At 41.0% G+C, this 121,896-nt stretch overlaps 9 protein-coding genes and 1 non-coding gene across 13 annotated transcripts in view; 5 read left to right on the top strand and 5 right to left on the bottom strand.

Moving 5' to 3' along the window:
- scara3 (scavenger receptor class A, member 3) overlaps positions 1–20,991 on the bottom strand; it is a 22,422-nt gene extending 1,431 nt beyond the window's left edge. The window contains exons 1-12 of the mRNA XM_041958664.1: positions 20,559–20,991; positions 10,321–10,356; positions 9,368–9,409; positions 8,378–8,497; positions 5,238–5,318; positions 4,453–4,571; positions 4,088–4,332; positions 3,078–3,297; positions 2,123–2,211; positions 1,584–1,776; positions 946–1,123; positions 1–858 (exon numbers count right to left, since the gene is read on the bottom strand). The exon at positions 1–858 is cut by the window's left edge and continues 1,431 nt beyond it. Of these exons, the coding sequence (XP_041814598.1) occupies positions 368–858; positions 946–1,123; positions 1,584–1,776; positions 2,123–2,211; positions 3,078–3,297; positions 4,088–4,332; positions 4,453–4,571; positions 5,238–5,318; positions 8,378–8,497; positions 9,368–9,409; positions 10,321–10,356; positions 20,559–20,565 (1,821 nt within the window). The 5' untranslated portion in view covers positions 20,566–20,991 and the 3' untranslated portion in view covers positions 1–367. The remainder of the gene's footprint in view (positions 859–945; positions 1,124–1,583; positions 1,777–2,122; positions 2,212–3,077; positions 3,298–4,087; positions 4,333–4,452; positions 4,572–5,237; positions 5,319–8,377; positions 8,498–9,367; positions 9,410–10,320; positions 10,357–20,558) is intronic.
- Positions 20,992–31,632: 10,641 nt separating this feature from the next.
- clu (clusterin) lies at positions 31,633–43,108 on the top strand. Its single transcript, XM_041958940.1, has 10 exons — positions 31,633–31,754; positions 36,082–36,250; positions 36,505–36,653; positions 36,997–37,167; positions 37,995–38,165; positions 38,414–38,627; positions 39,348–39,488; positions 40,760–40,980; positions 41,136–41,326; positions 42,344–43,108. The coding sequence occupies exons 2-10, from the start codon at positions 36,133–36,135 to the stop codon at positions 42,354–42,356; spliced, it is 1,389 nt and encodes a 462-aa protein (XP_041814874.1). The 5' UTR covers positions 31,633–31,754; positions 36,082–36,132; the 3' UTR covers positions 42,357–43,108.
- A 1,529-nt stretch (positions 43,109–44,637) lies between these two features.
- Positions 44,638–64,580, bottom strand: reps1 (RALBP1 associated Eps domain containing 1). Of its 2 annotated transcripts, XM_041959056.1 has the most exons (19): positions 63,843–64,580; positions 62,016–62,139; positions 59,259–59,488; positions 58,277–58,439; positions 57,233–57,363; positions 56,077–56,239; positions 55,906–55,969; positions 54,957–55,111; positions 53,614–53,735; positions 53,085–53,165; positions 51,039–51,126; positions 50,474–50,575; positions 49,559–49,619; positions 49,078–49,276; positions 48,751–48,951; positions 47,962–48,051; positions 47,348–47,502; positions 47,152–47,257; positions 44,638–47,068 (listed from the first exon to the last, which is right to left on the bottom strand). In XM_041959056.1, the coding sequence occupies exons 1-19, from the start codon at positions 63,993–63,995 to the stop codon at positions 47,000–47,002; spliced, it is 2,457 nt and encodes an 818-aa protein (XP_041814990.1). In that variant the 5' UTR covers positions 63,996–64,580; the 3' UTR covers positions 44,638–46,999. The 2 variants fall into 2 exon arrangements, with proteins under 2 accessions (XP_041814990.1, XP_041814991.1); XM_041959057.1 differs by lacking the exon at positions 53,085–53,165.
- Positions 64,581–66,926: 2,346 nt separating this feature from the next.
- abracl (ABRA C-terminal like) lies at positions 66,927–72,168 on the top strand. 2 transcript variants are annotated; one of them, XM_041958540.1, is made up of 3 exons: positions 66,927–67,007; positions 68,041–68,106; positions 69,002–72,168. In XM_041958540.1, exons 2-3 carry the CDS (start codon positions 68,046–68,048, stop codon positions 69,184–69,186), a joined length of 246 nt encoding a protein of 81 aa, XP_041814474.1. In that variant the 5' UTR covers positions 66,927–67,007; positions 68,041–68,045; the 3' UTR covers positions 69,187–72,168. The 2 variants fall into 2 exon arrangements, with proteins under 2 accessions (XP_041814474.1, XP_041814475.1); XM_041958541.1 differs by having other exon boundaries at positions 66,994–67,050.
- A 1,656-nt stretch (positions 72,169–73,824) lies between these two features.
- On the top strand, positions 73,825–83,212 carry heca (hdc homolog, cell cycle regulator). The gene is made up of 5 exons (XM_041958599.1): positions 73,825–74,180; positions 76,667–77,714; positions 79,295–79,461; positions 81,494–81,648; positions 82,715–83,212. The coding sequence occupies exons 1-5, from the start codon at positions 74,042–74,044 to the stop codon at positions 82,877–82,879; spliced, it is 1,674 nt and encodes a 557-aa protein (XP_041814533.1). The 5' UTR covers positions 73,825–74,041; the 3' UTR covers positions 82,880–83,212.
- trnap-agg lies at positions 78,495–78,566 on the bottom strand. Its single transcript has one exon. It is a non-coding gene; the product is annotated as a tRNA-Pro (tRNA).
- Positions 83,149–88,373, bottom strand: mtif3 (mitochondrial translational initiation factor 3). The gene is made up of 4 exons (XM_041958600.1): positions 88,302–88,373; positions 86,812–87,265; positions 85,615–85,766; positions 83,149–84,536 (listed from the first exon to the last, which is right to left on the bottom strand). Exons 2-4 carry the CDS (start codon positions 87,260–87,262, stop codon positions 84,309–84,311), a joined length of 831 nt encoding a protein of 276 aa, XP_041814534.1. The 5' UTR covers positions 87,263–87,265; positions 88,302–88,373; the 3' UTR covers positions 83,149–84,308.
- A 1,380-nt stretch (positions 88,374–89,753) lies between these two features.
- Positions 89,754–101,496, top strand: LOC121622441 (adhesion G-protein coupled receptor G5-like). The gene is made up of 17 exons (XM_041959397.1): positions 89,754–89,872; positions 90,094–90,231; positions 90,409–90,456; positions 90,566–90,709; positions 91,235–91,264; positions 91,572–91,667; positions 91,849–92,008; positions 92,193–92,355; positions 92,959–93,093; positions 93,186–93,296; positions 93,404–93,440; positions 93,709–93,809; positions 97,817–97,938; positions 99,711–99,979; positions 100,059–100,152; positions 100,260–100,543; positions 101,191–101,496. The coding sequence occupies exons 1-17, from the start codon at positions 89,761–89,763 to the stop codon at positions 101,349–101,351; spliced, it is 2,205 nt and encodes a 734-aa protein (XP_041815331.1). The 5' UTR covers positions 89,754–89,760; the 3' UTR covers positions 101,352–101,496.
- A 748-nt stretch (positions 101,497–102,244) lies between these two features.
- On the bottom strand, positions 102,245–104,559 carry knstrn (kinetochore localized astrin (SPAG5) binding protein). Of its 2 annotated transcripts, none has more exons than XM_041959133.1 (9): positions 104,437–104,559; positions 104,061–104,123; positions 103,862–103,955; positions 103,625–103,651; positions 103,415–103,514; positions 103,105–103,219; positions 102,959–103,020; positions 102,583–102,657; positions 102,245–102,466 (listed from the first exon to the last, which is right to left on the bottom strand). In XM_041959133.1, the coding sequence occupies exons 2-9, from the start codon at positions 104,080–104,082 to the stop codon at positions 102,338–102,340; spliced, it is 624 nt and encodes a 207-aa protein (XP_041815067.1). In that variant the 5' UTR covers positions 104,083–104,123; positions 104,437–104,559; the 3' UTR covers positions 102,245–102,337. The 2 variants fall into 2 exon arrangements, with proteins under 2 accessions (XP_041815067.1, XP_041815068.1); XM_041959134.1 differs by having other exon boundaries at positions 104,061–104,090; positions 104,437–104,519.
- A 220-nt stretch (positions 104,560–104,779) lies between these two features.
- Positions 104,780–118,660, top strand: knl1 (kinetochore scaffold 1). The gene is made up of 32 exons (XM_041958469.1): positions 104,780–104,918; positions 105,460–105,494; positions 105,679–105,715; positions 105,823–105,882; positions 106,071–106,156; positions 106,253–106,308; positions 106,391–106,412; positions 106,546–106,589; positions 106,693–106,745; positions 106,855–107,629; positions 107,807–107,859; positions 108,170–108,653; positions 109,196–109,248; positions 109,451–109,658; positions 109,745–109,797; positions 110,406–112,505; positions 113,456–113,585; positions 113,681–113,739; positions 113,829–113,927; positions 114,015–114,130; positions 114,416–114,506; positions 114,773–114,889; positions 114,978–115,065; positions 115,224–115,286; positions 115,367–115,406; positions 115,502–115,606; positions 115,948–116,048; positions 116,371–116,436; positions 116,748–116,857; positions 117,075–117,196; positions 117,386–117,511; positions 117,696–118,660. The coding sequence occupies exons 2-32, from the start codon at positions 105,466–105,468 to the stop codon at positions 117,790–117,792; spliced, it is 5,643 nt and encodes a 1,880-aa protein (XP_041814403.1). The 5' UTR covers positions 104,780–104,918; positions 105,460–105,465; the 3' UTR covers positions 117,793–118,660.
- Positions 118,661–121,896: the final 3,236 nt, after the last annotated feature.

The raw sequence follows: 121,896 nt of genomic DNA on the forward strand, positions 1-121,896 counted from the left end.
TCCAACATACCATCATACAAAACTCAAGTCTGTCTAAACACAGTTCATTTTTAGCCTTGGGTACTCATCTACTCTCCACAACAGTTCAGTTTGTGGCAGCAGTCCTGTCTTCTGTTTTTTAGATCTTCCTTTTGGTTCATTTCACGTTGCCATGTCATAACATCAGGGGGATGCCTCCTTTAAAAGCGCCCTCTATAATTTGATTGTTTGCATCTCTATTGTCTTTCATAATCCTATAGAAATGGATTATCCTCCGTCCACCTCCAGTCACAATGGATGATGTTTTTTCAGTTTGTATCCTTCAATGATTCTTAAGCTTCTTTGTACAGGACAAATCACCTCTGAGTCCAGGTCTTCGTCCATTTTTCTACTGTCTCTTGGACCCAGTAGCAGGTGTCACGGTCTGCTGCTGGGTGTTGATTCGGTCATGGAGGTATGGCAAGCCTGGAGGTCCAGGGGTTCCTGGTGGTCCAGGCGGCCCTCCTGGCCCTGGTTTTCCCCTTGGTCCTTGTGGCCCAATAATGCCCGGTAGTCCTGCCTGACCCTGGATCCCTGGAGGCCCTGCGGGACCTTGGATGCCGTCTTTACCAGAGAGGCCCATGTCACCTTTCTGGCCCCTCTCACCACGTGGTCCTGGAAAACCAGGAGCCCCTTTAGCTCCTTTTATTCCTATTGACCCTCTATTGCCAGTGGGGCCTGCTTCGCCTGGTGCTCCTTTAGAACCAATAGAACCCTTCTCTCCAACGAATCCACGGCTTCCTACAGGGCCCCGGTCACCTTTGCTCCCAGTCAGTCCCATGGGTCCTTTTGAGCCAGTCTCGCCTCGGTTCCCTTTGGGCCCTGGTGGTCCAGGAATACCTGTTGAGAGAGAATAGTGAGGTGATGTTAAACAATAAAATGTACATGGTCTGCACTACTTTTTATATATGCCAACATCTACCAGACCTTTTACTATAGTGAAGTTCTTTATGAGCTGGGTATGGTGAACATCCACAAGCTTCATCTCCTCCATCACCATGGACAGGTTCCGGACATCCATGTCCAGTCGCACATTCAGCAACATGTTTTGTTGTCTGAATGTGTCGGCCAAGTGGAGGAGTAACAAGACCGTGTCGTTCAGGTTCTGCGCAAAAGACACAAGAAGGATACAAGGATGAAGATGAGATGCAAAAGAAGAAAATTTGTAAGAGCGTAAATACAAAGGACAGAGATGCTTTTCCTGAAGTATCAAAGCTCCAGCAGCACATGGGCCATCAGTTCAAACTTCACAAAGATCATTTCAGGGGCATAAAAAAGACAAAAAATTACCAATCACATATCAAATACATGATCTGGCAGTCAGGTAAAGGGTGTGTCTAATGTTGTATGTAGATGACACCATATTGGATCCACAGACAGAAGGAGTGCATCTCTGGTAAACTGTCATAGAGCAGGCTTTTTCCAAAAGGGTGCTTTCTAATTGTGGTGTACCTTACAACATTTTTAAAAAATATGATCTCTTATTATAAAGGACTTTTTCGTGTGTGTCCGTATTTGCTGATAGATACGTGAGCTATAAAAAAGAATTCCTCTGCGATTACTACCTGTAGGTCTTCGGTGTGTCTACCCATGCGACTCTGACAGGACGAGCTCTCGATGTTGATGTACTTGTACATGCTCTGGACGTGGCTGACGGTGGCGTTGATGCTGGAAGAGATCGTGTCAATCTCCATCGAGATAGAGTTCAGTCGGCCATCCAGCGCAGAGAAACGCTCACCTGTCCGGTTCTCGTAGTACCTAAAGACAATAAGGATGGATGCAGTGTGAGTTTTTTACATTTCCGGAATCATGATGCTCTTTCCTTCTGTGCCGTTGTGTTAAATGTATGTGTATCATATGTTCATCATGTTGTAGGAACATTTGGGTACAATGTCACTTGTGGGGGTTCACCGCCCATCTGAGATGAAACATCTGGTCCCCATAAGGTCAACCATTCTTAAGAGTTGTTTTTTGGGTTAAGGTTAGAATTTGACTTGTTAAGGTAGATATTAGGCAGGTACAGCTTCAGTTCACCTCCAGGGAGGTGATGTAAATTAATCCAATGTCCTCTCATGTGTAGTAGTACGTGTGTACCATATGCTACCTGGAATGATAGTGAAGATCATGCATGTTCTCCTCGTGTTCATCCATGAAAGACGTCACATTGTCAAGCTGCATCTGCAGGTTCATCACCTGAAGAAAACACAGACATATATGTGGTACTTCTTTACTTGCAGGGACCCTCATATCCTCAAACCCTGACATAAGGCCAGCTAAAAGCATTTCCACAGCACCAATTATATCAGTACACAAGTTCTGTCACACTCACCACCCTGCTGCTCTGACTTTCTATTTAGGGAAATACCCGTTTCATCAACTTATGAATTTCAGTTTTTCCACTTTTTTCTTGATAGATGGTTAGTTGTATTGTTGTAAAAGCCGACCAATCACAGGTAGGCTGGAAGACTATTAAGGTGAAAAACCTGCTGGAAGCATCGAGTTGCATTGACAGTAGCTTCATATTAATCTTGGAAAAACAGGGGAAAAGGCCTCTCTCTAATCTATGCCTTTTCAAAATAAAGGCCTGGTTCTCTCTACCATTGAGGAATTTATACAGCACAGGCCTCGATTTGAGAATTTACAATAATGTATTGAATAGACACAAACCCTAATTTTAACCCCTTGACGCCTGAATTTATTTAGAACTATATTAAAAAATTAATTCTTTGTGTTTTTGCTTTCAAATTGATCCTAAATTAGGAGGAGTTTGTTAATTTTTCTGTAGCACATACAATAGATATAAATTTAGGTATGATGCAAATTAGTGACAACAGCCGTTAATGCTTGCATTTAACCATGTTGTTGTGCAAGTAAAAGAACACACAAACAAAGAAACAGGGTTCAGCCGAAGTCTTTTTGAAAGATGAATGTTTAAGCTGCTGATAGACTCTTTCATTGTAAACCTGTGATTTTCCTGATTGATACAACAGTTCTGTTGACAGTAAATAACCTGATTTGAAATGAATGCTCTTCATAGATGCTGTATCGATCACACACACCTGCTGGGTGAGGTCGTAGTACACCTCAGTGGACATGGCGATTCTCTGGTGATCTGCTATGATGTTGTTCTGGAGGAAACGCATGTTTTGCGTGGTGCTGCTCATGTTGGATTTGATGGCGTTCAGAACTCGGCTGTAGTTCTGCCAGTCGCTGGTCAACTTCTGGAGGACCAGAGTCTCCTCATCTGCCTTTCTCTGCAGGGCATCTATCCACATGGTGCTGAACAGTAGAGGAAAGAACAGAAGTGGAAACATCAGGCTGCGATCACATTACTTTACCACGACTTTAATTTACACGTACATACTGCAAAAGATGCAGTATCATCACCCCACTGAAATTTATGGTAGTGTTGCACAACAACTCAAAGAAAGATGGATGGTCACATTCTGCGGTAGTTTAAAATCAGCGTTGTGTGCTGGGTCTGAGTTACAGCTGTGCTTTTTTCAAATGTGAAATCCCAGATGTTATTCTTACTGTACTTTGCCTGCATGAGTAATGATTTGCTTATGAGGATTGTCAAAAAAATGCAGTTGTGGCCACGACTCTGGCTTCTTGCCTGCTGTCAATCACTGATGAAGCTCCCACTTGGCCAGTTCACTAAAAGGTCATCGACACATTATACTGCATGGTTATAATCAGGCAGAAATTGATAAAATTACACAAATACTGTAGTAATCTTAATTAAGTCAACGAAGGCTGTGAAATATATTCATCGACAACCTTTTCTTCCACAATAAAGACGAGACGCTGAATCTTTGACTAAAGCGTGAACTAAAAACTGACAAAGAAGAAAAAGGACGAGTGTGACTAAATCAGGACAAACACTAAATCTAAAAATAGCTGACAAAGTGAACACTGCACTGTCATGATAAATGTTTTGGACATTGGAAACAGCACATTGTATTGCACTGCAAACGTTGCTGTACCTTTACCTGCAGCTTCCACTCACAATAACGCAGAAGAATTCATGTGTCACAGAGTTCACACTTCCCTGCATCTTTTCAATCACCTGAGCGCCACCGTCGTGTTGACTTGTTGTGCCGCAGCTTTGATGTCGTACTGATCCTCCGTCAGAGTCTTCATTTTCTCTTCGGTTTCCTCGATCACCTCCTTCCAGCCCTCCACCCTATCCAGGTACCGTTCCAGCGACTGGTTGAGGAGTTTGATGGACATGAGGTGGTTTTGCATGTCGCGTGTCAGACGGTTGCTGGTGGCCTTAAGGGTGGTCTGGGTCTGGGAGACCTGATCTAGGACCTGGAGGGGTCAGAGATCAGAAATGAAAGGAATCTTTGCTGCTTCTCTTTGCTTCCTATCTTTACAAGTTAAATATCTTTGGGTTACGTTCGAACAAAACGAGCGAAGACGTCACAGCACCTGCTCCTGTCCCAGTATCATTCTCTGGATGTCTTCAAACTCCCCCTTCAGCCTGCTGATCTCCTCGCTGTACAGAGTCACATCCAGACAGCCCGAACAGTTAGAGGTGGAGCTCAACTCTGAGAGATGAAGCCAGAGGAAGAGAAGGAGGCGAAACAGTGAGGCAGGATGGACAGAAGATGTCTGTATGTGATATATATCAAAGCTTCCGGTCGCCATATGTGTGTTGTATGAAGAGAAAACAATCTTTTGACCTCCCTGGATAACACACTCAATCATCCGTACTGCTTCAGACTTCATGAATGACCTTAAAACACCTTGTACATATGCAGGGTCTATATATAACTGACAAAACAATCACACCACAAGCTCCATTTAGTAGCTTTTGCAGGGCTTTGGATTGCATCATCTTCCTCCTCTGGGGGGAATAACAGTAAATGTAGTTGTAACGGCTCCTAACAGCGACTAAACGGACCCTGTGGTGAGATTGTTTTTGCTAACTGCTGCTCCTGAGGTCAAGAATTTTAAGACAACATGAACGAGAAGTCCTGATGGTGCTCAGAAAACTAGAAAAAGATCCATAGCCTGAAGCTAATAAGTGCTTTAAATGAATACATTTTTTACAAATCCTCAAAATAAGTAGAAAAGCAAATGAAGTTTACAGTTTGTATATTTAAAAAAAGGTGTTTTTCCATTGCTATTGTTCTCCCATTATTTACGCCTATGAGGCCACCCTGAATTGACATAAAAAAACAAGCATTTGTTAGTCATTCCAGCTGCTTTACCCTCTATTCCCTGCTGGACCCTGGAGATCTTCTTGTGGTAGACGGACTCCTTCTCAGACAGGCCGTCAACCTTCCTGAACACTGGAGAAACAGCCAAGTTGGTTATGAAAAGGGGAAATGGTCAAGGGTTTTGTTTTTGTGAAAATGACTGTAAGTCAATGGCGGATTAAACCATTAGCCTTAAACATGCACAACAGATGCTAACAGAAAAATATAATTCCAACACCACAGGTGAACATTCAGTATAACAGTCAGTGGCAGAGGAAATGGCCATGATGGATGGGTCTAAAAGCTGGAGTAGATCCAGAGATGATTAACATCAGCAGTAGTTTTGGTGTTAACAGGACACAGGAAGAATTTAAAGGCGTAAAAACAGGAAGTTGTAATTTAAACCCTGACAATGAAACAGGTAAAGTTTTCATTAGCTAACAAATCGAACCAAAACACTGTCGAATCATGGTTTAGCCAGCTGGTCCTGCTCTCCCAACATATTTCCCAAGAGAGCAACAATAATATAGTGAGTGTGACTTTTTGTGTGTACATTTGTGAGAGTGTAAGTTTGTATAATGCGTGTTTGCAGACGTTTTCGGCATCCTGAGCCCTGACTCTGGAGATTAACGCAGGTCTGTTCCATAGTGTGTTTGCACATATAAACGCTTCCACACACATCTCACCTGCTCTACTGTACGAGCTGCTGTGACAGTGATGCAGAACATGGCTCTTGTTTATATCAACCACGGCAGATTCTACACATGCATCACCAGCTATATGTGTTACTTCATTTCACATTTGTTACTTGACTAATTTTTGCTCAAGAATTTATTTTTCATAAAGCAGATGTTCAGCAGGGAACGGAAAATCAAAGGTTACTGGTGCCTGTTTTTCCTTGTGCACATGCACAGTTGGGAGTTGGAGCCAAGTGCAACATCTCTTCTGTTTATGCTTAAGTTTTTAGGGCTTCGGTGCAGTACAGCTGTGCTGGAAGTTGAAACAAACATAAACTAAGTCCTTTTTTTTTTTCTTGTGTCTGTGTGTGCAGCATTAAAAAAAGAGCCGTGATTCTGTGTTTGTGGCGTGCTTGCTTATTTAGGCACAATGAATGTTTGTACATGTTGATTTATCTTTGGATGCTCAATTTTCTTCATGCTATTTAAAGACTTTGACATTTACAAAGTGATAATTATGTTTCCCTCTGAAGATGCTGAAATCCTCCCACTCAAATTCAGGATAATATCCCAACTTTGTGCAGATTAGACGAGACATGTCATGTTGCAGCAATGGGAAACCTTTGCTTGATAGCATCTAACAGCTGGAATCACTGCTGGTTTATCTTACTGTTGTGGGCTCAGGGTAATAACTGAAGTTAACTGAGCATATCATCAGTTTTAACAATTCAGACTCTCTCCTCTGGATTTGGTGGCTGGACAGTTAAGAGAGAAATGCTGAGAGACTTCTGAAAGAAAATCAACCTGAAACAACAAAAGGGGGTACAAAAATAGGATTTTTAGAAGTGGAAATTATAGCTTTAACTGCAGTAACAACAAACTGGATTCACAAAAATATAGAGTGGTTAACTGTCCAGTTACCAACTGTAGATTCACTGTCCCAGACAGATAAAAGAAGAATTAAGACATCAACACACTAATTAATCTAGTAAACATTCATTGTAAGCAGAGTCCATAACAAGTTAAGTAAAAAGAGTAAAGTAGGCCTAAAAGTTAGAGCCCAACAGTTATTTCAGAGTTACAAGCTGTTTTATTAGCATCACGTTAGCCTCCGGCAGCTAGTTTAGTGCAACGGCTTGCTTGGTTAGCAGGAAACTGATCGCAGGTGAAATAATTCAAAATCTCAAATTACAAGCAGCATTATACAACAACGGTGGTTACTCACTGATCTGACAAAATGTTGAATATATTAATCATTAAGTAACTTTAATCTTTTTTTCAAAATATGACAATATGTCAAACTGGATACAGGTCGCGTGAACAGCAGGTTCTATTTAGATATTCTGAATTAGGTCTTATTCTGAATGGAGCATTTCTGATTAAGCTTTGGGATAAGCCGATAATACTTATATTTTAGCAGCATTCTTACATATTGGAAAAACGCGCCTCAATTTGGGGTTTTTACTGCAGTTTCAGGGCCTCGTGACTGTTGCCAGTCAACTCTGTGCGATAAACTAACCAACTAGGAAGGGACGAATGCAAAAAAGAAAAGCCCACATTCTGGTCGGGAGGATAGAGACACCTATTTTTTAAACAGATTTTTGGATATGTGCAAATATCACAACACTGATCTTTTCAAGAAGGTGGTTGAATGAACATCACTATGTTACTCAAAGTGTGCACGGCTGCATGTAAACGATAATATTAGTGGAATTTAAATTTTCATTAGCCATGTTAATGTCTTGGTGGGAATATTGTGTTTTTTGGATGAAGGATAAAAAAACTGGAATATTTTGTGCATGTTAATGTGAGTTAAACTGCTGGTGGTTGATATAGCAGAATATTCAACTGACATCCACTGCGGGTGGCAGAACACACACATGAACAGTATGCCTACATGTCTCCTGCAGACGTGTCGGTAAGCTAAACGCAGCTCACAGCAGACCCAGAACAAAACTGAACTTTATTATATTTCTGTACATGTGTACCTGAATACCTGAGCAGTGTCTGGGATTTTACTCCAGGCCTACCAATCCTCCCTCTCTCTGATCCCCGGAGGGAGGTAAAAGATGAAGATTTATGGCTTTCAAACCCAATAAAATGTGATGTTGATGTAAAAAGCATCTGTTGGCGCTGAGCAGCTGTCAGGTAAAACAGGGCACACAGGGCTACATTCATTTGATCTATGGGAGTTTAATGGACTGTGTTTTATTAGGACACACACAGAGATAGAAAAGGAGATTCTGATCTTTTCCCTCGAGAGGCCAACTCCTCACTCTTGGCGTGTTGCGTCAGCATAAATCGGCCGAATAACCTCATAAGTTACAGAGCCTTTGAGAAGAAGAGCTGTTTCTGACCGCTGTGATCTCTGATGTGGGTGATTTGTGGGGCAAACTTGGGACTTTTACTTGACGGGATTCATTGATTTGCAACTTGATTGTAAAACATAGATAAATAAATTCAAACTGAGCTCACCAAGTGATGCCAGCACGGCCACAGTAATGACGAGGAATGCAACAAATCCATAGAGGACTTTGACAGCCAGCTGGAGAGAGTGGCTCTGCTGGCACCTCATACAGCCTCCTCTGCTGCGACCTGAACAGCATTTAACACTGGGTCAGCCAATGACTCAAGCAAAACACAAATGTCCACAATCTGACATTCAAGAACAGGTGATGAGTGAAACTGGCAGGAAAGTGAACAATGACAGGAAGTAAAAATACTGGAAGTATCATAAAGATTTTACAAAATAAAACAGTAAAACTTCCACCGTTCATATCAGTCTTTGCTGCTGTAGCCACTGCTGGGAGATGTATTCAAAACCTTTACTGAAGTAAAAGTAGCAATACAATATAATATACTAGAATATACTTACGCATCATAAGTAAAAGTACTCAAGTATTGTAAAGAATTGCCTCTTCTCTCTTAACACTCTCTTATAACATTAACCAAAGAGCTGCAGGTAATGACTGTTTTCATTATTAATTAATCTGCCAATTATTTCCTTAACTGATCAAATGAATGGTTTAGTTGGTCTAATGTCAGAATATAGTGCATCACTATTTCCCAAAGAACAAGCTGGCATAAACAAATGAATTGGTGAGTTAGTGGCATTTTCACCTATAAAACAAAAAACAAACTTAAACTACTAATCTTTTACCAAAGTTGTTGCCTATTATTTTTTAATCTAGCTCATTTAATTGTTTCAGCTCTGTATATGACATAATGATGACTGACAGGAGCCATATCACATGATCATATGCGCTAAATCTGCAAAATGGTAACTTACCATGGCAGATGCACAAACACCTAAAATGAGTCAATCTCTGGAGGGCAAACTCAGGCATTTATACACAAACCGTGCACCTACAGTACACGCATGGACTATGTGCACACAGTGTGTCACTTTTGCGGATGACATTATTTGTTGTTGTTAGACGTCTGTGTGTGTGTGTGTGGCCCTACCCCTAAATGAAGGCATTTCCTCCTCTCCAGTGAAATCCTCCTCTGAAAAACAAGAAAAATGCAAACAAGAACGTTTGAAAACACGATGTCCTGCTACTGACCAAACACAAACCGACAGACAAACCAAACAGACAAACCGTGTGATATACAAGCTTTAATATCAGTAGCGTTTGTTGTCCTTTGTATCAATTAAACTTGTGAAGATACAAGTTAAGTCTAAAATTTGTAAAACAGGAATTATTATTTATGGCCTAAACCAACTCTGAATCACAGCCCAGCAAACAGTAGGTCGTAATTGTATTAAAGGAATAATGCAACATTTTGGGAAACGCACTTTCTTGCAGAGAGTTAGATTAGAGTAGTGATACTCATTTATATCTGTCCCTAAAATATGGAGCAAGAGGAAGGAGGTGATTATCTTAGCTTAGCATAAAGACTGGAAACAAGAGTTCAGTTGATAAATTGTCTCCATCTAAAAATGCAAAAAAGATACAACATGTTAAGCTTTAGATGTGCTGGTGGGTGGATTGTTTAATGAGCCAGGTTCTAGTCTTAATGCTAAGCTAAGATAATCTTCTCATGGCTCTAGCTTCCTCCTTAATGCACAGACATGAGGGTGGTGTTGATTTTGTCACCTAACTGCAGAAAACAGCAAAAAAATATCCCAAAATGTCAATGTATTCTTTGAAGACATAATGGAACACCCTTCAAAGCATGCTTAAAGCTCATTTACTTTTCTCTGACGCCCATCAGATGAAGCAAGAGTAGCAAAACGACGGGACTGTTGAAATCCAAAAGTATAACTTCTCATCATGCATCACTCCCAGATTCACCCGCAGACTTTGAATTCGACTGGCAGGACCGCAATTATCATGTGGCTGCAGATCACTTATAATGAACTGGTTGACATTCATGTTCCGCAGCTCAGGACAATAGAAAACCTCCGTCATTACCTTTGAAAAGCTGGTTCTCGTATCCACCATAGTTGTCTGCCAAAAAAGAAAGAAAGAGAGACATGAAACACACATTTAAAAAAAAAAAAACAAAACAAACAAAGCTGACTGGAACCAATTCTGCTGGAGCCACCAAGAAGTTTTATTACTCCGGTCATAAATCATACTGACCAGCTGCCTGTCAATCCCCCACAGCCTCCTCAAGGCCCTGTGTTGTACTGAGTGTGTTCAGTGTGACGCTGCTATCTCAGGGCAATAAAGAGGAAGGTTGTTGTTATGCTCAAATGTTTTCTCTAAGCTGTTCCTCGCACAGGAGAAAACAGCCCCATGGTGGTGCAAAGCATGAGAACAATTGCTGATTTTGTGCGCCGATTCTGGTGGGAGTATTGTGTGTGTGTGTGTGTTTGTGTAGAGGTTGTCAACACACACTCTGTTATAAGTACAGGATATAACCAGAGGGCCTAATAAACCGCATAAGGGAACTTTAAAGTCCCAGAACGCATTCAACGTCATGTTTTCTTAACTGTGTGTAATAGCGATGGACTTTATACGACACATCATAAACTGTACACCGCCCAAACTGGTACCCACACCCCCACACTTTAGGCACTGTGGGTGTGGCACAAGCTAAAACACTGAGTGGAGCTGCAGGAGGCTGTTTCTGAAGGGAAAGAGCTGAGCCACACATACATATACACTCACACACAGGGAAAAAGTGGGTTTGGCAGGTTACTGAGCAGCTGAAGAGAGAAACTCTGTCACGCTGCCATGTTAATACTGCCAAGCAGTTGATTGCTGTATAATATAATGTATGCAGTCACACGTGTTACTGTATGACTTCAGCAGTGCACCTGAAAATGTGCGCAGCTAAGTGCCTGGAGGCGACATGATGTTTCTGATTGTGAAAACATGGAAAAATGTGATGTAATTTAATCTTGAAAGGAATATTCCACCAAAAATGTTATGCTGAGCACCAAGTACTGTGGTGGCTCTGAGAGGTTTCAAGATTTCTCCTTGTTGTATCTAAATGGGGCATGGCGTTAGTTCATGCACAGAACTGAAGTCATGCTTGCAGCAGTTTATTGGCATCAGCTGCTCATTCATCACCTGCCCGGCTACCAGCTGACTACCATTCCCTCCTGTCCATACAGGTACACACAGCTGCTTTTATCATTTCCAACTTCCTCCAAGGACGTCGTCCTCCTGAAAATTTGTTGTTAAATTTGGGTGATTTGTTGGCAAGTATTTTGCCGTTGTTGACTTTGCAGAAACGTTCATGCATTGAGGAGGGATTGGTTTTCCCTGAATGGTAAATTCCTTGATGCTTCTCTGACTGTAAACTAAATGTTTACATTTGTCACATGCAAACCTCACACAGGGAACAGCTTACCATGCTTGCAATGAATGAAAGCTGTTAATTAGACCATATTTTGAAAAAATGGGGGTAAATACTGGCGCATAGCAAGCAAGTTTGGGATCCATTGCAGTTCATCTGAATGCAAGTTGAATAAATGTGCTGTCTTCTGCCTAACGACTGAGCTACAGTCTTTTTAGAGCGTCAGCCACCTTTGCATGCCAACAGCAGTGAGTGTTTGGCGTCTAAAAATGCTGTTTTTTGATAAAGCAAAATGCTAAAGATCACATGCATAGTGTGATTTATTTTCTGTCACTCCCACTGTGCAGCCTTTACTGTGTTTTTACAAAAGTGAAAAATGGATTTAACTGTAAATGTGGATTTGCTGGTTTACAGTTTATCCGGGCTTGTAAAAAGATCATTTTGCTTTATCCCAATTCTCAAGCCAATAGAAAATGATGCAACATTTGAGAACCAAAGTGTCTGCTGTGGATCAATCTCTGTGGTTAACCATATAATCAGATCAACATGAGGAGAAATCTTGCCTCTCATTGGGAGAGAACAAGAGGGAAATGGCTGTGAAGAGAATAAAACCAGGCGCAGCGCTCAACATCTGATGAGATCTAAGGGTCAAAAACACTATTTGTCATAAATTAAGTATGTGTTTTTAACAGATAACAGTTAACAAACTTAATCATCCCCTGTGTGTTCAGCATTTCTACACCAGACTGTTTCAGGGCAAACATTTGACATAAAACTGCACATTTGTAATGAATTCAAAGGGAGAAGAGTCCTTCATTCACTGTCTATGAGCAGCAAATAACAGTGTGCACATAGTATTATGGGATAGGTGGTGACACAAACAGGGAGCATTTTAATGTTAGGTTCTCCATGAATTAAATTTGGCGTGAACCAAATTGCACTTCTGCAAACGCCAAGATGAGGTGAATGTTTATGTCAGGCAGTGGTGGAACACGTCAGGTCTGGGTGAACGACAGAAGGATGGCGGGAAGCAGAAGGAGAGGTGAGGGCGGAACGAAAAGAGTTAGGAAGTGAGAGAGGTAAAGAACTGCATGTCCACACAGAGTATGTGGAGTTCACGATAGTTCACGAGGACAAAGGGAACAAACTGCACAAACGCTTCCAGATGTTGGACTGACTGATGTCTTGTTCTGCTGATATATGAGGCCTATGAGACAAAATAGGTCATTTGACCTTGATGCAAGATACACATCAATATGTGTCATTGTTATTACCGGTACCTTAAGATGAGGCCATGCTCGACTTGATACAAACAAGATCACATGAAAAACGTGTGAGCAATTACAAGCAGATCTTTTAAAACTTCTCAACGTGTGCTGACGTTTTTACAAAAAAGGCAACAATGCCTCCAAACTAAGCAAAAGGTTGTTTGAGATTCCTAAACTACCCGCTGTTGCCTTTCAAAAGCATTTCACTGATCCCAAATGCTTCATGTGGTCTGCAGCCTCTATGGCAAAGGGTTAGTTAGGTTTAGGCACACAAGTTAAACTGCTTTAAAATGTGGAATACAAGAAATACTTCTCCATTATTTCAAAGACATCAATGAAAATGTGACCTCACAGCTTCAGTTTGAAGGTCGTAGTCGAAGTAGTGGGAGTATGATAAGGGCACATACCATTATTATTCTGGTTGCAGCTGAATTTTCATATCCCACACTGGTCTAAATCTTGTTCAGACTTTCCCACCCTGATTAAAATACATTTCTGGGTTGAAAACTGAATTTTTTTGGACTCCTATGGCATGAAAATGGTCAGATTCTTTATTTGCTATTGGAAGCTGAGATTCCAAAAACGTCACAATCAGTATCCACCCTGAAATATCTGCCGGCTCCTCGGGTTCATTTCTCCTCCTTGACCTCCCTCCCTTTCCTCCTCTCTCTCCTCATGTTTTCCCAGCTCTCCGTGGAAAAAAACTTTCATGTCTGTCTCGTTAGCGAGGAAGTCGACCTGTCCAACACACACGGAGCAGAACTGAGCTGATCTGACAGCAGCACAGCACAGCCCTCCCAGGTCACACCTATACAGTCAGTCAATGGCAAAACACTGCGAAACTGCTAGAACTAGATCACTGGACACACTGTTTCTTTGTCAAATTCACACTTTCATTTGATTAAAGTCTCAAACGAGTCTTACTTCGTCAACAGCCTCATTGGTCATTTACTCCCACATTGTGGAAACAAACAAGGAGCATCTGCACAAATCCTTCATGACACGTTCGTTGCTTTCCTGTATTGGGATCAGATCATTCACAAGCACCTTCACAACAAGATCTCAGTCACCTGACTCAGCTTCCGTCATAATTACTGCAGCCACATGTTCACATGAACATAAACAGATGTGGTTCTGGGGCTGAAACGATTGATGCTGTTATTCTTACTTGGAGGACTGTTTCATGTTAGGGGTCACTAGCCAGGCTGGTGGAGAGCTACTGGGATGCACGACACTATTCTCTTTTGCTAATTCTCAACATGTTGCTATCATAGCAGTGACAGCTACAGTATATTTAAAGATGCAACCTTATCATCAAACAAGGACGCCGACTGTAAATGATTCTGCAAAACTGTGGTTTATGTATATTTGGTGGCAACGTTTTCAAGTTCTTGCTTTCTACCACGTCTGCACACGCAGCTGCTTATCTCCGTAAACAGATATCTGCATATGAACGTAGAATCTGTAGGCAAGGGACAAAACTTTGATATTCAAAGCAGTCCTGTTTCCATTTGTAGATGGGGTATTACTGATCAATCAGAGCGTGCTTTGGTTGCATTTAGGTAAAGAGTTGGACATCTGTTTATAGAGATTAACCATTCTCTTCTATTCCCACATCTCAAGTTGCCAATTGAACCGCTGCACGAGGAAAAGGAGGTCTTGGTCTGGATATCTGTTAACTGTTATCCAGATATCTGCCGGCTACACTGGGCGCCTCAAAACATTGGTCGCTGCCCACAGAGGCTGAATTGCAGTCTGACGATGGCTGATGGGCTCTCACCGAATGTTGGCGCCAGATGAACATCTCGAGGTGTGGATTCATCCAATACAGTTGTAATTCTTAGGAACACTGGGGTGGTAACACTATGACCGGGTGTCAAAGCCATAAAGTAAATATTTAGAGTTGGACCAATGATAAACTGGACTGATCCTACTAGTTTTTCCATGTCAGTGCATAAGGAACGTCCTAAAGTGTGCAACAGATTTTCATGATTTGGTAAGTAGACAACCCTGAAGGAACAAGTAAAAGTAAAAGTTTGTTTTGGAAAGAATTCTGCAGCATAAAGACGATTAAAACAACAGAACAGACAGTAAAACCAACCGTTACAAAAGGGTCAATAAGCCGCGCTTCATCTGTAACATTACAAATAAATACATCAACATCATCTTCATGAATGACAAACTGTAAGGCAACTGCTCTTTGAGATCAAATATGGATTATTTGCAGTATATTGTTCTATAAGAGGTAATGACAAAGACAGTTTCTCTTGTTTGTCCAGACTGATGGAAATGTTTGGTAGCAGTCAACTGTGCACTTGTTTTGTGTGAAGTAAATATACTGTGAGGATGTGTATTTGTAGGCGAAGCTTGAAAAATGTGCTGAAGGAAAGCCAATGAAACTAAACATTTCCAAACGTTTTTCCAAAGGATGTAGCACTGAACAGTGGATAATTCAATAGAAGCACAACAAGGTCAGGAAAATCACCGTGCTGCCAGATTCTGCCAAAAATAGGGTTTGTGACACATAATATTAAGTGCTAGTTTGACACCTGACAACAGAAAATAATACTAGCTAGCCACAGAAACACTACAATACTATTCAATGTTGTTTTGATGACATGTTGCGCTGTGGAACGGTTAATGCTTTTGGCCACTTCAAACTGAAACCATGAAATACGAATAACAGCTTGAGTGAAATAAAAACTAGCCTGACCATATGTGTGTGGACAACGTTACGTAACACCCATATGTGATTTCTGAACACCTCATTCCAAAACCATGAGCACTAGTCTGCTGCCATAACAGCCTCCACGCTCCTGGCTTTGAGATTTTGGTCCCATTTAGCCACAAGGGAATTAGCGAGACCCAGCGCTGATGTTGGCCAATAAGTGCTGTCATGCTGTCGCCGTCCCTGTTCACCTCAAAGGTGTTGGTTGGTTGGTTGGTTCGTTGAGGTCAGAGCTCTGTGGAGGCCAGTCCAAGTCCTCTCTAAAAAACATTTCTTGGACCTGACTTGTGCATGGGGGCATGTCACATTCAAACAGGAAAGCGCCACCCCCAAACTGTTGGCATAAAGTTGGAAGCATGCTATTATCTAAAATATAGTTGAGTGCCTTAGCAATAAGATTTTCCCTAGTTGGGACTAAGGGGTCTAGCCCAAAGCACCAAAAACCTAAAAGTGCTTCAAAAATGTGAAGCAAAATATATTCATACAGCAATTTCAGCTTTCAGGTTAATGATGGAGTGACGAACAGGTGGCAGCTCAACTCATAATCATGACAAGTTTGTGCAGTTTGGTGAATTTGAACAAACCTCACAGAGAAAGTAGGAGAGACTATGAAACCACACAGATATCAAGGCAAGCAGCAAGTTAGACCAGCACACAGAAAACAAGAGAGACATGTTACAGAGCTTTTCAAAAACTTCAACAGTATAAACATAAGGACACATGTACGAGTGGGTACCAATTACAGAATCACCCACAGGCTTACGGGCAAGTGAACGCAGGGCGAGAAGATAAACTTTACAAAGTCCAAAAAAAAATCAGGATGTTGTTCTCAGCCCACATGGAGTCACTCAGGCCTCCTCCCTCAATCCTCTTTCACCATCAGAACTTTAGTGTTTGTGAACGCAGCACCAGGCCTGTACTTGAGTCAGCTAACCATCGGCACCACTTTATGCTTGCGGTTCCGCTGTGGTGGTTCCTCTCAGGGGGTACTGGACTTTCCAAACCCCCTTCCCCCTCGACTCCCACCTCTCATTCCTCCTGGACTTTACTTTCGCCAGGGGATTATGCAAAACGTTATGAGGAGCATGCCCTGAATGTCCTGTAACCTCAACCCATCACTCCACCAAGCAAACAGAGATTTCCTCTCCACACGAAGATGCATAGGTTCAACATGTCGTGCTTTTCGATGCTCCTTCCTTTAATTAATTCATGTAAGTTATTTTGAGGAGAGAATCCTCAGAAAATCCCACCCTTAAATGAAACCAGGAGTCATGAGATGGGCCCTCCTCCAGAACAGAGTGGTGGTCTTGACCACAGCTCATAAAGCCAAATGACTCCTTTTCCAAACCTCTGTTGACATCCAAGCCATTTAGGTGCCCTTTGACAGGAATGTGTGGTCTCCTTGCAAAACTATAAACGCCCGGAATGTGTTGCTGCAGACTGCAAAGCCGAAGTTAAAGTCAAGCCATTACAAGAGAATGTTCTTTTATTGTGGTTCGGCAGTGAAACGGGAGATTTTCAGAGTCACGATCTTATAAATGCATCGTGTTTTCTCAGGACTAAACCGTTTTGGACAGCCGGCCTGAGACGCAGAGACAAGCCTGGTTAGGTTTACAGGGGCTTTCAGGCCAAAGGGCGTGTGCAATATTCTCTAATGCTGTATTTGCAGGCCTCTCACAATTTTTTTCAACTCGCCCTCAAATTTCACATAATCACCTTATACAAACTTTCCAGAGAGACAGAATGAAGGTCGGAATAAGAAAATCTCTCCAAAAGTTGAAATATATGGTTAAAATTATGTGGACACCTCAATTCAGAATGTGGACACCTGTGAAACTAACCAGTCCTGCAGTGTGTTCGACTAAGCTAACAGTGCTAATAGAGCTAACAGAGCTAACGGAGTGGAGTCTGACGTGCATTTAAGACCAGATTCCTCTGATATACCCTTGTCCCTTGATCACTTTGGGTTCCAGTTTACAAGTTTACAGTAAGGAAATGTATCAAAGTACTTCAGCTGAGTACAAATTGGAGGTAAAAGTACTTTACATTATTGACATTTTATATCAGTGTTTACATTTCTGCAAACTTCTGTCATAAATGAAAGTGACTTACTCCATATCTGTACTTAAGTACACCATGGAGGTACTTTCATAACAAAAACTGTATGTAGCTGCTATTAATTAAACACACATCATAATAATCACATAAACTATGTTCCTAACAGTTATAGATGATAATAACAAAGTAAAAAAACTGCATTTTGTTTTTGGGACGGTTAATATTGTTTCTTGGGATGGTGAAGAAAAAAGTTGGCCCGATGCCCTGAATAGTTTCAAAGCACTGCCTTGGAATTCATGCTACAGCTTGTGATGCTATAACCTGATGTGCCAGATATAACTGATGCTAATGCAACATCTATGCTAACCTCTTTAGGAGCTGCCATTGTTGCAGCACTGTAATCACACCTCAACCGGTAGCCACCAGTAGTTCCTCACAGGACACCAACTGATCCGGATGATTGTGGTTTGGCCACAAATGCATAACTTGAAGTCTGGCAAGATGGATTCTCCTGTCACGTGATCTTGTGCGATCGGTTGATCTTGCAAAGTTTTTATGGCACAATCAGATCTAGAAGCTCTCTACTATGACGCTGACTAGTTACGTAGAACGGAGAACTTACACACACGTTTAAAGTGATGGATTTACGAATAACTGCCAACCCAACCATGCGTGTTCTGCATGGGGGCATTGATATGTTGACACAGGAAAACTGTTCCCACGAAGTTAGAAGCAGATAATTGTCTGAAAATCATTGTATGCTGTAGAATCAAGACTAATTCAGGCAAACCAAACGAAAAGTACACAGAAGAACTGTGTGTGTTTGCTCTGAGTCTCCATCCCTTTGGCCTTATAAAAGTTGCATGAAGGGTATTGCCAATATTTGAAGAAAAAACTGCCTTCTTAATTAAGGATCCAGTTCCAGCACATTCAATATTTTTATGTTAGGCTGCTGGAGTTGGTGTAAAAACATGATAAAAGTCCAGCAGAAACGACTGCATGATTACAGTCGCTCATTATGTTTGCTTTGTTCCCCTTTGCAGAATGCTTTGACTGTAAATTTATAGCTGCCACAGCAAAAAAAGGCACTGAAAACAAGAAAATCTCTCTGTCTGTACCTCCCCTTCGCTCACTCTTTCCTTCTCCTGTGCCAGCCATACACCTGTCTCCAGTCCTCCCCCTCTCCTCTCTCTCCTCACCTCCTCTGACTCCCCCCTCCTCTCCAGCCCTGTTAGGAATGTATGAGGCAGCATGTTTTGTTCTGGTCGGGCAGGGCTGGACCCACTCTCAACGAGACTGGAAACCACATGAACAGACCTCCTGCGCTGTTTGGCTGGGACGAGTACTGTAAATGTTCTTGGAGTTAATTTGGTGCATCGTCTCATGGTTCAGGGCTTCTTCTCTCCGCCGACAGAAGGAAAGACACAACTTCCTCGAGTTGGAGGTTGATTTGATGTCATTCCTTGCCTTGATTTTCCTAAATTGATCATGCATGGCAATCCTAACACACAATCTTCGATGTCAAACTCTTTATAAATCAAAATTTTACACAGCAGATGAAATGTTTGGAAAAAAGCAGCAAAGTTAGCATGACCAATAGCCTCAATGAGCATTTGCTAAGCCTTGCCCACCAGTGCTGTTGTAGATGTCTTTTTGGACAACACAAATGCCATTTACGGTGACACGAGATGTGAAACAGAAGCATATTTACTATTCAAAATCAATACTAAAAAAAAAAAAAGGATTTCCAGCAGCAGAAGCCAAAAAGCTGCTTCTCATCGCTAGCTTGCGGCCGTCGATTTTGATGGCTGAAATGACAACTGTTCCTCGCAGATTTTATCAACTGTAGCTCGCAGGCTAATTAACTAAATGCTAGCAAACTTGTTCACCACACAATATCGTGCGAAAAGACTGAGGTCAAAGCTGCACGTCCCAGCAACAAGAGAAATGGCTGTTGAGGATGATGGCTAATTGATTAGTTTGGCTATCTCAGGTAACATTGGCTGCGGTTGGCTGGAATGTAAGCTAACCGCTAATTACAGTTGATACACTGTGATTGGACATTTGCTGTTTATTTTAGCTAATGGTCAATGAAAATAGCACCACCACAGAAACTGAATCAAAATCAAAACAAACCAGTCAACTACAACATTAAATATAGGAATAAATCCATCATATGCCAGTTACTGTTGGTAATGAATATGTCAGCACTTCTTAACATCTACTCAAGCTGCTGAACCACATGTGGGATTTCTTCCTGCTCCCTCTCTGTTATCCTCTATTCCCCACTGCTTCCTCCCATCCCTGTCAGCCTTTCGCTCCTCACACTGCACGTCTGGGAACCATGTACGAGCCTCTGCCCTCTTCAAAGCCGGTGGCAGCTCTGCTTTCATGCCATGTTGTGAAAAAGCTCAAATTCGAGTGTTGTGTTTTCGCTCGCCCTCTTTTAAAGGGGATATTAAGTCGATCTGTGGCAGATCGGCAGGGCCGGAGAACATTTCATGTTTTATGAAACGGTCCTGTGGTGTGCACGCACACACATATAGAGATTTAAAGCTGACTGATCAAAGTCTCACGTCCAAGAGCAACAAACCGGCACTTTCTCAGGATCCACGCTGCCAAGTTTCACAGCAGATGAGAAGCATATGTGGTTGTTGGTGCCCTGTGCAGGTGCCTGCCTGAAAGGGCAGATACTGTTGCTGTCTACATTTATAAGTATTTTTCACACTGGCAAATGCAGCCAGGGTTTTTTTTTTTGCATGGCAAGAGAACAGAAAGATGATGCAGGTGCTCAGAATTAGCATTTGCAGAAAAAAAAACACAGACGAAACCAAAGAAATGACTTTACCTTTCATGATTCCTCACTCAAGAGTCCTTTATGAACAACTTGTTGTCTGTTTGGCTGATGCTCAACGGGATGGCGGTCCTCTTCAGCCTTTTTCCCCCACAAAAAGTGTCCAGGAACAGCAAAAGTAGTCAGCAAATTACCTTTGAGGTGCCAGAAAACTCATTTGTGAAACCTTTTCCAGTTTTCCAAAGGCAGACAAAAGTCCCGAGATGTCTTATTTCCACCGATTTGAAAATTGGTGAACAAACAAACACTTCAAGATTCGGCCATTCATTGAATGTTATTCCATTTGAGTGAAAAATGCACCTCTGCACCCAACAACAAAATTTCTAGACTGTTTTAGATTTTCTTGCACATCTGTCAGCGCCGAAGGACACTGGTCAATGCTCCCATTAGGTTTTGAACATGTGTGTTTGCCTGCAGCTCCCTGGCATCATCCCTCTCCCATCCAGAGCATGAGGAAACTAAACCTCCTCAGACAGAGACCATGTGCAACTTCAGAGAGGGAGGGAGGAAATGGAGCGAGAGGCGATGGAGAGAAAGGGGACAGAGAGAGGCAGAAACAGAGAGAGAGAGAGAGATGGGAGGGGAACAAAGAAACTGGAAAATGAGGGAGGGACTGGAAAAGGGACAAGGTGAAAAAAAAGAAGAGGGAGGGAGGGTCCGTGTGTTTTGTTGAAAGTCAGTTTTGTGGCCGAGGCTAATTGCTAACAAATGTTTGAACATTGTGGAGCGAGCACCTTGAATATCTGTGGCCTTGGCCTGCGAGGCAGGAAAATAGCTTCTGTGAACACACACCTACACACACACTCTCTCTCTCACACACACACACACACAGACACACACACACACATGTGTCAAAGCTATAATCTCTATCTGGCACCAGGCTGCCGTCTCCTCAGCTCGCTCCAGCTAACCTCGACTACCAGCAGGTGTAATTCTCTCACCATCGCACACATCCGGCCTTCCCGCTGACGAGGCAGCTCCAGTGGCGGTCTGGCATCGTGGATTTTCAGCACCTTTATTTCCTCCCCTGCACTCACTATGACATTTTAATATACTGTGAAATAAGAAAATGGGTATATGCTATGGCTTCTGGTGGATTATATTCATACTTATCCACAAACACAACTCAGCTGCGGCGTATTTTCAGACACTTAACTGATGCCCTCTTTCCCCAAGTTTATAAAATGCTTATCCGGCAGGTCAGACATTACAAACTCATGGTGTGTGGCCAAAAAACATTATTTTATTTTCTCATGGAGATCCCAGTGTTTCCAAAGTTTCCGAATATGTCAGGCTGAACTCAGGGGAAAAGTGTAGAAAATGGTGCGTTAAAGTATTTCCATCTGATTGGACGGTGTAGCCATGAATATGTCACGGTTTGAATATTGAGTGTAAACATCATACAGAGTCAGTGAAGAGTTGAGACAGGACATATGTGGCGCTGCCAGACAGTGTGAAGGGCCATTATTTTCACAACTTCGTGGGTACTTAGGGGAAATATTATGATAATTCAGAACACAAAGATCTGTTAACAACTAACACATCAATCAAACAAATCAGCAATAAGACATCAATAAGAACAACTTTTGTTAAATAAACACAGATTTGATTTCAAGATTTCTACTTAATCACTAACAATTAGAAGTGAAGATTTGATGTCTTATTAGAAAGTAAATAAGTCATTAACAAATGGTTGTGACTTTTGAAGCCCAACCCTTAAACAGGAGGAGAATATAGACCAATCAAAAGGAGTTTTTACAGCCTGGCAACGCAAAAGTCACACAACATCTCAGTTGTTGACAGGTGCTGGATACAAACAGAGATCAATAAAAGAGCAATACAAGGAACACCTGCACACTTTAATAGCAGCTCTTTTTATTTTTATCAACTACATTTCAGCTAACTTCAGATCTTCCTCAGGTAAATACCTGTATTATATAGTATATAGCAAAATGACCAGCGACACCATAATTATCTATTCAAATTTATATGTGAAGACAAAAGTAATTCACACAAATGGCTAATTACAGATGAATAGAATGTTAATATGTGATTTATCAGCAGTTGATGAGTCCAATTATGCAGTGAACCCCTTAACACGCTGGATTATAGCTTCTGAATGTTATTTTATTCCCCAATGCTACAGCCTTACCAGGTTTGTATCAGACAAACGGCCAACAAGACAAAGGGAAAGGTACATACAGCCAGCAAATTAGTGATGTCATGTTGACATCACGGTCAAACCAATCAAGAGAAACGATTCAGATGAACACTGTCCAGCCCCAAATACCATGAAGGGGTGCAGTGATTGCAACTCAAGACACACTTATCACGACATTTCGCTGATTCCCAGTTGTTTTGCATTACATCAGTGAATGATGCCTGTTTGAAGAATGCTTCTCTGAACGGCGCTGAAGCCACGTCCTTCTCTCAACTCGGCCTTTACGATTTATTATGGCCTTGGATGCTACAGTTTGTAAAAAACGAAGATTTAATGACCAGCGTCTTTGATCAGAAAGGTCTTTGATTCGAATGTAAAGTTTCTGAATCAGCTCTGCTCCAACACACTCACACTCACGCATCCACACACACACACACATGCACAGAGACCGTAGTTCCCTTTAAATTGATGCCAGAATCATACAAATGTTTGAAGTTCATCTGCGGCCTGTCAGCCACGGGTCGTTCAGTACCACCAATGGGACCAATTAAGCCCGATTATAATTGTGTTTTGTGTTAGAAGGCAGCAGAGCAGCTCAGTCAGAGCGCACCCTTTGCATGTGTGTGTTGAAATGCCGAAGTTCATGCCACAAATTGAGGATTGGCTGCAGGGCTACATGGTTCCAATTCACTAGTTGGCCAATTTAGCACTGGAGCAGTTTGGCACATGATGCACACGCACTACAGAAGAGCGTGCAACCATCTGCATACCCACACATACACACACACACACACACACACATTGACAAAGTGGACCAAAACACAAGTTTGCAAAGTGTCACGCAATAGCTTTGTCACGCTGGATCTGCTGCCGGGAAACTGTCAACACTGAGCAACACAATCTGAACATACTTCGAGTCCAGCAAGTTCAGCCTGCTTGATGTTAAAATCTGACTCACGTAAGTTACTGCCATGCAGCAGTTTTAAACAGACAAATAGTATGTTATTGTCAGACTTACTAACTAACTACCGAAACAAGGGAAGTAACGGTCAGTGGTGATTAATCTCCTGCTCGAGCCAGAGTAGTAGACCTGAGATTGAAGACTTGGACCCAAGTCAGATTTAAACCTGCAATAACTTTTTTTGGCCACTTCATGGCAGCAGAAACACACTGTGAAAAGTATATGGCTAACATGTTAGTAAACAGCTGCCTGTGTTCACATCAAGCAGCGACCTCCAGGGCTGAAAGATGAAGCGTCGAAATCTGCACTTCCTCGATTGGCCACTTGAGGCTGGCTCCAAAAGCGAGTAAATCCCCAAAGACCCTCCATATAAAAAAACTTTACAGCCAAAATAAATGTTTGGTTGCTTGGTACAAAAAACTGTTTTGGTCTAAATGCTGATCACTGCATAGCATTATAGTAGATACCCTGCATGTAGCACAGGCTGTAAAATCCTGTGTGGTAGAGGTCAACGCTCGTGAACTGTGGAGAACCATCACATTAGACCTGGAGCGCCAGACCAACAACATGAGGCAATGCAAGTAAAGGGTTCAAAAGGGGAAAACTTCATCTGTATGAAGTTTAATTTGCTCTAACATCTTGCGTACAAGAGTTTGATTTAAAAAGACATCTTTCCTGGAATCTAAACAGAAACACATGTCAGTGTCGTGCAAGCACAAAGACAACTTGTCACATTCCCGGAGCTTCTAATGTCATTTAAAAATGCAGTGAAATTAACTAGACAACATCACCACTAACACCAAAAGAAACTGACAATCACAACACATTAATAATGATTAATATGTAAGAAACAGAGAGCAATGTGTTCCACATTCATGTTGAAAACAAATGGCAAACAACAAACTGTTTTTAGTCTGTTTATGCAGACGAGGGTCTTGCACAATTATTGTCTAAATCTGTAAATAAACGGTGCATGTGTTGCGCAGACATGTTTATCAGAAACTGTGGTGTTCTTGGAGCTACATTATATCAGTAACTATACAGTACTAATGTGTCAGAATGCTACATATAGCATCTTTCTGTCATTCTTGTATTGCATTAATGTGGTGAAAAGAATGGCTCATGGCTTTTTCAGGCTGTGAGTGTGCGAGCGAGCCGTAGAGTTCAGCGAGGCTGCAAATCAGCGAGAAAGGATAAACGCTGCAAGATGCTCCAAGAATCCCGTCGGCCGTCCCGCCATCTCACAGCAACTCGATCTTTCGCAGCAACATCCATCTTGGTCTGATGATGATCCATCCGGAGCGCGTCGCGAAGTAAATAAATCTCCAGAAAAAGAGGGAAAGGAGGGAAGGGAAAAAGAGGAACAAATGACAGGAACACTTTCAAAATGAACATCTGGCCCTGAATGCAGCATAATATCTGGCCAGTGTCACTCAGCACCACATGACGGCTGTGATTTAAGTCACATTTTCATGCCCTGTTTTGATTGGATAGAAACTTTGTTTAGTTGAGTAAATCAACTAAAGCTGCTGTAACACCAACAGCTGCTGTTAAATGAGGGACGCTGTATCACCACTGGCTGGAATTTCACACGTGGGGGCCATATTGGACAGAGCATAGAGGCCTTTTTTTTTGTGGAATTCAGAATCAGCTTTATCGGCCAAGCATGTGCACATTTACAAGGAATTTGACACATTCCTCGCTCTCAGTGTTACAGAATTTTCGGGAATATTGAACTGGATCAGTAGCTTGGACTTCCTGAGTTGGCGCAGGAAGTACATCCTCTGCTGGGCCCTTTTGATGATTGTGTCGACTTGGGGAGGGGAGTCTCATCTCATCTCCACACCAACCAAACAGCTGAAACATTGAGCCTGTGAATAACATCTGCATGTTTCAACACCTGAAGGGCCAAACTGTGCTTGAATCTATCTTTACGACATTGTTTTGTGATAATCTATTGATTAGATGACATCAGATGTCCCAGAAGAACATGCTGTTCTATAAAATATTGCAAAAATATGCTTGATATCAGCTAAAAAGACAGTAAACCATTATTTCTTGATGGAACAATGATGTTTTTGTGGGTTTATTTGGTGTGCTAAGCAATGAACATCATAGCTTTATGCCAGTATGGATTTCAAAATAAAAGCAACTAAAACTTTTACCTCACAACTGAATTTGAGCTGGTTTTCACACGTTTTGACCTTCAAATTAGCAAATCGATGCTTACTGGCGTTTATGTAATATGCATTTGTTGTAATGTTATTGTTAAGCATTTATTTTCTGCTTGTATAGCACTTATAGCACTTTTCTGAAGTATATTAATAGACCTTTAAGTCAACCTCTTCCACTCTCTTCATGTTTAATGAGAGCAGAATACCACAGGAAGAAACCCTCTTCCAAAGTAACTGTTTGTCTCAAAGCAGTCTGGCTTGTTTATCTTTGGACTTCATCCTTATAAGGACATTTTTTCATAAGTGCTGGGTAGAAATAGAAATATCTAGTATGTGAGTGTTGGGATCTCTTGGAGATGAGGAGAGTTTACTACATAAGAATGGAGTTCCTGCCACCTAGTGTCACATTTGGCCTTTGCACTGAGGGACCAGAGAGCCACAGTCCTATAAAAAAACAAGCCCTAATGAGCTTAGAAAAGTGCAGTAAAAAACTCAGTTTATGTGAGACTTTTTCTGTCATGGAGGAAACTTTGTGAAAGTTTGTGTGGAGGTCCTTCAGCTGCAGGCAACAAAGAGCAAGACAGATTCACAGACAGGGCTCCTTGATCAAATAAACCTGAATGGAGACCATTTAGAAAAGATCAAAAATTTAGATGATTAGTTCTGCTTTCATTGCCACAGTTGTTCATTGAGTAAATCACTGCATATTGTGTACGATGAGCATTGCAAGGCTGGCATAATGTGTGACTGGAGCGACTCCCCTCCCTTGAGACAACTGACAAGCGATGGAAAACACATGATATCAGTCCCATCCCACAAGTGTTGCAGTACTAAGCACAAACAAGCAAATACTACACATTACAATTCATGTAATTCATGTTAATGATTTGTCAGATTTCCTACATTTATATGATTTGTAGCCTGGATCCTTCTGATTACAGCATTTGAGCTACCTGACAACAGAGGAAAATAGCCACAGTGTTAATATGGTCTGTATGTGGTGCAGCATCAGAGGTTTGGGCTTTACATCTCGCCAGGCACAGGAATGAAAGAAGACACTGCATTTTTCATAACTCAAGTTCTCAAACGTAACATTCGGAAAAAACCTGCACTGCAAAGCAGAGCCCCCATGTGTCATGATGAGCCCCCATTCGAGATGATGGTGAAAAAAGCAGGGCGGGTATGAGTATGTTTTAGTGGTCATTGACTTCACTCTGAAGCACTTTGTGACATGAGTTCAGTCAACTGTTTAAAGTAGCTTTAACTAGACTGAATAACTGTTTTGATTCTCGCAGTTGAAGTGAAACAAACACATTTTCCACAACATGAAAAAACTTCATTGTAGACAGTTGGGAAGCATATTGTTTGATATAAGACAGCTAAACCTTTCATCCATTTCATTTGTAATGCATAATTTAGTCAGCACACTTTTGAAAATGTTTTTGTTTGTTCATTACAGTCTGCAGGTACTATAACGTTTCATTTTGATGCAGCTACGCTCACACTAATGCTGAGACTAAATAGAGTACGAAACATCGAAACAATCCTCCAGTTTTTTTTTCCCTTTAATTGAAAATCTTGTCCAGAGAGCAAGCAAAAGTGTCTGTGACTTGTGGCAACTGTGCAATTTGTGTAAAATCTTTTTATTTATATAGTATATTTTTATGGCAATTTTTCCATAGTTCTTGCAGCAATATATATATTTTTTGCATATTTTTTCAACATATTTTTATTTTATATAGCCTGTTGTATAATATGTAGGTATATATATATATAGTCAGCTTTTATTTTGTAATTTGTTTTTGTTTTTTTTTTAATTTCTCTATTTCTGTTGCTATTTTCTTTTCCATCTGCCATTACCTGCTGCTGTAATACCCATATTTTCCCGGCTGGGGATTAATAAAGTCTACCTTATCTTATCTTATTGTCATACAGTGACTGACAGCAACAGCAGCCAATAGCAGAAATGGTAAACAAAGAAATAAAAAAGATTTCTATTTATATTCATTGTGAGTATAAGTAAAATAATCTGTTATCTTACCACTTCCTGCCCCGAAGCTGGATGACTGATGACACTGACCAGACTGTAGCAGCCACCACCCAGAGGAACCAAGTTTGACGCCACTGGGTTGACCAGTATCATCACTGTGCTCAGTAATTTGCTCATTTGTGATGGATGCGGTGTTACTCACTTAGGCAGGTTCACAAATGCTGAGTGCCGGCCTGATGTGGTGGCACCACACTCACATATATACTCCAGCTCCTCCTCCTGCAGAACAGCACAGAACCCACACTTCAGCAAAGCACCTGTATATCCCTCCACATAGCAACACATACAGTCCTGCTGGGATTGAAATGTGCTTTCTACATCATGTCACCACATTATATCAGGAGAAGTGTTTCACGCCTTCTGGTAGTCCTCTAGCATGTCAATCACTGTCACACCTTCTCGACCACAGTTCAGAGGGCAATATTGTACTTTCTACTTCAGTACATTTACTTGACAGCTTTAGTCACTAGCTCCTTTTTTTTTTACATGTAAAACAAATAGTATATAAACCATGATGTTTTGTTTTTTTTCAAGTTGCATTAATAGAATTTACAAAGGCAGAAAAACACTGATGACGCAATATGTCAGTAGCGCTCAAGCACTATTGAAGCGCCCATCTGTTCAATCCACAGTGACTCCAACTTGGCAAGGCAAAGATAGATATGAAGACACTGATATGACAGATATGAAGTTTACTTTAGGTATGCTAAGGTTTCAGGTGATGTTTGAGTAGAATTGCCCTTTAGAGCCAGCTGTCATCATGGACACACATGTTGAATTATTGTTAAAACTACTGAAGAGTTTCATACTTTCACTATTCTTCAAGAATATGAATATGTTTATGAATATGTTTGTTGGAGAAATCCCAGTTTTGTGGGGGGACGGCGTGAGATTGTGTCATGTTTTTTCCAAGGTAGGACCCAAAATGCTGTACACAAACACTGAGACAGGGAGGTTAGAAGTGATGAAATGACAATCTTTAATCTAGCAATTATCCAGTGTAGAGACAAGCGAATGAGCAAGACAGGCAAGTTCACACCAACGAATACTGGGTGCAGAGCCGGGGTTTAAATACAGGCGAGCAGGTGATTGGCAGATGAGTCTCAGGTGTGCTCAGGTGATGAGAGGGGGGTGTGGACAGGTGCAGCCAATCTGCATGACACACCCACACATAGCCAGGGGGGTTGCATCCACTTTTCCCTCACTTGCAAACCAAACAAGGAATTATATTTTAAGGGCACATCTCAATTATCTTACTTATCGTTTCCTTGCTCCTGGATCCTAAATTTTAATTTAGCTATTTAATAAATAACACTTGTTTTTATTGTCCATGTATTAAAGCTGGAAACAAAACTGATGATAATTTGTTGTGGTGATTTATATCAATATTTGTGTTCATGGCTTGGAAAATTTTGCTGCTTTTGTGTTTATTAATTGGACCAAATGGTCTCGTGGGCCACATGCAGCCCGGAGGCCAGAGGTTTCCCACCTCTGACCTGTACGGTTGTTGTTCTGGTGAGGGCGGGCTCTTTGAACAGGTGGTGGTGTCATGAGAAACTGTGATATATTCCAACAAATATCACAAGTTTTAACACGATACAGTGCAAACATCTGCGGGTGAACCGTCGGCCTGCAAATCAACTCTGCAGAGACGACTGCTGCTGACATACACCTAAGGAATCTGTGTGTGTGTGTGTGTGTGTGTGTGTGTGTGTGTGTGTGTGTGTGTGTGTGTGTGTGGTTTACTGGAACATCCATCCCCTAAGATGACACAGTCCTCACTTATTTGTTGGGATTAAAAGACTATTGTTGTCTTTAAATATACTTCAGTATTTAAAAATACTTGATTTGACAGCCGCCTGATTCAGTTCTCCTCAGCTGCATCAGCCACTGGTGTGTATTTATGTCCACGTTTTTCCTGTTTGTGTTCCTCCTTTAGTGGTTTTAAATTCTCCAAAGCCTCCTCATACATGTTGTCACAGGCTGATTTTCAATCAAAGCAGTCGGAAGGCTTGACATCTGTAACTTTCACATCTGCAGTACTTTTTGTTTTTTAGCTAAGAAAACAGTATTTTAGCCTTGTGACGATGCTTTTTTCAGGTGATCCCAGGTGATTTAAAATGGTTCATTTTGCGTCATGCTTGATTTTAGCTGAAGAATTCACAGCTACCAAATCTGGAAACATGTGATTTTCAGTGACATTTCATGAAAAAGACACTGACTCTCATTTCTTATTTTTGTTTTTGTTGTGTTTTTTGAGGAGGAAAGTTGAAAAAAGGTACATTATGACTCCTTCAACATTTTTTCAGTAACTCCTACGAACATCTGTTCACACTCTTCTGCAGGTTTATTACAGAACTGCAGGAAAAACAGTTGTAATCAATAACATTAAAGCTTTGTATTTTGGTGTCCAGCTTCCAGGTTCCATGGACAGATGTCTTACTGTGACACCAAACATAACTGAGCGTTAATTAATGTTGTTAGTCACAACTGTGCTTTTATTGCTATGACATGTCAGGCGGTCTGGAGCCTCTTAAAACCTTAAAAAATTCTTTACTTAAAAAAACAAATAGTACAAGTATGACTATATAGATGATTAAAAAACACCTGAAACGATGATTAAGTTGCTAGACAGAAGATAAATGAATTAAAGTACTTATCCACTTTGAATTAATTTAATTGTTGACAAAAACATTTCAGGAAATTCTGTATATTACAAAATGATGCTGCAGATGCATTCAGCTGAAGCCACAGTGTTGTTGTAGTTTGGGAACATTCAGCTGAAGACAAGTGGAAGTGAATACATTAAATGTTGAGTCACGCTCCTGATGAATCAAATGTTTGTCTTTCTGCCCAGCAGCTCTGAAAGCTGCTGCCAATAAATTACAAAACTTCTGGAAAAGTCTTCCCAGGAGCGTCAAGTTGCGTGAAATAGCACAGGGACCGGAAAAAGCGTTCGCGTTTCAATATAAAAGCACGAAGTTTCTGTTACACATTCTGGAGGATGGAGAGGACCTGTTCAGGAGTGGCACATATAGAAATCAATCAAGCAAAGTGGAATTACGTGTTTTATATGGAGTAAAGCAACTACCATACCATATCATACCATCTTCTTCCACTTATCCGGGGCCGGGGGCAGCAGTGTGAGTGGGTAAACCAACTAAAAAATGCTAATGTTTAAGGCCAGAACATTATATTGTAGCCTGGAACCAATGATATATTGCAGAATAAGATCATATAAATTAAGATGATGTTCAATACATAATATTACACATACATGTGTGAAACTAGCAATGACAGTACAGGATATTTAAGGTTTCTCTTTGAGTACAACATTGAAGTATTTTTATGAAAATATGTGATGAATCAATTAAGAAATCATTATTTACATATATATGTATATATATCAGTGACCTTTACAAGTGCTGGCAGGCTCATTTTTTATTACCTTTGTACAGAGGTTGGCTGTTTTTTTTTCTATTTTCTGCAAAGCTAAGCTAAACAGCACCTTAAGTATACAACAGATAGACGCAAAAAACTTATTCTCCAAAATGTGAAGCTATTCCTTTGATAACTTTACAAGCTTTAAGGGCTTTAAGCTTTAAGGGCTTTAAGGGACACACAAGGGGGGGAAGATTGTTTTGTCATATAATGATTTATTTTGAAGTGCAATACAGGAAATGGGCTTTTGCATTGCTGCAGCTTGACAGTAGCGGCGGCGGGCGGCATGCCTGGTCAGTGAATCACATGTCTGCACCGTCCCGGTTATCCGCTGGTATAAATACAAGCAGCAGAGACACCGGAGCAGCTTCAGACGGTCTGGAGTCAGAGGAACCTGACGGAGGTGAGTCAGACGGGCTTTTATTTTGTTAAATCCTGCAGCTCGATGATGCTCAAACGGTCTCTTTGTATCCCAGCTGTGATAACTGTTATTATGATGAATTAGATTGGAAAAGAGAATAACATACAGCTGCATTTTCTAGGTTTAGTTTATGAAATGTCAGATTGGAAACATTTCTCACTGTATTTCAGATGCATAACGGATCTTGATTTTATATGCATTTTTTTGTTATTGTGGTGCGTTCAGTTGTTTTTCCTTGTACAGACTTCACGGCTGACTGGCTGACTGCTGTTTGCATTGCTTACTCATGGGTGTGACCTCCATCTTTGGATCAAAACAACTGGATTAGGGTAGATGACATCATAGTGTGGTTGGTTCACTTTAATACACTTCAGGCTATGAACTTAGGCACACCCATCAAACAATACTAACGGCAAAACAGAGGCAGAAACATGCAATTTGATGATGAACCTTGGAGTGAAGGTATAGAGGATGCACGCAGGTAGATTTTATACATGTGTAACAGCTATGTGCCAGTATGGACACAGAATGTATATGTTTCTTCTTTTTTGTACATTTTCTAGTTTAGAGCTGACCCTGATTTCTTCATAATCATATGACAAGTGAATCCTTTGGGTGCAGACATTCCCAAACACTTCAAATGAGGCCAAAATGAGGCCACGTGTGCCAGTGTCCCATTTGTTGTAAATGGGGCCCAGATGATCCACATTAGTTAATGAGTTAATTCTTATTATACCATCGGGGAAGTCGTCTGTGCAGAGAGAGTGAGACTGAGGCAGAGGGAGAATTGATCAGTGGTGAAATCAAGCATCAGCAGGTGTTTTCAGATGACGTAGCTATAAATGTTGCTGCAATAAGACCCTGGAGGAAAATTCATATGTTACAGATACAGACGAAGAGGTAACAGATAAAGAGCTGCTTAAATTAAATGAAATAAATTACAGAAATTAGAGCTCTTATAATTAAAAAGATGTATACAATGCAATATAATCAGACTGTATCAGTGAATTGTGCAAATATATGCGTAAAGAAACCCATTAGTGCCATGACATATGAGCTATACATATATAACATATAATAATATATTGGAGTTTGGTTCTGACTAATGACCATTTTCATTACTGATTAATCCACTGATTATTTCACAATTAATTGATTCATTGTTTTGGTGTATAAAAGGTCAGGTATTATTATAAAACGTCCATCACTGCTACCGAGGTGACGACACTAAGAAAACAGGGAACTGGAACCAAGTTTTTACATTTTTAGCTAAAAATGGCTGGCATGATAAATCGGTTATTTAAAGTCCTGGCTGATGAATCCAACAATTCAACAAAATGTTTCAGCTGCAAATTAAAGTATACAGTGTTATGTGTCATAGTGGTCGGCAGATATGGGTTTTTTGGCTGATGCTGATATTTAGAGAGCAGCTGATATAATGTTGTTGTTTTCTAGCATCTGATAAAACACAAAAACCAACAAAATAAATGTCCACGGGTAATCATAGACTATGAGTTTTAGTGCATTCAGCAACAGCAGATCAAAAAAATAAATAGTGCACACAGTAGCAACGACCGATGGCAATTATCTCCAAATAAAAGATATCGGTCCAATTAATTAGTCCATCTCCAATACATAATATATGTGTGCTATGTGTAATATACTCACACTATACAGTAACATTACAGTGATATGAAAAATAGAAGAAAATCATCATGTAGGATATGATATCTAAAAATACAATCATAGCAATATGATGTAAATATTACTTTCTAGTGATATATGTAATATTATGCATTGTAAAATAAAATAGTTTCAGAGATGGACTTGAACGCAGCATCTGATGCGAATGTGTCCGCCTGTTTAAACTCACAGTGGACAAATGCTCGTATTTCACTCGATGAAGCTGAGGCTGAACTTTCTGGAAGGCCTCGGAGACAACATCTGGACCCGAGGATGGTTGGTGGCTTTGCATTCTTTCGGTTGTATAACCAGGATCCCTGCAGCTGCTACTCAGCAAACAGTGTAGCGTGACCTCTGCGTTGTAAATGAGTTCTCCTCTTCATCTGTTTGACTTTCTCGGGCTTTGTCTGTTTTTTTCTCTCCTCTCATGCGTTGCTCATTCTTTCCCCTCTGCGCACGTCAAGACTTACTCATTCGGCTTTCTCCTCACTATAAAGGTCTCACTGGAAGGAGGCCGTCCCTGTTTACAGACCTTCCAGTAACTGGCATGCTGTAATTAAGCGATGGCTTCATTGCCACATGAATAATGACCTCATTGTTTAATCGGCTGCGTTTTTTTTTTTTTGCTGCACTGTACGTGTTAAACTCGTGAACACGTGAGCTCATACAGGGAGGAGAAAGTGGGACATTTTTTAGCCCCCAGGTGGGTGTCTGGTCCTGCTGGGTTTGGAGCAGTTTTTGACTTTTTCCACTGTAAAAAGCACAGAGATTCAGAGAGGTACACTGGAAACTCTGTAGCATTCAATGCGCAGAACAGAAGTTGCAACTAGCTTTATCTCAAAGGTGAGAAAACATATTGTTCAAACCCAAAATTCAAAACATACTTGACTTAAAGGTGCAGCCCTGACCATATGGAGAGAAAGTGGAGTTTGTTTTTTGAGAGGTCAAATAACGAATATTAATTAGGTAATTAATCTTTTACTGTCTCCTGGGCAGCTTTATGCCAAATGTGGTGCAAAAACAACACACTGTGCATACTGTACTGTGCTTGTTTCCATAGGAACAGTGGATTGTGGGCGAGCAGGTGACTGTGCAAACATCACTGAGCAGGATGAACAAGTGCTTTCACATCCAAAAGAACAACTTGCATAAGACACATTTTGTTTTCAGGACATTTCACGGTCAGACAGTAAATACAGCAAATAGCAATTTATGGGTCAGTATCTCTCTTAGCTGGAATGATATAATAAAATGACTTAACTATAACATTATATGACTAAAGTATGTGGACACTCACGGCTAATTGTGCTTAAAGCTAAAACCAAATCGGACCAAAAACCTCCTTGGTGGAGGAAAATCTCACCTGACAGCAGTTCCCCTCAGCTTGCAGAGTGTTTTAGCATCTTTCAGGTCGTGACTTTTGTTTTCCAGCCTGAAAGTTTTGGTTCACTATAGTGTAGTATTTAGCAGCTAAACGGCCAGATATATCCCTCTGGAGTTGGAGGAGACCAAAAACAGAGCTAAAAGGAGAGTGAAAAATTATAGTGTTTGCTAACAAGTTCATCATATCAGCTTAATCTTGATACTATGTCTGTGTTGTGTTTGTAGCTCCTTTCTGCTGCCCCCAAGTGGCCAAAAAAAATCAGTTATTGCACTTCACGCTCTGTTTGGGCCACCATGGGCAAAGTGAGGTCCATGGAGAAATGTTTTCTTGAGAAGACCTTCACTGTCCTACACGGCACCTTGACTTCATCCAACCCCTCAAAGGTGAACTGGAAAGCAGACCGGGAGCCAGGGTTTTTAAACCAGAATCTCCTTTGGCTGAATGGGAACAAATCCCTGCAGCCCGGCTCCAAAACCTGGTGGAAAGCCTGAAACCAGAACAGTGGAGACTGTTGTTGCGGCAGATTAATGCTCATGATTTTGAAATGAGAATTTTCAGGCGTCCATATGCTCGGTTGGGGGTACGGCGTTTGGCCGTAGAGTATGAGCTGTTCGTTATTCACCCATTCTCCTCATCATCACGGCTGCAGAAACGATCAGCAGAGACTCACAGAGAGAGAGGGAGATTAAGACTGCCTGGGAAAAGCTGCACAGAGTAGCGAGACAGCCAGTCCATCTCTCTGATGAATTTCTCCCTCTGTCTTTATCTTGTGTGTGTGTGTGTGCGTGTGTGTGTGTGTGCGTGTGTGTGTGTGTGTGTGTCAGCGGTGTATCACTCTCTGTCGAAGCTGTGACCACACAGGCAGCAGAAAGAAATGGGCGAACAGAGAAAGGGCCTGCTGTTCTCTTTACGTAATACTTTTGAAAGGCAAAGTTGGTCAAAGTCACAGGAAACACTGATCTGAGGCCAGTTTGGTCTTAATGTCCTTGCTGGTGGTTTAGTGAATGAAACTGGAGACGGGGAAAATGCAGTCAGCAGGCATCACTTTGAATTATTTATCAGTATTGATCTGTGCGGATATTTTTATGTAATGCTGTGTCAGGGTGGAAAACTGCTGAACAAGCACGGTCATTTTCTACTGCGTAGCTCTCTGGTTTCTCTGCAGCTTGTGTCGCCATCTAGTGGACATAACGGGGCATTACAACAACATTACACATTCATGTCTGATGTTTTTCCTCACAGGTTTTTTTATTTTCTCATCATTGCCTGCTGGCCCCGTGAGAGTCAGAGAGGATGTTAATGATGATGATGATGATGAAGAAGAAGAAGGGGTTGAAGACTCTGGCTGTGATGGCCCTGCTTCTGGCCTCAGTCGACTGCATCCTTCTTCCATCACAGGAAGAACTTACTCGTAAGTTTCACAGCGTTTCACCCACATTGCAAAAAAAATACTGTTGTGTTTGTGCTTTTTTCATTTTTTTTTTAATTATCTTATTGTATTTCACAGTAAAACAAGATTTGCTTCTTCAAAAACAAGCTGCTTTTGGGACTTTTCTGTGTATTTTTTAAATGCTGTGATCACCATTTATTAGTCATTCCATTCGTGTCGCTGTGAAAACAGCTAAAATCAGAAGCAGTGAATGCGCAATGCGTCTCTTGTTGCAGAGATCTCCCTCCAGGGGGAGAAATATCTGGACAAACAGATTGAGAACGCCGTTAACGGGGTGAAGGAGATGAAGAGTGTGATGCAGAAATCTTCAGAGGACCACAAGAGGTTTTTGGATGCCCTGGAGAAGACCAAGGAGCAAAAGGAGGTGCCTGATGATACTGCCAGAATCAGACAGCGTTTCTTTATACTACAGAACGATTGACTAACAATTCCTTTTTCATACATGTAATCTTATATTATCTTAAACATATTGCAGATTTTTTAAAGGTTATTGTTTTTTGAGCTCTGACAACAGCAACTATATTAAAACTATATTAAAGGCAATCTTAAAACAAACAAAAGCAAAATATGTAGAATTATCTTCTTAACCTGCAGAATCTCAAACTTTTTGTCACATTTGATCCTGAAGGAAACTCGATTCAACGCTAACAACCAGCAGCGGTCACTAATGCCACTCCCCTCTGGAAATCTCTGTTGTTGAACTACAGGATGCGCTGCGTACGGCTCAGGAGGTGGAGGCCAAGCTGGAGCAGGAGGAGGAGGTCTGCAATGAGACCATGAAGACTCTGTGGGAGGAGTGTAAGCCTTGTCTGAAGAGCACCTGCGTTAAATACTACTCCCGAACCTGCAGCAGTGGATCCGGACTGGTGGGACGCCAGGTCAGACCATCACATGTGGATGCTCTGTATCCACAAATATGTTAACTGTAATCAGTGGTGGAATCTATCTAAGTACTTTTACTCAAGTACTACTTGGTTACTTTCCTTTCATGCCACTTTCTACCCCTACTTCACTCCAATTCAAAGGGAAAAACTTTACAAATTAGGATTTATGCCCACAGAATGAATGAAAATGCACAAGAACTGAAACACTTAGTCGATTAATTGAACTGAATTAATTAATTAATTAATTAATTAATTAATTAATTGAATTATTTTGGTTTTTAAAAACATTTGAGGATTTTCTGCTTTTGTTTTGAATTACTGCCATCACTTTTAATTAGTTTTAATAATTTTGAGGTTTGGACGAAGGCTCTGTGTACTTGTGAAGGTGTTTCTCACTATTATCAGAGTTTTTACAAATCAGTTAATGGAGAAAATAATAATGAAAATAATAATCAGTTGAAGCCCAGTTAGTTCCACCTCAACCAACTGCAGCAGCAAAATCCTGCTTTTACATGAGTGCATGAGTAACAATAATGATATTGGTATTTTTTTACAGTGGTGGTATTTGTACTTTTACCTAAGTAAAGGATCTGAGTACTTCCTTCACCACTGATTATGAGTTATATCTTTGGATTCAAATAAAAGACAAGCATAAAATACTTTAAAACAGCAAACTGGATTTTCAGTGACATGTAACTTTGTGGCACAAATACTCCAGAAAAGATCAGTATCAGCAACAAAAAGACATTTCTACCTCTGATGAGGTACAGAGCCAAAAAGTATAGATGTTTAGGTTTGATTTGAAATTCTTTGACCTGCAGCTGGAGGAGGTGCTGAACAGAACGTCCCCCTTCTCCATCTGGATCAACGGGGAGAAGATAGACGTCCTGGAGCAGGAGGGACAAAGACAGAGCAAAGAGTTCAGGAACCTGGAGGACAAATACACGGAGATGGCCGACGGTGTGGACAGCATCTTCTCAGACAGCATGAAGGTACCGTGTAAAACCACAGCAAAGCTTTAAAAATCTATTAATTCCATTGCAAGCTTTGAATTAGAGGAGAGATGGGAGTTACTGAGATTTACCAGCAGAGCTTCACACACAAGTCTCAGAGCAAAGCTTCAGAGCGAGTCCTTGATTTAGGATCTTGAATCACAGCCATTGTTTGCATGAGTTAAAGAAAGTGACACTTCCAGATGAAACGTCAGCAGCTCCGTCTCCGTGTCGTCCCTGTTTCTCAGGTGGCCGATCACGTGCACTACAACCCTCCAGTGTTCTTCCTCCCCAGTTTCCTCGGCCCGTACACTCGCCGCAGCAGAAGCATTCGCTCTCTCTTCCACGATCCTTTCCACAGCTTCCAGAGCTTGTTCTCCCCCATGACGGGCATGGGCAGGAACTTCTTCAGTTCCATGGGCTCCATGATGGACATCGACGCGGACACACCTCCCAATGAGGGTACGCTTCCTCGCATAGTCCACTCAAATGCCCTCTTTACTCTCTGCTGATGTGCAGGGAGCTGTTGGAGGGTTTGCAGGAAGCTGGACTCACACGAGACTGAAACATGAGAAAAATCTACTCTAGCATACTGTGGCTTTTTTACAGGTGCATTCAAACTCAGAGTCTATTTTAATTCCCTTCTGACTGAAATTCAGGACTGATTATCAGTCCACCATGTTGCACCAGCATGTTTTGCAGTAGCCCAGAAGGGACAAATGACAGAAACACTGGCTTTATAGAGCGTCTTTTGCATTTTTAGCAGCCACTGCAGGGGAGGTTGAGGTGACTGGTGTTCAGTTGGCTGCAATCTGCAGATTCACCACCAGATGTCACTAAATCCCCCACACTGGTCCAAATAGGAGAAAGTTTGGGAACTTCTCTAGACTCACATGTCGGATAACTGGTTTGATTCTAATGTTCAGAGAGTGTTAACAACAGTTTTATATTGTTGCTTTGTCATCTGCATCTGCACCAGGCTCGGCGTGTATCCACATGTGTAGTCACGTGACCAGAAATCACAATTAGGATTAGAACATTTGAGTTGAAGATTTGAAACAAGTGGATCTGTGAGTGATCCCTGCAGTTTTCTGTCAGTTTCAAACCAGACATGTAAACTAAGAATACACGTCAAGGTTGCGAATGGACATTTCCACGCTGTGTGTTTGTGTCTGGTTGCAGACGGAAGCGTTAATGAGGACGTGGTCATCACCAAACCGTTTGGCAATGGCAGGATGACCTGCAGAGAGATTCGCCGCAACTCAGCCGGTTGCCTCAAGTTCCGCGAAGAGTGTCAGAAATGCAAAGACATCCAGCATATTGGTAAGTGGAGTTAGAGTTAGAAAGCTAATAAGTTAGAAAATGTGGAACGTATAGGCAGCAGAAACAAACTAATAAAGCGCAATACTGAGGGAGAATACATGAGATTAAAGATGTCATGAAACAATAATAATAACCATTGAAAATGTTAAGTGGGTTCGCTGAGGCCCGGCTGTGTCCGTTCACGCAGCTTCCTCCTGCAGGAAACCAGCAGGAGCTGAGTGATGATCCAGAGATGTTTTTATTAGAGCAACACAATTAGGATTTATGTTAATGCAGGAAACAGGAAGGGCTTCAACTGAATGGCAGCGGAGGCAGAGAGCGTCATTTAATTATGTAATCTATTCCCTTCGTGTTGACGATGCTTTTGTTCCTCTGCGGTGAGCAGGAAATGTTTCATCTACATGTGAATCACTGAGACATTTGGAAAACACAAAGAGGTTCATATTGATTTCACACTCAGAGGGATGAACACTATAGCCTAAAATCTATCTTTAGATTTTAGGTAATATCATGCAGCTGGCGCACTTTGTGTCTATTCTTCTTGTCCCCTGATTGAAAACTAACAGTATGTTTATCAGGAAGAAGGTTTTTTCTTCTATGACATTATAAAACATTGTCAGAAACACTGTAAACTGAGGCCAATCAGGTGGATGTTGCAGCTCATGGGTAAATGTTAAACCTGTAATAAATGATTTTTTGGCCACTTTGGGGCACAATTTTGACATATCATCACTTTTTAAGTCTATCTAATGAACTTGTTAGCAAGCAGTTGATTATTTACACATCCAGCAGTTACAGAGCAACATTATTTTGGCTCATTTCTGGTCAGATGATAAGTGTAATTTAAGTATTACGCTTTTTTAGCTCCATTTTTGCTCTCCACCACCTCCTGAGGGAAACATCTGGCTCTTTAGCTGCTAAATGCTTCACTGTGTTCCCCAACTTTGTCTGTCTGTTTGCTGAGCAGGTAGTGTACAGTTGGTTTTTAGAGCTTTTTCTCTGAAATCGGCAGCATGCTGCATCCGAAAATGACACTATGAGAGCAGAGAGAGTGAAGTTAAACAGTAAAGTTGCTCTGTAAAGCCGACAGGAGCTACAGATTCAGGTTCATCGGCGTCAGCGACCCCTTTGAATTGTCATTCAATACCTGGTTTGTCATAAAAATCAGGCAGCAAAACAAATGTAGTGTCCTCTAATTGATTGAAGTCCAGTGTGGTCAGTACATGTTTCTCACCTCGCTCGAGCGCCTTGATGATGGTGTTCCTCCACAGACTGCTCCGGGAAGAAGCCTCTGGAGGGCCCGCTGAAGGAGGAGCTGGAGAAGGCGCTGGCCATGGCCGAGCGTTTCACTCAGCAGTACAACAGCCTCCTGAAGAGGTTCGAGGAGCAGATGTTCAACACCTCCGCCATCCTGGACCTGCTCAACTCACAGTTCGGCTGGGTGTCGACTCTGGCCAACAACACCAAAGACGACTTCTTCCGGGTTCAGACGGTACGTAGACCTGCTCGCTGAACTCATCCGCTCTCCATCTGCTTGTGTTGGTTCGAAGTGCTTAGCTTGACCGCCGCCTTGTAAGCTGAAAAGACTGGTATGGAAAGGCAGATGTGTTTACTCTGTTCGCTGATGAACGCCTCCCTGTGCTGCAGGTGATCGGCAAGGACACCGAGGAGAAGACAGCCGGGGAGGAGGAGCAGCCTGAAGACACCAAGGTGTCCGTGCAGCTCTTTGACTCGCCATCCATGAACTTCAGCGTGCCGGGCAACATCCCCTGGACCGACCCCAAGTTCTCCGAGGTGGTGGCCCAGGAGGCTCTGGACCGCTACAAGGAAACCAGCGTGTGAGTGCAACAGCGCTACAAGCAGGAGAAATAATAACCAAAATTTTTAGAGTTTTATTTGCTTTCTTGCTGAGAGTTCGATGAGACGATTGATGCCACACTCATGTCTGAACCATAAATATGAAGCAACAGCCAGCAGCTGGTTAGCTTAGCTTAGCATAGAGACTGGAAACAGGAAAAACAGCTAGCTAGTCTGGCCAAAGCTAATAAAATCAGCCCTAAAGTCACTACTGCTTGATTTTTTAATCCGTACAAAAGCTTTTAAACTCATCTGGTGGTTGCCTAGCAACTGCTCCAGTGACTGTTAGCATCTGAGAGATGCAGGCTATGCGTTTCCAGTTTCTAGTCCATGTGCTAGGCTAAGCTAACCAGCCGCTAGCTGTAGGTTCATATTTACCACACACATATCGTGAGAAAGCTAATTTAAAGGATTTGTTAAGCTTGAACCATCAAGTTTGGTTTGTTTTCTTGTAGCTTGTTTACGTGTCCTGATTGAACTGCCACGTCCTTGAGGTTACCTACGATTTATTTTTATCCTGACAGAATCTTTCATTTGCTAGATACTGCTAGGACAAAAGCAGATTTACTGTTCTTAATATTTTTAGATTTGTACAAATTCGAGGCACATTTTGAGGGACTTTCAGCTTTTAATCCACATTTCAGAGAGAAGTATTGTACAATTGACAAGTTTCTAATGATTTTGTAAATAAATATTTCTTAGACATTCACTTGACTAAATTATTTGAGACCTTTGTGTGATTTGTATTTTAGATCTGAAGCCTCAAAATGTCAAAAATGTCCTAGACCCCAGTAAAAACAGTAAATAGCAACAGAAATTTACATTTTGGACATTTTAATTGTCTCATCTTTGAGCGAAGAGGCTTTGAATTTAATCTTTTTTTTGTCATTGTTTCCAAAGTCAAGAGAGGACATTTTAAAGTCAGCCGTGTCCATTTAGGTCTCTTTGGTCTCCTGCTGTCCTGACAATGTCCGCTCTCCTTGTCTTTGTTTTTCCAGTATTGTCAAATAAAGCTCCCAGTTGGATTGGCGCCCCAACAAGCACTGTCAGCTGCCAAGAGAACGTTCTGGATTCATCACACCTGAAACCCAGACGACTAACACACCTGGAAAATCCCCTGAAGCCAACCCACTGATTCTGATGTGAATCTGAATAAAGTCCTGCTTTTGCAAACGACACAGTTTAACCTCAGAGATTTATATCGTTACATTAGAACTCTTTGTCCTGCTGTAAGAGGAGATATTCAGTAGATGTAGATAACAGGCCTGCTCATGTCTGTAGCGCCTCCATCATAAGGTCTTATACTCTATGTGAGCTGGGCTTTGCAAACAGGTGCCACAGCGCCTACATGATTCACGCTTGATTGATGAAATTGATGTAACTGACTCTGAAACAGTTAATTCTCTGCATTCAGGCTTTCTAGCACATTAAGTTTTAACTGATATTTTCTCCACAACGGTTCAATAAAACAAAGATTTGCAGGAAGCTCAAGTTTAGAGGACGTTAATTCAGGCTGTTTCAGTGACTTTAATGACCTGGAGGTCCCTTCTACGGATCTCGTCTGAGTCGGTTGAAGTGGTTGATTTGCTGGAGTTAAACTGGAGAGGTTAAGAGTCGAGAAAGTGAAAATATTTTAATAGTTGACGTTCAGGATTTCTTTCAGCTCCGCTGTACAGCAGCTTAGCAATGAAGCAATACATGGAGATCTAATAAAACCTGCTTAAATCCATTCAGAGTCTTTCTCATTTCTGTTGAGTTTTTCTGAATTTATGCTGCACTTAGAAATATTTTCAAGTATTTAAGAGCTCAAGTGCTCTTCTGAGACACTTTTGGATTGATTGTACAATATAAATATTCAAATCCCTTGATTTTTTTGCAGTTTATCATGTGATAAAAAGTGGATTTCAATTACTTTTTAATAAATCTACACACAATAACAAAGAAGTGCTTGCTTTAAATGTTTGGGGTTTTCAAAACAGAAGTATTTAATCCTTTGTGATGCTGCTGCAAATTGAGCTCGAGTGTATCCTGATTGGTTTGTTTATATTTGAGATCATTAGTAACTATTATTAGCTGACACGCTGCAGCTGCTGCTTTCTTCTGTCACTGTGGTACTGAATTCGTCTCTGGTTTGGGTTTTGCTTTAGGTAGTTCAAAGGATTTCATCAATAATTACATACTTTCATATCACAAGTATATAACGTTCTTATTTTCACTACTAATTGCTACTGGAGATATTAAAGATTGCACACAAAATTTACTTAACTAAAAAATGCATGAATTATTTCTTTTTAATGAATGACTTTTTGTGTTGTGCTGTTCAAAAAGCTCCTGAAAACTTTTCGAATGAGCATTAAATAAGCAAAAATCAAAGTTCAAGTTAGTAAAAAAATTAAACATCAAAAACTCAAAAGCTCAAACGCTAATGCGTGTCATCAGGATTGTGTGGATATAAGCAAATAACCTGCGACTGTCATGAGATTCAGATGAAAATGTCTCTTTTTTCAGTTTAGCCTGATCCACTTCATCCAAAATTATCCAAAACTTGAGCAGAAAGTCGTGCGTGAGTGAGGAAGCACGTTTTCGGACCCTTTAACAAGCGGTGAAGACGTCAGTAAAGACAGCAGCGTTTAAAATATTGTGCCGTTTTTATTTTTGTGTAAAAATCACACAGCTGCTAGTTGACTCTGCAGAGATACAGTACATCCATGCAGTTAAACATCTAGGATCCCACAGCCAAGAGAGAAGGAATTAAATAGAATATTCTTTCGCCGTTAGTCAGCAATTAATGCAAATTTACATATGAGTCCAAAAGTGTTTATCATATACAATATACAACACAGATCCGGGAGCAAATAGCATTCAAAATCCCATCAAAGACTTCGTTAACGACTGATTGCTTCTGCCTGCCTGGATTGCCTTTTGGGTTTAGGGAAGAAGGGGAGCTATTGTGCTAGCAAACATAAGTCAATCCCACATGAAGGTTTTTAACAGGGTTTTAAATGGTATTAGTTCCAGGTCTGGAAACAACAACACACTCACACGCACGCACGCCAAGCACACTATCATCCTCAACAGCAGAAAAAAGAAGGCGAGCCTTGATACAACAAGGAAGAGAGGTCAGTCAGCCGCCGTGGAAACCTGAACGCCAGTCGGGGAGTAAGGCTTTAGAAGAAGACCGATTCTTCGCAAACACACAGGAAGCTCCAGGGACAAAACATTTATATTTTAAAAAATTAACCAAACAAGACAGGATATTTTAGGGTACTGGCACAAAAACCTTACAGTTTCCAGGTTGTACTGAAGAAATAAAACACGAGTGGTTCTTTTTTTTTTTTTCTTCTTAAAGCATCTTTAAATACACGTGAAAGACGAGAACAACATGCAGGTTAAAAGAAAGCAAAGAGGGACACAACAAATAAAAAAAATACAAAAGAAATAAGGAGGAGGGGGGGTTAAGTTCAAAGTGCAGTTGGGTCATTCAGGTCTCCCATTCTGTTGACTGGTCTCCGTCTGTAGTCCTGTTAAGCTTCATCTACAACCAGCAAGGGTCGTATCTTGCAGATTTAGGGTGAAAGTGCCCTGATAAAACACTGATCTGGAGTTTACTTCCCTCTGGAGCCGGGGGCGGGGGAAGCGGACTGCTCGTCAGTACCAAAAAGAAAAGGCAAAAATGAATCACAAACATACAGTAGATGGTGTTTTGGAAGATCTAAGATACAAAAACCAGAGTATACTGCTCACACAGTTGCTACTATCATAGTACAAACAGCTAAGTATAGTTGGTCTGTTTCGATGCATCGCCCATACTTGCATAGTGCCGACTGCCCGGTTGGAAAACAGCTGAATCTTTAAATCGACTCTTATCTGCACCATCGGTTGGGATCTGTGCACGTGTGTTTGCTGACCGGAAAAATCACAGGAAAACTTGTCCCCGATCGGCAACACAATTCTTCATGAATGGCGCCTCCTGCAGTCAAGCCGCCATCTTCAAACCCCTTCAAGTGTCTGTTTTTGACCAAATGGTTTCTCATCCAGGTGAAATTAAAGGCTGGAAATAACCGCGGCAACCAAGAGTAAGAGGTTTAAAAGAAAGCTGAAAAGCTGATTCACAGCTGTGTTGGGAAAATCAAGAGAAACCTGTAGGAAGGGAAAACTGTTTTTTTTCTTAAACACAGCCCAAGTAGAGGTGAGAGAGCAGAGCGACAGTTCAGTCATTTGGCATAAAGTTAAACCACTCAATCGCATCAATCCCCAAACACTGTGTAACATAACGAAAGGAGACAGAGCACTGCATCGTGCCATCGATCACGCACCCACACCCACACGGAGACTTCAAGGGGCAATAAGAGGGAGGTGGGCTGAATTCATGTCATGGGATGAGTCAAAAAAAGCCTTCACCATGATGATTTAGCCATTAAAGGCCTCACACATACACAAGCAACACACAGTCCTGTCCAGAGGCAGCCCAGTATGTTATATAGAGACACTGACTACACCAAACTCCAGTCTGAAAAATGTCCATTTTAAGTTTTTACTTAAAATTACTTGCAGGCAGATGGAGATTCTTGGCATGGACTTCATGTTTTCAAAGCCTCTAATGTGTGTTGTAGCAAGTCTCTTAGACCTACTTAAAAGACCTACTTTTAACACATTTTTGGAGAATGGTGACATTCAAGAGGCAAATGTTCAGCAGACAAGACTGTCAATGAGGATTAAGTCCTGTTTTGAATAGGTATTCACAGCGGTAGTTTGACATTTTGGGAGCTACACTTATACTTGTTCTTATGGAGAGTTAGAAGTAGTCGTTTCAGCATCTAGCTCCCCCTAAAACCACAAACTGTTTTTACTTTTCTATTTTTGTACAGATTAAACACACAATGGTGCAGGTAGTTTTTTTTTAACTTTGGACAGAGCCAGGCTAGCTGTTTCCCTCCACTTCCAGTCTTTCTGCTAAGCTAAGCTAATCACAGACTCCATCTCTATACTGAACACACAAGACTCAAACACATCTTCATCATCATCATCTAACTCTAAGAAAGGAAGTGTAGAAGTGCAATTTCCCAAAATACTGAACCGTTTCTTTACATCTGTCTGATTTTTAGTGGGAGTTTGGTGTGGCTGAGTCTGTACCCCTGGAGAGAATTAACATATTGGTGCTAGCCTCAAGTAAGTCGCTAAACAGGAGCACAAATACACAAACAGTCACACACACATATGACAAACACACTCTGCCTTTTTTCTTCAGTCATTCAGAGAGTAAAGTAATCAGACACCAGCAGTTTGTCCTCAGACCACACCGCAGTCGGGGCATCTTGTCGGCCACTCCCAACCACCTCTCGGTCCGCTGTCGTCCTCCGCTCACCTCTCTTTAAAGAAAATTGAAAAGTGCCAGTTTGTAAAATCCCCCCACTCTCCTTTCACCTCCTCCTCTTGGTAAGACGGCGCTCTCAGGTCCTTCCGGCTTATGATTAGTAAGTGTGTGATCGAGCGTAACGAGTTTGAACGGAGCGCCCCGCAGCAGGTCGGAGCCGCAGGGAAAGCCGAGATGGTGGGAGGAAGGAGGGAAGGAGGGAGCGATGGAGGCGGAGTCACACTGAGGGCCACAGCCTTGCTTCAGATGAACTACAGCTGAGTTTTCCTCCTCGCGTCGGTTAAAGATGAGAGAAAGGTCTGAGCTGCTCCAGCTGGACTTCCAGGGATATCCTCTCTTCAAGCAGGTCCTGGAAAATTACACATTATGAGTAACTTTTTTTTTTTTTTTTTTGAGGGGAAAGAGTCAGGAAGAGGTGCACATCCTGCATACCTTCAGCTGTTGCTGCAGTTCACTGTTCAGTCGTGCCAACACTGTGTTCGTCTCCTTGTTTCTTCTGATTGAAGCTTGAATCGCCTTTTTGTCCTTTCCTACTGACCTGAAAACACACGAATACACACTGTTTTTACTAAAACGTGACACATACAAAAATAACAATTAGCAACCAAATAGCAACCAAGCGCTTTACCTGGGGATGGAAGGCTGGGTGGCCAGGACGGCGGCTATGACGTTTGATTTCTGCGGACCGTGTTGCTCGTCTTCCGGTCGAAGTTCATCTTCTGATTTCAACCTTCGCCGGACAGGTTTTGGAGGAGGAGCGAGCGGACCGGACGAACCTTTGGCCTGATGGGAAAACAAGACCAGGAGGACATCAACTAAACATTAATTCAATCAGAGGCTTAATAAGAAATGAATCACAAGTTCTCTTCTGTGAGTTTTCGCTGTTTGCAAGGAAGCTTTCACTTGTTTTTATGTCGTTTCTACAAGTTCAAATGTAATAATTATCAAATGTAAAGAGCTGAAATGATCACTTGTCAAGTGTAAATGCAGATTCTGACGATGTTACATTGGGATCTGTGACAGCTATGATCAGAATTTTGCTTTTTTCTGTCTTTTATAGACAGAAAAAAACACTAATTCACCTTATCAAGTGAATGATCAGCTGCTTAACTGAGAACTAAAATAATGACTAGCTGCAGCCGCGACTCATCTTTAGCTTGTCGGATTAACACAAATGATCATATTCTGACAATGTATTTGCAGTAATTAGCTAAAACATTCATGTATTTGTATTTGACTTACAGAGTTGACAGTCGCTGACGCTCTCTCATCTGCTTGGCCGTCACTCTTCACCGTTCTTAAAGGGCCGGCTCCCTCTGACGGCTTGTCCACCTGGAGACGCAAAAAACACGATCAAAAACCTGACAGGACAAACTCTGAACGCCAGACAATGAAACCTTTGAGTATCAACCACAGAATTATGGCTCTTTATTGATATTGAAGCATAATTACAAGATTGTAACTGCCTGGACTCACCACCAGTGGTCAACACAGTTATCTTTGTATCAAACATTCACAGATTGTGTGATCATGATAAAAAGTAGATTGACGATTTGATGCTAAAAAGAAATTTTGACAAAGTGAGGAAGATGAGCATTTCAAATTTACTGTATTATGATCAGAACTTTAATTTTCATTTGTTGTCATAAAGGAGAAAACTAAGATGTCATGTTGTGACCATTATGCTTGATGTGAATGATAAATTGAACTTTGCCAGATTTCTGTTCAGCAGTTACTGAACAGTTTATCTGGATATAAAATGAATTATACGACTGTGGATGAACTCTTGTCACAAACAGACGGTAAATAAGCTATTGTTCCACAGATATAAAGTTGAGACATGCAGTCTTATGTCACAGTTAACAGCTTCATATTTGCATCTCTTTGTTGAGAGCCTTGAACACAGAATGGCATCATTAATAAAATGGCAGCCTTTGTGAAGCTCCCCTCTGGGGGAGAAAGGTGTTGAATATTTACAATGAACAGCTACCTCGAAATAGAGATACACACACACTCCAGGTAACAACGCACCTGTCCAGGTTCACTGTGTAACTCAACCTCCGGCAGGCTGGAAGGCTGTTCAGACGCAGCAAAAGCCTGAAACTGACTGAAGTCGGCGAAATTAGGCTGCTGGGGAATCTGCTGGGGGGAGGTGGTGGTGAGCACGGCTCCGCCTCCTGGTGCACCCTCTGCCTCTGCACGATGCCCGGTGTGTGGCAGCGGCACTGACGTCTGGCGAGGGAGCAGAGAGAAGAGTGGGGTGAGGGCCTTCATATTGTCCACATCACACTTTATGCATGATGTGATGGAGTCAAACGCACTGTACCGCAGAAGAGTTTTTTATTATAGCTGTCTCACCTGTGTGGGCAGCGGTCGGGGAGGCACAGCAGGCGGGTAGGCTATCGTAGAAGGCTGTGGTTGTCCTGCTGCAGATGCGGCGGCGAAGGTGCGGTTCATGTCAAGAGACGAGGAGCGAGAGTGAGAGGGGTGGGGGCGGGGCGGAGGTGGAGGGGGCGCTACCACCTTCAGAGCCTCCGGAGACGTACCCGACTGAGACCTGAACACAAACATTTATGTTTCTGGAGTTATGGATGGGATACAGACTTCTACTGAATCTCTTTATAACGTGATTTATCAGAGCAGAAGAGGAGAGACGGTCAAAGACAAGCACATGTACCCCTGGATGACTAACACCCACTAATACTAGTGATTTAATTATGTACAAGTACTAACAGTGTGCTGCATACCCAAATCAAAGATATGTGCTTACACAAGTAAGTAACATAAACCCCAAAGTTAGAGAACATAAACAAAATTATATCCGATGATAGCTACTGACCTTTGTCTTGTGATTGGCTCCTGGTCTGAGGTGAAGGAGTCTGAACTGCTGTACCCGTCACCTTCATGGCAAAAAAAGAAAAATCCCAGAAACATGAGATCAACCTACTGACCTCTATTCCCAAAAAAAAAAGCAGCCCTGAACAAACTGACTCTGCTGTGAGCTGCGATGTATGAATGTAGACATGCAGTGTTTATGTATTGTCTCAATCTGTATGTCTTTGTGCTATGCAAACAAATCTCCTTGAACAATAAAATCTAAATCTAATCTGCTCCTCATCTCCGCTAAAAAAATCAGACTGAGTAAATAGTGGACAGAGCTTCCGGGTCTGAAAAGCAGCCAATGCATAAGTGTTAAACCTGCATTCTATCTCATGGCCAGCAGGGGGCGACTCCACTTGCTGCCAAAAAAAAAAAAGAAGTCCAATTGTATGTAATCTTAAGAGAAAATGACCTAACTTTTCACTTGCTTTATTACCACAGCAAACATTTTCCTAATGAGTTAATGGTCTCAATTGCAAGATTTAAGTCTCCTTCAATACAGCATAAATTATGGTCCCCTTTAGAACAAAATAGACCGTAAGGAGGGGTATGATATAGAGTGTGGCTGCCTTGTGATTGACACGATGTTACCATGGCTTCAAAATGGTCGTCCACAAACTGGTGTGTGACGTCATGGTGGCCTTACGCTTGTCTTAAAGATTAACAGACTGAGGCTACATTAGACACCACAAGCACAACACATCTAGTCTCTGACCAAAATCACGATGGTGCATTGCATTGTGGGTAACGTAGGAGCCAGGTTTAGATGAGGAGAGAGAATGCGTGGAATAATAATTAAATCTCTGGTTCTGCTGCACTGAGTGAGTCCCACGATGTTTTAGGACTCTGGCGCAGCAGCCCATCCTTTACTCACCTACAGTGTTGGCGGCTACAAACTTCATGGAGGCAGGTAATTTGGCTTCTTCGGACAGTTCTGGAGGTTTAGCCAAGAGTGGACTGGTAGGGTGGTTGTGGTCTAAAAGTTTGAGAAATAACAATAAGTGCTGAGTCTACTGCAGACAAGTATAAAGAATAACAGCAATAACTGAAAATTAACAGTTTGTCTCCTACTAATATTTCATCCCAGTAGATCTTCAGGAGAAGCTTCAGAAACTGCTAATAAGCCTGCCCATAAAACATTTCCACTGTCTGTTTATGAATAATAAAATCCAGACTGATTATGTTTAATCACATGTTTCTGTTTACTCATAACAAATGGCAGACTCTTAGATCATTGCCTCTCCCGCATTCCAAACTGGAGTTTACCCTCCACCCTCGGATCAGATTGTTTTTACGTCTCCAAAATGCGCTGGTACGGCTTCTAACGCAAGTTTTCATATTAGCTTTAACTCACAATCATAAGTGATGATGAATGCTATCCATAAAAAAACTCAATAAGCAATGGAAAAACAAAGCCTTAAGGGCAGAGGTTGTCTCACCGCTGCCAGTCCTCTTCAGCTCCATCTCCTGCATGTGGATCTTACTTGGTGTCATCCGGATGGGGACTGGATGGACGATAGCCGTGTCCTGAAGGACAGACAAAAGGACAGGAGGTGAGACGGGTAGATTTATGAGGGCAGGGAGAGAGACAAGTTTCACAGAAGGAAACAAGTTTGCAGTCCACAACACCTCATTCTCAGTTTCCTTCATCTGGCCTTGCCTCCATCTGTCAGCTGACTCCATTTGATACATAACAGCTGTGGCTTGTGTATCAAATACAAACAAAGTGAAGCCTTGACTTTTTGGTTGCTTCAGTCACATGGTGTGCTACAAGTTGATTCAAGAGTATTTGGATTGGTGGTGACCCATTTTCACAATTTTCTACTGTCATTATTTTAAGAAGATACAAAGATTTTACATATAAACCAAACTATGAGCTCTTAAAATATGATGCACTGTTACAGACTGAACTACCCAACAGATGCAATGCAGGACCTTTTGCTGTAAGGAACAATTTTTAATAATGCATACTTTTACTTTAAGGACCAGTGTGTAGGATTTAATGGTGTCCAGCAATGTTGCAGACTGTGACCACCTGAATTCCCCTCACTTCACCCTCCAAGTGTGTGTGGGGGGGGACCTATGGTGGCCACAAAACTTGTGAAAACGGAGGCCCTCTTTAGAGCCAGTGATTGGTTTGTCCACTCCAGGTGAGTGTAGAAACATGGCGGTGCAATATGAAGAAGAGGAGCCGCTCCCTCTGTAGATATAAACAGTTCATTCTAAGGTAACAAAAACACAATTATATTCTTATTTTCAGGTGATTATACACTGAGGAAAACATACTTATGATATGTCAAAATTTTCCAACTGGCCACCGTCAGCCCAACAACCAGCGAAAGGAAATATATTCACATAGGTGTGTGTAAAACACACTTCATTCAAACTCATCAGAAACTAAATAAAACTCACCAAAACTGTCTTGTTAGTCACCTGCTCTGCTTTGGTTGAAATAAACCCTTAATTCACAGAGTCAGATGTGAAAACTTCTGACTCTAGATGTTTTTCCCCGCTGCCTCTCTGCCATTGCTAACCCCTGTTCTACTGGGTTAGCTTGCTGAACAGTCCGTCACCGCACCGCGATTAGCAAAATAAAGGGCCAAAGATGGACAACTGGCCACAAATTCAGCCAATTGCCAATATAACTGTTCAATCGAACAGCCCTAATATAATATCATATTCCACTTCTGCCATATTCTGCCAACAGAATTCCACTAAATCTTACACACTGGTCCTTTAAGTAAATGATTTAAATATTTATTTCACCACTGTGTGATCCTCTGTGCATGTGTCATCCTTTTAGTAAAAAGCTGACTTGTGATATTTCATTAAAAGCAGTTCATCCATTGGTCATTTCAAAATGAAAAATTAAAAGATGTAAGGAGTTTTGTGTCACTAATGAGGCTCTGCTCTGTGATTTTTGTTGGGATTTCAGCCCAGAATTTCAGAGCACTTCAAAGTCATCTAAAAGATGCACACTCTTGCAATAAGGCAAATTATTGTAGCCAATGCAGCACTTTTTGCAGGATTAATAGTGCAGAGCTATTCATGAGCCAATTATTGCTGTAAGGAAAACAAATCTGCCAGAGGGACAAAAAAAATCTCAAAAGACAATTCAACACACAACCACACACTTACACAGGTACTTACAGTAATGACCATATATGGAAAAACTTATCTGTCACAATATGCAAATGTGCAAGTGATTGGTGGATGTCACTGTAGGAAAAAAAAGGTGATGTCCAATAGAAGCTAAGCCAGCCAAATCACAACACACACTGCCCACTGCTGATGCAGCAGACTGCACTTTGAAAGAACATCATGCAGAGAGAGAGAGAGAGAGACAGAGAGAGAGAGATAGAGAGAGAAAAGAGAGAGAGATAGAGATAGAAAGAGGTAGAAAGAGAGAGAATGCAGAGAGATCCAGAGAGGGTTAATGTCTGTCCATTAATGGTGAAACCATGCATACTAAGTGATTGACTTACAGGGTCAGCTGGTGCAATGTTAGAGTCAAATTGGGTCAGAGTTTGTGAGCTGGAGGAGCGCTCGCTAAACGTCTCCCACTGCTGCAGGAGACAGACAGACAGTGAGAAAAAACATGTCAGTCAGCCAGTGCAGTGACATCACACATTTACAACATCAGCCTGAGCCTCTACCGTGACGCGACATCACCATCAGTCATCGGCAGATGACGTGGTGATGCGACATCATCAGCGGGCGTGGACACAAAAACGGACATCGCTGACTTTCATACAGAACAGCAGGCTACCACCACAGTCCAAGAAATGAGAGAGGAGGTGCTGAATTATCAGGAATTATGTTTGATAAATGAAGAGGATGGAGCGGCAATCAAATCATGATGGATGGACAAAGAAAAAGCAACTTCATCTAATTAACCCTGAGCAATTAATCGTGATGACACAAATGCAAACACAGCAAAAGCCAACAAACATGGAGCTTAAAGTGTGTGTGAAAATATGAATAGAGTTCATGTGAATGTGTGTATGTTGGAACCTCATTGCTCTGGTTCATCTCTGGCCAGGCCTGGTTGAGTGACGGCATGGAGGGAGATTTGTTGGGTGTGACCTCCACCGGGGAGCCCGAGTATCCAACGTCAGCAGTCTGCTCCGGGACCTCTGAATATGAACGATTGGACAGAGGTTAGCCTGAGTCTTTAGCAACAACCAAAGACAGAAATATTAGGGGTCCGGATGGTAAACTAAAGGCTGTAAATAATGTGAGAAATATAATGGTATCTTAAAGGTCTTGTGCATAGGATTTAGCAGCATCTAGCGATGGGCTTGCACATTGCAACCAACTGAACACCCGCCCCCCTAACAATGGCTGCTAAAGATGCAGTGAAACATGGCGGACTCTGTGAAAGAGGAGCTGCTCCCTCTGTCGATATGAAGAGCTCATTTTAAGCAAACAAAAAACACACTGATACTGATTTTCACTCTGAGGTTTTGCTGCAAAAGCTTAAATTGATGTGGTATGACCAGTAGCTTAAGGTGGCTAATGGTAGCTAAATAGCAAAATTAAGATGAATACTACTATGTAACAGACATTACTGTGTCTGTTCACTGACTTTATAACTCCTCCCCATCTGTGGCTGTTCAGCAGAAGCTACAGAGACTCACTTTCAAATGTCTGTCAGTCAAACAAACCCTGACAAATATCAACTGATTACATGGTTTACTGCCACTGAATACTGCTCGACTACTTTCTGCATGTGGTTTTCTGCTCAGATGGCACATCTACATTTAAGATTTGCACCGCTGTTAAACACCAGGGGCAAAGAAAGGAAAAAACTTTATTTCATTTACAGTCAAAGATCACAGGATTATCTCAATTTTTTGTCATCGTACAATGTCATGCAACCTGCTCTTCAGAGGACATAATGTCAAAATGAACACTAGTGGATTTCAAAACAACATTTTTGGCGTGCACACGCCCTAGCTATGATTCCAAACACTCCAAAGGCATTATGTTCAATGCATGGCTAAGATTACTAACTTGAAACCTCCAGCAGAGACAAATAATTCTGCTGAATGTGTTGCTATTCTCTTAAAATACAATTCTGTTTGAATACAGAAAGCTATGATTTCTTTCTTTGCTGTTCCCACAAGTTTTGCTAAATAACAAAAGCTTTATAAACAAGTTTATTGTGGCAGTCGGCTGATGTGTGGATGTGACATTAAAACAGCAGGAAAAACGCACAGTGGCTCCATCCCAACTACCGTGATTCAGGTTTTGCATACTGCAGTGCCGTTACTTACAGGTTTTAAGAGGCCTGAGGTCAGGAAATTATGTGAAGGAGCATCAGAGAGAGACAGAGAGAGAGTGAGGCTGCGTACCTGCTGAGTCATCCAGGTCAATCAGCTTTGGCATCAGGCTCTCAGGCAGCTTCTCAGGGAGGTCGTAGCCATTCTTCCTGGCCACGACCAGGTGGAAGGCGGCGCAGAACTCATCCAGGGTCAGTGCCCCGTCTTTATCAAAGTCTGACAGCTCCCTTCAAAGACACATTAGACATCTGTGAGTCTAAATGTGACTGACAAAATGCATCACAAAGATCACCACTGTGAGCTTTTTCAGTATGGATCGGCTGCTTTTCTGTCGGCGTCTATCTTTCCCACATCGTTCGAAAAGCGTAGTCTGCTCTTGCTAGTTCAGATGTCGCTTCAGATGCTCATGAGGGCATCAGTATGCCGCAGAGGCTCAATTTACACACAAGAGCCTGGTTCAAGAGCTCAAAACAAGTTACGACAACCAAAATTAAGGCCTGCGCCTACGCAGATGAGCCTGTGAGGCTCATAACAGGACCTGACGACAGGCTTTTGATATGTATTCATTAACTGAGCAATGACCCAGGAAAATGCTGTTTCACTTGAAAACAACGACATGTTGGTATATTGGACTCAGAAGATGAGATTTTTAAAATGAATCTTTTAAGTAACAAAATCAAATAAAAAGGCAAAAGTTTGCTTTTCCTTTATCAGAAAATGCTGATTTCAGGAGCTCAGTTGCACTCCATCTTGCATTCCTGTCCGATCCACCATAGCAATTAACGGCTCACCACATCAAGTTGAACAAATATAGAAATTACTGAATTTTCAGAATAACTTAACAACAATACTGATGCAACTTTTTACTGTCCCGCTGTCCTAACCTACCATGTTAAAGAAATGATTAACTTGTCATATGATGGTTGTAGTGGTGGTTCAAACATCTACAGGGTCACTGAAAACGTCTCTAAAACAGACGAACACAGCGGTGAAGGTGATCGGCAGAATAATGACGACTCACCAAATATGTGACAACTCTAAAATCGGTAGTTTTGATTTGGTGAAGAACTCTTTTGCGGCTGAACCTGGAACACAAAGAAACAGAGTACGGATGATTGAAACACAGTCATGCATGTTTGTGTGTGTGCGTGCGTGCATGCGTGCGTGCGTGCATGTGTCTATATTTTCCTACCAGGTATGAAGCCGGTGAGGTCTGGCTGGATGGTTTTGAACTGGTTGATATAATACTGTCTCTGTTCATCCGTGATCTTCCACGGATCATCATAACCGCTGGACTGTCGCTGGATCTCATTGGTCGTTGCTGCTGAGGCCACTGTTCGTATCGTTGTGCTTTCCTATACCACGTGTGACAATCACAGGAAAATGTTTAAAAAGTAGCACTGGTTAAACACACAATTAAGTAAAGCAGGACGAAATAAACGTGCTGTTTCTTCTGTGGCTGTATGTGCTGTTGTGTGTCTTTCTGGCCCCAGTTTGGATTGTCAACACATGAAACTCATGAGTGTGGCAGACAGGAAAACTCTTTTAAATCTCTTCTTAAAACTCATTTTTATCTCATGGCTGATTTTTCTTGACTTGTGAAATTTGATGTAATTGTTTAAATAATTGTATTGTTATTACAGATTATATAATAATGGACAGTATTTACGTTGGTTATTGTTTTTTAAGTTATTATTAATATAGTGGCACAGACCAAAGCCCATAGTAAACAAATTAAATAAGGGCTGCTACTCTCTGAGAAAGTGAAACTCAACCTGTTGCCTCTCTAAGACAAAGCACCGTCGCAGTTTTTTGCTTTGCCTGAGCGATCTCTCACAAGTTCCTCGAGCTTTAGTCTTGTACTGCCGGCAGATGAAGCACTGATATGAAATTCTGGCTCATTTTTGGGGCAGAGCTGTGGTTTGTATTCTCTCATGTTTAATGTTTGCAATGTCTGATGGTGCATTTTCATCTGATTTGAGGTTGGTGATGTCCACCATCATTATTAACACAGCCTCACAATATTGCACAAAAGCACTCTCATAGCATTCTAATCTATACTGATGAATTATTGTATTATCTACTGACGGTGTACATGTGTGCTTCAACAAAGTGTTTATGTTTTTGCTGTCTCTCTTTGTCACTACAGACTCAATTTATGTTGTATGATTAGCTGAGTGTGTTGTTCGATTGGTGTCCTAATTAGTTAATTACAATAGGTCTGCTTGTCAACTGAAGAATTTTAAGCAGCGCTGCTGTACCAAGAGGAGAGTCGCACAAAATATAACTAGAATTTATCTGGCCAGCTGCGGTATTGACACCTGGACAGGAGCGTAACACTGCCCTACCTGGACTGACGACGGATGCATTGCTGGGAGCGCGCTGGATGGCGGGGTGTCCGCTGTAAAACTGACCCAACTTTCCTGACCTGGAGGAGGAGGCGAGTGGGACGACCACATTCCCTCACTGGGCACTGGACCTGGAGGGAGGAGGAGAGTAAAGCATACAGCCATCCCGTGATGCACACATAAATATACTGTAAGTGTTATTCAGAAGGGATTAGGCTGCAACTAGCCATAGATTTCTTGATAAATAAACAGTTTTGTCTGTAAAATGTAAGAATATAGTTATGAATGCCAGTTAAAATTTCCCACAACCCAAAGTGACCTATTTCTATAGGTTGCTTATTCAACTACCAGTCCAAAACCTTTTATATCGATTATCCAAATAGCTCTCGATCCTCTTTCTGTCCATCGACTAATCAATTCCTTTTTGGAGCTCTGGAGAGGACTGTTTTCATACCATGCTTTTTTGTTATACTTCCACCACATTTTGTGCTGATGAAAGCACAGCACAGATCACGTGATGTCTTCTTTGTTCCCCTAATGACTAACAGAAGTAAGTGCCATTCTTTGCAAACATCATTTATGTACAAGCTGCAAACACCAGGAAGTAACACAAACACAACCAATATGCTCTGTGCCGAGCGCCGACTCTTTCTGGCCAAACTCAGGCGAGCATCAACTTTCCTCCAAAGTTGTCCCATTTTCATTACGGTTGTTGTTATCATCACCGGTGGCCCCCAAAGAGTGAAACCCTGCCTCTTCTTTGCTAGTCATTATAAATTGCAATGGTAGGTGTTCTACTATAAAAACATTACATTGACTCTTTCAGCTTTAGAAAACAGTCAGTCAATTACCAAAAGAGTGAAAAATGTCCATATGTCTTGTTTTGTCTGACCAACGGTCTAAAAACCATAAATATTCAGATTACAATAATAAGAAACTTCTTTTGGAGTGATTGATTGAAGATCAACTAATCGACCACTTGTTGCAGCAGTACTTTAACTCAAGATGCGAGCATGTCAAGTGAATCACAGCGCTGGATGCTACCTGCTTGCGGTTCTCTGAACTGCGTCCACACAGCTCCGGTTGCAGCCACCACCGGCTGTCTGTCAGCGTTTCCTCCGCTGTGCTGCCGCTTGTGTTTCCTCCACGAGTGAGGGGAGGTAGGGGGAGACTGATGAGGGGAGACCACCGGGGACGTTGGTTCAGGCTGGCAACACATATAAATACAATAAAACACATGAAATATACTATCAGAAAAAAAAAAGCCATTCGATAAACAACTGCAGATTTAATGACAAAGAACGTTTCCAGACATAAAATCTTAATCGAACAATTAAGAAACATAAGACTGCAGAATTGTGCATATGTCTTATGGTTTCATATGTTATGGGTATTAATTTTCAGATCCGACTTCAAATGCTACTAGATTTCAATCTTGAACACATCCGATTCAAGTACAGGCCAATAAATACTACTTCAAAGCTCTTTATCTGCTCGTCAAAGATATGGCATGTTCAAGCAACCAGTGAATGAACATTTCCTGACAGATCCAAATAGATATGAGTCGAGGAGGAGGTCTACATAACTGGCAGGCAACACGCTGGTGGTTTCAGCGAGGAAAAGTCAGCAGTAGAATGCTTCAGACAGTAATGTGAGCTCGAAGTATTCGAACATGCACAGGAAAAAACACAGGAAACACATCAGTATTCCAGTGATATATCTCCAGTAACTGCTGGCTCCAGCTGTAGGAGGAAATAAAAAGTGTGCACCATGTTCCCCACAAGACAGATAACACACCAAAAAGTCTATATTTAATGCAGTTATTGCAGGATTTGCAGAAAAGGAAAGTTTGCTTGTCTTCAAGGCCTAAGCCTAACACAATAACATTATTTATTGTCTATGCACGTAGAAATGTATTAATTTTTTATCAATGGCTAGGCGATTATAAGAAACACAGCAAAGGAACACAATGATTTAGGATATTAAAAAGAAACAAACAGTGTGTCAGTATGTTTCAATTACTTACCTGTGGCTCTATGCTGGGTGCCAGGGGCTGGATGACCTCATGGACAGGAAGTGAAGTGGATGATGGGGGACCTTTCTTGTTCTGGAGACCCCTGCCTGGCGGTCTGGGTATTACTGCAGTGGCAGAGGCTGGGTACATCCCCTGACTGTCTGTGTCCTGGTACAGTGCCGCGTGCCTGGCCTCCGCCTCATTCTTCCCCACCACGAACCTGGGCAGCGGCAGGTCTTTGACTGGTGAGACAGGAATCCATTCACGGGATCAGACGACAGTTTTGTTAAATATTGACTCAAGGTGCTTTAATGGCTGAAATTGCTCTCGTTCTGCTAAAACTGTCACATATCATCAGTTTGTTATAATTAATGGTTTTCCTGATATATTTTTCATTTTTCGCTGACGAGTTTGCTTTTTTTGTGTAGCCACGTTCCTTCAGCCTGCCTCACGTGCCTCTACTTCACTGATTGACTGCCTGCATATTCCAGGATGCCTAGAGAAGAAGCATGATCTTGTTGCAATCAGCTGTTTACAGGAGTTTGTGGAGAGCGACAGCTGTACAATGAGAACAACAATATGTGAGTATCCCTTTCAGAAAGATCAGGCTGCTTCCTCAAAATAAAACATGCACTGAATGTGGGTCTATTGAGGATACTGTCCCTGCAGTAAATGGTGTGTTTGTGTCCTATACAGTAGTTTTCTATAACGTTGAATGGCAGGGCAAAACGGTGACATAGAAAGAAAGTCTTCACTACTGGTTTCCCATAGAACATACAACAAACCTTGACATTTTTAACGTTTTGCATAATTATTGTTTTGTTTGTATCTCAAAACCAATGGCAAGTACTGATAAACACAAAATAGACTAAATAAGCAAGGCTGAAATTTCACAAAATAGACATGACAAATGAATATAAGATGTAGAGCATTTAAAACAGAGAGATTGAGCAAAAAACACACAGTTATTGGTCTGCGACTATTTAGGAAGACAGTAATGTATCATATCCAGTAATCATAAAAATATGAAAAACAAGAGAGGAACAACGTGGGATCAGAAATGCAATCTCTCTCTCTCTCTCTCTTATCTCTTGATTAAAAGCTCACTGAGCAGGGAGCGACACAAATGAGGTGCATGTCGTATTAGATTGTCATAATTAACCATAATTAAGCGCTAGCGTAGTTGCCAGTTACTGAGCACACTGAAGCATACACTGGATTTTTTTAGGCTGACATCGATATTGATGCAAAATATATTAATTTTGATAAAAAAAATTTACTGCCAGCCATTTCATTAATGGATCAATCATTTCGGTCAGTTTCAGATAGTTGCTAGTTCCAGCATCTCACGTATCAGGACTTTAAGAATATATCATTAGTTGCGGCACCCACTAAAAATATACATTCACAACTGAGAGTTGATTAGCCTAGTCAAAATATTCTTTGAACAGGTGGTGGAGAGGCAAGCTATCGTCAGCCCCTTCTCAGTAAACAGCAGACATGTGGGTTCAACTGAACTGAAAGATCCAATGGTGGCAGCCTGACAGACCTGAATGCATGTAGCAGGAAACATAAGAGCAACGTGTGCTATGTCTTCTAGAAAGCGCATATCAACTGCACACTATATTCATATCCTACGTGTGCAATGTTTTCTGAATGCTCACTATTCACCTCTGACAGCTTAATCTCCTGAATGGAGATTAAATAAGTTACTTTCTATTCAATATCTGAGCAGGACGGAGGTGACTTTCTGATACACAAAGCAAACAAACGTTTTAAACTCACTGCATCTACTTTTGAGACAACCTTATCTTTAAGAGAGAAAGGTCCAAATAACCCCAAATCTAACAAGCACCACTTTGAACATCATGTCCATTTTGCTATGAGGAAGTGGCCTCTGCGCTTCCTTATATATTTTTGATCAAATTATGAAATCATGTCAGAAACTTCATGTTGCAATACTTCAGGGCAAACATGTAACTTCATGCACTGGGTGACTGACATTTTCCTAGTGTTTTTTTTTTTTTGAGGAGTCACGCCAAAAACAAACAGAAAAATGCAATTTTGCAGTTAAACCCTCAAGGGCTTAGACTATAAACTCCATTTAGTTGAGATAAATAGACAGCTTTTAGAAACCGCTCTAATTATCAGCCACCTGATAACACTAACACTGAGCTACTGATACCAACAGCGCGGAATGGCTGGCATAACATGCATTAAATATTTTCTGATAACATTACATTACATAACATTTTTGTCCCAAGCTACCAATATTTTTCCATACACACACTTAATAAGCAATTTGGGGTTCAGCATCCTGCTCAAGGACGCTCTGACATGACAGAAGGAGATGCGAATCGAGCCACCAACTCGAACGATTAAGGACTGACCCTCTCTGATGTGATTAATTTATTTTAACTGAGACACAAATGCCCACCAACTGCAAGTTTTCAGCATCTAACGCAGTGAATAAGAAGCAGTTTTGAAGTATTTTACATCCTTTTTAATGTTAAGCCCATCATTTGCACACTTTAAACTAAGATTCTTCTATGCTGCCCCTTGCTTCCTGAGCCACAACATCCTCAAATTCATTAAGCTATGACATCTAAAATAAAAACAAGATACTGACCACCATGGATACACACAAAAGCTTTGAGTTAAACAGAGAAATCCAGTGTCTGAGAACCTGGTATGTTTTATATGATGCTACTGAGTGAGAATCTGTTCTTTCTTGTGAGACCAGAGGTTCAGGATGGTGGACTCACTCACCCGAGTTGAGGCTCTCCACCCTCAGGGGCAGCCCGGACTGGGCAATGGCAATGAGCTTCAGAGCGATGTAGAACTGGCTCCGCCCGAAATGACCCAGCCGAGTGGCTCCACACAGCTCTGTGATCTAAACCCACACACAAGGACAATTTGTGGGAACAAGGACAAGGGGGAACAGTTAACAACATTGTATTCATGTGAAACTCTGATAGTAACCACGTGAGAGAGTAGAGAGGACCAGTCTCCCCTCTGACAACTCATAACCTTCAAAACTCTACATGGAGGAGTTAAACAAGAAAATAAAGGACATGTAACAAGAGGCAGAATGATTTTCTTATCAGTGGTCACAAGCGACACTGCAAACACTTGATATATTGTGCTTAAGTTTTCCAAAGACTTACTGACTTAATGTGATGCAGTTTACCTGCTTTAAGTCCCAAACACAGAACATGCAACAGTCGTAATCACTCTGTTCATTGGCAGATGTTCAGTGGGTCTCGCCACTACTAAGCCTGATTATCACATATTTTGTTGGACTTGACGTCATGCTGATCAGGCTTTGTCCAAAACGGTAGCTCGTCCAGCACAACAGGAACTACAGGGTTTAAAATGTTCAGAGACATACAGTCATCGTGTAATTTTTGGTGAGAGCGCATAATGCATATGCCGGCTACATGATTAATATGTGGACACCAGAAAGCTGAGGACAATTAACACCCAGGGAGTTAAACTTCATAACATTAGGATGACTCCTCAAGTGTGAGTCCTTCAGCGCTGAGAGCCACAACACCGACAGCCCGCCACAGCTGACTGATCCCTTTCTTGCTGACAAAGGACTTATTCTGAGTGTGTGTGGATACAAAGCACCAGTGACTTTCCTCAGCCTGTTACAACACGACACTGTAGCTGTATGTGTCTCATAGGCCACCACAGTGCACATTTTGAAAGTAGAGGATTACAACACTGCCTAATTCTTCCACCACACAGCTCCTCTTGTTGACCTTGAAAAGGATTCTGACTCACAAACTGCAAATATTGGCCTGCTGAGAGACCCAGAGTCACTACAACAGGCTGCAGCAGTTTTAACTAGCTGCTCCTAACTCACAGTTAACAGACAGAGCAGGGACAGTCTGGATGGCTTCATGATTGGTGTGACCATCATGTGAACACTATAATCCGACAAGAAGCAAGTGTATCTGTGGGTTAATACATATTTACAAAAGGCTGGGTTCTAGTGTTGAATAATACACCATTCCCCAGTCGTGTGTTGTTGAGACACTTCAGGTTAGGTGACAACTTTTATAAATCACAATAACATGTGGACACTGTGACATTGGGTCTGCATTTCTACCGTGTCAGCTCAACCCAGAGGCGAACAAAATGACACATTTTAAAAGGAGTGAGAGGACAGGAAATAGTAGGCAGTAATCTGAGGCAAAGGGCTGATGAGGACATGATTTGCTACAACGTTGTGCACATCAGCCGCTGGTCAACACATGTCCACAAACAGACCTTTTGGGAGAAGACATACCAGCATCTGCCCCATGTGTGAGATGTTAATTTGAGCCAAATTTTCCAGCTAAGGTTAACTATGTGACTTGGCTGCCCACTCTCTTTGGCTAAGGCTAACATTAGCCAGAAGAAGGTGTGTCTCTTTTGCTGCGCAGCATTGCTAACCACCAGGGCTAACCGTAGCTTTACCGGATGACAGGTCAGCTCTGTCAGCCAGGGAAGTTTGCAAAATATCAATTAATAAGGCTACGTTTCGTGGTCAGCCTCAAAGCCTGACGATAAGACTTTAAAAACTGGCAGTCGCTAACGCTAGCTTACCTGCAGGACAACTTCGCTGGGTAGCTGGGCCGCCCGGAAAAGGTCAAGAACTCTCCCATTGGAAGCCACTTTTTTGGTGTTATCCGTGTCGCAGTAAACGAACAAATCCGAGTAGTATTTCTGCTCGATGTCACTCAACGTTAGACTTTCCATCGTAGTACCAATCGAACCTGGAAACCGGACTAGTTGGCTGTTGATTAGCCCTTAGCCAATGGCTGGGGCAGGATCCAAAAATGGGCGAGACTTCGGATCCCAACTTAGCTAGCGTTACTGCACTAGCTAACGTTCAGGTTAGCAGTAATAATGTTCACAACGCGCTGTCGACTTGCTGTCGTCTTATCCCACTCTCTGTAAAAACCCCTAATGCTATCTGTTGACAAAGAGAGCTGATCACCATTCAAAAATTCAAATAAGGAATGCTTTCATACAGTTAATCACTAAGTTAACTTGTTGGGCCAGCCAATCCAAGCAGCCAACAGCTGGCTAATAGTACAGCGAGCTAACAGCTACCTTGAATCAAAGTCAGTGGCAGGCAGTAACGTTAAGCTAGCAAGTCGCAAAGTGCGTCCACCTCCTCAGGCTGGACGTCTACCGCGTTAATCTCACGTAATAACACTTCTTCTTCTCTGAATCCGTTATGGGATGGTGTTTCTGCGTTTCGCTAGAGACAAATTCCTCTGCGGGGCCGTTAGAAGTAAAGTTTCATGGTCTTTGGGTTCCTTCCTCTAGTAATCTTAGCCGCCATTCCTGCCGCCAGTGTCAAGCCACTCAGAGATAAAGAAAAATTTCCGGTAGGATTCTTCAAATTAAAATACCAAGTAATGAGCACTTCAACTTTGTATAGTGGCAATTTTACCCTTATTCAATCTCAAATTATAATACCGATTGTACAGGCTGCCTTCCTTCATGGCTCAAGTGTGAGTTCACTACATTTAAAGGCTGGATTAGCAACCAGCCAACGTGGGCAACTGCCTTGGGGTCCCAGCTGTTAGGAGCCCCAATTGCCACACGCACATTACACAAAAAGTCTGTGGTAATTTGATTAATTGCAAGTTTATTGGGCAATATGTAACGTTAAAGCTGAACCCTCTGTATACTTGTGTGATATCCTATGCATTTTTACCTGTCTTGTCCCCCTGTCTTGTCATGGAGCCTCGTGTTGAAATTTGCATGGCACATATGCCTAAATAAGTTTGTGCTTCACCAAATAAACACAACAGAAGCGAGAGAGCCCCTGTCAGAGGGCTATGTAGTTCCTATTCAGGTCATAAGTGCAATGATGTTAAGGGATAGCCCATTGTTATGTTCTGAATGTCTGTCTGAATATACAAAAAACATCTTGTGCTGTGCTTTCTTGTTGCATATTCCAAAAGTTATTAACTAATTCATTAGTAGTCCAGCATAGAAAATCTGTCCACATTGCACAGACAGGGGGAGGGAAATTAGGTTAGTGGGGACCTTAAAGCTTTTATTTACTCTGGGTCCCCAAGTAGGGCAATCCAACACTCAAAAGTCATGTTATCAATAAATAAAATGTTATGTATTTTACATCTTTGAAATCACAATATCGTGATGATAAGCCAACATTCAATTTTAGAGTAGCTCTTATATCTTTTTTCAGGCGATAGTCCATCCATCCATCCAGTTTCTTCTGCTTGCTTGCTGGGATGCCCAGACTTCCCTCTCCCCAGACACTTCCTCCAGCTCTTGCTTCAAGTATTTTTTTATCAATTAAGTAAAGAGCAAAAAGGATCTAATTTAATCAAATCATTACCAACATCCCCTTAAAATGTTACTTAATTAAAAAAACATTAAATTAAAATAACCGACAAAGTCGGATTTTGTTCTGAAGACAATCCCGACAAACTTCCGGTCACATCTTTAGGTGTTTTTATGGCCAGCTTGATGTCTCGCGACGTCACTGGGCTACGGTCCGAGTCAGCGCGAGCTTGCTTGGCCTGCAGGGACCCGGATAAGTGATTTCAAAATAAAGCTCCACTGAAGCGGTGACAGTTATGATAGAGATGGAACAATTTACTGTAGTGAGAATACAGCCAATAAAGACATGTTGGACTCTGAGACTGTTCTCCGTCTCTTATAAGCGTTGCTCAGGAGTCGGTCACTCACTGTTAATCCTTAAGTGTTCATAATGCTACTATTAATATTTCTGCTACTTCTTCTGGGCGCTAAGATCAGGCACAGCAAAATCCATCTTGTCATGCCATTCGATCCTGTTTTTTTGGTGGCTTGTAAGTGTAAAGCAGGCTAGTGTGAATATTAAACAGTGCATATCATGGATAGAAATGTTCTGTGTGAAGGAAAGGTCTCCACAGCACTGGCTAATTTTATGGACTCTGTTTTGAAGGCCTGATAACAAAAGCTATTTTTATTTAACAGATGGATGTGGGCTCTTTGCCAACTAAACACCTGTTTCACCGACTGTGGGTATGACTAGAAAAGGTAACTTGTTTGTGGAGGCAGATTACAGGCGCAAGATATCCTTCTTCCATGCCATATATGGAGCAGAGACCACGAAAGTATCGCATCGTGTCACGATGGAGTCAGATGAGCTTTTATGGTGCCTTAAAGGGTTATGGGAAATTTGATAAATGCAACAACCTGACAGTAATCAGGAGAGTAAAAAAAAAAAAAAAAGAGAGAGAGAGAGAGAAACTCAACATTTTGCCACCCTAGCAGAAAGTCACTTATTGGATTTTTTCTGAAGCTCTCAGCCAAATCTCATGATCTCACTGGATGAGGGTTATTTACTTACCGAGCCATGAGGTGTTGCTGAAAGCTCTGGAAATTTTTGTACTTAGGTTTTTGTTCCTTTTTTGTGTGATGGGTTTGAGTTTCAGCGTGTGAACACTTTGTTGACATGTAAATGTCTTATGTTTCTGACATGAATGTAACTCATATGTTTACATTTTTTACAAATAACATATTTCTGTGTTTTAAGTCTCTATTTTGCCAATTTCCTTTTAGTCACGTACAGCACCTATGAGAAGATAAAGTTTCACGCGTGTGCAATTTATATCAACCCATATGTTCCCACTACATAAAAATATCGGATTATGCACACCTTAAGTTTTAAAATGAATGTAAAATGAGGTTTCCGAGCAAACATTGAACGCAGCAACATTATCCACCGGAGCTGATTCAAGAGTAAGTCGTCCATCATCTAATTACAATCTAGAAGAATTCAAAGGTAGACCTGTATATGTTAATGTCACATTTAAGTAAATCGTTTTCCCATCACATATTACATCCGTATATCAGTCTGAAACTCGTCAGTCCTCCCTCAGCAGATCATTTGTTTTAACGATCGAAGCTAACGTTACCGGCGAGCTCACCTCTGCGGCTCACTGGATTATTTCCACTTGTACCTGAAGTTATGTAAAACACATCTGAATTGTGAATATTAATCCATACTTCAGAATGACTTCACATCGATAAAACCGCGGCATAACAATAAGTATTTGTGCTTTCGGGTGGCTAGCTTGGAGTGCTAACCATCCATTTCCGCATTGATGATAGTCCGCCCTGTTCGTGTTGTAGCTCGTCAGGTTGATCTGAATGCCGCACACTCAATTCTACTCTTAAATGTGTTGTTAATGCTGCAGTGTCTGTGTATATTTGATGCATGAATGTTGCATTTGTATTGAGTTAATGGCGCTAACAGCCGCCTTCTTGTGGGAGAGAAAAATCTCAGTCCGAACTCCCTTAACTAATCTGGCAAAATTGAAATCGCCTTGCTGATAATCAAATATAATCACGAGAAAGAATAAAAGTTAAGATTTGCTATGAATTACTACCCTCTTATTTAAAATTCGGCATACAATTTATCACCAAGCAACACTTCATTTTAATATAATATCATTTTGTCATCATTACTGCTATAATCATTGTTCCAAGGATGTCAGTCAGGCGGATAAATCGTGTGCCGAATTGAGGGGCTGACTTTTATTCAACAGGTCATACCTTTAAGGAGATATTTATGTTTTCCTAGAAGCAACACATCATGAAAATGGCACAATTTTGAACGGAGTTTGGCGTGGTGGTCTCTCTCTGCAAGAGAGTGATGTGTATCAGGGTTAATTACTCCCATCCCATTCACGAAAAAAAAACAGTCTTATTCCAAGACAGCAAATGTATTTTCATTACAATGTTTGTCTCTTGATTTTGTTTTCCCTTCTAGCAACAATGGACGTCAATCATGAAATAAATTTGCTGGTGGAGGAGATTCAGCGACTCGGCAGTAAAAGTAAGTCCCTCTGTATTGGAGGATGAGGTTTTTCATCTTGAGGCAGTTTGGCAAAGCTGAACAGTTTTGAAGCCTGTTCATGACATGAATTCTAATAACCCATAAACATTCAGTCATGTGATGTTGAGCAGTAGTTCCAGCTCATCACTCCCAATGCTGGAAACGTAAATAAACTACCAGGTCAAACCGTCTCAAGAGTGTTTCAGTCCACCAGTCTTCACAGCAATACACTGAAATGTGGTCTCTGTCCAAGGGCTTGAATACACCACAGCAGAAGTGGTGCATTCAAGCCCTAAAAAAGTATATATTATAATTGACTTCTTACTGATTTGCACTCTGGCCTTTACACCCTTTGAATTTACTGTTGAAACAACACCCACAAAATTTCTTAGAGTGTTGTTAGACACTGATGAGTGGTTGCTCATCTTTGGTGCTATGCTGCATTCATGGCCATATTGGGAATTTCAGATAGCTACGATATCTCCCACTTGGCCAACAAATTGGCAAGGCCACCTAGGGCTGAAAGGATTAGTTGATTAAACAGTTAGCTGATTGACGGTAAAATAATCAGTAAAAATGTGATACTCATTTCAGCGTCATTTTTCAAGGTTTAATGCTCAAACATCTTGGTTCCAGCTGCTGAAAAGTCGGGATGTGCTGCTTTTCTCATTGTTATGTAATTATACATTTTTGGGGTCCTGGAAAGTTGGTTGGACAAAATGAGACATCAACTTGGCCTCTGAGAAACTCATATGAGCTCTTTCCATCTGTGTTTTTATTAGAATAACTAGCACAAAGAGTCAGAAAACTCGCATGTATTTCTACAAGAATTTTATCCCTCCTGTTTGGAAATAACCATCAATCAGCACCACTCATTTATATTCACTCATTTCAGATGCCGACGGTCAAACCAGCGTGACGTTTGGGGTCTTGTTTAACGACGACCGCTGTGCCAACATCTTCGAGGCGTTGGTGGGCACCCTGAAGGCGGCCAAGAAGAAGAAGGTGGTCGCCTTCCAGGCCGAGCTGCTTCTGCAAGGCGTCCATGATAACGTTGAGATCGTCCTGCTCCAAGAATGAGGCCAAAGCGAGGACCAGACGGCTTCTGGCGACTGTGGGTCACACCGAGTCCTCCCAGATACTGAGCTTCTTACCAGCTTGCCACTGAGCTTCTGTTTCCAGTTCTCCTCTGTCATGTACAAGGCTCAGTATTTGAATTCAAACGTAATGACCAAACAGATTCTATCCGATTAGACAGTACACTCACGGACCCAGCTGGCATCTCTGCATATGATTTCATTCGACTTCACTGTGTCAAGCAGAATCACAAAAAAGTAACTGAGAAAAATTGAGGCTGTTCTGGGGCTGAAAAACGGCCACATTCATAGTTCAGACAAAGAAAAGTTCTGTCTTTCTCAGGCGCTGCTGTTTTATCATCCACGGGTCTGACTTGTCTTTTGATACACTTTTAAGACTATAAACGCACAAATCAGGAATGTAGTCATTTGTGTAAAGCATCCATTGGGTATTTTTGTTAAATTTCTGAGAAAAACAGCAGCATAGGATAACTATCACAACCGAACACCTCTCTTGATGTGTCAGCATAAAGGATGCAAAGAAAAAGATTCTGGCTCGATTTAGCAACTCAGACAAACTTCTTCACATTTTTAATTGGAGCACTCTGATCTCGATAGATGGTTTATGAGAGATGGTTGTTTTTAAAGCTGCACTGGACAAATTCTCCCTTTGTTGGCCTCAGCAGTGGGAGTTAAGACCTCATTACCTACAAATCATGTAATATGTTGAGTTTTCACACTGAATCTAGTGCAGCTTTAAGACATCAGGTAGTGTGTGTCCACCAACAGTGTCACCAAATGGCAAATCCATTTATTGTTTACATGAGCCATTTATACTACCTCTTGTAGACTTTGTAAAAAGGCGTTTTAAGACCAGTGCTTGTGGAAATTTAAGAACAATTCCTTCACAGAAACTACAAAGACAAGTGCATTTCGAGGAAGACTTTTGCACCTTTTTGTACTCATCGCAATCTGTTTAAGTAGTTTTTATTCCATCCTTTTATAAGTGATCATGGTGAATTTTCTCTGCTAAACAAACTCCAAAACTTGCCTTTCGTAAGAGATAGCTGATGCGCAAATGGCGAATGTATTTCTCGTGCAATTTTTACCAGTGTATAATTACAGGGTGATTGGTGCCAAATGCAAAAGATGAATTTGTAATGTTTCTCAGGACCAAATCGACACAACCAAAATATTGTTTGATGATTGTCCTGTGGCTTAAATTAGATGTCTTAACTTGAGGCACAACATGTGCATTTATAGTTTTATTAGTTTGTAGTTTTTGTTTTACCACTCTTTGTTCTGTACTGTAGGTCAGATGATGCTTGCAGATCAGGCGTGCCCACGTGGTTTCCCACTATCAGCACTCTTGTGGGTAAGGGTCTAATTTTGCTGAAATATGGACAAGCACTCCCAATTCCTATGGAGGGCCAAAGTGTTCAAAACATTAATCATAATATAATCATGATCATGTGAATAAATGCAGACAAAACTATGTAAACAAACACTGTCAAATAATCCAATATTTTTTTCCTTTAACTCAGATCAGTATTATAAAATTTTGTCTCACCCCCCTTTTTTATATAAAAATAACATTTCAGGTCAATTTTTTTTTTATTTAATTCCAGCTGTTTTTATTTTAAAATGTCCTTCTTCTGAAGTCTCTCTTTTTTTTCAGAATGACCTTTCTATTCTGAAATGCCACCGTTCAGCACAAAGATTTTGTTATGGTAGATCCAGCTGTGTGATTGGGTGTTCACTCATTCAGACCAAAGCAACAGCCAATCACATACCTGTCTCTGCCCTCGTTGTCTTGATTTACAGAAACCTTGTGATGAGACATGCCAGTGAGGTCACTGGGAAAAGTAGCATTATGAAATAAAACACTTTGAGGTAAAAATAGCTAAAATAAAATGTAAAATAACCTGTAATAAAAACAAAAAAAAACGATAAACATTTCGTAATCATTAGCTGTGTTTTAAAAATGTATTGGATTTTTAAAAAATGTAATGTTTACATTTAATATTTTGTCTGTATTTAATCATACAATTTGTTCTAAACTGTCTTGTTTATTTCATTTTGGCCGCTTTGGGTCTCCATAGTTGGTAAGTTGCTGCAGCTATTTAGACGTGAGAAGACAGATTTGTCCTGGATACACACCAGAGGGACCAACAGTTTCAACAGTTTTTCCTGAATGTAACATCTCCTGCTCAGCAGCTGTACAATATCAAGCTTTTTCTAATTCTCATCACATTTTGGGCCTGTTGCCATCCACACATCTCGCTGTTAGCACGCCTCATCTGCAAGTTTTACAAGACCCATTTCACATTCACTGCTGTTGTATCAACCGAGCTGCATCTTTTAGGTTCAGGTGTTTGCTGATTGACTTGAATTATGTGATTTTTTTTTTTTTTTTTGCTTTTCTAAACCACACAAGAGAACGTTCACTTGCTTTGTGATAGTGCTCTAACTAGCGTTGGTGGTATAGACGGATCAAAAATCTGTTGAAATCAGGAAAACCAAATGAGCTCCATCGTATTCTAATTACGAATAAAACTGAAATGTAGCCTAGAAAAGATGACGCATGTGAAATGCAATCATCAGAGTACAAACAATAGGCGAAGTAGAGGTCAGGAAAGTAATGGAAGTGGAGTAATGGAGAGAGCAAGAGTGAGAAAGAAACATGCTGCTTGCATCACTTTCATTTTGGATTATCCTGCTGCTGTTGCACTGGAGTGAGTTCAGTTGGCCTCCTGAGCATGAATGCAAACTACGAGTCAACATTTAGCAAGAGGAGAAAATTATGATCAGAGCGGTGCCAATACCTCGAGCCATTTCTGTGAGCTAGTGCGATGCCTGTATGATGTGTTCAAGTGCGTCATTGTTGTCTTTTGCATTGGCAATAACACATTCCTAAATGAACAGAGATTTCTGTTGCTGTGGGATACACTCCAAGGAATAAAATCTTTACACTTGAAGCCTTGAACCTGCTTTGCTGCTTGTTTTGTCTGATGACTCTAACTCTTTAAACACACTTTGTAACAACACTTGGTTGCTGTTTATTTAAAAATGCATGGAGCGTATGTCGCTTTATTTTGTCATATATTTTAATTTTCAGGAATTCTGGCAACATATACTTTGTACTACAGAGAATGGAGTAGATTTTTGGTAGTGAAAATACACTACTGTGGGTTTTGGTGCAAGGAGATTGTGGTAACAGCAGACAACCGGGTTAAAACATCACTGCCAAATCAGAGTGCAGCTGTTATGTGAAACATGTTTGAATAGTGCATGATAAGCAAGAAATCTTTAAATTACAAGATTTAAGAGTGAAGTTTGGTGCCCTGAATATCTCTGCGGAAAAAAAAATGTTTTCTTTCGTCTTGTCAGACTTTTTACTCACTCTGTTGTTAAAATGTATACAGGTACTTCAATTTAAATGCCATTGATTGTTATACAGGTTCTTAGATTTATATATAACCTGCTTGTACTGTTTTGTTACATAGCTCCAGTTACCCCCAGGGATTTTTAGGAATATCACCACCTAAGCTGATGAAATATGCGCTGTCATAACTGCTTAATGATACAGTGATGCTTCCCCACAGGTATGTGACACTTATTACTTCTGAATAACTTCTGCTGAGTCTGCTGCTGCATTCAGGCACCGTGGGAATATGTGTCACAACTGATTAAGGTTAAAGTTGTTTTGATTTTTTATGAGGTACTTTTGTATGTGTCATTCAACAGCAAGTCTTGTTATAGGTAATTATCTTTTTTGTCCATTATGCAATGTACAAATATTGTTTCTGAGTTTTAGTAGAAAAGTCAGTCTTTGCATCTTTTGGATTTCTGATGATTTCAACTCACATGACATAATTTACCTTCATTTGCTACAGTAGTATTAGTTAATCAATATTATTGCAGAAACTTTTTATTGTGATCTGTGATGAAAAGAGGGACTACACTTAAAAGTACTATACCTACCTACCCACTACATGGAAAACATTGTACTTTTTTATTCCAATACATGCATCTGATAGCTGTAGTTGCTAGCAAAATCAATGTTTACATACAATGCAAGTGAATGCATTGTTAAAATGTAGGTACTGTATGTCAGTAAATGTACTAAGTACAATTTTTAAGTACTTGTGCTTTACTTGAGTAATTCTGCTACTTTATAACTTTCCTTTACTGCTTCTCAGAGGATTATACTGTATGCTTTACTCCACTACATTCTAATTTAGTTACTAGCTACTTTGCAGATATAAATGATTAAACACAAACTATAATCAACAAATAAATTATGAGGCATTTTTTATCATTCAAGCCCCACTTTCACCAGCTGCAACATAAAAATGATGTGTACATATTAATACATCAGTAATTATAACATATAAAACACATTGGACTGCTTCTGCCTTCCACCATTGCTTGTGATATATAAACAAATAAAATGATTAAGTCCTGGTGCTGTAAGTGTAAAATAATAACACAAAGGTTTGACGCAGTAAAATCCGAGCTTTCCCACAGGACTTGAACGTCGCGTAAATCGTTGACAGCCAATGCGGGGGGCGGGGTCCTGTGACGTCAGGGGGTGGAAGAAAACAGCGGAGCAGGAATCAAAACAAGAGACGGACACGCCTTCGTTCTTAAAGGTTATAGCAGCTTATTCCTTATAGCTGCTGCTGTCAGAGCTGCACAAAACCCCGCCTGCCGTCCACGAGGACGCCAAAAGCAGCAGCACAGAGGGAAAACACTGCAAAAACACTGCAGGAATGGAGTCCACAGAAATGTCAGGCAGCGTTGACAGCAGCCGCTGATAGAGGTCGAAAATAACACTGACATCCGAATCCTGTAAAATGCCCAACCAGAAGAACAACAAGGGAAAGAAAAGCAAACGCACCAACAGTAGCGGAGATGAGCAGGAAAATGGAGCCTGTGCGGCCGCAACAGGAGGCGCGGCCGCGGCAGCTGCACCCAGAAACGAGCGCTCAAGTGGTAAGAGAGAGGAAACGGACACAGATGTAGAAGTTTAGTGATGCTGCCTTCCTGCCGGGGGGAGCTCCGTCTGCTCTGTGCGACTGTGACATACATGCACTGCTACGTTGCAAATGGCACTATCCCCCCCTCTCCAGTTCTCCCCACGCTGTGGAGAACACTGTACCAAAAATGTATGAAATTAGCGCTTCCTTGCTTATCGGCAAACGTAGGGTATAATGGTCGATCACGACTTGAGGCCTTCCCTGAACAGAGTATATTTTTTTATTTGGTCGTCGTTGTATGTGAATAAGCGTACAGCTAGTACTCAGCTGCACCGAAATCTCGGTTTGTGTGTTGCTTTTACACAGATTTTGAAAGGCGACTGTGGTTTGTTTTGGTACAAGAAGATAGTGGGAGCAGCATGCAAAAAAGTTGAAATATTATCAAAACAGGTGTTGCTCGGTGTTTCGGATGTTCGCTGAATTTGAGACCGGGTGTTGAATTTTCGTAAATAGGCTTTTCTATTGTCTCAACACCTTTTGCTTGTGCCCGATAAGCAAGAAATGTTTAAATAGCCAGATTTATGAATGGAAGCTGGAGGCTCGAGCTCCTCTTGTAAAAGAGGATGATCACCAATGAAAAGAATATTCCTCGTGGTCAAATGCAGCCTCGTGGAGTCTCGATGACACAATGCAACACTTCCTTGAATGTTAGTGCATCCACCTTCCTGGTCGATGTTCTGTTGCATGTGGTGTGGAGGCTGCTATGCAGGCCTCAGATGTCTTTTCCTGACGCGCACCTTGTCCACATAGTTTCTGGTTGTGGCCTTCCTCAAGGGTAATACTGACACCTCACCGCTTGTCTGCGCACTCAGGTCCAACTTCATCCCATACAAGAGCTAGACAAAAAAAGTGTTTGTTTTCTTATATCTGTAAATATGGTACAAATCTGGTTAAAACAGACATGGATTTATAGCATTTAAGATATAAGTGGTGCTGTATATGTTGATCAATAGTATCAGATAGTAATTTTATTCATTTTATTACATTGTTATAATATTTATAAGGTAGACCTGTTATACCTGCATTGCTTGAGAAATGGAAAGATGCACTATTGTTGTATTTAGTTAAGTGAGTTTTTTAAGTCATTATAGTTTAAATGTCAGTGGAACATTTATTATGTTAATTAACTTCAAGTCAAGCAATCAGAAGAAAACTGATCAGCACCTATTTTGAATATTGATCATTTAAGTTGTTTTCAAGCAAAAATGCTAAACATTAAAGGCCCCCAGCTTCTCATTCATGTACATTTGCTGCTTTTTCTTGTCTTAATTTACAGAAAACCGAATTATTGTTGAGTTTGTGATTATCTGTTGGACAAAACAAGCAATATGAATGTGACATGACATTATATTGAGCGGAAATCAGTCAATTAGTCAATACAATAAACCTGCCATTGCAGCCTCACATGAAATTAATGTACACTTCCTTTTCAGAATGGTAAAATAAGTGTATTGTTAAGTCAGATTGATGTTTATTCCTGGGTTTGTACAACTCAGTGCAGCACTTATCCACTAAAATGATGCACAGAGCTAAAAATGCATGGGAAAGTGTATTTTTCTCCGCTGTGTGCTGACTTTACAGAGAGAGAGAGAGAGAGAGAGAGAGAGAGAGAGAGAAAAGCTCTGACAGTGTACCGGAAAAGGAAGGAGGAAACTATCCCCCTACACACACCCACAGTGTATTATCATGAGCTACTTCTTGTAGAGACTGTGTGCCCACATTTGCTTGATTCACATCCAGACTTGACAATTGGCAGGGCTTGAATAGAGCTGCTCACGGGCTTGGATGGCCTAGTTGAAATTCATAAATCGATGGCGAGGAGGCAACAAGGACACTGAAATCTCTCGTTTAACATTTTCACCTTGAGTTGTGTCGCTGATATGCGTCCACCATGATCTCTGCTGATGTAGCTTATTATATTTAATGTTACTGTTAAATGTTTGCTGTTTTTGCTTGGAAAAGGATGATCCCATTGTCAAAGTTATCATCAAGTAATTAACTGCGATTGTTTCAGCTTCAAATCGTCTGTCAAGCAAAGTCACACATCAACCAAAAATGCCAAATATTCACCAGTTCCACCTTCTCAAATATGAGGATTTATTTGCTTTTCTTTGTTTTATATCAGTGTAAATGAAGATCTTTGGGGTTTTGGATCCTTTCTCAGACAGAAACAAAAAAAAATCAACTTTTCCAGCTTCTTAAATGTGAGAATTCGCTGCACTCCTGTGTCTTATTTGCATAGTAAATTGATTATCTCCGGCTATCAGCCATTTGAAGAAGTCACCTTGGGCTCGAGGAGACAGCGAGGGGCACTTTTATCTGCTTTCTGTCATTTTATAGACGCGTTAGTGAAAATAATCACAAGTTGTGAATAAATCAGGCTTTTGTGGGAAGTTGTGATGCCATCCTCTCCTCCTCCCCCTCCTGTCTCTACTCCTGCAGAGGGCCAGTGTGCGACCCCTCTCGGCTGCAGCCTGGGCCGTCCCATCGACCTGGAGAAGGACGACTACCAGCGGGTGCTCTGCAACAACGAGCTCTGCCCTTACGGCAACTGGATGCACCTGCAGTGTTTCTACGAGTGGGAGAGCTCTATCCTCGTCCAGTTCAACTGCATCGGCCGGGCGCGGTCCTGGAACGAGAAGCAGTGCCGGCAGAACATGTGGACCAAGAAGGGCTACGACCTGGCCTTCAGGTTCTGCTCCTGCCGCTGTGGCCAGGGCCACCTGAAGAAAGACACCGACTGGTATCAGGTGAAGCGTATGCAGGATGAGCGCAAGAAGAAGCCGTCTGAGAGGAGCACGGGCAGGAACGGGGCCAGCGGAGGAGCCGCCGGGTCTGGGGACGGGCTTTTTGAGGAGCCCAAGAAAAGCAAGCTGCCAGGAGGAGCAGTGGGAGGAGGTAAGCTATCCCACAGAGCCTCCAGTCAGGAGTTACCTCGGAGACAATCAGTGGACCGTCAGAACTCTTCGGAGAGAGGAGCAGCAGCAGGAGGACACGTTGCAGGAGGACCCTTTTGTCTGGGGCCGCCTCAGAAGTCTCCAGGTGACTCTCCAGGACAGTCTCCTCCCACCGGTTTCCCGTTCTCCCCCACGGCTATCCTCGGATCAGGAGGAGGAGCAGCAGGATTACGAGGTTCCCGTCCGCTGGGAGAGTTCCTCAAATCAGCCATCCACATGGACCCGCAGAGGAAGCACCTCCTGGTCGGGGGAGCCGTCAGCCGGGGCGGCGGCTGCTCTGTGGGAGCCGCCGGCGGAGGGGCTCACCTGGACCCCGGGTCTGTTCTCCCCCTGCCGCTGTCCTTCGCCCTCCCGCTCCACCACCGGCTCACCTCCGGCAGCGTGGGTGACGGCCCCCACTCTCACCCGGTGCAGTTCCTGCGGAGGCTGGACCTCTCGGAGCTCCTCACCCACGTCCCCCGACATAAACTCAACACCTACCACGTCCGCATGGAGGACGACGCCCAGGCAGGCCAGGGAGAGGAGCTGCGCAGGTACACCGAGAACCACTTTTAGCTGCTTTAACTCAAAATGAAAGTTTCTCCTTTGCTTTAAGTTGAATAATTATTGAGAATTTCAGAAAACAAGTTTGAATTCAGTAATATCCTCAAAAGAAACAAGCGAGTCTAAACCGGACGTGTATTAAAGACACACAGCAGGTTTCCGTCATGTCTGTTTTCCCAGAACAGTGAGTTGTCTGGAAAGTTTTAACACAATGCATGCTGGGAAGTCCGCTGGTATATGCTGGTCCCTAGCTGATTTCAAGTCAGTGTAGTTTTCCAGAGCCTGACGTTTCATATTCAAATGGATTTTTTTGTCCAAAGCAACTCATGTTAATCAGTTCTGATGTTGTCTGACAATAAAAGCCAGGAATTTGAATAGGAATATATTTACATCAGGTAATTTATACGATGAGTTGATTGCAGTGTCACGGCTGAGCTGACAGCAGCGCTGTCCATCGACAGTGAGGGGCGCTGCGGTGCTAGCGTCATTAAAGTTGATGATTCAGGGAACTCAGCTCACCTGAGCGTCGCAGATGTGTTCAGACGTGCACCGAACACCTGTGCTCTCTTCACAGCTCTATAATAACATTACAGGCCTTTTTGCTCCTTGAATACATTTTTCCGTTTAATTAAACAGGGAAGTGAAAGGCAAGGAAAGTATGACTTAATACTATAATGACAATTATCCACATGACCACTGTACTCATGATGTATGAGATACAGCGTCTCATGGTCAATAGTCAATGTGTTACCTCAGCAGATTCAACTTATGGGCTCGTCCGGGATTTGAACCCGGGACCTCTCGCACCCTAAGCGAGAATCATACCCCTAGACCAACGAGCCACCCACATACCAACCGCAACCAGATGTTCTACTGCGCCTGCAAGCTTTTTTTTAAAATGAATCTGACATTTCCTGCAGTGTCCTCTCAGATGGCAAGACATGGATATTGATATTGTCAATTTCACGTACGTAGTGCTTCTACGGATGCACCGGCCATCCCACAAAACAGATTCAATCACTACGTCTGCTTCACACACAGTTCCGCACACGCTTTGCTGCCATTTCATAATTAGCAGAGTTTAAAAATCAACATAACATGAAAACATGAAGACAAAGCTTAATAAAAAGGCCTTGATGTGCTCAGAAACATTAAAAATGTTAACAATTCCATGCACAAAACTCCCTCTGCCGATGAAGACTGTGTCATATGATTGAAAGCTCCAGAACCTGAATCTGCCACTTCATTGATTTTAGTAAGTATCTGCTTATTCTGAATTTGATGCCAGCAAAAATGTTTCAAACAAGTTGGGACAGGAGCAACAAAAGACTGGGAAAGTTGTGGTATGCTCCAAAAACACCTGTTTGGATCATTCCACAGGTAAACAGGTTGATTGGTAACAGGTGATAGCATCATGAAAGAGGTGTACAGAAGTTGTAACTTGCATATCTAATGTCATTAGTATCAGCCTGAAAAGCTGGCATACTGAGGAATCTGATGAAGACAGAAGCAGGTCGGCTTCGAGGACTTGATAATGGCGTCTCACATGTCTGTCCACGCTGTCCTGCAGGTTCATCCTGTCGGCCCTCAGTGCGAGCCAGAGAAACGTGGTCAACTGTGCGCTGTGCCACCGAGCGCTGCCTGTGTTCGAGCAGTTTCCTTTGGTGGACGGGACTCTGTTCCTCAGCCCTTCACGACACGACGAGATCGAGTACGACGTCCCCTGCCACCTTCAAGGTCAGACCTGGTTTCAAGACCCGAGATTATTTTACACAAACATGCGTATGGAGTTAACAGAGCAAGTATTTTGTACATTTGCTTCACACATATGACAAATATTAAGGAGTGCTGTCGACAAGTACAACCTCTTATTTAAGTTACACATTTTAATTTTTCCCACTATAATATGGTAAAGAAGTGCTGGGAAAAAATCTAGCTCAAACCCGTCAAATACATTTTTCCATAGCTAATTAGAGAAATATCTTGAGATAAACAAAGAAATGTCTATTTGAACATATATGTATATATATCTTTTGTTTAATGGATGACAGTTCATTGACGGTTGGTCGTTCCACTGCTTTGATCCAGACTGAAATATCCCAGCAGCTATGAGGTGGATTTGCGTGAGATTTGGTTCAGACGTTCATGAATCCCACTGATGATGATCCTCTGACTTTGCCTCTAGCGCCCCCATGAGGTTGACATTTTTGTTTTTTAGTGGAAATTCTCAACTAGTGTTTAAATGGATTGCCATAAAATGTGGTTTGTTCCCTCATGATGAGTTGTAGCAACTTCAATACCATTAGCCTCAGCTGTGTTTAGTGCTAATCAGCAATTGTTATCATGCTAACATGCTAAACTAAGGCAACAAAAATGGTACACGGTATACCCAGTGACAGCTTTTTATAGCATGTAACAGCTGACTAAAACTGAACTTGAACAGACTTCAGCGTCATAAAAGCCACCTAAAATGACAGAAACCATCTTTTGTAAAACTTTGTTTGATGTGTACGGTGATTTTTTTTAGTTTGACCCAAGGGCTAACCCCTTAGCCATCTGCTAACACAAAAGGGGCGGGGTTTATGGCCTATACCACAGCTAGCCACCAGGGGGCGGTCAAGATGTTTTGGCTTCACTTTTGAGGAGCTGTCAAGTCGTCCATCTTTATGTAGTGATTGATTATACCTGCGAAACATCAACATGTTAGCATTGTCATTGTAAGCGTGTTAGCATGCTAATGTTAGCATTTAGCCTGAAGCACCACTGTGCACACACATGAGGAAGCTGCTCTGGATCCCCAGAATTTCAGCTGCCGCATCTACATATTTAGTGGTTGCGCAATTGTAATCATTAACTCACTTTCGATGTGAAATGTTTGCGTTAGCTTTCTTCTCTGTATAGACAATTTAGGATGGGTTAATCCATTGATAAACCCTTACTGTGCATATAGACATTTTCTGCTGGCTTCTGCACCGTCCAGCATGAATGTGAATTAGCACGGCGGCTGCATGAAGCTTCTTTGATGTGCTGCCAACGAGCTTTGATATGTACGATCCTTGATATGCATCAGTATGAAAGGATTATCGATTATGCTTTTCACGCCTATGTGTCAGGCAGAATACAAACGTTGGTGCGAGAGAGATGGCTGAATCATGGCATACTGTTCAAAAGCAAGGTTTGTTTAAAAAGAGGTTTCGTCATTGTGGATTTTGCTTTATTTGTCCTGTTAAAACGGAAACGTGTTTTTCTTTTTAGAGAGCAAGTTTACAGGGACTGATTTTACAACACAAGTTCACTGAAAACACACCAGAACACCATAATTATGACTCTCTTGTGACCAGTTTTGGACTCTGGCTCTGAATGTGTTCATGCTCGCAGTGGTTTGGATGATAAGCTGCACTGTATTTCCTCCACCACTTCAGTTTGATGAGGTTTTAAAGCTCTGTTTGGCAAAAAAAAACACACTAAAATATAAAATGACAGTCATTTTCCAGGTTTTGTTTTTTTCAGTCATTTACACAGAGGCTGCACAAAGCTGGGAAAGTTTCTTTACGGTACTTGCCAGGCTGGAATTGAAGCCATCGCAGTGATTTGTCTTGTATTTGTGGAGAAAGATGCTGACAGTCTGGTAGCTCGGCCGGTCGATGATAACGAGCAAAGGAAGCAATCAAGAGTTTGTTACTTTATTGATTTTTCTGGCTGATTTAAGACACACTGACTTGTTGTTTAGTGAATTAAATGCCTCAATGTGTTTCTTTATTCCAAACAGGCAGGTTGATGCACCTCTACGCCATCTGCGTGGACTGCTTAGAAGGCGTCCACAAGATCGTCTGCATCAAGTGCAAGTCACGCTGGGACGGGAGCTGGCACCAGCTGGGCACCATGTACACCTACGATATACTGGCTGCTTCGCCCTGCTGCCAGGTAGAAACCCTTAATAACAGTGCATCAGATGTGTATGTGAGAGACGATCACCCACCTCTGCAGTAGCCCTCAGCTCTGGGGGCTCGTGGTGTCTTTCAGCTCATTGCTTTCCTGCCCAAAAAAGGTCAAATAAAGCTGCTGTATGCAGACAGACACAGTTAGCAACTAGCTGGTGAGCATCGCACTGCATTTAGCAGCTAAAGAGACAGATGTTCAGGAGACACTTGAGTAAAGGTCCTGCATTCAACACCCAGATAAATGTTTCTGAATTCATGTTTTTGCTGCATTAATGTGGATGCTGCATGTTACTGCTGCAGATGTTTAAGGTTGAGCTCATTTTGAACTACTTTACGTACTGTTGGCTAGTTTAATCTGCAGCCGTGCATCAGATTCTATATGATCATTATATGCTTGTCGCGTCCTGTGAGAACCACGCATCTCCAAAAACATTTCATGAGGAAAAACAGCAGTTTTCAGCAGTGTGATGATGCATGATCCAGATAATCTAAGATGGGTTTCTAAATAGTTATTTATCTTAAGATATGCATTCTTTTAAATCTTTTTTTTTACCTATATTTTATTATGTCATACTTTTTATTTTTATTACTTTTACTATCATTATCAGGTGGGTGTTTTTTAGTTTTTATGTCCATTCTGTCTTTCCTATGTAAAGCACTCACTCAGTGCATGTGATTTCGTTCTTGAAAAACACTTTCCTGTATAAAAGGTGCTATACAAAAAAAAAGTTTATTATAAAGAAGGAGGAGAGTTTTCACCGTATCCTTTAGTTTATCACACACATTCAAATTCATATTATACCAGATTTGGAGATACGTGGTTTTCACTGGACAGGAAGGGTGTGAAAAATTGTAATCTGAGAAGTAACGAGTAACTAAAGCCGGCAGACAAATGAGTAAAAAGTACACTAGAGATGTAGTGGAGTTGAAAAAAAACGAGTCAAAGCTGTACTTAAGTGCAGTACTTGAGTAATTGTACTTAGTTACATTCCATCACTGCCATCACGGCAGCAGGCTCTGACTGACTTGCGTCCCCTGTGTGTCCTCAGGCTCGTCTCAACTGCAAACACTGCGGGAAGCCGGTGGTGGACGTTCGAGTCGGGATGCAGTATTTCTCCGAGTACAGCAACGTCCAGCAGTGCCCTCACTGCGGCAACCTGGACTATCACTTCGTTAAACCTTTCTCCTCCTACAAAGTACTCGAGGCTTATTGACAAATGCTCTTCATGCATGCTAGTTAAGCTGCGTTTGTTCCATTTTTTTTTCTAACAAGTTTTTTTTTTTTGGGCCTTAAGATGGTTTTATGTTTTAAAGTTCTCTCTGATTTCTTTTTTTATGTATAGGAAAAGTATGACTCTAGTTTAAAAAAAAAAAAGTTCCAAGACAGTATCTCTGCTGTTTAGAAAAAAGGTGTTTGATAAAAGTGTGGACGTGACACTTGGGTCAAGCAAACACATTTATCTGTGACAAGTGAATGTATCCGTACGCCAAATTTGCTTTTATTTTTTACCAAAAAACATAAAGGTGAATCTCGAATAAAGCAGAGAAAGATATGCGCTGGTGTCGGTTTCATATCTGCATCCCATCTTTCCCGCACGTTGTTGACGAGTAACCAGCTCTTCCACACAAAGTCACCATCAGGCTCAAATGCATCTAAGCACAAACATCTGGTTCACATACAGATGTGTTATATACGTGTGTATATATGAGACTATAACATTGTGTGACTTTATTCTATGTGATGAAACGTGTCTGCATTTATTTACAGAGCACATTTAGAAACGCTGACCCTGTAGAAAATGTGAATCGTGTTCTTCAGATTCGCCGGATCTCGCCTCAGTTTATGGGAGATCCATAAACATCTTTAACACCTCACTACCAAACTCTGTGTTGGTCTTCACCTTTAATCGATCACCAATTTGCATTTTAAGGTTTGCATGTTTTGTTTATTGAAGTATTTTTTCGGACAATTTTGCGGACAGAGGACAGGAGACGTCGGAGAGAGATGCAACAAAGCGGGAACATTGTGGATCTTGGTCGCTTCCGTTTCCCTCGAGCAGGTCACAGCTCCCTAAAATCTGAATTTTAATTGTAAGTGCACATCAACATTCACATCTATTGCATGTCTGCTCGCCCTGGCAGAGAGATCCCTCCTCTGTCACCCCTCCTGAGGTTTTTTCCCAGGTTTTTTCAGGGCAGTTCTTATCTGGATCAAGGGTCTAAGGACAGAGTGTCTGCACTGTATGAGTACACACTGTGATTTGCGATACTAGCCTATATTTTGTAAAGACACCTGGGATGCCCCGTAGCTTCGGGGTTAAGACACCTGGCTAGCCAGTTATTTAGCTGATGATTGGCTGTGATGTTGTCCAGTGCAGATATATTAGAACTGAAACAGTTGAAGTTAAACTCAAGCCTAACTTCAGGCCCTATTCATTCATTCGTATACATGAGCGTTTTGGAAACCAGTGCAGCTCTGCCACCTTGGCACATAAAGACGAAACGTTCAGAGGTCTAGCGGCCAATGGTCCTGTTTGCCGGATGCACCATTATTACACACTCAGCGCCTGATAAAGGAATTTACACCAAAGCTGTGACATTCAAGCACAGACTTTTGTTGTGAAAATGTTTTATTCCTCCAGCTCACGGCTGTGTGGGCCCTTCTGTTGTGTCCGCGACGCCGACACTTTTGTTCCGAGCGGCTCTTGAACTGGAATCTGCAGCCTTGTTCTTGTCTCTCTGTGACTGTTCCTTCGCTGAAGGCAGGCGGAGGATGCACATGGCTGCTTGACCGTCACGTATGGCTTTCGGCTTGGAGACGAATCCCACCGTCACCTCGATCTGCTGCACCATCTGCTCCAGAGTCGTTTCCTGCGGAAAACACAAATGTTTAGGTTGGATGTGTGTACGGTAAAAGGCAACGGTGCTGTTTGACCATGCTGGTGGCATGTAGTCACAAATTTCACCCACTGAATGTAACAAAACATGTTACACAGCATGAAACCTAGCATAATAATGCAGCTATTTAAATGGTGGTTCACTCCACAGCAGAGCCTGTGTGATACTGGAGGCCAATACTGATGCTGGTGATGCTGAAAATAATCAGATAACCACATAGAGGCTGATAGTTGGAAGTATTTTTGATAAGGATCCCTCATATTTGGTTACTTACGTTGTTTGTTGTTTGGCAGATCTAAACCTGTGATATTTGTGACAACGCTCTCCCTCCAGGAGGCTGGTGGGCGGAGTCAAGATGCAGCTCACCTGATATACAAGAGCCAGCTGCTCTCTCCTCTGGCTTCCACCAGTGTGGTTTTGTTGTGTTTTGTTTGTCTTTATCCTAATTTCCTTTTTGTTATGGAAAAAAAAATATTTATAGTTACGGCTCTTTTATATTCTCCCCAGCCATTGTGATGGCCATGCAAATATTTCCTTTGGGGATTCACATCTCTAACGCACACAGGTACGCTATTGTGAACCTGTTTCGGGTGCAGTGGAAGGCCAGAAAGCCTGGAACAGACAGTATGATGGACAGCATGGCATCATATAAATAACTCTAGGGACAGACGCACTAAAAAATATTTTTACAATACTACCAATGTTGATGATCCTGAACCTTTGATTGCTATAATCATCTTCCCGTGAGAGGCACGTCATTGTAGCCTTTATAATGTTAGTAGCACGCAGGCTAATTCTGCTTAACTGCATGTCAAACTGGGGAAACTCAAGTTTAAACTTTATTTATACTGAATGATTTTATACTGAAGCAACTTTAACTGCTTCTGTCATTTTTGCTCTTTTAATGCAAAAATGCTGTTTACACGACTTAAATTTGTGAGCGTTACGTGCACCTGTGGTCTAGGACTTCAGGTGCTGAACCAATCGTTTCCTGCCATCTCCCTGCTGTCCCCATCTTATAGAGGGAAAAAATGTGAGCGTTCTTCCTCACCAGGTCGACTTCAGGTGCGCCGCGTCCTTTCCTTAAAGTGATTCTAATGTGGTGCTTCTTCTCCAGCCAGCTCTCCACTTGTTTCAGCTTGGTGCTGAGGTCGTGAGCTGCGATGTCGGCTGAAAAGGTGAGCTCTTTCACCTGCACAGGGGCTGTGGAGGGAATACAATCAGGCCCATTAGATATGATGTGCTTCACATACTGTGGGTTTATAAGATCTGTTGGATGTTACTGAGATGGAAGTGGTTTCAAGGTAATGAACTACTTCACAGAGAAACGGGGCCTTTGTTTTAAGAAACATCTTGACTCGATTCCAGTTCCAGAAAGCATTTAATTTACGGGAAAATTTGCCAATTTTCAACCAGATTTGCATCATTACAAGGTGGGATGTACATGCAAATATTAATCTTCCCTCCATGTCTCCTGCACCCGGAGCTTCCTGCTCATTTCACATGATCTGGTGGACTTTTGCCAGCTGTAGACGAGCCAAAACCAAGCACTGCCCAACATGCAAATGCCACCCACCAGTGGGAGGGTTGTGTTCTTGTGCATTCTGGTTGTTGAAGGCTTTCTTCCTTAAGAGCAAAAGGGAATACCACAGCCCTTTTTCTGTTTTCTACAGTCATGTAGCACCAAATTCAAAAGTATCTGCACCTTTTTACTGCACAGAAAGCACAGTTTTACAAAAAGACCATCAGAAATATCCCTTTAATACCTCTAACAGCTCTGGGTCAAAGGTAGTTTTTCAAAGAAAAATCTATACAGTCAACACAACAACAGAAGTTTGCAGACCATAGTTTACAGACCAAAACTGGGGTCTCCAAATTGTAAACAGCTCACGATCTGTTTATGTTTACTGACAGCAGGAAAAATTAGTGGAACATTCATCATCAGACACAAAGATTTTAAAACTGTGGTTCCCAGTGTTTTTAGCCTGTAACCCTTTGAATTCAAAAGTAAGTCAACCTGTGACCCCAAAGCTGACATGTTTCTATGAGCATTTCAAGCAAAAAGTGATTTTATGAACTCATATTGCTGAATGCGAATAGTCTGTAGAGCCCCAGAATGGTAAAACTTCCTGGCATTGAACAAGTAAAGAGATATGAGAGATATAGTTTCAGAAATATGTGTCAGAAATATGTTCTTTCCACTGTGTTAAACTAAGATCTGAAGCAGGTCCCTTCCAGATACACATACCTGCTTTTGCTTTTTGCTTCTCCCACAGTTTCATCTGCTCTTCAAAGACTTGTTTGCCGGTCATCAGCTGGTAGACGGGGGGATCTTTGTGCTCATCAACCAGCACCAATTTGAGACCCTTCTCATCCATGATTCTGATCACATCTGCACGGTGCATGGTGCCCAGGCTCTCGCCTGCGTCACCTATCACGTGTATGTGACGCTGCGGGATCTTACGGCCGACGGAGCCGATTCTGGCTTTGGAATCCTGCTTTTTTTTCTTCGGTGCAGGAGGCTGCTCTGTGTCGTCGACAGCGGTGGAGAATGGAGACCATCTCCAGGAGGAAGCAATGATGTTAGATCTTTCACTGCATATGGTAAATCTTGACGCTGGTGTCCAGTAGCCAGGGCTGCCACCACACACAGCTCTCACTGCACGGCTCAGCACCCACCTCACGCAACCTGCAGACATGTCCTAGATAAGAACAGAGGGAACAATTGAGCTTAATCAATGTAATCAATTGAGTAATTGCTTACAAAATGTTTTTAATATTTTACATTTAATTTTATCATGATCTGAAAACTTTTTCTTAAAATGCCTGCCGCATATGACAGATGAATGTAGACATAATGCATGCTGTATTTCCATCCAAGGCATTTGAAACAGCTCTGTTTCAGCTAAATGCTTACCATCAATGTGCAGGAGTGCTGTGCTTCTAATTTGTTAGATTTGCATCTGATAAAATGTGTTGACACATACAGTCAGTACCATGCACTGGCTTGCTTTCTCAATAATTTCTCTTGCCTCTGTAGCTAATGGGAGTAGTGTCATGTGAGCCAATGTGTGCTGGACACCTTTGGGTGTTGAACATTTTAATAAAAACATATTCATTCAGTCGTTTAGTTCCTGTCTGACAGGCTAGGCAGACCTGGTATCACAAAAAATATTTATTTGATGCTTAAGTCTGTTTCATCTCTGTATTGTTAGTAGCATCACGTTTGGCACACGCCAGCCCAGCCTCCATTGAAACATCGTCCAATTAAAGTTCGCCGTATTCATTTGCCACTGCACACACCCCACATTGATAAGCGCCTGCAGTGTTACAACATTATGGTCGTGACCACTACAAGCAAACAGCCGAACTTACCAGCAACCTTAATAACTCACAAAAAGCATTTCAGAAAATGCATCGTATCGCAGTGGGTGTGGAATAACACTAAATTGTAAGGTTTTTGAAGGGAATCTGGACTTGTCCGAAACAGCCGTGTACAGTCGTCTTGGCGGAGTTTGGCACATGCTTAACGTTATGGAAATAATGCAAATTTAATTATTAAACTCTCGGTGTAATTGGCGCTAAGTCAACCATGTCCAGTTAACGTTGCACACAAGCTGTGAGTCCCTGTGTTTAAAACATCAGTGCAGGCAAAATGGTTCAAGAAGTAATAAACACAACTCTCGCCAGTAAGTAAATCCCTTAAACATTTCTTCTATTGTTGTGCTGTTTACTCACTGTGGATCAATGTCGTTTATTCATGCTCTCTGTTGCAGGGTGACAGCTGCGTCTCCTTCCGCTATATTCTTCTTCTTTTGATTTCAGTCTCAATAGACGCAAAGAACTCACAGTGCTGCCCCCCTCAGGACAAAGCAGGACACGTCGTTACCCAATTAAAGGGTCGGAAATGACCATATTTCCCAAAATGTCAGACTTTCCCTTTAAATATGGATCAACTTGAGGTTACTTCTACCTGAGCGCAGGATGGCGTCATATTACTTTTTTAAATCGGTTACAAAGAAATATGACTTTGTTTTGTTTTTCTTAGCTAATTTAAGAAAGTGAGAATTTAAATGATCACATGTCAGCTGTTTCTGCAGTAAAATGAGCAGTCTGATGAAGAACAGCGTGCAGAAAATGAGTGTAGCCTATGAAATACACACAGTGAGTCATGCCAACAACAAATCCCACAGGGAAACTGCATTTTAAAATAGCTTAAAAGTAATGTTTCTATCTGACACTTGATGTTATAAACAGCTAGATTTTATCAGGAAAACTGTGAGTCCCTGTGTTAAAAACATCAACGCAGGCAAAAATGGTCAAGGAGTAATAAACACAAAGCATATGAGACCAAAGGTTTTCCAAGATGTAATGACAACTCGTTCACTCTAAACTCTGAACAACTGGACTTCACTTCCTCTGTGCTCGTGTACTTGGTCTGTTTCTCATTTTATCTGCCTTATCTGGCTTTATGTTTTCTTTTGGAAAGCTTTCTGTAGCATTGTTAAGACAAATGCAAAGCAATTTGGATGTTTTTGATCTGTTGGATGTCTGTAGTTGATTTAAATCTTTTGCTGACAGAATTTGATGTGTAAGAAGTCTTAATATGTTAATTACTTTTTGGGACCCAATCAGTGTTTTGACATCTGTTTAGTTTAGTTAGGTGTAATAAGAATAAATTAAATTTTATGGACTGTATATATTTTTTAAAATCCATCCAAATACAATTCAAATTGACCAGCAACTGTGTAAATAAAGGTCAAATTTAGATTTAAAATAGTCATCATTGTTTGTACTTTCCTCTTGAATATTTACTTCTTATTAAAAAAATATTAGAAAAAAGTAGTCAGGAGAGCACAAACGAGCATATATCATGAACAAAAACCATTCTGTTGCATCATCACTGGATATTCATCCAGGCATATGTTATCTAAATCATACTGCTTATAGGAGAGTGGCACAAGAATTCATGCATGATGATATTTTCAGGAACTGTGAATTTGCAAAGCAAAATTTCAGAAGCGGGCAGCTATGCAAAGTCAGCGTGACAACTTATTCATCCTTCAACAGGTTCACTCTTACTGCTTATGTTCAGCTCTTTGATGCTGCTTCTGCCAAGAGACGGGCAAGAATTAAAATATGTGGGTAATTTATGACTGAGAATAACAGAAAAAGTACTCAGGAGCAATACTTTTTAATGATCAACTGCAGCGGTGACTGGATCACACATCCTGTCGGAGACTTAAAGCCATCAGAACAGAACATGAACTGGAGGACGTGGGTTTTGTTCGTGGGCCTTCTGTGGATTTGTAAGTAGACACGATCTCCAAGTACTAAATCCTGATAGGAATCTTTGTATCCCTGTTGAATTTGACGCCTGTATATGACATTATATCATTCTCTTAAGGGATTACATTTTTGATTCTGAATATAGAACTGGAACAGTCTTAGGATCTGTTATGGTTATCATATTGCGTTATGAGTATGTATCTGTTGAGCTCATTATCTGATTTGATTGTGTTTATTACAGCTACAGGAAAGAGTCATCCGTGGTGTCAAGATAAAACTTCTGGGAAACTCAAGAAATGTTTGACCAGCGGTAACAAACCATTTGTTGTTCCTGACAAGTTCAATGCCGTCATCAAAACACCAAAGCAGTGGACTTCAGGTGAGTCAAAACTATAATAAACATTTTGAGTACAGAGGTTGTTTATTTAATCACAAACTATGGGAAACTATAAGAAGAGTAACTGCTGTAAAATACAGTGTGAAAGCATGCAAGAGATATAAGAATACTTTGAAATTACTACCTGACATAAAGACGACGGCATTTTTTACCTCTCAGCAGCAAAAGGTTGTATAGTATTTCTGCAGAATGGCACAACAGGACGACGTGAGTACAACCTGCTTGTTATACTCACTGAAAACTGCATTTTCAAAAACATTTAGTGATCATCAACATTTCAATAAAATAAAAATGGATTTCTGGTTTGAATCAACAGAGACTTTGCAGAGCGAGTGGCCACAAATGGAGACAAAGGATGCTGCTTCCCTACTGCACATTTCCAAAAGTCATATAAAGACGAACGTTCATCTGTATGTTCTGCAGGGGAAGAAGTGCAACACTGTTGTATCTAACCTCACAGGTGATACATAACTAATGTCATTTTTCAATGTTTGAGCATCACAAAATTCCATTTACTGTAGTTATTATCCAGTGTAGCAGAGCAGATGAAAGGAAAATGCTAAAGATGTCTGCTTGTTTGTCTGTGTGTGTACGTGTATTACTCACGTTGTGGGGACATACATGGGTGTACGTAGTCACATTGTGGGGACTCGCCTTCCTTATGGGAACGAAATGCATAAATCTTTTTCAGGGTGAAGAGTTGGATTAAGGCTAGATTAAGGTTAGGTTTATCTTCACATTAGGGTTAGGGTTAGGGAAGCAGTGGCTGTGGTCAGGGTTCGGATAAGTCTTCACAACGTGAATGTAAGTCTACATAATGTCCCCAGATGTGATAGAAACACAACTGTCTGTGTGAGTGTGTACTTTGGCTGACCTGGCCCTTTAAAAATAAAAAGAAGAAAAACAGTTTTTCTTTAAAGATGCAAACATACAACTGACCATTTGTTTATTTGTTTTGCTAATATAAATTTTTCATATAATCCAGGTTCAACATGTGAAAAAGATCTCATCACAGGTAAGCACGTTTCTTTTACAGCTCAGTCTTTGAAAATCAAATGATAAAAACAGAGCTAATCAAATATAATTACACTTACACTTAACTTAGAATTTGGAAATATGCAATGGTTAAGTCTCATTAAGTTAATTGAATAATTTAGAATTTACTACCTCTTGTAGAGTCAGCCTTATATTCACCAGTTTAATAATATCAAAGACCTTGTTACATAGTTGTAGCTGTTTAGTTTCTGAAGCATGCCTCTCTAGCTTGGTCCTGGTTGGCTAATATTTGTTCTTTGTGGTGGGTGGGTGTTAAATTCTGACAGGATTTTCAGAAAAAGAACATTGCTGGATTGCATGCTTGCATACAAAATCCATATGTGAAGAATCTACTTATGATCACAACTACTGCAACCAAATGGGTGAGTTCTCTTTCTGGCTTTTGCTGTTGTTGTTGTTGCTATGGACCATGCTATGGACACCGGCTTTAAGTGGTTATACACAATATTTGACCTTACAAATGTTTGCTCTAGTGAATGGAAGTGCATTTCAAGTTGTAAAAAATGCTAGCTTGAGATAAAACTAGATGTTCCTTCCTTGCAGTTCCACTGGTGATGAACAAGTACATCATCAACATAACAGCAACAAAGACAGGCTGTTTGAACTGTGATAATCCAGTGAAAAAGCCTGAGGCAAAACTAGATCTTGCTTATTTGAATGGAGGCTTTGAAAAGGGAGAAGAAGTCCGTCCTGCCCAAGCTGCGTAAGACATACTCCATGAATTTATTAAAGGAAGAGTTTGAAACTGTGCGAGATTAACTGTGTAGTTTTTTTTTTTTATGAAGAAATGAAATAAGCTACACTGAACTTTGCTTAGTCGTTTTCTTGGAGATAAGAAGATTGATACCACAACTGCAGGGCTTAAATATTCTTCCATCTGTCAACAGTGAAGTCATGACCAAAATGTCAGACCTTGCCACCTCCATCAATGTGTCTTCAGCTGCAGTGACTATAGGAGGAGGAGTCACCGGTATCTTAGTGAAAGAAACGGATCCTGCAGACGTACAAGAAGTCTCCTTTGCATATGGATCTTCAAATGAGAGCATCAACGTGGGTGCTTCACTTTAATTTGACCTTCATGCATGTGCTACATCAACAGACCAGTCGCTAATTAGCAGTAAACACAGGGTGCAGCTGTTGCTTATGGGAATGTTGTGAGTGTTGCAGGTATTTGGTCATAAAAAGTAATGAGTAAATAGATATTTTGACCTGATGGTGCAGTGAGAACAGTCTTAGAATCACCACAGCTTTTATTTCATCCTAAGGGGGACATAAATATCAGTATCAAAGTTCATGGCAATCCATCCAATAGTTGTGGAGAATTATTACTCGAAAGCCAAAAAATGTCATAAATGTACAAAATTTCATGGCAGTCCAACAGATAAGCACTGATATATTCCAGTCTGCACCAAAGTGCTGGACCAGACTGTCATAGAGCCTGATGAAAACAACAATTTTGCGGTTTTAAGGGGAATCGCCCAAGCAGTAACCTCCATTGTTGAGAAATGAAGCCAATATGGAAGTGGCAAAACCGCAGTACCTCAAATGGCCACTTGAGGCTGGTTCAAAAAGCGAGTCAATCCCCATAGACCCCCATGCCAACCTATCATGTGAAATCCAACAATGTAACACTTGTTGTGCTCTTCCCTGCAGATTATAGAAAGCAGAGATAGTCTGGCGTCATTTGCAAGATCTGTTACAGTGCCGAAAGAAGCGTTTGAAAAATCTGCCAAGATGAACATAAGTGCACCATTTGCAGCATTTCTCAGATTCCCCAATCTTGCTAAGGTAAGAAAAAAAAACTCACTTTCACCTACACTGCTACTGCAGATACACATATTTGATTATGTTACTACGTTGTAGTTGTTCCATGTTTTCAGGATGAGAAGAACAGCACTGTTTTGGGTGATGAGGTTTTAGCCATTGAAATGGGAACCATGATCAGCAATCTCACAGACACAATATCCTTCACTTTTCGGAATGTGACATACGTAAGTTAAACAAAAAAGGGCATCATCAAATGAGTGTTATATACACTTCTTTGGGTTCACCTTCCAAGAACCACATTTGTTAATGCAGCTCTGTGATTTGTTCACAGGAGGGAACTCCATCTTGTCAGTCATGGAATGGAGAAGGTATTTTCTCCCACTTGCTAATTCACAAGTAGATGTAAGATATTGCTTTAAAAAACTGTAAGTCTACACTACCTACGAGTGATGCTTTATCATTCATTTGTTATTAAATGTGTTACATGGAAATTTATGTTGCTGTGTAAAACGTTTGCTCCTCTTAAGCAGGCTTGCATTAAACCTGATTGGCTGATGCAGTGACACTTTGATCTCAAATGCACTCATGAACCCTTCAGTTTCAGATCTGCACTGTTTACATGTTTCTGTCTTTTAGGAAACCAAACAAACTGGACTGACAGCGGATGTCTGACAATAAAAACTGAAGACAACATTACGTGCCAGTGTTCGCATTTGACATTTTTTGCTATCTTATTGGTGAGTTTTACTCCTTTTGCAACATTTTCATGATACATCCTCGTTAATTTAAACACAAGATACTTGTGCTCAAAAAGAGGATTCATTCTCAGTGAAGAACCTTGGAGCTCTAATCTGCCTCTATACCTGCCAAAGAGCAGTGATTCCTAACACGTCTCTGGGGGTCATCAGGTGGAAACCTCCCTTCAACAGTGTTTCGCCTACTTAGTCCCACTACACCTCCAGGAGGTTAGGCAGTGAACTCCGGCGTCCCAGAGTCACCCCCCCTAGTGCCAGTTCACACTGCTCCTACACAATCCAAACAGCACCGCCACGTTCAACTGACCCAGAGATGCTCCAGGTAGTGGCCAGTACCGATGCTACCATTTAACTATTGCTAATGCTAATGCTAACCGCTAGGAAGAACAGAAGAAGACAATACAGTTCCGATGCTACCATTTAGCTAATGTTACGTGCTAACCGCTACCTGCTAAGAGAACAGAAGAAGACAATAAAGCTAGATTCACCTATACTGTTAATGTTAATTGCTAGCTACCAATACTAACTGCTAAGATACTATCATACTCTCACCGCTTTAGCTATTGTTAGCTGCTACAATGCTACCACAGGCCTAGATGCCACATGTAAGATTCAAGATTCAAGATTCAAGAGTCTTTATTGTCATTGCACATGTCAATGAAATTTTCATTGCAACCCCCATGTTAGATGGTAAGAAAGATAAGGCTAGAAAGAGTGAATAAAATTAAGATAACTACAATAAAATAAAATAAACCAACATGCAATAAAAAAAAAATATTCGTGAAGCAATTAAAAATATAACAGAATGAAAATATACTTAGGCAATAAAATATACTAAACAATAAACAATAAAATATGGAAGTGAAATGTGCAAACAGAATAAAATATACAAGCAGAATAAAATATAAAATATACACAGTGAAATGTTCCGACAGAATAAAATATGCCAATGAAACTGAAATGTGCTGATATACTAAAATGTATATAATTATAGTATATGTGTGTACATAAAAGTCAAGTACACAGAAGGTGCAGGTGGAGGTAGAGGTGTAGGTGTAGGTGTAAAGTGCGGTGTGCAGTGTTCACAGTTCACACAGTCTCTCACTGCAGTGAGGTGCTGCTGGGGGTGACAGCTCTAACAGCTCTGGGGAAGAAGCTGTCCCTCAGTCTGTTAGTGGTGGTGCGGATGTTCCTGTACCGCTTTCTTGATGGAAGCGGTACAAACAGTCTGTGGCCCGGGTGGCTGGGGTCCGTGGCGATGGATCTCGCCCTCTTTCTGACCCGACCTTCATATATAGAGTCTAGGTCAGGGAGGGGGCAGCCCACGATGCCCTGTGCAGTTTTAACCACCCGTGCCAGTTGTTTCCTCTCCTGTGCCGTGCAGCTGCCATACCACACTGTCACACTGAGGCAGAGGATGCTTTCAATTGTGGCCCTGTAGAAGTTAACGAGCAACCGAGAGGAGAGTCCAGCCTGTTTCAGCTTCCTGAGGAAGAAGAGCCTTTGTTGTGCCTTCTTCACCAGGCGGGAGGTGTTCATGGACCAGGAGAGGTCAGATGTGATGTGGAGGCCCAGGAACCTGATGTTGTCCACACGCTCCACCACTTCTCCGTCCATGAGGAGGGGGGCGTGATCCGTCTTCCTGGACCTCCTGAAGTCCACAATGACCTCCTTGGTTTTCCCTGTGTTCAGCACCAGGTTGTTGGCTGAACACCACTGGGTGAGCTGGTGTATCTCCTCTCTGTAGTGGGTCTCGTTGTTATCTGAGATGAGACCCACTACTGTAGTGTCGTCCGCAAACTTCACGACTGTGTTGGTGGGGTGGATGGCAGCACAGTCGTGAGTAAACAGGGTGAAGAGGGCTGGGCTGAGCACACAACCCTGTGGCGTGCCCGTGCTGAGGACCAGAGGGGATGATGTGATGTTCCCTATTCTCACCACCTGAGGCCTGTTGGTGAGAAAGTCTCTGATCCAGTGGCACAGAGACGCAGGCAGACCCACCGTGTGTAGCTTCAGCGCCAGCTTGTCTGGGATGACGGTGTTAAAAGCTGAGCTAAAGTCTACAAATAGCATCCTGACGTAGGTGTTGGGCTGCTGCAGGTGGGTCAGGGCTGTGTGCAGGGTGATGGAGACAGCATCCTCTGTGGACCGATTCCCTCTGTAAGCAAACTGAAGGCTGTCTAGGTCCGAGGGGATGAAGTCTCTGATGTACCTGAGAATAATACGCTCAAAGCACTTCATGATTACCGGGGTCAGTGCAACAGGCCGGTAGTCATTCAGGCAGGTGATGGATGTCTTCTTCGGTACCGGAATGATGGTGGAGGACTTGAGGCACTCAGGAACCGTGGACAGCTGCAGGGACAGGTTGAAAACGTCCAGGAACACTCCTGCTAGCTGGTCAGCGCATGTCCTCAAAGTCTTGCCTGGCACCTTATCCGGTCCTGCAGCTCTGCGGGTGTTGATCCTCCTCAGGGTGGATGACACCTGGTGCTGCTGCAGGACGAGGGGCTGGTGCTGCTCCTCCAGCCGGGGTAGGTGTGTGACTTCTCTGCTGCCTGATGTGTCGAAGCGGGCAAAGAAGCTGTTCAAGGTGTCAGGCAGGGCGGGGTCGTGGCTGGTGAGCTGTGTGTTCGGCTTGTAGTCCGTTATGGTTCTGATGCCTCTCCACATGCTCTGTGGGTTGTTGTTCTTGAAGTGATCTTCAATTTTGTTTTTGTACTGGAGCTTGGCCTGCTTGATTCCTTTCTTCAGCTCTGCTCGAGCCCTGCTATAAGCCAGCCTGTCTCCAGATCTGTAGGCAGTATCCCGAGCTTTCAGCAGGGACCGCACTGTGCTGTCCAGCCATGGTTTCTGGTTGGGAAACACTGTGATGGTCTTAACAGGGAGGACAGCATCAGTGCAGAACTGAACATAAGACAATACAGATGATGTATACTCCTCAAGGTCTGCCTCTTCTCTGAACACTTCTCTGTAACTGCCGATTGCCACACTACCATCATCTACCCCTGCCTCTCACCAACTGCACCAAGAAAAAGAACCAAAAAGATCAAAAAACAAGCCAGCTCTGTATCTTACCACGCACACTCACCTGAACAGGCCGCATGGTCCCAAAGAGAGACTCTAGCTGGCCACACCCCCACCTTATCTAAACTTCCTCTTCCTGGTTCTCTTCCTATTGGCAGAGCGAGAAGATGGGGCGGGGAAAGCAGAGCAGAGGAGAGGTGTCTTGTTCAGACTTTAACCTCTTCTCCTGCCAGTGGAATACGAATCCAAAGGGTGATCAAACAACCTCTTCCATTTGTCCAGTAATCCAAACGACGGCAATGAAGTGTATTTCCCCTGAGTCCAAGGGCAGGTTTTTTACTTGATGTAGTAGCCGTTTGTCCAAGCAACAAAAAATTTCAAACTTGAAATCATAAAAAATCAAAGGGCTACTGCTGCACCATGGGTTTGTGGTGTACGCAGATGGGAAAAACATAATGTCCAAACAAATGTCATGTTCAATGTCAACAAAAAACGTGGTTTATTTAACCAAACAGCGAGCCAGCAAAGAACAAAGACATTCCACAGTGCTTCTCCCGCTCCGGTAAAAAACCATTTGCCCACCCAGGTGCATGCTGGTCCCTTACCGTAGCCCTACTTATATCATCGGGTGCACCCCTAACGTGCCCAAATGAAACAAAACCACAAATGACAAACAAGAAAACACCTATACTAAACAGATAAACAGAATACTAACAGAAATCTAATCATAAGGAAATCAAATAAATTGATTAAGAATAATCAAATCTAAATACTAAACTAAACAACACTAAATACCAATAAATAAATAGCTCCAACAAAATATTTGGACATTCTCTGTATGAACGTCTCAGCTGATTGCACTGTGAACTGCTAACCCCCCCCCCCCCTTTAATGAATCCAGCCTGATTGCCAACACCAGTTTCTGTGACAACATGCTTAACCATGTTTAATTTTGCTCTTTGCAGGCACCTCTTAATGAAACCACTTCAAGTTCTGACCTCAACACCCTCACCATCATCACCCAAGTTGGCTGTGGTTTGTCCATGTTCTTCCTCAGCATCGTCCTCTTCATGCACTTCCTTCTGAGGTGAGGATGAGAGAATTTTGTCCCTATAATTAGTTTCAGATTAAAAACATCCAGGAAATAATGGTGACATAGAATAAAGCATTACTGCTACCAAAATAATTCTGCTTCAAAGCCTTCTCCGCACAGGTTAGGATTAAAATTCAACAGCAAATAATTTATGTATTAATTATGTATATAATATGTATTATATAATAATTTATGTCTGTTGGCCTAAAATGCGTTAAATTTTAATATATGAGTCTAAAAACACAGGACTCGGCTGAAGTAATATCCCCAATTTTTTAAGTGCAGAATATTAAAACATTTCCACAGTCATATAAAGATATGATTCTTCAAGTGATTTTTTTTTTTTTTTTTTTTGAACTTTATTGCCTTAATGCAAAAAACAGGCAATTAACATAATGAAAACAAAATTCATCTTGAGATTGGGCTTCATTTGTCATATAAAAATAACAATATAAGAAGAGCACACATTTAGTTATTTCAATACATATCTACAGTATTACAAAAATGGTACAAAAAAAAAAAAAAGACAAAAAACAAAATATTGGTATGGGTGTCCTAACCAAGATAGTCAATGACTGGTGCCCATCTTCGTAAAAAAGTAGGCATTTTTAACTGTAACTGAGCAGTCATAGACTCCATCATGTAGACATGCCTTACTTTTTGTAGCCATTGTGAAGTCATGGGAGGGCTTGCTTTCATCCAATTGACAGTAATCATTTTTCTTGCAATCATCAACAAAATATGCATTATGTAACATTGTTCGATAGTAAAAAGGTGGTTAGGAAATACATCTAATAAAAATATAAGTGGGTCCAGGGGGAAGTCCATTTCCAAAATCTTCTTCAGTTCTTCTTTGAACTTTCCAGTGATTTTAATGTAAAGTTTTTTCACTATGTAGCAAACATACTGAGATTGTTCCTGTACAGAGAAGACTAAGAAAGAAGAGCCTGAATCACAAATAAAAGAAGCAGAGTGGACACATAAAAATAGATGAAGGCAACCATTAAAAATGGATTCAGTTACCACCATGTTAAACTTCCATATTCCAATTCACAGACACAAAGGTGCTGAAGTCTTTATTACAGCTATTTTTAATACTATTTTCGTTGACTTCAAGTATACTTAAGTGTACTCAAGTAGTCCTTGAGTACCACTTAAGTAATACTTGAGTGTACTTGAAGTCATATATTCATTTGTAATATATTTAGAACTCAATTACATCTATTTAGAAGTACACTTTTTAAAGTGTGTGTCAAAACATGCTTTAAGTTAAACACAAAAAGTGTGAAAATATGTCAGAAAAAACATGTCAGGTTGAGAGCTGGTTGTGCTGTTCCACGGCAGTTAATGTGGTGACAGTTTATGTAAATAAACCCACTTTTCAAAATAGCAGAACACTGTGGCAGGTACACGTTCAGAACATTTGCAGGAGGGAAGTGAGTCTTTTGAATAGTAGCTTCATTGTGGGAGCGCTATGTAAATAACTGTGATATAGATCCAGTGACGGCATTATGTAAATAAAAACATCCCATGTATCTGTTTCCTTATCTTCTTTGCTCACGGTAATACTTTCTGTGTGCTTACCTTTGATGTAAACACTGTTTAGAGACCAAAGAAGTGAAGATAGAAATAAATATCTGCAGGATTACAAAATATGCACATAAAAATTACTTATATGAGTCAAGTTTGAATAGACTTGACAGCCAGAGCTTGCATTATACACTTTCTCTGAACATACAGTAATTTCTGTTCATCTCTCCTCACAGGAGGACCAAGGCCAGCAAAGCCACGAGGATTCTCATCCACCTGGTGTCGGCCATGTTCCTGCTTAACTTCACTTTCCTGATCAACAACTTTGTGGCGAAGCTGAAGAGCTCCGTGGGCTGTAAGATCATGGCGGCTCTCATGCACTACTTCATGCTGGCCACGTTCACATGGTTTGCCGTGCAGGCCTTCCACCTCTGCCTGCAGCTGTACACAGGGGGCAATATCGCAATCCGCCACTACGTACTCAAAGTGTCCATTACCAGCTGGGGTTCGTACGTGTTGTTATGTCCTGGCCTGATCATGGATGTGTCATTTGCAATTCAGTGGTTTTCTGTCTCCACTTGCAGTACTACCGAGCGTAGTCGGGGTTGTCCTGCTCATCATCGGAAAATATGGCGAACAAGTCATCCTCACGAATGACAGCGAGGAAAACGTGGCCATGTGAGCTGAGAAATTCTCTTGAAGTCTGTGGATTACATATTTAACAACCACACCACAGAGCCATGCTTCCTTTCCTTTTACTGGCGCATTTTTATGTGTGTTCAAAGGTGCTGGATAACAGACAGTTCCGTCCACTACATTGTCAACATAGGCTACTACGCGTTGGTCTTCCTCTTCACCTTCGTCACCTTCATCATCATGCTGTCCTGGCTCTTCTGTCTCAAGAGGAGCAACGCTGCCAATGCACAAATTGGCAGAAGTGGCAAAAGCATTGTAACCATCCTGGGACTGTGCTGCATGCTGGGTATCACATGGGGTTTCGCCTTCTTCGCCCACGGCGTCCTCCGGATCCCGGCCTACTACATCTTCACAGTCCTCAACTCCTTCCAAGGTAACCACAACTGTGATCCGATCTGAATTTCTTGCTTTGTTAAGCCCATTTTATACTCAGTGTTCATGTAGGTGCTTTACTCACATGCTAAAGCTGCTTTAATCATTATTTTTCCGCTCACTACAGATGAATAGTGCAATGTTGTTGCTCGTGGTCAAGAACACATGGTGAATTAACACCCGAGTCTGCAGTGCCACACCGCAGAGCCTAAAGCTTGACCCGCAGATTTAGGGCTGAGCCGCTTACAGCTTTCATTCGCATCATTTCCAGCTGCTGCAGACAGCTGTTCTTTAGCGAAATGCTCTAATTAAATAACTGTTTGCAACCTGCTCAGCACCAAACAGCAGACAGACGAAATTAGCGACTAGTTGGTGAACGCAAAGTAAAAGACTGATATTTTCCTTTGGAGTTTGTGGATATCAAAAAAGAGAAACAGTAAAAAATGCACTTCATTTACCGGTTATACAGACATGACTCTGAGTATGAATGAATGAGTATGTGCTGGATGTCATATTCGAATGGAGGACCTATGTGCTACATCAGCAACAGGCGTAAAGTGGAGAGAGAACAAACATTACATTCACATTACACATACAGTCCTAGGCTCCACTTGTTTTTCTGTCTGGTCATCTTTCTTTGCCCGGCAGGTTTCTTCCTGTTCATCTACTACTACAACACCAGCCACTCAGGAGAGATCAACGGTGTCGTGAGTGGTCACACAAACACCAGCAGCACCACCACCAACACTCTTAACACTGACCTGGACACCTCCGAGAACCCCTACGGCAACTTGCAGGACAAGGGATAAATGCTCGGAGGACGAATGAGATCAAGAGACAAAGGTAGAAGAAGCACTCAAATCTTTTATTTAAGCTAAACTTGGGTACTTTAAATACCAAAAGTAAAAGTACTCATTATGCAGAATGGTCCATTTCAGAATAATATATTTTATATCACTGGATTAAAATCAGGACTTTGTTATAAATCAGAATTGATTAGTTGATTTATGTTTTGTATTAATATTTGACTGTTGTGGACTAAAAAAAACACAATATTGGCTTCCAAAATGTAATGGAGTAGAAGTAAAAGGTTACATAAAATGAAAATACTCAAGTGCAGAAGTACAAATACCTCAAAATTGCACTTAAGTACAGCATGTGAGTGCACATACTTAGTTACATTCCACCACTGTGAAGAGGTCATGGCCACCTTGAAGTACAGACTGCAAGCTAATAAAGGATTAACTGTAAAGTGTGCTAACGTGTAACGTTATAATGGGTTTAATCGTTCCTGATATATTCATTGATAGTTAATAATGTGTATGAAAAATGCTTTGATGCTAAATCATTTAGTTTCTTTTGACCATACTTTGGTTTGCAGCTTCAGTGATTAGAAAAGGGTGTGTTTCATACAATTAATGAGCTTGGGACCTTTTTTTTTTTTTTGCTCAACACAACCATCAACTGTAATAATTTTTCAATGGAAAAAATGGAAATATTGAACCTCTAACCTGAAGCTTCTGAATGCTTCGGGATATAGAATTTACACCACCCTCTGATCTTATAATAAAGCTTCCTCTCAAAAAGGATATGGGTAATTGTAAATTAGATGGCTTAAATATTGTACCTCCTGTTTGACCCATAAGAACTTGCTGTGTGTAAAAGCACATTTTGACTGAAACATGAGCAGAGATGACGAACGTGAGGAAATAAGAATCCTTTATTCAGTCACACGAACATTAAAATACAACATTATGCATCAAGTCATTTCAAATTGTGGAAATATTTTACACTTTTATAACAAGAGAGCTTCTGCTTCCTTGAGAGCTTTTTCCATTTCAGCAGCCTCCAGGGAAAAGTTCTCCCTTTCCTGCATCATATGTTCCCGCGCTGTGGTGAGTTCTGTCAGTGTTGTTTGGATTTCCTATGAGTGTGTGAAATGAGGAACACTTAAAATACACTCCAACATCACTTAAATCAACTACAACACATAGCAGAGTCACACTGGTCAAAACAAAAGTTTAAACGAGTCTGACTCACCTCCAGCCGAGCACGTTGCTGTGATGCAGTGTCTCCAAACGCTTTTAACGTATGCAGCAGGTCTTTGGAGACACTCTGATATAAAGACAATGAAAACTGTGTTTACTAGATGGCACTGACTATGAAGCCAAAAGCATGTAACCATGTAAGTGTAGGATGCAAGTATAGTGTAGATTTAAATTATTTTAAAAACAGCATGTTTTTTTCTCAGTTTTCTTTTAATGAGTTCATGTTTCTACTGTAATTACACCTATTTTCCAGTTTGTAGTTATTTGTGTGGGTTTAATTCAAATTTCCTAAAGTTTTATAAAGCATATAACAAATAAAACATGACTGTACATTTAACATCCTGCAAACAGAAATAAAATATATATACCATGACTTCTTTTCTTTGATCTTCATTTTGTCGTGCAGCTTCTCCAACCCTTTCTCCTACAACTAAGAATCAAAGAGATATTATGTTCTTTTCAATATAAATTAGGCTGACAGAAACACATTTTGAAAATGGGGACACATATTCACCTGGGTCTATTTTGGCTGCAACAAGGAGCGCATGACAGTCCTTCAGGTTTTTCTGTAACCCTGCGTTCTCCTTTTCAAGGTCACTGAACTGCAGCTCCAACTCAGCTACCCTTTTCTGCATTGTGGAAAAGGACTTTAGCAAAGCAGCTGAGATTCTAATAGCACAAGGTGGGAAAAAAAGAAATACAACTGCAGCTAACAGCAGATAAATGTATTCAACCAGGAGCCTGACACAAAAAAACACACAATAAAAGCACTTAATTCCATTACAGTCCTACAAGTACTTTAAAATTAAAATTGCTCTCTGCACCTGTGTTGTTGTGAGGTTTTTCTGCAGCTCCTCATTGGAAGCCATCAAATGCGGATGTTGCCCCTCGAGCCCTGCCTGTTGCCCGTATCTTGTGGAGACCCTGTGGAAAGGTGTGACATAAAGTTGTGTAAAAAAAAAAAAAAAAAAAAAAAAAAAAAAAGGCTGAAGCCCATTGCATGTTCAGGATGTGCACTGTAATGTGTGACTTACCCTTTATGACCTCTAGGAACATTTTTTCTGGAAGACACAAGGGGAAATTTTGAAGTAAATAGCTATGAAGCAAACATTCAGTGCCTGGCAGGTATGAGGGGTTTGTGATGCTTTAAACCAAAGGAAAGGAATTTATCTGAAATTAGTTTCAGAGTTAGTCCAGGTTTCTCTGGGTGGATAACTTGTTCACTTCACATTGTATTTCATTCAGAATTTTATTCATTTGCAATTTATTACCTTGGTACATTTTCTTTTTGAGATTTAAGGATGCCATCTGACTTTTGGGCAGCATTTGCAGTTCTTTCCTTCGTTTCTGCAGGTAACTGTGCACCTGGAAAAATCATAGGGTTGTTAATGTGACATAATTTTTGTTTGACTTCATAAACGTTATGTACTCATCAACATAGTGAAAAAAATAATAGCTAATTATGCTTACCTCTTGGGATTTTAGAGGACATTGCTCAATCTGCAATGAATATAACACCAGCAATGACAAAGGCTGTATGAAGAGATAATCTGATTAAACACATTTACTAAACAGCTGTTTGACTACATCTTAAGTAAACATGTTCTGCTTATATGTATTCTAAACATATATGTAATACCAGGCCCTATTAACTTGCTATCACGCCGAACATAAAAATTGATAGATTTTGAATGGAGTTTGGTGCGATTTCACAAATACAAGGCCTTTCAAAAAACAACAAAACAGGCGCTTCATTAGCTTGGTTTAGCTGCAAGTTAAGCGTTCAACATGACTGAAACATATTAATATGTGCCACATGGTCTCCTAACACAATATAAATACCTACCTTGACGGATATTTTAACTCTGATAGTTGTCAACAGTCAAAACGGAGCCGCACGAATTCAAAAACGTCCCACCCTCTATAACCAATTCCGGTTTGGGTACGTAATTTCCTGTATAGATACGACTACTTTTGGCTCTTTCTGGTCGTCAGAAGATTTGTATTTCTTGATTAATTCGAGCTAAATTGTACATGCCTTCTTATTTCTGGTTGAGTTAACTTCACTGCCAGAAACAACGAGCGGAATCGAGAATGTAGACAAAACGCACGGCCAGAGTGCACTGCGCATGCGTGGGGGCGGCTAAATTCAAAAAGACGTTCAAGACGTTAGCATCGAGGCTCGTTGACGTTAGCTGTAGTTTGTAGGTTTGCTTATCGATCCAGCCAAAAATAAGCAACATGAAAACTATTTTTGACTAGTTTAGTCGTAACAACGCAACCGTATCCGTCATAAAACGTGAGAAATTAGCTCGTAACTACTAAAAGGTATGCTCTATTCAGTTTCCTCGCTTCGTTTCTTGTTCATATTGTGAATGGCAAGCGAAGACGAACGTTAGTGTCAACTAACGTTAGCCAAATAACGCACTAAATCAACTAACGTTAGCTAAGTAATGCACTAAAATGTTTTTGTCGATAATAGCGAGTTCAGTAATCATCCGTTTGTTGTCTGTCGTGAATGATTTCGGTAAAAATGTGTTTTGCGGTGAAATGGATAATATGAGCGATTGTTTATCACTTAGCAAGCTTATCGTGGCTTATGAAGCAGTCTTAGTAAACCCTGCTGCACTGTTGCACACCTGACCTACCTGTTATTTATTTAATGCTAGTTTGCAGTTAATTCCATTTAAAAGGCTTTGTAGATGAATAACGTGAGATGGCTTCATGAGATTTCTTCTTGACTCTAAGAAAGTCCAACAAAGATCATTTTGCACAGCTGTCACAGCAAATGTCTTTTTAGGTTAAATTGAATCATATGCTGCAGCAGCTGCGTGTTACTGTATCTAACACAGTTTTCATTTGTTCACAGTTGAGAATGGAGCCTCTGGATCATGCCAAGAACGAGTGAGAGAAAATTATGTTATTAATAGAAAGCAGCATGTGTACTTTGCACCAGAACCTTAAAGCAACAGTCTGCCAGCTTTACACCTGCCATTAACTTGTGATATGACTTTGTTGACATTGTTTATAATATAACACACACCACATGCACATACACCAGATGGTAATACTATGTTTTGTGTTACAGTGAAGGTAGTGGATTCTCCAGGCGCCGCATCTCTTCGGTCAGTACCACATATAATTATATATGCAAATTATATACTATACTTTTGACTTTCAAAAAAACAAATCATTGTCCTGAACTGTATCATCTGCAATTTCTTATTTTCAGATTTTAAAAGCACCACGTAAATCAATCAGATTCCCTGACCCAGAGCAACAGGAAAATAAGGTAAATTTAAGATTTTTATCAGACTGTGTTTTATGTGTAAAATTTGTGATTTTGGTTCTAAGCGACAGTCCAACCATAATATATTTTTTAAGTATGAATTCTCAGACTAAGAGGAGTCAAATTGAGTGGTAATAACTGCGTTCATGGTTTTACACTTTACTTTGCATGTGATATTTATTTTCACTAAGGTGGAGTATGCCAAAAAACCAGTGGAAAAGAAGATTTCAAGGAGAGTCAGTTTTGCCCCTGCAGACGATGTTCTCCTGTTTTCAATGTGAGACTCTTAAAAAGAAAGAAAGAAAAGAAGGCCAGGCTTAATTTTTCACACTGACACTGACATTTTAACCTAATCAATACATCATTTTTACAGGGATGTAAAAAATGCCTCTCCTGCCCGAAGTCCTCTCCAAGAATTAGTAGCAACGAGTAAGTATCTGATGTATGTTTTACTTTATGTGATTTCTTTTTTTAAAACAGCTTTGTAATATTTTCCTGTCTGTCCCCACAGCAGTAGCAGCCCCACAAAATAGGTAAGGTGACCTGATCCTTTTAAGATCTGCTCATTCAGCTGTGTTTCAGATGATAATCTTAGACTAACAGTCTCACAAATCCAGTCAGTTTTTACTGTCTTAACAATGTAAATGTTGTATTTTCTTCCATAAGGGTCCAGGTGGCAGTCCCTGAAGATGGAATTCAACAAATTGCTGGTAGGAATATTGATTTTTCAACCTCAAGCAACTATTACCAAGCGCTTATGTGATCTGTTACAGTGTAAAATGACTCTTACTAAAGTCAGATTTTCAAATTTAGGAATGGAAACCCTATTGAATGCTCCTCTACATGCTTCTCAACAAAGGGATAAGGTGAGCTTGAAGTGACTCTGCTCGTCTGTTTAGCTTTTTAATCAGTGTTGTTTCTAACACCGGAAATTTAGTGACTGTTCATTAACATAAAGCTACTCTTCTTCACCAGGTCAACTTTGATACTGGGGATGACTTTGGGGAGAAAACAGTGATGTTTTCGACAGATGATGCATTCATGGACATGACCCACAGTCACACTATGAAAATTGCCGGTGATGCAGAATTATTTGATATTTCCCTTCAAAACTATGACACATTACCCACTAGCAGAGATAAAACAGTGATGTTTACTGAAAATGATGCATCCATGGATATGACCTTAAGTCATACTGTGAACATGACAAGCAGTTCAGTATCACTACCCACGAACAGAAGCATGGATTTAAGTGTGGAGAAGAGAAACATAACCTCATCAGCGCCTTGTGTGGATCCTAGTGGATTGGAAAACTTCCTCGCAACTCTCTTTAAACCAAGTGGCCCCAGCATTAATCCTGTGATCACCAGAATGACTCTTCCTGCTGGAGCATCCTCTTCAGAAAGAGACAACTCCCTGGCCCAGGTTAAAACACAAAGGGCTGTTGTGGATAAAGGAAATGAGGCTCCAACTTCTGTTTTATCTGTGAAGGAGAGGTCTCTGAATACATCCAGGAAGACTGGTGAATCATCTCATGGGAGTGCACTCTACCCAACGGCTGATGTAAGCATGGATATGACTGAGGCTCAGACAGACCGCATTCAGGGATTCACAGATGATGACAACCCCTTTCAGTGTCTTTTTCCCACACGAGAAATGTACTCCGACATTGACAACAGAGTGTCACAGACAGCAGAGAAGACCGAACAACAGCAGGGCACTAAAACGCTGGCGTCATTCAACTCTAAAGGTTAGAATTTCTATCCAGTAATCGATTGATGGACTAAATGTTTCAACATCAATGCGGTTCTTGCTTTGACGTAATACATGGCATCCTGTGTTTTTTGGGGATACTGGTATTATTTTACAAGTTAATGTTAAATAGTGTTTAAATAGCATCTGATAACATTTCAATTTCCAAATTTAGGTGTGACATCTTTGAGGAATCCTTCTCTACATGCTTCTCATCAGAGACACCAGGTGAGTTTTATTATTAGTTTACTGTGCTGTTAGAATTATTTACCTATGTTGCCAAAGTTTTAAGTCTGAAAATAATCTTTTGTACCATACATTAACTAAAACTAATGGCTGCATGGAAAGTACAACATGTATGTAAAATCATATGCTAGGTTTCAGATAATGGTCAGTTTATATATATATGTATATATGAGTCGCTATTAATGTTATCAGTATAGCTTTCAAACCGTTTTCTTTTAATGCTTATTAAAGACTGCATGAGGAGGTCAATTTTTAGTGAGTATGGGATAACATGGTGCCTTTTCTTCCTCAGGTCAACCTTGATACAAAAGATGAATGCAGAGAGAAAACAATAATGTTCACTGCAGATGATGAGTTCATGGACATGACTCAGAGTCACGCAGTAAACATTGCCAGTGGTCCATTAACTCCTCCAAACCAAAATCACGCTTGTGGAAAAATGAACAATGCTTCATCTGTGGTGGAGAGAAAACGTGAGACTTGTGGTCCCCTCGGCTCGACAACAAATGGTTCGGATCTAGAAAGGGCTTCCAGTGGTAATCTTGCGATTGCCAGAATGGTGCATCCTGCTGCAGCATCCTTTAAAGAAGCTGTCGGCACAAACAGCTTCCCGTCCCAGTTTAAAACTGATGTTAGTAAAGAAAATCCATCACTAAATACGAGGAACTTTGGAAAGTCTTTTAATGGAGATACAATCTGTCCTGAAGATGATGTGAACATGGATATGGCTGACACTCATACAGGACTGCATACACTGGAGTCATTTAACAGTACAGGTATGGAAACTTTTTGGTTTGTTTGTTTGAGCAAAATTAAAGCAGCAGTGACTTAGCATGATAGAAATGGAGATAAAATATGCAAGAACGGACAGGAAAAACATATATAAAACAAAACAAACAATTGTTAAATAATAGTCACAATAGTTACAATAATCAAGCAGTTACTGTGATATAAATGTGCCTGACAGCTGAGTGTTTTAGTGGGAATCTTAAATATGACATGTTTATATTTATGATTGTGTGTATGGGAGAGAAGAAAATGATTATAATATTATTAACAATACATGTATTGAATAATAACATAGGTATGTAATGATAAGGGATTGAAAAGGGAAAGGGATTGAAAATAACTAAATACAGTAAATAGTCTGTAACTGATATTTTGAAATGTCAGTTATTGTAGTATGGGGATCCTGGCATCTGTTCCACAGTTATATGGGCTCACTTTTTATATCACTTAAGTCACCAAAATGAGACCCCAGGGTCTGGTTGTTTGTGTAAATTTTTATTTTTCATTTAATTCTCCATCTCCACATTAGGCGTGGAAACCTCATTGAAACCATCATTAAAGTCGGAGGTAGAAAGACACCAGGTGAGCTTAAAAATTCATGTACTTCAATTTTTTAAACCTGTATTTTTTGCAAAATAAATTAAATTTATTTAATTTAGAGAATATTAGCATACTATATTTTTATGGTGACATAGTAAAATATGTTCATTTAAACTTCCATATCAAGATTGATGTTTTCTATGACTGTCCACTCGCTGTGATGGGTTTTTTTCTTTCTCCACAGGTCAAATTTGATGCTGAAGATGACTGCAGAGAGAAAACACTGAGGTTTTCTGCAGATGATGCATGTATGGATTTGACACAAAGTCACACTGTAAATGTAATTGACTTCACCAGAGGAGACATGTACCCCCAAAGTGGTCATTTGAAGAAAGCAGAGATGACTTCACATCAGCAGCCCAGTGAAGCTTTGCGGTCATCTAACCATAAAGGTATGGAAACACCAAACCTTCAAAAAAAATTTACCTCAGAATTGAATTGAATTGCTTCTTACTCGTTTCCTCATCTGTATATTTAGGTGCGGAAACTTCATTGACTGCTTCTTTAAGGACGAAGGCTCTAAGACATCAGGTGAGGGTAAAACTTTTCTTAATCTTATCCTTCACACATTTGTTTCATGAATGAATTGCATCTTTAAACTAACATTAAAGCTGCACTTGTAGCAGCAAACCCACAGAATTGCTATGTTACCACTCAGCTCTATAGAGGCTTATTACAACCTGTGATCTCATCAACCTTGTTTCCAGGTGCAGCAAGCTAAAAAAGCTCTGATAAAACCAATGAGCATAGTAGAGCATCTAGAAAGCTAAAGACCAGATGATTTATAGAGACCAAAACATCTTAAAGGAAAGTGAATTTTGGAGCTAAGTTTGTCAGGTGGCCAAAAACATGAATCCAGATTATGCTAATATTGCAAATTTCTGTTGTCCTCTCTAGCCCTCCTTTTTCATTCTAAACACAGACATTTCTCTAGTTCTCTAGTTCTTTTCGAGCGTAACCTGACCCTAAGTGGTATGGATTGTAGTGATTGTACTATTTTCTTGGCTTTAGAAGGGGGTTGCAGACTTTTTTATGGATGTTTGCTCTGAAATGGCAAAATATTTTAATCATGTAATGGTAATTCTAACTCAGTGTCGTATAGTAAGAAAGTTGACACATTTTTTGTCGGTCTCCATCAGGTCAAGTTTGATGCTGAAGACGACTGCAGAGAGAAAACAGTGAGGTTCACCGCTGATGATGCCTGCATGGATGTGACACAGAGTCACACTGTAAACATCGTCAGTGATTTACAACGGCAGTCACACCAAAATGTGGGCTTTTTACCTGCTTGTGGAGAGAAAAGAGTGAGGTTCCCTGCAAATGACGCAGCAATGGATGTGACACAAAGCAACACTGTAAATATTGCCACCCATTTCCCCCCACAGTCACACCAAAATGTGGACTTTTTACCTGCTGGTGGAGAGAAAACAGTGAGGTTCACTGCAAATGATGCAGCAATGGATGTGACACAAAGTCACACTGTTAACATCGCCACTGATGTGGACCCACGGTCACACCAAAATGTGGGCTTTTTACCTGCTGGTGGAGAGAAAACAGTGAGGTTCACTGCAGATGATGCAGCCATGGATGTGACAGGAAGTCACACTGCAAATATTGGCACTTGTTTAGAACTGCATTCTTACCAAAATATGGACTTTGTACCTGCTTGCGGAGAGAAAACGATGCGGTTCACTGCAAATGATGCAGCCATGGATGTGACACGAAGTCTCACTGTAAACATTGCCACTGATTTAGACCCGCAGTCACACCAAAATGTGGACTTTTTACCTATAGGCGGAGAGGAAACAGCGAGGTGTATCACAAATGATGCAGCCATGGATGTGACACGAAGTCTCACTGTAAACATTGCCACTGATTTAGACCCGCAGGCACACCAAAATGTGGACTTTTTACCTGTAGGCGGAGAGAAAACAGCGAGGTGTATCACAAATGATGCAGCCATGGATGTGACACAAAGTCACACCATAAACATTGCCAACAATTTAGTGTTAGATTCAGTTCTTCCACACCGAGATTCTAACATTTTATCCAAGCATGAAAACATGGATTTTCCTTCATCTGTGAAGAAGAGAGAAAGTAAGACATGTAATTCACGTAGAAATCCATCTTCATCAACACACACTTTGGATCCAGGATTTAGAAACTCCCTGTCTAAAATGAGTGGTCCCTGGGCTAATCCTGTGATCACCAAAGCAGTGGCTCCTGCTCCACAATCCCCTCCAGAAACTGTAGACACAAATGGCTTCCTAGATCATAAAACACAGAAGCCTGATGTGAATGCTGAAATGGAAACTCCAGGTTTTCACCCAGAAAATCCAGTAAATAAAACCATGACAGACTGTCTTGAGGTCAATGTAAACATGGATATGACCGAAGCTCAAACAGGCAACATTTTGGTCGAAGCGTGTACAGATGAGCCACATCAAAGCCTTTCTTCCACACAGCATTTGTACCCCGATTCTGACCATGTGAATATTACAGAGGTGACTTCACATCAGAACAATGGAGCTCCGCGATCATCCAACCCTGATGGTGTGGAAATCACCAACTGTCCAGACTCTCTTGACTCACATGAAACTGACAACAGGAAGAAACCTGAACCTAGAAATCAGACCTGTTCACCCAGTGTTGTTGACCATGATGTCGATGCAGCACCTTCACGGAAGTCTAAACGAATGAGTTTGGCCGATCTCCACTCAAAAGTAAGACGACTGAGCCACATGGTAAATACACCTCTGGATACTATTGCCATAGCACCTTTGGAACAGCTGGAACACAACATGGACAAAAACTCAGAAGACAAAACCAAATCCCTTCCTGGAATGGAACCTGGACTTGAAATGGGTTTGGTAAACACTGAAGAAAATACACAAGCTCATTGTCTTATGGAAGAAGACCCCTCTACTACTCCTGCCACTCCTTTCAACTTGAAGACTAAACAACTTATGTCAAGACTCTCAGTGGGAGGCTTTAAGCCAAAGCTGCCCAAAAGAAGCAAACCTGACGATTCAAAGAAGGTGAATTCAGTGGAGGAATATACAAAGACGATCACTGTCAATGTTGCTAATCAACTGAGCGACTTCGACGATGTGAGCGACATTTACGATGAAGAGCTCGGAAGCTTTGAAGATACGACGCCACTGCCAGTAAACGAAAATGATATGGAGGATGAGAAGAGAATGAAAACATCTGCTGAGATGGCCGCTGACTTTGAAATGGTAGGTCAATTCTCAAATTATGGCTGAGGTCTTTATTTACCTTATTTACCTTGACTGCATGTTTCCTGATGTTCTCCTGTTTTAATTTCCTGTTCATGCAGACTCAAAACTTCCTCCATGTTTGCTTGTTGCCCTGACATTTCAAGATAATGTACATTTCCACAGCTCTGATCTTATTAGTCATGTCATACTCACCACAATGTTGCTCTGAGTTATTCTGCCCTAACTAGAAATGCAGTTAATTCTCAGTCTTTTCCATTTTGCCTGATTGTGGTTTAGTCTGAAACTCAACACTTCTTGTACCATCATTTCATATTAAAAGCCTTCCAGTGTCACACAAAGGACTTCATTTGGCCTGGGCCTGATAGGCTTTTAGTTTGAAACATCTGTAGGAAGTGTAGAGTTTAGACCAGGCATGTCCAAACTATTCCATAAAGGGCCGTGTGGCTGCAGGTTTTCGTTCCAACCAAGGAGGAGCACACCAGGCCAACCAATCAACATCAAGGGATCCCTTAGTTATCAGCTGATTAAATGAGTCGGGCCTGGTGTGTTCCTCCTTGGTTGGAATGAAAACCTGCAGCCACACGGCCCTTTATGGAACAGTTTGGACATGGCTGGTTTAGACAGTAACTTAACTGCACTTAACAGCAGATTAGATATGATTGGATCTAAATAGTGTAGACTGTATTAATATTCAAAAGTGACATTCGGGAGCAGGAGATTAGTGAGTATGATGTCTGATTGGGGCTTTCAAAATGTACATATTAGGCTGAATATATAGGTAATTCACCTCTCTTCACTTGTTTGAATACTGACTTTGATTTGAGACTTTACAGTGAATTATATAACACTTTATTGTTGTGCGTTATTATATTGTGTTGTGAATTTTTTGTTTTTTGTTTTTGAAGAAATTCTTAATTTGTTTCTCTGTTCTTTCTTTGTTTTATCAGGGATCACAGTCTCATCTTGTAGAGTGTGACGGTAACATTACTACAGCTCCATCCATGACTACACAGTCCACTGATGACTCCAACAGCACTCACACGGCCAGCATCAGATGTGAGGCTACGTTTGAATCAAGTAAGTTGTTATGGATTCACATAGTGTAACTGAGTACCATTAAGATCCTCATTTTGAGATGTTTTCCTGATGTAATTCTGCTGTTGTTTTTTCAGCTTTCAAACAAAGCCTGTTTGAATCCCAGCTTGAAGACTATGCCAGTGACATGCAGAGGGTATACTATTGATATAGTTTACAAATATGTCCTTAATATATTAATTTTTTCACATTGGTTATTTATTGCCTTCAATGTTTTGGTTACAGAAATTCGATGATGGCACCATGACAGTGTTAGAGTTCTTTAAACTCTTCAACATAGACTTTGTCATTCACAATCCTCGGCAAAGTGTCCTCCCTGGCAGAGTAAGTTCATCTTCATTGAGATTGAGGAAATGTGTGATAAACAACAGCCAAGTGCAGTGATGTGACTTTTTGTTTTGTTTCTTGCAGCTTTTGTCAGACACAGATCGCACACCGATGGATTTACTGAAAGACAGGCATGTCAACCGTCCTAAACAGATGGTGTATGAGACAAACGTCCTGAGCCTAACAGAGAAGGTGGAGGGGTATGTATGCTTAAGACTGTACAACACATTTATGACAAAGATTAAAAGTTTGCATGTAGTAGTTTATCACATTTAACCATCTTACCTTGTGGTTTTTGTTCCATGAGAGGTCTCGTTCTAGGTTTAAACCTGAATGCCTTAAAACCTCAGAAAACTCAGAGTAACCCTTGATTGACAGCTTGAGAATGTGTAAAGCAGCATACATTGTGGAAGTATTTCAAGCTGTGTCTGATAATTCAGATATTACGACTGCAGCTCAAAGACAGGCTGGTTTTGTCCTCTTAGGTTGAAGGAGCGCATGCAGGATCTAGACAAACCGCTGAAGATTGTCAATAGACCTCTGTGGGAGGAAATGAGTAATTCTTCAGAAAAAGAGGTATGAAAAGATAACGTTATTTTTCAAACTGCAATTTGTTTATTCGCTTGTCATCTTTACAGTGTTGCACAGGCAGTGTGAACTCAAAAAGGACTTTTTCTGATTGACCCATAAATCATTTGCAGTATAACTGTCATTTTGTTAAAAGGATGCATGTGGGTAATTCTCTGCATTTAGCTGACGCCTTCTACTGTGTATGCAGATGTAGCAGCAGGAAGAGTCTTAACTGGATCTTATTCCTAATCCTGACTGTGTTTGTTTGACAGCTCAAATCTTTTGGCGCGAAACTAAAAGAGCGAAATAACTTGTTCAGAAAGACGAGCAAAGTTCAGTCCCATGACATGAAGGAGGTGTTGTACTCCAACCTTGTGCAGGCTAATCTGGTAAGAGCCTTCACACAGAAACACTCAGTTACAACAGTGGGGAGCTTCTGAGAGTGTGGAAGGTCATCAGCATTTTTTATTGTTTCAGGAGGAGCAACAGAGGTTGAGAGGAACGATCGAGGAAGCAGATGAGATGATAAAAAGTTTGGATGACTGCATTTGTCAGTTAGAAACAGGTATGGCTACAGTGGGAAAATTCTTCTCTATATGAATGGACCGATGATTCAGACCAATCACCCTAAGAAGAGGCGAGCTCTGTCTGTGTTGGTGTGTTGCTGCAAGGGAGAGCAGGAGGTGAAACAGCAGTAACTCCTTCTGTTTTTCTTTCATGTAGAACTTGCTGCAGTCGAAGAAAAAGGCTTCGAAGACACGCCAAGTCTGAAATCACTTCAGGAAGGTAACTTGTAATATCACTTCATTTTTTCACTTGTTTATTGCGTTTTCATGTGCTTCAATTGTTCTGTTTTGTTTTCTCAGAAATGCAGAAAGTCACAGAGGCATTGGAAGATAATGACCGGTAAGTTGAGAATATTAATAAGTATCGTTCTCATGTAGGTTCTATCGATACAGAGTTTCTTTGTGTCTTATGCTTTTCTTTTGTTCCTGCCACAGACAAATATCTGAACTGGAGATGCAGAAGAAGCCAAATTCAAATAAACTGAACAGGCTGAGAGCTGAGACAAGGAAGCTCGAGAGCCACGTCGCCATGCTGCATACGTCAGTCTCTGTTTTTTTTGTTTTTTGTTTTTTTTTTTTTCGACTTTTTATTTGAAATTTTCAGAATACAAACACAACAAAACATAGTCGAACGACAAAAAGAATATGGGGGGTGCACTCTCATTTTGATAAAAATCTAAATTATTACGTGTCTTATGATGAATAATCCATGTCAGTCTCTGGTTTTATTGAGTTTCTTTTAGATGTTCAGGCACAAATCTCACTTGTCCATGTCCACTTCCATTTGACTGTTTTAAAGTGTGTGTGTAGCTTATGTTTGTCTTGACAATATATAACTTTTGTGCGCATTATTAACACATTTTGCACATTTCTTAACTCAGGTTGAATGAATGGAAGTTCGGAGAGAAGGGAGACAACTGCACAGCCTACACTTTCCTCCATGAGACCTTCCATCTGCAGTTGGTGTTTGAAAAATCCACTGGTAAGATTTTTAACAGTAGACATACTTGTAAGGTTTCTACATGGTGGCCAGCATTCATGCTATTTCTTCTAAAATTTGTATCTTTTTATACATAGGTTATAGGTTGAAAGTCTAAACCATGTTCCAACTTTAGCCACACTAATGCAACCTTGCAATTAAAACTATTGTTTACGAGCCAAACTATACATAGAACTATAGTCTGTACAAGGCAGACATTTGGTGAAAGTGTGTTTGCTGACTTGTGGTTTTGATTTATTTGTGTTTTTTTAAACAAATAATATTTTTTCAATAAAAATGTTTTCCTTATTCATTGATGTTAAAGGGAATGATGCTGATAATCAGTCGGAGAGGAAAATATCACACATCACGTTCAAACATCAGCTTGACGGTGAGACAAAAGAGTATAAAAAGTAGTATGTTAATGACTGGTCATTTGCTAGATCTGTGTAGAATCTGTGTTAAAGATTGTGTGTTTAGTTTAACATGGATTCAGATGTTGATTCACGTCTGTTTCTCCTCTACCCACCTGTCGGACTAATTGCTATGTCAAATGAATATTACTTAAATCTCCAGTAGTTTTTCAGTGAGTTCTTTATAATGAGGGTACATTTAATATCTGCTGGCATCTTGAAGAGCAGGGACAGTTTTGTTGCTGGTAATGTGTAAAAACAACTTTTGTGTCCTTTGTTTTCTAACCAGATGAGAAGTCTCAGGGCCATGCCTGCCTCGTCCACAAACTGCTCTCTCAGTACACTGAGGGAGAAGCTGCCTGGGTGGAGAAGTATCCAACGAGCAGACATGTTCCAGAGGTCAGTGTGAATGGAGGCTTGTTTTGTTAACTGAGGGACGGCCGCACATGCTGCTGCGTGTTGTACTTATCATGTTTATGGCAGACATGGTAAAGTTCTCAGTAGACCCGGTCCAGACACTGCGTTTTTTGCTATCTTCCTGTCATGCTGGAAATAACATTTGACTCAGTTGCACTGAAACTTTTAACTGAGGTATCTTGTGTCCTGTTGCATGCAGCTGCTCCATGACGTGGGCCTGGTGGTGAGTCGCTGTCGTCTGCTAGGAGAGGAGCTGCGTCTGCTGACAATGTGGGGGGGTCTAAGGCTCGATATTGTCAGCATCAGCTGTGTGGACACTCAGTAAGAACTCCTCAGACATGGTTCCCAATACAAAGCAGACAAAGTGGCCTCAGATTCTGTAATAAAAGGAGAACCACAGAAACTCTGCTGTAATAAGATGTTTATGTATGATCTGCCATTAATAGGTTAACTATTTTTTCAGAAAGCTACATTCTATAATATCCTCTCTTTTTCTTTTTCTTCCTTTAGAGTTTGCATCATCTTCAGCAGTCTTAAGACATTTTCCAAGTTTGAGGTGGTCTTCTCTGTCAGTTTGACCAACCACCTCTATGTCCTTCAAGTGCAGAGCTTCAAAAACATGATCGGAAGCACAACGTAAGTGTGATCTTTTAAAAATAAACGAAGCAGTGCTTTGGGTGGAGGGTGCTGATGTGTTGAAGTAGCACGATGATGTTATAGCTGGGAATATATAAGCAGTATTACACAATTTGTGAGCCCCAGCAGCCAGAAAAACGCAAAATTCTTTGAAACAGCATTTGATTTTTTCGTGTATTTGCAGGATCCAGCAGATTGAAGAGATTGTGGCATCGTTCAGTCCAGCCAGGAACCTCTTGACAAAGATTGTCAAAAAGATTCATGAAAATCTACTCTGCTGAGACCAACTATTGTTTCTAATCAAACTGATTTGTACAAAATAGATGTTGAAAGATGAAAAACTATAAAATCTGTTAACTGAAAATGAATATAGTCTAAATGTTCCCAGTCTGTTTTCTTCTTCCATGGTGTGCATCAAGTGATGGTTTTTCCTGTATTTTGTGTTGTCCTCATAATGCAGCTGCACATGTCCAATATGCATAACAATTTGCATTTTGTTAGAAAATACTTTGGTTTCCAATGTAGTGCATAGAAAGGGACAACATAAATATAAAAATCGTTAGAATACAGTAAATCAGATCCACAGCTGCAGCTCATGTCCTTTTAATCAGAACTTTGACCAGAAGTCAAAATTATCTGCAATCTCTGACATTTAGGTGCCCAAACTTCTCAAAAGAATTAAATTGCCAAAGTATTTTGTTGTTTTTGTTCTTGAATAAGTGGAATAATGGCCCAGCTACATTGTAGTTAGAGGTTATTCAAACCATGCTCAATTGTATTAGCGATGTCATCTAGCTAGAAAATTTGGTTTAATTTATCTTTTCTTAGTGTTCATGCGCAACATTTAAAAGATTAAATTCACTTGTCTGTCACTGGTCTGGAGTGCAGACAGTGTAATGTTTTCTGTGCAGTTTCCAGAGTCGCCTCCAGATGGTGAACATGGACCGATTTTGTTTCTGTAAAGGAGCCCTGATAGTACATATCAGCTGGATCCTGTATGTGAGACAAGCACCGACAAAAGGTTGTATATCTTCCATGCTCTGTTGTAAATATGATTCTCTATACTTTGTTCCTAATATTTTTCCCACACTTCTTGTGATCTTTTTAATTTTTAATAAAAATTGTTAATAAATACTCAAAGGTTTCCATTAGAAACATTTTGTTTCTCATTTTTTTCGTCATTGTTTGAATGGTTGTCTTTTCCACGATGTATTTTCTTTGTGTATTGTCATCCACATCTGTTACACTCAGTCTTTGCACTCTCCTTTTATTTTCTTTCCTCTTCTGCATGTTATTAGTATTCTGCTGTTCATTCCTATGACAATAACCACGCTTGCACCATTCCCTTGGATAGCCACTGCAATTAGTTACTTGAGGAGAGTTTTCATCATCCCAAATCCTGCACCCAAAGATAAGACCACTGCAACTAAAACACTAAAAATGCTGTATAATGAAAGTCAAACCTGAAGCTTGGGGTCTTGTGTTGTATCTTCATTCTCATCTACAGAGCTATTTAAAGCATTACCTGCAAATTAGACATGAAAATGCATCTTCTGTGTCAATTGCTGTGCTGTGGTTAGGCTTTAGGGGGCACTACAGGGCTGTCAAATACACACTATTCCAACACCCACTGCCCATCCTGATGTTAAGCTCCCATCACAGTGTATTACTAATGTTTAACTTTAAATGGCGACAGTGCTTTAAGGAATCAGCAGTTATTTACTGAAGAGTAAATCTGATCCCAGTACAGTTTAGAGCTCAGAAACCAACCTTTTTGTCTTGTTTCCTCTCTCAAAATGAAGAAATGTCCACTGTCGTCTGCTCGTCGCAGAAAATGGCCTGCAGACTGTCTTATTTAAAGGATTTTTAGAGGCTTAAAGTATCCAGTATTTTAATAGAAAAACATGCAAATAAAGTTTAGATAAATTAAAAAAATATATCTATATCTATATACATCTTGTGACCCCACAGATGTATCTTGGGACCCTTTGAGGTTGAGGTTGGAACCACTGAATAATCATAGAGCAGGATGTAAGCTGACAAATGCTTCTGTGCAACAACATTTTGCTGCTTTTCATGTACGAAATGGAAACAATCCGCAACATAAGAAATTAGACTTGGTTTTAGCTTCACCACCATGCAGTTTTAATTTTCAGGGGGTTTTTGTACATTTTAAGGCTAATATATATCCTTCAACCTACAGTCAACTGTGGACACAGTTTCCCCCCAGCAATGACCAGAGAGCAGCTTCACCACATCAAACAAAGAAAACTCTGACTCTGATGTCAGTATTTAGCCGCAGATCTTGCTGCCGTTCAAAGGCAAACATGCCAAACAGCCAAAACATGAGTGACATGGACAGTGTCCAGAGGTCATTTGAAAGGTCAAACAGCCAGAGACAAGCCTCTGAGAGGGTGAGGGGGGTTGGGGGGGGCATCGACATCAAAGGTCAAAGTGGACTTTCCAAACCGTCACCCTCGAGTGAGCCATCAGGGGACACGAGTTCCTCCCTCCCTCCCCCAGCAACAACGGCTGCTGTCAGACCAGATCGAGGACACACAGGGTGCTCAGGCAGGGGTTAAGTTTGGCTGAAGTGGCATTTGGGTCTCCTGACCTCAGCCTGGGGGTCAACTCAATTTCATTTCAATCGATCCGTTGAAGGATTTTTCATTATTCACACGTGAAACTGAATCATTCATTAGGTCATAATACAACAAAGCAAATAGGTTTTTTACTCCAGTTGAGTAAATTCGAAATGATTTTCTGTCTCATTTTCCGTTTGACTTCCTGTAACTTTGTTTCTTTGCAACCAGCTTGGTAAGGTGTGTTTCTATATGTGGCAACACGCTTTTAATAACAGCCCAGTTCTAATGCACTCATCACACTGAAATTTGCTGAATGAAAACATAACTCCCTGAGCATTGGTTTTGGGCTGTTTAGTCTCATTTAGTGGCGCTTTGCATGCAGACGACAGGAGTTCAACGTGAATAAACATGAAAAAGCACAGGTTTACTCATAATGCCTCGCCCAGGTAAGATTCATGTTATTCAGAACCAACAGACTCATAAAATGATCTTTGATGATAACAGTGGTCATTATCTAGATCTGCAGTCTCTGTAATTTAAGTGCTACCTCAATTATAAAATACTGGGTATAAAATGTTAGGTTAGCATTTTGCCAAATTGGACTGAAAAGAGGTTGAATGTTGATTAAACCTTTTGTTTTGTGTTTGTTATTTAGCCACACATTGAAATAAATAATAAGAGCCATGTTAGCAAGCAGCTCTGTGAGATTGGCCTAGCATCACTTTAAGCTAAAGGTTAACATCAGCATGCAAACATGCACACAATGATAATGCTGATGTTAGCGTTTCTCTTAAAGCAGTGCTGTAGGTAGGCTCAGCATTACTGTAAGCTAAATGCTAACATCAGCATACTAACACCACACACAATAATAACGCTAACTTCCTGGTGTTTATGTTTGCCATGTTCACCATTTCACTTTAGCACAACAACATGCTAACGTTTACTAAACAGCACTAAATACATACTGATGAGGCTGATAGGAAGGTCATGAATTTGGCTGTAATTTAAGAACAAATATTTAAACATTTTTTGAGTTGATGACCCAGCTAGATGAAAAATTAAGGAATTGCCTAAGTTAGGCTACTACAAGTCATTGATGTTGTGGCAATCCTCAAATACTAATCTCTTGGTGATGATCATTAAGCTTAGTAGGATTCATCCTCTGGAGACTATGAATACCTGTACAAAATTTCATGGCAAATTATCCAATAGTTGTTGAGATACACTATAACCTGTAAAGCAGCCATGATCTCAACCGTGTTATCATTTCAAAAGGTTAAATCAGTTAATGGATTGATTGCAAGATTGGATCCAAATTAATCAGCGCTCAACGTCACAAACCAAAAACAGAAACGTTCACAACCGAAAAACATGACAAAACAGGCAATAAAATGCGTCCAAGTTGATCTAATATACAGTGGTGACATTAAATGCGTCATTGCATGTGATGGTGCAATGAAACATCTCTCCGAGGGACAAATGTTGCAGTTTATTGGGATTTAGATGAAGTTTGATGGCAACATATTCTCAACACAGCAAATGTCTAATTCTGTAAAGAGGAACATTTGGCCTCGAGCAACCTGGTTCAAATCTGTTTACCCGTGGATCCAGGAGCTGTATTTCACCTTAATAACATCACCAGCGTCCTCCACTGACATCAGCAGGGAGGAGGCTTTAAAGAGGCGCAATTGGTTTTGGAAGATGGAGCTGTGCTTTAAGGTTTCCTTTGTGTTAAAGTCATAACGTGATCACCTGTCAAACACACTGGTGGTTTATCCGAGAAAGAAGAGAAAGGGAGAT

This window comes from Chelmon rostratus, chromosome 18 (genome assembly GCF_017976325.1).
Source record: "Chelmon rostratus isolate fCheRos1 chromosome 18, fCheRos1.pri, whole genome shotgun sequence".
Classification (NCBI taxonomy): domain Eukaryota; kingdom Metazoa; phylum Chordata; class Actinopteri; order Chaetodontiformes; family Chaetodontidae; genus Chelmon; species Chelmon rostratus.

Coding starts and splice junctions, on each gene's coding strand:
- clu (XM_041958940.1), top strand. CDS start 36,133: ATGTTAATGATGATGATGATGATGAAGAAGAAGAAGGGGTTGAAGACT. Junction 36,654..36,996: donor AGACCAAGGAGCAAAAGGAG/GTGCCTGATGAT, acceptor GTTGAACTACAG/GATGCGCTGCGTACGGCTCA. Junction 37,168..37,994: donor CCGGACTGGTGGGACGCCAG/GTCAGACCATCA, acceptor TTTGACCTGCAG/CTGGAGGAGGTGCTGAACAG.
- reps1 (XM_041959056.1), bottom strand. CDS start 63,995: ATGGAAAGTCTAACGTTGAGTGACATCGAGCAGAAATACTACTCGGAT. Junction 59,489..62,015: donor GGTGGAGAGCCTCAACTCGG/GTGAGTGAGTCC, acceptor CTGTCTCACCAG/TCAAAGACCTGCCGCTGCCC. Junction 58,440..59,258: donor CACCCAGCATAGAGCCACAG/GTAAGTAATTGA, acceptor ATGTGTTGCCAG/CCTGAACCAACGTCCCCGGT.
- abracl (XM_041958540.1), top strand. CDS start 68,046: ATGGACGTCAATCATGAAATAAATTTGCTGGTGGAGGAGATTCAGCGA. Junction 68,107..69,001: donor TCAGCGACTCGGCAGTAAAA/GTAAGTCCCTCT, acceptor CACTCATTTCAG/ATGCCGACGGTCAAACCAGC.
- heca (XM_041958599.1), top strand. CDS start 74,042: ATGCCCAACCAGAAGAACAACAAGGGAAAGAAAAGCAAACGCACCAAC. Junction 74,181..76,666: donor CAGAAACGAGCGCTCAAGTG/GTAAGAGAGAGG, acceptor CTACTCCTGCAG/AGGGCCAGTGTGCGACCCCT. Junction 77,715..79,294: donor CAGGGAGAGGAGCTGCGCAG/GTACACCGAGAA, acceptor GCTGTCCTGCAG/GTTCATCCTGTCGGCCCTCA.
- mtif3 (XM_041958600.1), bottom strand. CDS start 87,262: ATGTCTGCAGGTTGCGTGAGGTGGGTGCTGAGCCGTGCAGTGAGAGCT. Junction 85,767..86,811: donor GAAGCAAAAAGCAAAAGCAG/GTATGTGTATCT, acceptor TTCCCTCCACAG/CCCCTGTGCAGGTGAAAGAG. Junction 84,537..85,614: donor GCGCACCTGAAGTCGACCTG/GTGAGGAAGAAC, acceptor TGTTTTCCGCAG/GAAACGACTCTGGAGCAGAT.
- LOC121622441 (XM_041959397.1), top strand. CDS start 89,761: ATGATCAACTGCAGCGGTGACTGGATCACACATCCTGTCGGAGACTTA. Junction 91,265..91,571: donor TGAAAAAGATCTCATCACAG/GTAAGCACGTTT, acceptor AAATTCTGACAG/GATTTTCAGAAAAAGAACAT. Junction 100,544..101,190: donor AGTCCTCAACTCCTTCCAAG/GTAACCACAACT, acceptor TTTGCCCGGCAG/GTTTCTTCCTGTTCATCTAC.
- knstrn (XM_041959133.1), bottom strand. CDS start 104,082: ATGTCCTCTAAAATCCCAAGAG. Junction 103,652..103,861: donor CAAAAAGAAAATGTACCAAG/GTAATAAATTGC, acceptor TGTGTCTTCCAG/AAAAAATGTTCCTAGAGGTC. Junction 103,021..103,104: donor TGCAGCCAAAATAGACCCAG/GTGAATATGTGT, acceptor TTTGATTCTTAG/TTGTAGGAGAAAGGGTTGGA.
- knl1 (XM_041958469.1), top strand. CDS start 105,466: ATGGAGCCTCTGGATCATGCCAAGAACGA. Junction 109,659..109,744: donor GCGGTCATCTAACCATAAAG/GTATGGAAACAC, acceptor CTGTATATTTAG/GTGCGGAAACTTCATTGACT. Junction 116,049..116,370: donor GGTGTTTGAAAAATCCACTG/GTAAGATTTTTA, acceptor TTGATGTTAAAG/GGAATGATGCTGATAATCAG.